Genomic DNA, 144,179 nt, shown 5'->3' on the forward strand with positions numbered 1-144,179 from the left:
AATAAATAGCGTTTAATAGGAAAAAAGGGCGCCGGAGCTAAATAAAGGTTTATAAACGGCGCCAGGAGCTAAATAAAGTTTACAAACGGCGCCCGGCGATGTTTAATGATTTATAACTGAACTTGTGGTGATTTACGTTTATAAAATGCACCCGTGCCGAATAACGTTTATGAAAATACTAAACATATTTATCTTATTTAAATAATTAAAACATTATTTAAAGTTTTATCCCTTACTGTTTGTAAAACATTATTATTCACAAAATAAAGCGATCAGTACGTAACGTAAATTGCAAAATATTTTTTGAATCCACAATTAGTAAAACATTATTATCCACATAATAAAGGGGGGTCTTAGGTTTAGGCACCAACAGGGGGGTCTTAGGTTTAGGCACCAATAGGGGGGTCTAGGGGTTAGGGGTAGGTACAGGGAGGGGTACTTAGGCAACAACAGGGGGGGTCTTAGGTTTAGGCACCAACAGGGGGGTCTTAGGTTTAGGCACCAACAGGGGGGTCTTAGGTTTAGGCACCAACAGGGGGGTCTTAGGTTTAGGCACCAATAGGGGGGTCTTAGGTTTAGGCACCAACAGGGGAGTCTAGCGGTTAGGGATAGGTACAGGTAGGGTTCTGTGTAAGAGTAGGCTTAGGTATAGTTTTAGTAAAATTTTAGTAATAATTACTAATGTATTACAACACTTATTACGAACGTAGTTATATTTATATCATCTTTATAAACAATATTTTCAGATTTTATTATAAGAACAAACCATAAATGACGGTTATTCACAATAATATACAATTATAACAATTAAACATATATTATTGGTTTTTTTATAAACGTAATTATAAGTTTAACTTTTGAAACAGGGAAGATTAACGTTTTCACAATTTCCGATTTCATAAACATTATTTAATGATTTATAATTTTGTTAAACATTATTTGTAAACGAAATATAGCACACTATATTTATAAACCCTATTAATGATTAATTATTATTTAGAGTTTACACCCCACGCCCTTTTTGTCCAGGCGCCCTTTTTGTACGTACGCGAGTAGCTGGTGCCGGAACAAAGGTTTAGTGTTGTTGCCAATAGCAAACAATGTATAGTTTCTTACAAGCTGCACCTGAAAGCATTAGCATTCTACACACTCCCGCGGTTCAAAAACCAGCAACATGTGCGCAAGTAAGACGGGTGCGCCACACATGCACAGTTGCGCATGACTTTGGCTCAAGTAGCCGCTCTGACGGAGCCCCCATGAGAAGACGAAAGGAGCCCGGAGGACGCCGGAGGACCTCATGGACTATGAGGGGCTAGAAAAAGCCCAGGGTAAGTTATTTTGGCCATTTAGATCACTGCTCAGGGTGCCTTTAATGTGCCAGGAAATTTGGGCGCAGGGCAAAGTAAACAAAAATGGCTCACCCTGCTCCAACAAAAGTCCCAGCGGCGTTATTTACTATTCCCCTCCAGGCCGCCATGGACTCAGGGGTAAGACATAATTACTATTCCTGGCAGATGAATTATGCTGTTTTTATAGTAATTTGGCCTCTGTCTGTCCATTCTGCGCAGTCGCAGTTTTAGACTTAATGAAATGCGCATGTGTACAACGCTCGGGAGCGCGATCAGTGGGTGCAAATGGTCGGGGGCCAAGCATGCACAGTAGTTCCCGACTGGCTCCGTCGGGGACTTTGCCGGGGCTAACAGTGGAGGAATGGAGGGGACTGGGGGGGGGGGAGGGGGACACTGAGGGAGCTCACTGACCACAGAGGGCTGGAGGAAGCCCTCCAAAGTATACAGTACATTTCTTTGTTACTATTTTCTCAGGTACACTTTAAGGGAGAGACAGTGACAAAGAAGTGTTCTTTAACAGGACAAAACAGCAAACATGGTTAAACTTACTCAGAGGAGGACTTGTAGTATAAGTCATAAATAATTCAAAGCCATTGTACCCAGCTAAGCCAATGGAATGTTTATGTTTTTACAATAATATTTTAGCTGTGGAAATGTGTGCCAGAGAACTTCTGACCCATGTAAACCATGCAGCCTGTCAACAGTGACAGATGGCAGCCATCCATTTACATATTTGGTCATGAGATTTTCAGTGAGTTGGAAATAGAGGCAGAAGCTAGAGAAGATCAATTTATGCCAGTCCCTCTTACTACTTATTAAAAATGTGACTATGTGTTGTAATGCTGTAAAATTACTGCTTTCAGAACAGGGCCGGATTTACCATAAAGCACTGTAGGCGTGTGCCTACAGGCGCCTTATGTGGCAGAGGCAGCTTTCCTCCCTTTCTGAATGTTCCTCTTTCATCAGAACAGGGCAATGTCACTTAGCAATGAGCTCCAGTCTGGCAACTGCATGCATGTACTGTAGATAGGGGCAGAGATCCGAGGCTTAATCAGTGCCTCCTGTGAAAGTGAGAGTAGTGTGGTGGGTGGTGTGGGTATTGCATCCTCCTCCCTTTGTCCCTGCACCACACCACCTGCAGCGATTTTGCTGGGCAAGCCCACTCTTTAAATTAAGCCTTGGCTAGACAAATTTACATTTAACTCTTTAAGTGATTTAGGAAAATAAGGGGTGTGGTGGTCTGTGTTGAGGGGCGGAGTTTAGGACAGTAGAACCTCTGTGCCTACAAGTTCCTGAAGTGTAAATCTGGCCCTGTTTCAGACAGCTCTCCATCTCACTTCTCCTAAATATTGTAACTTCACTCCCTGGATTTGTACGGAAGGAAGGGAGCTTCTTCTTCAGGTATAAGAGAGAACTGGGTCAGAACCTTAGAGTATGTTACTGTTCAATTTCTGCATCATGCATCAAGAATAAATGTAATGTGTACCTGAGATGAACCCTATGCATTTATTTATACTTACCTGGGGCTTCCCCCAGCCCCAAGAGGTTTGTGGCCTCCCTCGCCATCCTCTCCATTCCCTCTGTTCACTAGATATCCTTGCCAGTAATCCATTCAGTAGCAGCCAGTCGTGGGCCTAAGCCCATGCCTGTGAGCGTTCTGCGCAGGTGCAGACAGCTCCCAAGCATGGGAGCATGACAGCAGGTGCGGGTACGGCAGAAGAGCGCTACTGGCTGGATTACCAGCGAAGATATCTAGTGAAGGCCACAAACCTTATGGGGCTGCAGGAAGCCCTGGGTAGGTATAAATAAACGCGTTGGGGCCATCTCTGGTTCCCTTAAAGCTTCCAAAGCTTGCAAGAAAACTATGTGCGGTTGGTCATCATAGTTATTACCCAAAACACCATTAGCTGGTTTGACAAACAGTACGTCTTCAGATCTTCTCCATGACTAACAACGGAATACACCTAACTAAGTAAATTTATGGCATAGCAATAGCTTTTAGCTATTAAAGCAAACTGGAAGCAACCAACAACAAAGATTTAGATACTCAACTAAGAAGAGGGAATGCTCTGAATCTTATCGAGCCTTCCCATTTCTCTCTCTGTCTCATTCCACTGCTGTCTCCCGTTCAAAATTAATGTCTTTGGGACACCTCAGAAGGCTTCAGAAAGACTCCCGTCCCCAATGCTTCTGAAGATAGGTGCATCCGAATTGTGCATATTGAGTCCAGACTCAGGTGTACACAGTATGGCTCCGCTCATCCAAAGCTGTAGCTAAGGTTTTCGGTGCCTGGGGTCAAAGACAGTTTTTGCGCCCCCCCCCACACACACACACACCTGGACTATTTGGGTGTGGCCACACATCAGAATGTGGTTGTGGTCATGGGTGGAGTTAAATGTACAAATGCTATTTATATAGCTAGATGTACCCCCTTCTCCCCTAAAGACAGTGGCAGTGGCAATAGATAGGGGGTGCCCACCCCTCAAACACAGAATTTGCTTTTTATTGGTCCTGTGCTGATAAATATTCACTTATATAGTTGATTTGAATAGTAGTGATCATTAACACACAGTTTCCCATCCTTTTCCTGCACCTCTGACACTGTGGTTGTCCTTGATTGGTCTTGGTGTGTTGTATCAATTGTGATCAATGGCATGCTTGGGGGGCCCCAATGCTAAACTTGCACTGGGGCCCATTGCTTCTTAGATACGCCACTGCCTAAAGATAGAGATATGTGTCCCCCTTCCCCCCATTTAGATAGACAGGTGTTCCACCCTATAGATAACCAGATGTGCCTTACTTTTTCTAATGCTGTTAACGCTTCTGTGGCTGTGCTGAGCACCCTCCCAGTGCTGCGCCCGAGGACATATGTCTCCCTTGCCCACTCATAGCTACGCCTCTGTGCTCATCTTTGGAAGAACTCAAGGACACCAGGACTTCTGAAGGCTCCCCAAGGAGGGCTGAAAATGAATTTAACCTGCTGGTCAAATTATTTTATTGTGGGGATAGCGAAGGAAAGAAGGGATGGAGAAAGGATCGGATTTTCGGAGGGACTTTTGGCATGTATCCCACTCCGGCATGCCCCCCTCCAGGTGTTAGACCCCTTGAATCAACTTTTACATCACTTTTGTGGGCAGAAATAGTCTCTGTATGTTTTAAAATTTACCTGCCCATTGAAGTCTATGGCGATTTGCGCGAACACAAATTTTTGTGGAAGTTCGCGAACGCAAAATCTGATGTTCGGGCCATCTCTGCAACTGAGGTGAGAGGAATATGGAGGCTGCCATATTTATTTCCTTTTAATCAATACCAGTTGCCTGGCAGCCCTGCTGATCCTCTGCCTACTTTTAGGCACAGACCCTGAACAAGCATGCAGCAGATCAGGTGACAATATTGTCAGATCTGAGAAGATAAACTGCATGCTTGTTTTAGAGTTCGGATTCAGACACTACTGCAGCCAAATAGATCAGCAGGGATGCCAGTCAACTGGTATTGCTTAAAATGAAATAAATATGGCAACCTCCATATCAGTGCTGCTCGGATACCCCTATTCAAAATTCAAATTGAATTCGGATAACCAGATATCCGGATCCAAATTGGATATCCGAATCCGAACTTTTTGGTATCCGAGTAGAATCGGATATCCGAACCCAATATCCTGGATATCCGATCGGATTCGGTTATCCGGATAGAAAACCGGAAGTGGCCTGTAAATGCCTTAAATTGCTTCCAAAACCCCCTCTCTCTCTCTCACTCTCTCTCTCTCGGACTGAATGAAAGGGATTTTTGCCATTGAACATTGAAGACCTCTGCTCGGATAGCCTAACTAACTATCCGCCCAGATTTCGGATTTTCACATGGAAATTCGAGTTTGCTAGGATAGTGCTATTCGAATTTACAAAGATATCCAAATTCCAATTCAAAGTTCGGATAGTGGAAAAATTTCGGATTATCTGGGTAGTTCGGCTACCCGAATATTGGATGAGCAGCACTGCTCCATATACCGTATATACTCGATATACGAATACAAGTGCATCCAATAACTCCTCCAGGCCCTCAAGTGCAGCAATTATTCACTTTCTTTTATACAGCCCAGTATCTTTCCCACCTGCCCCTTTCCTTGTTAATTGTTGTGGCCAGGACTTTCAGACCTGTGTTTTCTTGGCATTTCCTGTCACTTACCACTGGGTAAATTGCTGCAAATGGGAATGTCACTAATAGTACACATTTACTTAGTGTGCTCAGTGTTGCCCGTGACTTGTGTATAAACCCCTATGCTTTTCCTAAATTTCTAGACTTATACTTGAATGTATACAGTACCTCTCACTTCAGTTGTCCTTGTCCTAAATATGCTTAGTTGGTTGAACTGCTCCCGAATATGCAAACTGAGGATTTGGACTAAACAGTTACAATAATATAAAAGATGTATCTTCAGTGTTGTGTCCGCAATCCATAAATGAATAAAGCATTTGCCTTGACTAACCTGGAAAACATGGAATTCTTAGTGAACAACTGTATTGAGAAAATAATTAATTTACCACTTAGCGTGTTCCCAGTCAGACAGAAAAACGCAGGGCAGAAAGTGGCTGCACTTAACAGAAAAGTATTGAAAGAGGTGGTTAATGGTAGTGTTGGGCGAACATCTAGATGTTCGGGTTCGGGCCGAACAGGCCGAACATGGCCGCGATGTTCGGGTGTTCGACCCGAACTCCGAACATAATGGAAGTCAATGGGGACCCGAACTTTTGTGGTTTGTAAAGCCTCCTTACATGCTACATACCCCAAATTTACAGGGTATGTGCACCTTGGGAGTGGGTACAAGAGGAAAAAAAATTTAGCAAAAAGAGCTTATAGTTTTTGAGAAAATCGATTTTAAAGTTTCAAAGGGAAAACTGTCTTTTAAATGCGGGAAATGTCTGTTTTCTTTGCACAGGTAACATGCTTTTTGTCGGCATGCAGTCATAAATGTAATACATATAAGAGGTTCCAGGAAAAGGGACCGGTAATGCTAACCCAGCAGCAGCACACGTGATGGAACAGGAGGAGGGTGGCGCAGGAGGAGAAGGCCACGCTTTGAGACACAACAACCCAGGCCTTGCATGAGGACAAGAAGCGTGCGGATAGCATGCTTTGTACCACCATGCAGTCATAAATGTAATAAAGATAAGTGGTTCAATAAACAGGGACCACGCGGCAACGCTAACCCAGCAGCAGCACACGTGATGGAACAGGAGGAGGCGCAGGAGGAGAAGGCCACGCTTTGTGAGACACAACAACCCAGGCCTTGCATGAGGACAAAAAGCGTGCGGATAGCATGCTTTGTACCGCCATGTAGTCATAAATGTAATAAAGATAAGAGGTTCCATAAACAGGGACCGGCAACGGTAACCCAGCAGCAGCAGCAGCAGCAGCAGCACACGTGATGGAACAGGAGGAGGCGCAGGAGGAGAAGGCCACGCTTTGTGAGACACAACAACCCAGGCCTTGCATGAGGACAAAAAGCGTGCGGATAGCATGCTTTGTACCGCCATGTAGTCATAAATGTAATAAAGATAAGAGGTTCCATAAACAGGGACCGGCAACGGTAACCCAGCAGCAGCAGCAGCAGCACACGTGATGGAACAGGAGGAGGCGCAGGAGGAGAAGGCCACGCTTTGTGAGACACAACAACCCAGGCCTTGCATGAGGACAAAAAGCGTGCGGATATAGCAGCAATGCTTTTTGCCGCCATGCAGTCATAAATGTAATACAGATGAGAGGTTCAATAAACAGGGACCGGAAACGCTAAACCATCCCAGATGTTCATCGGTCATGTTACTTGGTTGGGGTCCAGGAGTGTTGCGTAGTCGTTTCCAATCCAGGATTGATTCATTTTAATTTGAGTCAGACGGTCTGCATTTTCTGTGGAGAGGCGGATACGCCGATCTGTGATGATGCCTCCGGCAGCACTGAAACAGCGTTCCGACATAACGCTGGCTGCCGGGCAAGCCAGCACCTCTATTGCGTACATTGCCAGTTCGTGCCAGGTGTCTAGCTTCATGCCCGGTTTCAGGTCCAGCGGTGCCAGCCACAAATCCGTCTGTTCCTTTATTCCCCTCCAAATTTCCTCCCCTGTGTGCTGCTTATCCCCAAGGCAGATCAGCTTCAGCAACGCTTGCTGACGCATGCCAACAGCTGTGCTGCACTGCTTCCACGATCCTACTGCTGCTGGTGCTGGGTTAGCATTTCCGGATGAGGTACAGCTTTGAGATGCGTTGGAGGAGAAGGAGTCAGAGAGGTAGGTGCTGCTGTTGTTATCCAGCTGTTTGCGGCGTGGGCAACACCCGCGCCGTAGCAGGTGAGGAATCGCTGCCAGGCTCCACAAGGTTCACCCAGTGCGCGGTAAGGGAGATGTATCGACCCTGGCCGAACGCACTCGTCCAGGTGTCAGTGGTGAGGTGAACCTTGCAGGCAACGGCATTCTTCAAGCTTCGGGTTATTTAGCTGACCACGTGCTCATGCAACTCAGGCACTGCAGAGCGCGCAAAGTGGTAGCGGCTGGGAACCACGTAACGTGGGATGGCCACTGACATCATGCCCTTGAAGCTGTTTGTCTCCACCACTCGATATGGCAGCATTTCGCAGGCCAGAAGCTTGGCTATGCTGGCTGGCTGTTACTGCCACGGCCCGGGGGTCATTTGCTGGCAATTTCCTCTTGTGCTCAAACATCTCAGAGACAGACAACTCAACCGTAGCGCTGCACACCGAAGGGCTGTTGGTTGTTGTGTTTGATGAACACTGGGAGACCTCAAGAGCACTAGTCCGGAAAGTGACAGTGTCAGCATCGTCTGATGTTTGTGAATGTTGTGAACCACGCAATGGCTGGGCTACTGCTGCTGCTGAGGCGGGTCTGGTGGTGAGTCTGGTGAACCCAAGGGAGGCAGTGTTGCTGGTGGTACCCTGTCCTGCCGCGTTTGCCCACAGAGTGGGATGTTTGGATAGAATGTGGCGGCTCATGCTGGTGGTGGAGAGGTTGTTAATACTTTTCCCCCTGCTCAGGCGGGTCTTGCACACCTTGCAAATCGCCATGGTAACATCCTCAGTGCAGTCTTCAAAGAAAGCCCAGACTTTAACTGGCTGAGGACTCGGACCTCGTGCGTGATGTGCTGGTGCTGCTTAACCCACTGCTGGACGCTTGAGAGGTCATCCAAGTAATTATCTGGTCCTGTTCTTTTGGATCTGTGAGGGTTGTTGTCCTGGACAACATGGGCAGTATTGAGTGGGTTTTCTTGGGTGCTCCCCTGTGGCCTGTACGTGAACCGTCAGGGGAAACACCTCTTCCCTTGCCCCTCCCTCTTTCACCGGATTTCTTCCTCATTTCACTTATCCTTAAAGTACACGCTGACTGGCAGCAGTACAGTGGCAGTACAGAAATGCTATACAGTGGTGGGTGAGCGGTGTACCACTATTGTCAGCAGTGACACAGAGCACAATGCTATACAGTGGCGGGTGAGCGGTGTACTACTGTTCCCAGCAGACACAGAGTGGAAGTAAACACAATGCTATATAGTGTGGCTGAGCCGTGTACACAGAGTGGCATTAAACACAATGCTATATAGTCTGCTATATAGTCACCCCGAACAGGGTGATGTTCTGCAGAACCCAAACAGTGGCAAACACTGTTCGCCCAACACTACTGGGAGGGAACGCAGATTTTAGTACCTAAACACACGATACAACATGTTTTCCGGGGTCGGACTCTGAGGCACATACAGATGGTCCCGATCATCATCCTCATCATACAACTCTTCTCCTGAGTCTGACCCACCCACCACCTCTGCCACCCCAACATCCCCAGACACAGACCCCTCATCGTCCTCAACATTAACTTGGGATGCTGGCCTGAGCCAGACCTCCTCCTCCACATCAGGCCCCATCATCTCCTCAATGGCAGCCCTCATTAATCGCTCTGGCGACGGACTGATGGACACAACGTTCTCCTCCGGGGAGGGCTGCTGCTGACCACTGGCTGCTGGGGTGGATGTTATAGCTTGCGTGGGGCGTTGGCTGTTGCTGTTGTTGGGAGTGCTGCTCACAGCGGAGGTCTCTCATATAGTGGTTGACGGTGAGTGGAGTATTACTGATCCCAGCAATATACACACTGACTGGCAGAGTACGCAATGCTATATAGTGTGGCTGAGCGGTGTACACAGAGTGGCAGTAAACACAATGCTATATAGTCTGGCTGAGCGAGCGGTGTACTACTGTTCCCAGCAGAATCAGAGTGGCAGTAAACAATGGTATATAGTCTGGCTGAGCGGTGTACACAGAGTGTCAGTAAACAATGGTATATAGTCTGGCTGAGCGAGCGGTGTACTACTGTTCCCAGCAGAATCAGAGTGGCAGTAAACAATGGTATATAGTCTGGCTGAGCGAGCGGTGTACTACTGTTCCCAGCAGAATCAGAGTGGCAGTAAACAATGGTATATAGTCTGGCTGAGCGGTGTACACAGAGTGTCAGTAAACAATGGTATATAGTCTGGCTGAGCGAGCGGTGTACTACTGTTCCCAGCAGAATCAGAGTGGCAGTAAACAATGGTATATAGTCTGGCTGAGCGGTGTACACAGAGTGTCAGTAAACAATGGTATATAGTCTGGCTGAGCGGTGTACACACAATGCTATATAGTCTGCTATATAGTGTCAGTAAACAATGGTATATAGTCTGGCTGAGCGAGCGGTGTACTACTGTTCCCAGCAGAATCAGAGTGGCAGTAAACAATGGTATATAGTCTGGCTGAGCGGTGTACACAGAGTTTCAGTAAACAATGGTATATAGTCTGGCTGAGCGGTGTACACAGAGTGTCAGTAAACAATGGTATATAGTCTGGCTGAGCGGTGTACACAGAGTGGCAGTAAACACAATGCTATATAGTCTGGCTGAGCGAGCGGTGTACTACTGTTCCCAGCAGAATCAGAGTGGCAGTAAACAATGGTATATAGTCTGGCTGAGCGGTGTACACAGAGTGTCAGTAAACAATGGTATATAGTCTGGCTGAGCGGTGTACACAGAGTGTCAGTAAACAATGGTATATAGTCTGGCTGAGCGGTGTACACAGAGTGGCAGTAAACACAATGCTATATACTCTGGCTGAGCGAGCGGTGTACTACTGTTCCCAGCAGACACAGAACAGTAAACAGAATGCTATATAGTGTGGCTGAGCGAGCGGTGTACCACTATTCCCAGCAGACACAGAACAGTAAACAGAATGCTATATAGTGTGGCTGAGCGAGCGGTGTACCACTATTCCCAGCAGACACAGAACAGTAAACAGAATGCTATATAGTGTGGCTGAGCGAGCGGTGTACCACTATTCCAAACAGACACAGAACAGTGAACAGAATGCTATATAGTGTGGCTGAGCGAGCGGTGTACCACTATTCCCAGCAGACACAGAGTGGCAGTAAACAGAATGCTATATAGTGTGGCTGAGCGAGGTACACAGAGTGGCAGTAAACAGAATGCTATATAGTGTGGCTGAGCAAGCGGTGTACTACTATTCCCAGCAGACACAGAGTGGCAGTAAACAGAATGCTATATAGTGTGGCTGAGCGAGGTACACAGAGTGGCAGTAAACAGAATGCTATATAGTGTGGCTGAGCAAGCGGTGTACTACTGTTCCCAGCAGTGACACAATGACAGGGGGGACCCTGGCTAGCGTGGCTGGAGCGCGAACTACCCTGCCTGCCTACCCAAAGCTAAACCCACAGACAAATGGCGGAGATATGACGTGGTTCGGGTATTTATTTACCCGAACCACGTGACCGTTCGGCCAATCAGAGCGCGTTCGGGTCCGAACCACGTGACCCGTTCGGCCAATCACAGCGCTAGCCGAACGTTCGGGGAACATTCGGCCATGCGCTCTTAGTTCGGCCATGTGGCCGAACGGTTTGGCCGAGCACCGTCAGGTGTTCGGCCGAACTCGAACATCACCCGAACAGGGTGATGTTCTGCAGAACCCGAACAGTGGCGAACACTGTTCGCCCAACACTAGTTAATGGTCCCATCAGCAAGGCGTACAGAGGAAAGAAGGATGAAGCACAATGTCACAGAGGTCCTTGGCCAAAGTGAGGAGCACGCTGGATATTTAATGCTAGAGAAGGACCTTCAGCACCATTAAAAGTAATCTGTAAAATAACAAGGCTGACCAAGGAAAGGGTAATGTCAGTACTTAGAGCTTTTAAGAGCTCATGTAATGACTTCCTATTAATTAATGTACTCAATGTAACTGTCCTTCAAGTTTCAGTTGACCATAGACTTATGAAAATGAAAAACATAAGACATACACCAGTAATCTTGCTAGAGTGGCATGATTGTATAGGGGCTATCAGGCCCAGTTACCGCAAAGACAACATGGACATGGAAAACCCAGACACCTCTGGAGAGAGGCTTAAAGCGGAACTGAAAGGTCCTGAAAAATAAGAGTTTCACTTACCTGGGGTCTCTGCCAGCTCCCTGTGCCTGCGCCGTGACATACTGGTCTTCCATTCCTCCGCCGAGGCTCATTTTCACTTATTGCAACTGGTGTTCACTGGCGCAGTAGAGATTTTCTCGTACTGCACCTGCGCAGGATGCACCTGGCCATGGGAACGCATATGAGGATACACGTAGCCAGGACGCAGTGGACTTCGACTTAGAAGTCAGCTTCCACTGTGAGAAGAAAAGTGAGCCGCAGCGGCAGAACGGAGGATTGGTATGTCATGGCATGGGCTCAGGCTGGCTGCAGGGGGCTAGCAGAAGCCACAGGCAAGTTAAACTATTATTTTTTCAGGACCTTTCAGTTCCACTTTAAAGAGACCAGAAAAGCCACCTGTTCAAAAGCTATGCTATTTAAGCCCTTTACCTTCTAGGTGGTTCTGAGACACCATGAGAATGTCTGGGTATTGCTTGTCCATGTTGCCTTTGTGATAATTGGGCCTAGAACTTCTGGTCCTATTGGTCTTCATAAGTGTATGGTGTGGATTGATATAGTTCTATGCGATAAGGCTTGGACCAGTACTAAGCTCTTTCACACTAGGAGCTGATCCGTGTGTTTTGACGGATCGCTCCTCGGATGCGTTTAGAAAGCTAACATGAAAGTCTATTTTACTTTGATGTTAACTTTCACATTAGGCAAAGCATTCCAGAGCGTTATGTTGTAACGTATCTGAGACCTTCGTAACGTCCAGCGCCAATGTTTTCCCGTCGGGGGGATTAGAACTACCGCTGCTAATCAGCTTCACACAGCAACTTCTTGACGTCACGCTGCAGGTCATAACGCATGCATGAAATCGGTTTGTGCATGCGTTATGTGATGTGAAAGGGGCCTAAGGAATGCCCAGACAGCTCATGGTAACTAAGAACCATCTGGAAAGTGGATAAAGAGACTAAAAAGCCCTCTATAAAAAAAATCTATGGTATTTAAGCCCTTTATACCCTCCAGTTGGTTCTGGGTCACCATGAGCTGTTTGGGCATTCCTTAGAACTGGTCTAAACCTTATTCCATAGAGCTATATCAACCCACACCATGCACTGATGAGGACCAATAAGTTTGAAACAGGCTTGATGTATGTATGTATGTATGTATGTTGGATTAGCGTGGCTCTGCAAAATGTATAAGCCACAGGCTCACTACACACCAACGGTTCTGGATGTGCACCTGGCTTTCAAGGGCGGAAACAGTTAATATTCAAGATTGATGCATAATGGGAAACCACAGTTGCTCACTTAGAGCTGAATTGTTTCAAATATGTTCTGTTTTAAGAAGGCAAAATGACAGCATTGGTTTTGTTGTTTCATTCAGCCCGCAAAGGCCCATATACATCTGCAAGAAAGATTGGACTGCCCAAACAGACTTTCATTTTTATTGAATACTAGCTGATGGCCCGGCGTTGCCCGGGTATGTATTTGGCTAGTGTTGGCTCTGCCCACTTTTTCTAATCCTAACACACAATTACTCAATTACCCAATGGCCAAGTTTGTGAGCTTTGCGGTCTTTGGCATCAATAATTTGCATTGAAATTAAACAAATCTGATGTCTGTGTGTGGCTCCACCCCTTTTCTGAATTTGAACCCCAGTCACCCAATGACCAACTGTAACAGGTTTGAGGCTTGGAACATTAACAGTGCAATAATGACAGCAATTAAATATTCTCCTTGAAAAGCAATAGGTGAAGTTTGATTCACTTTTGTAGGCTCCACCCACTTTTCTGAATATTAAGCCCAGTCACCCAGTGAACAACTGTGAAAAGTTTGAGGGCCCGTTTCCACTATTGCGAATCCGCATGCGTTGTCTGCATGTGGATTCAAATAGCCAATACAAGTGGATGGCCCTGTTTCCACTTGTCAGTAATCCTGAGCGTTTCTCTGTGCGGGAGAAATCTGTATGGAAGAGCCGTCAGAATTCGCATCCCGCTATGCAAATCGCCGCTAATGTATTTAATAGGGAAATCGCATGCGGTTTTGGCATGCGTATTTTACCGTGATTCAGCATGCGATATCGCATAGAAAGTAATGTTAAATCACACAGGCAGTGACATGGTTAAAATCGCATCAATACTAACCTATGCGAAATCACTGTAAAATACGCATGCGGAATCGCACCTGCATGCGATTTCCTCAGCGGTAGATCCGCGGCGATTCTGCAACGCATAAGTGGAAACGAGCCAAGAGAACCCTACAATTAACAGTGTAAGATGGCTGCAGTTTACATTTTCCCGGTGAAATTTGTATTTGTTTCCGCCCACTTTTTGGTTATGGGAATAAAAATAAAAAGTATCCTATATGCTATTCCAGGTCATGTACTATGCGTGTGCCAAATTTCATTCAAATCCGTGTAGCCATTTTTGCGTGATCGAGTAACAAACATCCAAATTTTCCCATTTATAATATTAGTAGGATTAGTGAATAGACAGTTGTCAAAGTTTTTCTTCTGACAACAATTCAGACAAAGTTGTATGCTGCTGTTAGATGGTTGGAATTATTTTGTAAACAATGGTTGAACAAATCAAGTTTAACCACTTTACCCCCGCCCGTACGGATTTCTCCGTCCCTTTTTCCATCCTTTAACCCCCAGGAACGGAGAAATCCGTACTTTGCGCACTCCCGCCGCTGCCCGCGCTCCCGCTCGTAAACACGCCGCTGGCCGCTCGTAGACACGCCGCCCGCCGCTCGCCCGGAGATCAATGAACGGGAAAATCCATTCCCGTTCGTTGATCTAAGACCCGCAATGATCCGCTGCTCTCCAATGAGCAGTGCGATCATTGTGAAAAAAAACCCACTTACCCAGCCTCCTAATACTTCCTCCAAGAGTCCGGAAGGACTCTTGGAGGTCACATTAAACAAAAGGTTACTGTGGCCATCTTGTGGCGAAATAGTAAAACTACACCCTAAACATTTTTCACATACAAATAAATTACTTTTACACAAAAAATTAACTCATTACCTCCCACACTCCCAATTTTTTTTTTTTTTTTGTAATTAAAAAAAAATTAAAAAATGTACAATAAAAAAAAAACATAAATAGTTACCTTAGGGACTGAACTTTTTAAATATTTATGTCAGGAGGGTACAACACTGTTACTTTATAAACTATGGGCTTGTAATTAGGGATGGACGCAAAACTGAAAAACAATGCACCTTTATTTCCAAATAAAATATTGGCGCCAAACATTGTGATAAGGACATAACTTAAACGGTTTTATAACCGGGACAAAAGGGCAAATACATTTCATGGGTTTTAATTACAGTAGCATGCATTATTTAAAAACTATAATGGCCGAAAACTGAAAAATAATACATTTTTTTCCCAAATTTTTTCCTATTTTTCCATTAAAACACATTTAGAATAAAATAATTCTTGGCATAATGTCCCACCTAAAGAAAGCCTAATTGGTGGCGGAAAAAACAAGATATAGTTCATGTCATTGCGATAAGTAATGATAAAGTTATAGACGAATGAATGGAAGGAGCGCTGAAAGGTGAAAATTGCTCTGGTGGTCAGGGGGTAAAACCCCTCAGTGGTGAAGTGGTTAAATCCTCACACACATGCTAGACTGTTGTTACTGAAGGTGGCCAGTAGGCTGTGTATGTGCGCAGGTGTACTATGATGTCGTCTAAAGATCTGACACTGATTCTCTGGCGATAATGATGCCTAAGCAATGCCCAACCACACTGCACTCCTTTTTCACCACTCCACCGGAATTCACTCCATTGGCGCCTAACCATACTTTGCCCTCGAACACCAGTGGCCAAATGCATATGTATTAGTACGCCACCTGGTCAGTTGGGCGAAGGGAAAGCTGAATGATGGCTCATCCTGCTGCCACTGGATCACCAAGCGGCGTTAAATACTATTCCCCTCCGAGTCATCGCAACTCGCAGGGAGAAGCAGTTTGGGGTCCAGGGATCCAGGAACCTCAAATTACCTTTACGCAGGGCTCAGACTATATCATTACTGCTATAGGCGTGCCGTCATCTGGCATTACGAACCTCTGTGCGTGCGCCCAGATTACCTGTTTTGGCCCAAATGACTGCTAATTTTAGCCAATCTACAATCAGCTATAAGCATTGATTTCAATGTAGTAGCTTATTGGCTACTACCCACATCGGGTTGCCCAACTCCCAACTTGGGTGCCCAATTACCAAAATTTAACACGGGCTATTATATGCCTGTCGAACCCCATGTCCAAATGGCCTGATCGACCATCGAGAGCTTGCTCTTCACTCAACAGTTTGATGGAGGAAGCAGGCCCAGTATAGCAGTAAAATAATTTATCTTCTCTCCTTTCATTTTCTTTTGCAAAAAGTATGCTTCTTTTCTCACTGAAGGTAGCCATACACTGGTTGATTGCCACCAGATCGACCAACAGATAGATTCCTTTCTGATCAAATCTGATCAGAGAAGGATCTAATGGCTGCCCCTACACTGCAAACAGATTTTGAATCAATTTCAGCATGAAATAGATTCACAACCTGTGGAACTGCCACTGCCGCAATACATTACCTGTCCGCCGGCGCGAGTCCCCGGGTCTTTGAAGTCTCATTTCTTCCAGCATACTCCATCTTCTCTTCACTTCCTGTCCTGTCCTGTCACAAGCAGAAAGTTCAAACAGTAGAGTGCCCTCTACTGTTTAAACTTCGCTTTCTAGCAGGACAGGAAGTGAAGAGAAAGACGCTGGAAGAAGTGAGAGACTACAGGGACCCGGGGACTCGCGGCTGCTGGACAGGTGATGTATTACCATGTCGGTCATTGCAGTATTGAACTCTGCTAACGACGCACTCCTGATTTGCCGGCCATCAAGCTGGGGGGCATCCAGTTGGCAGATTTCTATGCCATTAAAGCCTCATTCACACCATGCAATTTCCCGTCAGATAGATGGGTCAAATAGATCATTTCCGACAGGTCCGATCTGATTTCCGTTTTTCTGATCGATTTGCATCAAAGTGATCAGAAAATCGATAAAAAAAAAACAATTGGAAATCCGATCGGATATGTCGATGGTTATCTGTCGAGCCATCTATCTGATAGGAAATTGCATGGTGTGTACGAGGCATAAGATTTAGTAGAAAGACTACACTGCCTGCACTGGGGAAATCAGATGCTCTATCATAATAGACAAGACAATAAGCTTTTGTCCAAAATGTTTAATGCTGGCTTCGTACTGTTCTTCCTATACTCAGACCACCATCTCTGTGTTGTCCTGGCAGGTCTGCAAGATAGTTTTACTTTTACCTGTCAGATACAAACTGCCAAAATGTTTCTTCTTCTGGTGGCCAGCTGTGGAAGTCTAAATTAGTAACAGCCCTAATGACAGCAATTTCTATAGAAACACGAATATCAGACTGCCAGAGTTCAGTTTCATCTGTACATTTCAGAGTGAATCTCAGGACACAATTATTGAGCCATATGGAAAAACTATTGCAACATCTGCTCTCCGGACCTGCTGGAAAATAACTCAGAATAGTACAGCAAGTGACTGTGCGCATGTGTGCTGCTTGTCCTTACGTAGAGCTGCGATGTGTGATCTGTATCAACCGCAGACTAGTGAGCGCCCCAAATGTTGCTTATCATCAGGGTCCTAACTAGAAATCACTGGGCCCCCCTGTGAAACTTTGGATGGGCCCCACCCCCAACCATCTACATGCCTGCATCTTGTATGTCTCTAATGCCGCTGACAGGAAGTAGAGGCTGTGGTGTTGGTGACATAGAAAACGTAGGCACGCAGATCTCCTTCAATGCCTGGATCGCGGAAGTCAGAGTTGAGTTCTCCCTTCTCCCCCCCTCGCGGTTCCCTGCCAGCTGCCATAATTTCTGTAGGGGGGAGCACTGAAGGGACATTGCTGTGCGCTGGGTTCCCCTCCTGCCACTGAGAACTGCCCTGGGCGGGGCCCCCCTGCACCTGCCCTTACAGGGTCTATTGCTATACCTCTGCTTATCATTACATTGTGCACAATTATGGCATCTATACAGAATATCACAACAGTGAGTACACCTCAACCTCAGATTTTATTTCATTTTTTCATGGGACAACACTGAGGATATGACACTTTGATCCAACATGTTAGTAGTGTTGAGCTGAAATTTTGCATATGCGTAATTTTGCATCGTAATTTGTAATCATAATGCAAAACCGTAATGAAGAATTTTCAGCAAATTAATTTCACATTCATCCATAATTTTGCATCATAATTTCACATTAAATCGTAATTACACACAATTTTGCATAATTACATGAAAATTGTGTGTAATTGTGCATTAACTCAGAATTACACATAATTTTGTGTAATTTATGCGTAATTTCGCAGTTACAAATTAGCTATTACAATCATAATCGAAATTACAAAAATTATGTGAAATTAAACGTAAGCGAAATTTACCCATTACGATCATCACTAGTAATCAGTGTGCAGCTGGTATAACAGTGTGAATTTGCTGTCCCATCAACATAACACACAGCCATTACTGTCTAAACTGCTGGCAAAAAAAGTGAGTACATCCCTAAGTGAAGAATGTCAAATTTCTGCCAAATAAGACATTTTCTCTCCATGAGGTCATGTCACATGCTAATGTTACAAGATCTCAGGTGTGAATGTGGAGCAGGCAGTGGCATAACTATAGGGGCTGCAGCCTGTACATCCGAGAGGGGGCCCTGGGCCCCTTGGGGGGCAGAAGCAGGGGTGCCATGTGGGGGGGAGCGCTGCCGCTGGATTGTGGGACCGCCCGAGGGGTTGAACTGTCCGCGGCACCTAATAGACGCCGCATCAGTTCATTCTCCGCAGCCCGCAGCTCGCCTTAGCTTGCGGGAGTCTTCCAGGATGCAGAGCAGGGCTATGGGAAGATGGCGTCCGAAGCCCTGCACTGGAGACTATTTGTGTCTCCAGTACAGGAATTCGGGCGCCATCTTCCCGTAGCTCTGCTATTTTTCTCAGTGCAAGAGATTTGCTGCAGCAAGGATCTTCGGGGGAGCTGTGCGCCAGAGGCCGGCCGGGAGGGGAGACTTCTGCTAGGTGAATTATTTTTTTTACATGTGCACTGCACACTATTTTCTGTTGAAATGCTGCCCACATGACAATTATTTTCTGCAGAAATATTGCCCACATGACAATTATTTTCTAGTGAAATGCTGCCCACATGACAATTATTTTCTGGTGAAGTGCTGCCCACATTATGATTATTTTCTGGTAAAACATTGTCGCATTTTGATTATTTTCTGGTGAAATGCTGCCCACACCCCACATTACGATTATTTTCTGGTGAAATGCTGCACACACTGCATTATTTTCCAGTGAATCATTGCTGCATTACGATTATTTTCTAGTGAAACATTGCTGCATTACAATTATTTTATGGTGAAACATAGCTGCATTACGCTTATTTTATGGTAAAACGCTGCCCCATTATGGTTATTTTATGGTGAAACATAGCTGCAATACGCTTATTTTATGGTAAAACGCTGCCCCATTATGATTATTTTATGGTGAAACATTGCTGCATTACAATTATTTTATGATGAAACATTGCCGCATTATGGTTATTTTATGGTGAAACATTCACGCATTATCATTATTTTACGGTGAAATATTGCCACATTACGATTATTTGGCACCTATGCGGGAAGGGGCATCCAAATTTTTGCAGGGGGGTCCAGTGATTTCTAGTTACACCCTGGGAGCAAGTGTGTTAAATTTGGTGTTATGGCTTTCACAATTTCTCATCCTGGCTGGTGAATGGAAGTTCAGCATAGCACCTCATGGCAGAGAACTCTCCAAGGATCTTAAAAAAAGAATGCTTGCTCTACATAAAGATGGCCTAGGCTATAAGAAGATTGTCAACACCCTGAAACTGAGCTGCAGCATAGTGGCCAAGAAGACCATACAGGATTTTAACCGGATAGGTTCCACTCAGAGCAGGTCTCGCCATGGTCAACTAAAGAGATTGAGTGCATGTACTTAGCTTCAGATCAAAAGACTATCTTTTGCAAATAGATGTATGAGTACTGGCAGCATTGCTACAGAAGTGGTAGGGGGGATCAGCCTTTCAGTCCTAAGACCACTACATCAAGTAGATGATGATAATGCACAAGGAAGCTTAAGGATAGTTTGCTGAAGACAAACAGACAACGAATGTGAATTAATACTGGAACCATGTCCTGTGGTCTGATGAGACCAAGAAAAACGTATTTAGTTCAGATAGTGTCAAGCGTGTGTAGTGGCAGCAAGGTGAGGAGGAGTACAAAGACAAGTGTGTCTTGCCTACAGTCAAGCATGTCATAGTTTGAGACAGCATGATTGGTGGTGAGTGACACCGGGGAGCTACACTCCATTGAGAAAACAATAAATACCAACATGCACATCAGATCAGGCATTGGTATTCAATGCAGTAAAACTTATCAATACACAGAGAAAAAAGTCCTCTTTAACCACTTCACCTCGAAGGGTTTTTTTCCCTTAAAAAACCAGAGCAATTTTTACCTGTCAGCTCTCCTTCCATTCATTCACCTAAAACTTTATGACTACTTATCACAACAAAACAATCTATATCTTGTTTTTTTCGCCACCAATTAGGCTTTCTTTGGGGGGTACTTTTTGCTAAGAATTCTTTTATTCTAACTGCGTTTTAACTGGAATAATAAGAAAAAATGTAATCTTTCTCAGTTTTTGGCTATTATAGTTTTAAAATAATACATGCCACCATTATTAAAACCCACACATTTTATTTGCTTATTTGTCCTGGTTATTGCAACGTTTAATTTTTTTCCCTAGTACAATGTATAGCGTCAATATTTATTTGCAAATAAAGGTGAAATTTTTTCAGTTTTGCTTCCATCCCTAATTATAAGCACATAATTTATAAATTAACAGTAATATACCCTCTTTACATACATATTAAAAAAAAGTTCAGTCCCTAAGGTAACTATTTATGTATTTTTTTTTATTTGGAAATTTTTTTTTTACTTTTTTTTTTTTTTGGGTAGCTAATGGGGAGTGTGGGAGGTCAGGGGTAAATTTTAAATGTAAAATTAAGGTAAAGTTATGTTATTTATTGGAAAAAAAAGGAATGTAATTTTACTTTTTGGCCACAAGATATCCTCGCCACTCACTCCTGTATGCGTATTATTAGTACATATACAGGAAGTGATGCGTGGACGGGATTTGTGAATGACGAAGCTATCTAATAATACAGCTACAGTCACTCACACCTGGACTATTCCCCCCCGTGAATGGGAACTATTCACAGGGGGAGGGGGGAGGAAGGAACCTGTGGCGGGGAGGATCATCGTAGCTATGTCTCTGCACAGAGATATGGAATTTTGCATGGACGTAGTTACTCGTCCCATCAGAGGGAAGTGGTTAAATGACCTTATCAATGTCTGAAAAAGTCCACTTTATAGACTAGTGTGTTCCGGGTATTCCTGACAGCCATTCCACCTGGTATGGATGCCAGCAGGTATGGATGCCAGCACTGTTAGACTTTAAGACCAGATGTTACTTTGAGAGTGGTGGTTTGCTCAAGTGTGGATCTCTCAAATATTTGTTTTGTACTGAGAGTCTTTTATGACTCACTCCCAATAATACCGAAATATATTGAGACATTGCCACCAACAGAGCCTAGACTCACCGGGATGACCTTGGTGATGATCCTTGGACTCTTTTTCACCTCTCTTACTATCCTCCTGGTCAGAAAAAGTGTTACGTTTGGCTTCTTGACCACGTCCTTTTTCCACAGTGTGGGACATCTTGTATTTTTTAACTACTACTACTTTGCACTGTAGCCACTGGAACTGGAAAAGATTTAGAAATGGCCTTGTAGCCCATATATATAATGTATGTATAATATATATATATATATATATATATATATATATATATATATATATATATATATATATACACACACACACACACATCTGTTTATCTGTCTATCTATCCATCTATCTATCTATCTATCTATCTATCTATCTATCTATATACCTATCTATCTGTCCTGTGACGTACTAAAGCAGAACCCCTCCCTTCAGAAACTGGGCCACAGGGCAGTATTCTAACATGATAACGATCCCAAAACACACATTCAAGACGACCACTGCCTTAATACATTGTAGTTGAGCTCAGTATCGCACCAAGCTCCATTCCCGCTGATTCCCTCACCAAATTAAAATTCAGCTACCTGATTGCAGAGTGCTTGGCTATCTTTTTGCTGAGCGCCACTATTGCATGCCCAAATTAAGGTCCATAGCTGGAAACTTCTATTGCAGTCTTTAGATAACTGGAGACATGACAGGCACCCGTGCGTGAAAAGCACCTGCTTCATGAATAGGCAGCATGTTCCACACATAAAATTAGGCAGACATGTTCCTCCGTTAAACAAAAATAGGCAGGAATTTCACTCCAAAGAACATAGCTAGACAAGCATGCCCCCAGACAACATAATTAAGCAACATTGTCACAAAATAATATAATAAGCAATCATGCAGACACCCAAATAAAAAGGAGTCATACAGGTGTCTGAATGTTCCAATGGAATCACAACTATTTTTTTACAGCTTATAAAACGTAATATTTGTATGCATACTTAATGCCTTGACTAAAAACAATTAACAAGTCTGACGTGCGTTTCACGGTTCAAAGCAAGTATTTAATCAGAGACAAGGTAAGTACAGTAGTGACATTTCTTGCTGTGACAGTTAAAAATGACCATAGATAATCTACCAAAATACATGTACATGCATATTAGTTTGTGTGACAGTAATGGGATGAACATTATAGTAAATATATGTATTAGTCCATAATGAAAAAAACTAAAAACATTCGTAATAGTTACTGCATAAAACTGGTATTAGTATTGTATTCACCCCATCTGCAGACAATATTTCATGTAAAACATGTGCATGGGCACAAGCCTTTAACCTCTTGAGGACCAGTGGTTTATACCCCCTAGTAACCAGGCAATTTTTTACAATTCTGCACTTCCCACTTCAACGATTTATTGCTCGGTCATACAACTTAGCACCCAAATGAATTTTACCTCCTTTTCTTGCCACTAATAGAGCATTCATTTGGTGGTCTCTGATCAGTGGCGTAGCTAAGGAGTTGTGGGCCCCAATGCAAGTTTTACAATGGGGCCCCCCAAGCACTCTATTCATCGCAATTGATACAGCGCACCAAAACCTGCCAATGACAACTGCAGTGTCAGGTGCAAGAAGGGGATGGGGAGCAGCTTGTTAATAATTACCACTATTTAAAGTATCTATAGAAGTGATTATTATGAGCACAGGACCAATAGAGAGCTAATACTGTAGTTGAGGGAGGGTCCTTCAGGGCCCCTCTGGCCCAAGAGCCCCGAAGCGGCGGCTACCTCTGCAACCCCTATTGCTACGCCCCTGTCTCTGATTGCTGCTGTGATTTTTTTTTTACTACCGTATATACTCGGGTATAAGTCGCAAAATTTAGGACTGATTCAAAGTACAAAAGTGGGGGGGTCGACTTATAGTCCCATAGTCCTAAATTTTGCGACTAAAAGCCTGAGTGGGGTGAGGGTGTGTGTTATGGATGTGGGGTATGTGTATGGAGGGGTTACTCACCATCCATCGCTGGGCGCAGTGTCCTCTCTTTTCCTCTCTTCTCCCTCACTCGCACGTCTACCCCCCCCCCCCTCCCCCAAGAGATGGTCCGGCTCCCGATGTCACATGACGTCGGGACTCGGGAGTGGAAGTTACCGCGCGAGTGGAGGAGAAGCGAGCAGAAGAGAGGAGACTGCGCCCAGCGGTGGCAGCGGCGGGGAGAGCGAGCATGGAGGCAAACATCCCACCTTCCACAGCCTCTATCCTCCATCTACTTTCCTTTACCACGCATCCCCTTGTGCTGATACCAGCGTCTCCTGTGATGATGTCATCACAGGAAATGCTGGTATCAACGCATGGGATGCCTGGGAGAGGAAGTAGATGGAGGATAGAAGGTGACATGTTTGCCTCCATGCCCGCTCTCCCCACCGCTGCAGCCTATACATGGGGGCAACTGTACTGGCTACCTACCGATGCTAGGGGTAACTATACTGGCTACCTACCTATGCTACTGGCAACTATACTGGCTACCTACCTATGCTACTGGCAACTATACTGGCTACATACCTATGCTAATGTCAACTATACTGGCTACCTACCTATGCAACTGGCAACTATACTGGCTACCTACCTATGCTACTGGCAACTATATTGGCTACCTACCTATGCTACTGGCAACTATACTGGCTACCTACCTATGCTACTGGCAACTATACTGGCTACCTACCTATGCTACTGGCAACTATACTGGCTACCTACCTATGCTACTGGCAACTATACTGGCTACCTTCCTATACTGGGGGCAACTATACCTGGCTGCCTACCTATAGACTTACCTATAGACTTATACTTGAATAATTGGAAAAATGCACCTTGTGAGGGTCACATTTTTGGGGTCGATTTATACAGGGGGTTGGCTTGTATCCGAGTATATACGGTAATTAAAATTGTTTAATTTTTTTAAAATAAAAATCCCTATATCTTTTAATTAACATCCCCCCCCCCCCAATTGGCCCTAGACTGCGATCCATATACTACACTACACACTCATAGGCATCAGCCTATGAGAGGAATTAGATTGTGATCCATTGGGAGGGACAGTTAAGAGACAGTTTAGCTCTGATCGCGACTGGCAGGCTGATTCTTGCTTTGTTTACTAAAAGGAAAAGTGCGCTTGCGCAGGAACGCACGCAAGTGCATGTTCCCTGCTAATCCCGGCCACCTCACTTTGATGCCAATCGGCATTAGTCGGTCCCCAGAGAGCCATGCTCCCACCCACCGCCCAAAGCCCATTTATTTCAGTAATTAAACTTAAAATGTGAAACTAATATATGAAATAGGAACCCTTTGCAGGTGTTTTGGATTCATTAGCTGATTAGAGTCTGACACTTTGAGCCTAGAATACTAAACATGTTTACAATATTATAATGGTCTGTGATTTTTATTTTGGGGTTCTCATAAGCTGTAAGCCAGAATCATCATCATTATAACACATAAAGGCTTGAGATTAGAGATGTGGCGAACTGTTCGCCCGGCAAACATCTCTGGAGCTCTTACTACTTCCGGGTCGCACTGACCCGGAGTAGTACGCCTGCGCTGGCCAGCTGAGCGTGTCCTAGATCGCGCTCCTGTTGCCGGGCGCTCTCTGCGCATGAGCGTGACGTCATTCATGACGTCACGCACACACGCAGAAAGTGCCCGGCAACAGGAGCGCGATCTAGAACGCGCTCGCCGGGCAGCGCAGGCGTACTACTCCGGGTCAGTGCGACCCGGAAGTAGTAAGAGCCCTAGGGATTTGGAGATGTTCGCCGGCGAACGGTTCGGGAACCGTTTGCCACATCTCTACTTGAGATATCTCACTTTGCATGTAATGAATATTTAATATATTAGTTTCCGCTTTTAAGTTGAATTACTGAAATAAATGAACTTTTGCACAATATTCTATTTTTTTGACTTTCCCCTGTATATATGTAATCACATAGGGCTCGATTCACAAAGCGGTGCTAACCTAGTTAGAGACTTTAGGGGCTTGATTCACAAAGCGGCGCGCGAAGTACCCATTAAAGCCTATGGGACTTAGCACGCGCATAGGGCTTTGCGCTCGTAAAACTTTGCGCGCAAAACTTTGTTTGAATCCGGTGTTAACTTACTTAGCACCCTGGTTAGCACGTCTAAAGACTTTAGACGTGCTAAGTAGGTTATACTTAGCACGTCTAAAGTCTTTAGACGTGCTAACCAGGGTGCTAAGTAAGTTAACACCGGATTCAAACAAAGTTTTGCGCGCAAAGTTTTACGAGCGCAAAGCCCTATGCGCGTGCTAAGTCCCATAGGCTTTAATGGGTACTTCGCGCGGAGCGCCCTGTGCTCTGTGCAGTGTGCGCGTAAAGTTTTACGCGCATAAAGTTTTGCGCGCGAAAAGCTTGTTTAGACGTGCCAAGGGGGGTTTCACAGGCGTGCTAACAGTTAGCACTGCTTTGTGAATCAAGCCCATCATGTCTAAACTTATCATGGCTAAACTTATCATGCCTAAACTTATCATGCCTAAACTTATCACGCCTAAACTTATCACGCCTAAACTTATCACACCTAAACTTATCACGCCTAAACTGAGTTTATGCGTGATAAGGGGCTTTTCACCAGGGTGCTAACTGTTAGCACCGCTTTGTGAATCAAGCCTATAGTCTTCTATAATTAATGTATAAAAGGTCTGTCATCAAAAACTACCAGCCATGGTGTATAGCTAAAATCCAAATCACGTGCTATTACTTGTTATATTTATTTTTTATTCACTATAGACTTATACTGTACATGTTCTTGTTAATGTACTACTTGTTATCATGTTCATCACTGTTGTCACACATACTAATACGCATGTACATGCATTTTTCGGTAGTTTATCTATGGTCATTTTTCATTGTCACAGCAAAAGATGTCTCTACTGTATTTACCTCATCTCTGATCAAATGGTTTTCTGAACCATGAAATGCGTGTCAGACTTGTTAATTGTTGTCATTTCAAACCGTAATGTATATAAACTTTAGGCTTTTTAATCTGTCTGTATCCCAATGTTTTAATTGAACTTAATACCTGATAAATTGTATAGACTCCATGAAAGCTCAATTAATTCTGTCTGCTGGACATCTTACATGTACTCCAAAAGCCCAGTGGCATAGCAATGGGGGCTGCAGAGGTAGCGATCCCGCATCGGGGCCCTTGGCCTAGAGGGGCCCGAGGGGCCCACACCTCAAACACAGCTCTTTATTGGTCCTGTGCTAATAATATTCACTTCTCTAGTTGATTTGAATAGTAGTGATCATTAACACACAGTTTCCCATCCCTTTCTTGCACCTCTGACCAGTGCAGCTCGGATACCCATTTTCAAAATCCGGATCCGATCCGGGTGGGATATCCGAGTTCAAACTTTTGCGATCTGCATCCGAATCGGATATCCAACCTCAGTATCCGGGCGGATTTGGATACCCGAATAGCAAAACCGGAAGTGGCCTTTAAATTGCTTATAAAACATTTTTTAGGGTAAATGAGGCATGTAGCATAATTTTTTCTTAAAGGGAAACACTAATTGATGATGGGGGGACTTAACCCCCTCCCCCCCCCCCCCAAAAAAAGTACATTTTTGGAGGGGCTTGGCTATTAACCGCTAAAATTAACAAGAAATTAGGCAAAAATTACAAATCGATTATACGAAATGAATTAAATGTCCAAATCTTAATTACATATAGCCGTAATTGCGAAAAATGTATGCAAAGTATTGGGTAATTGTAATTAGCTGATTATAATCATCACTAAATATTGGTAAACAGGCCTAGATTTACATCACAGGAACCTATAGGCACAGATGTCCAGGCACCTTAGACTTCGCGTTCCATGAACCTACAAACCCCCAATGAACCAGACTGCAACTGTGCTGGCTATCCCAGCTATCACCTCTCCCCTACTTCCCTTGCCTGGTGTAAGTAGCTACAGGAGCCCAATAGTATTAGTTAGCCAGAGGTACCATTCGTATTAAGTAGCTAGAGGTGCCTGACTGAAGGAACATCTCATCAGTGGAATGCTGAGAGTGGTGTGTGTAACCTGTCATTCACATTCCACTCTGCACTCTGCACAGGGAAGGTGGGAGGGAAGCACTTGGGCAGGGAAGTGAGCCGCCTTTCCACCATCAGGCGCCTGTAGGCACATGCCTACAGTGCCTTATGGTAAATTTGTCCCTGTTGGTAAACTTAACTAATGTTTTTCCGGAATTACCACTGCCCATTAGTAGAATATCTATAATTTTACTAATATTCTAGTAACGGTTGTTTCTGCCCAGATTTTCCCAGGGTGCCCTTTTTTGCATGCACGCCAGCTGTCACCTTCAGAATCCCCCCAACACAGACCCCTTCCACTTCCTGGCTGGCAACCATTACGGAACAGAGACAGGGATGTCACAATGTAGAAATGAGTCACTAGGCAGGACAGAAATAATGTGAATGTTAAAATGTAGAGCAGTGATGGAAGATGTCACAACGCAGCAGAGACAAGGGGGGTATTACTACGTATAACAAGAAAAGCTCTGACTTAATTATGTAGTGCAGAGACAGCATGGAGGCTATTATGTAGAGCTGAGACAGGTGGGATATTACATTTCTGCTACATTTGTTATGATTTCACTCAGTAGTTCTCACTGCCATTTTCTCAGCATTGCTGATCTTGGCTCATAAAGGATAATTATTTTACATACCGCTGCTTCCCTGGTAGATCAAAACTTCATTTTTAACTGATAATAGTTTACAGTTAGGATGAGGGCAGAGGTCAGCATGAACTGTGACAGCAAGTTAGGGGAATATTCAGGGCGGGTTAGTGGAGTAGTAGGTTTTGGGTTGGTTAGGCAAGTACTGTGTTGAATTAGGATAGTATTAGATCTTAAGAGAGTTTCATCACATCTGTGTTTACTAAATATGCAAACCTGAAAAAAAAACTGTAGTACAGCTAAGAAATAGAACATTTGTAGCAAAGAAAAGAGTCTCATATTGTTTCCAGTACAGGAAGAGTTTAAAAAAAACATTTCAGTTGTTATCTATGCAAAAGAGCTTCTCTGAGCTCTCTGACCCAACTTGGGTCAAATACAGTCCTGTTTTCTGAAGTACTTAAACAGTCAAGAAAACGTAAGCGGCAGCATGAGATAAGGTTTTACTGCAGGTAAGTTCAAAGGGTCATTACTGATGATACAATGTCATAAAAAAGCTGTATAACTATATAAGTAGGCAGTTAAAATCTGACAGAACCAACAGGTTTTGGGCCAGTCCATCTCCTCATGAGGGATTCTCAAGGTTTTCCTTGTGTTCAACAGCATTTCCTGAACAGCAGTTTAACTGCCAAAATAGTAAGATACCAGCCATCCTCCCTACTCACTTGCACACTATTTTGTCAGTTAGATTTTGCAGCTCCTGTTCAGGAAATGCTGTTGAAAACAAAGAAAACCCTGAGAATCTCCTATAAAGAGATGGACTGGCCACAAACCTGTCGGTTCTGTCAGATTTTAACTGCCTATTTTTTTTCAAGATAGTGGTGGTCCTTTAATTATCTGTACTGTACATACAATTCATTATATCATAAGTTTTTTTTTCTGCTTCAGGTTTGCTTTCACCTGACACTGGACATTAGTAAACCTCTTAAAGCAGAGTTCCCCAACCCTGTCCTCAAAGGCCACCAACAGTACACGTTTTGCAGAAAACCACACACAATCACAGGTGGGGTAATTAGTGTCTCAGCAGAGCTGATTAACTACCTCTGTGGATTTCCACAAAACATGGACTGTTGGTGGGCCTTGAGGACAGGGTTGGGGAACACTTCCTTAAAGGACAACTGAAGTGAGAGGGAAGGGTACATGCAAAAAGGGGATCGGGAAAAAAGGGCACGGGGTGTAAACGATAAGCGGTAATAGCGTTTATAAAAAATATTGTGTTGTATTTTGTTTACAATTTACAAATAATGTTTTACAAATTAATAAACATTTAATAATGTGTATGGAATCGTAAATTGTGAAAACGATAATCTTCCCTGTTTTAAAAGTGAAACTTATAATTACGTTTGTTAAAAAAAACCCCATAATATAGTGTATGTTTAATCATTATAATTGTATATTATTGTCAATAACCTTCATTTATCGTTTCTTCATATAATAAAATCTGAAAATATTGTTGATTATAATGATGAAAAAAATATATGTGTTCATAATAACTGTTGTAAAACATTAGTAAATATTACTAACATTTTACTACAACTAAACCTAACCCTACTCTCACACAGAACCCTCCCTGCCTGTACCTATCGCTAACCCTTAAACCCCCCTGGTGGTGCCTCACCCTAAGACCCCCTGGTGGTGCCTAACCCTAAATCTCCCCTGGTGGTGCCTAAGCCTAAGACCCCCCTGGTGGTGCCTAGCCCTAAATCTCCCCTGGTGGTGCCTAACCCTAAGACCCCCATGGTGGTGCCTCGCTCTAAAACCTCCTTAGTGATTGCTTTATTGTGTGGAGAATAATGTTTTACAAATAGTAATTGTAAAACATATATTACAATTTACATTACATACTGATCGCTTTATTTAGTGAATAATAATGTTTTACAAGCAGTAAGGGATACAATTTTAAATAATGTTTTAGTTTAATACGATAAATATGTTTAGTATTTTTGTAAACGTTATTCATCACAGGTGCATTTTGTAATCTTAAATCATCACAAGCGCCGTTCGAAAACAATAAAAATCTCCGGGCACTGTTTGAAAACGTTAATAATCTCCGGGCGCCCTTTTTTCCTGTTCAGCTCCCATCAAACAATATTTATTATGGGAGTGAATGGCGGCGCCCTTTTTGTCCACTAGCCTCATGCGCCCAAATTTCTGGCTTCCGAGAGGAATAAGGAGGCTGCCATATTTATTTCCTTTTAAACAATACCAGTTGTCTGGCAGCCCTGCTGGTCTATTTGTCTGCAGGAGTATCTGAATCACACCAGAAACAAGCATGCAGCTAATCTTGTCAGATCTGTGACACTAATGTCAGAAAACCCTGATCTGCTGCATGCTTGTTCAATGTCTATGGCTAAAGTATTAGAGGCAGAGGAACAGCGGGATAACCAGACAACTGGTATTGCTTAAAAGGAAACATCCATATCCCTCTCAGTTAAAGCAGACCCAAACCAAACATTTTTTTTAATTCAAAATATTTAGTTGCACCACTCTGACACATACAAAGATAAATAAACACTCCTTCAAGAATATGAGCATTTCAGTGCATGCTTTTCACCCTTCTCTTTTCATAACTAGGGTTATACAGGTGACAGCCATTACTTCTGAGCTTAGTAGGAGGTTTTAGATCATGGGTGTGTTTGACATCAGCTACCCTCCCACACAGGGGCATCGTCTATGTGAAATCTCACACAAGCTGAGATCACCTCCCCTGTGACATCATCAGTAGCAGTCTGTGTTTTGTTTTTTATCTACTCCACCAGTCTGCCGGATTCTGTCCCAGCAATATGAAAGGAGGGGAGGGATTCCTCCAATAAATGTAAAATATTTTATATTTGTCATCATGCAGCTGAAAACAGGCTGCTATTTATTATTATAAGTTATAAAATAGATTTTATTTCTGAAATCTTGTATTTTTAATTTGGGTCTACTTTAAGGTTCCCTTTAACCACTTCAGGACGAGAGCAATTTTCACATGTCAGCACTGCTCCCATTCATTCACCAATAACTTTATTACTCCTTATCCTTATCCTTAATTTTCAGGACAAAATTAGGCTTTTGAAATTTTGTTTAGTTAATACCTTATTTTCTATGCATTTTAAAGCGAAATTAAGGTAAAAAATAGAAAAAACACACTATTTCTCCATTTACATCCATTATAGCTTTACAATAAACAGTGCTAAGTACAAGTTAAACTCACGCATTGTATTTGCTTATTCATCCTGGTTATTACAACATTTAGATTATGTTCCTAGCACAATGTATGGTGACAATATTGTATTTGGAAATAAAGGTGCCTTATTTCTGTTTTGCGGTTTTCGATTCCTCATTGTACACCATCGATGATTATGAGACCTTGTTTGCAAAAATAACAGTAATATACCCTCATGGTATACATATTTAAAAGCCAAGGTCCTAAGATAACAATACATGTTTTTTCTCTTATATTCTGTCACTTTGTTTTCATTTTACAAGTATTTTATTTTGGTAAAGAATATGCGAAAATGTAATTGCTTTCGATTCAATTTGTGACTAAAAAGAATACACAAGACATGGGCCTCAACCCTAAAACTTTCTAAACTCCATTGTACAACTTATCAGGGTTAAAATGTTACCGCATACGTCTCTTGTAGTTTTGTTAAGACTTTCCCAAGTTTGATCATAATTTTGAAAATCACTTTTTTATGTTGGATTGAGTTTGTCACTATCCATTTTTTATGTAGGAGGTATCCAAGCTTTAAGACACGCCAAAATGTATTCTACAACAACTTGTCACTATTCAAATGATACCACATGTGCCTCATTTAGTAACAAACTGGTGGTGTACTCTCCATAATCAGAATCAGAATCAGAATCAATTTATTTTCGCCAAGTAAGTTTGCACCTACAAGGAATTTGTCTTGGCAGTTGCTTAAAGAGAATCTGTATTGTTAAAATCGCACAAAAGTAAACATACCAGTGCGTTAGGGGACATCTCCTATTACCCTCTGTCACAATTTCGCCGCTCCTCGCCGCATTAAAAGTGGTTAAAAACAGTTTTCAAAAGTTTGTTTGTAAACAAACAAAATGGCCACCAAAACAGGAAGTAGGTTGATGTACAGTATGTCCACACATAGAAAATACATCCATACACAAGCAGGCTGTATACAGCCTTCCTTTTGAATCTCAAGATATCATTTGTGTGTTTCTTTCCCCCCATGCACTGAAGTTTCAGGCTGCTCTTTTCTTCCTGCAAACAGCTTTGCCCTTGTTTGTAATTCCTCAGTATGTGAAAGCCCAGCCAGCTCAGAGGACGATTTATCCAGCTTGTAAAAGATAAGAGAGAGAAGAAAGAAGCTGCTCTAATCCTAAATAACACACAGGCAGTCTGCATAAAGGGGGGTTCATAGCAGAACCACAACACTGAAGAACTTGGCAGCCTTCCAGACACAGGCCGACAAGTCTGACAGGGGAAAGATACATTGATTTATTACAGAGACTGTGTTAGTAGAAAGTGCTGCAGTAAGCCAGAACACATTAGGGTGCCCATACACTCGTCAGATTGGCAGCAGATAGATAAGAAATGCATCTGATGATCTATCTGATGCGTTTTTAGAACATTTTTTACCAGGATAGAATTCCAATAGATTTCAGTTTGAAATCTATTGAAATTCGATCTGATGGCATTTTTTTGCCATCAGATTTCCATTAAGGCCAATGCAAACTGATAAGCAATCTCATCAGATCGACCTAAAATTTCCACCCTGCAAGTTCGATGGAAATCCATCGAAATCGATCGAAATCGGCCGTCGATCGGTCGATTGGCCAACCGATTTGCAATCGATTGATCGATCGATCGATCGGGATCGATCGGTCGGCCAGAAAATCGGCTGAGTGTATGGGCTGCTTAAGAATAGCTTTTGGAACTTGTAGGATGATAAAAAACAGGATGCAATTTTTGTTACGGAGTCTCTTTAACAAACACAAACACAAACAAAAACAATACAAGGACAGACAGTGTGAATATTACAAGTTAAGGACATTATAAGTATAGTAAAGAATACACTGGACGTAGATATCCGTGGTTAAAGTAAAAGCTGGATGCAAAATAAAGCAGAAAGCTCCTTTTTTGGCAATAATAAATTGCAGAAACAGCTTATGTAGCACAAATATATGTATTAAACATTTTTTAAATTGAGCTTTGATCATTTTGAATTTATTTTGAATTCTAAAATTGCCTTTTTTCCCCTAAACATCTGTGCTGAATACGTTCTTAATGGTGGTGCAATTAGAATCTTGCAGATGTACTTTTCCATTTTGCGGAGCTCAAAAAGCATTAAATATTTGGAAATATACCTTTCATCAAATCTAAATGAACTGCTGGAATTAAAATTCATTCACGCACAATCTGCCGCAATGGAACAGATTAACGGTTTTTTAATTTGGAAGAATATCTGTTCTCAGAATCAACATTATGCCACATTTTTTTATAGATTATGTAATTTATTCACATATCCTGCTTGGTTTTATTTTAAAATTACCAAATGTCCTATTTGGGCAATCTGTCTGGTTAAAGAGGACCTGAACTCAGAACTTCCTCTCTGCTGTAAAAGATAAGCAACATTATTATAACCTGTAAAGAAACACATTTCTTTGTTACAGTTGATACAAATCCTGCAATACATCTGCAGTGTGTCTACGTCCTGCTTTCATGAAAACAGACATAGACTTAACATCCTGTGTTTACAAATTAGCTGCTCCGCCGAGGCAGCCAGCTGACACAGCTGAAGGATCAAATTACAGTAGTGATTAGTCACAGATGGGAGGGAATTAGACAGGCTAAACTCTCTAAATTCACACAGGGTGCATTTCTTTATGCTTTCCTTCTGTCCTGTGTAAGAAGAGAATCTGAAGCCATAAAAATTACCCCTTTTTATTGGCCAGTTATATTAAGCGTTAAGATCATAGCTGATACGCCAAATTGTGTGGCAGAGCCTGTATTTATAGGGAACCAGAGATGAACTATTCACACAAAATAAACATATCAGTTGATAGCTTGTAAAGAATAAATGCTCTACCTGATAATTTCGCCACTCTGGTGTGCCTTTTTGAGTGTTTTTTATCCATTATTGCTCCAGGAAATATCCAATATGGCCGCCGGCTCATACCTGTTCTGCTTCCGGGTTATGAGTTGTTCTGGATGTGCTGTCTAGCCTCTATGAGACTATAGACAAGCAGGGCTGCTGCAGCCTTTCATCTGTCTGCTTTCAACTTGATTATTCTGGTATGCTGTGTGGCTGACTGTAGGAAGTGTCTCTCATAGAAATGAAACTGCATTCAGTAGATAATGACTGGCTGCACACTGCACACAGATACACTGTCTGTTTCAGAGCTTTTTTCTCGGCAGCAGCAGCCCCTCCCATGTCAACTGCTCTGAGTAGTAAATCTGAGCCAGGAGGGGGCAGGCTTGGGCTTGAAAAGACTCCACAGAAGAGTGACTCAGCTATAATGATTCCAGGTCAAACCTCGACTGAATCAGTCGGTGGATTCTTATCATAGTTGATAACAGATAGATTAGACTGAGAAAAATAAAACTAAAAGCAGGGTAGGTGTTTACTGTCATGTTCCCACTGATAAATGTAATAAAATACATGAGGGTGCTTCGTCTCTGGTTCTCTTTAAGCCCCCGAAAATCCCTGGAGAAAAAGTCTATGATCCTTCCTGGAGGAGGCAGAACTTTGCGCAGTAGCTCTGCCTCTGCTCCAGTCAATCTCCGCCTCTCCCTGCCTCTCCCCGCCCCTCTCAAGTCTTCTTTCACTATGAGGGGCGGGGAGAGGTGGAGATGGGTGGAGATTTACTGGACTGGAGGCAGAACTACAGTGCAAAGCTCTGCCTCCTCCAGGAAGGATCACAGAATTTTGCCCCAGGGATTTCAGGGGTATAAATACATAATTCTGCCGCAGGAATGTGGCATACCAGCTATAATCTTAATGCTTAATATAACTGGCCAATAAAAAGAGGTAATTTTTATGGCTTCAGACTCTCTTTAAAGCATACCAGAACTGACTGACATGTGGCATGGGGGTATATTCACTAAATCTTGTATACATGTACAGGAAAATCACATTAAAGAAGAATTGTATTAAAAATAGTGTAGCGAACAAAATGCACTTTCAATACTACTGTATAAGGATACCTGACAAATTAAGCTGTGATTTTACCATTAAAAAAGATTTAAAAAGAAAATGACACTCCCGCCCCGCCCCCTCCTGAGCCTTTTTAACCCCTTTTCACCCATACAGGCTGTGATAGTCAGATAGCAGAGCCCGGAGAGTGTGGGGCTCTGCAGCCTGAACTATACCAGCACCACAAGGTCAATAGTATGGCGGGGCTCTGAATGAGTGGGGGGGCCAAGCCTACTGATGTACCCTTCCCCAATTTCTACAAAGAGTTAATATATAATAAAAAAAAATGCGACCACAAAAAAGTCTTTATATATCTTATTTAACCATAAATACTTACCTTTTGTTACTCCCACGGGTAGCAGGAAAAAAGGGTGCTGGCTACGGGTGGGCGAAAAGGGTGCCACCATAGAATCTAAATTATTGTTAATAAGGTGAAAAAAAAAAAAAAAAGGCGCCACGAGAAAAATATCATTAACAACATTAAAACATTACAGTTTTTGAAATATGTTATTATTTTAGAAGATTGCAATGTTATAGTTTAGTTTTAAGCAACACCGGGGGTGGTTAGGGTTAGGCATTACCAGGGGTTAATTAGGGTTAGGCATCACCAGGGAGGGGGTGGTTAGGGTTAGGCACCACCATGGGAGTGGTTAGTTTTAGGCAACACCAGGAGAGGGTTCTGTGTGAGAGTAGGGTTGGGTTAGGCTGTGTTGTTGAATTACGTAACAATTTTTAACGTTAATATATTTTCATTATTATTCCCGTCTTTTTTAACAAAGGTATTTATTGGTAACCAAGTCTGACAGCGATGTTTATCGTTATCAGATTTCGTTATCCACCGGTGCCATTTCGTTATCCAGCCGGGCCTTTTTTTCACTGCGCCCTTTTTTCACTGCACCCCTTTCATGACAGTATCCTCACCAGAAGCTGAAGAGTCAGTTGTTCCAGGACGGACGGAACATCTAGTACATGCCATGAGCAGGCTATAGCACCCTGATTGTGGGTCCTGTGACCTCTACATTTTCCAGGCCAGAACGAGGGGACCGTGAGAGGAAAGGGATGGCTCTATAGGGCCCAGACCCTTCCCCCTCCTTAGGTAAGTATCTGGTTTTTTTATTTGAAATTGGCTTCAGGTTCACTTTTAAGTTCAGAAACTACTGAGCATGAAAAATACACAAAAATAGGGGAAATCAAGAAGGAGGCAAAGTCTGTCTCTTATCTTAAAGGGAACCTTAACTGTCAAAAATAAGAGTTTCACTTACTTGGGGCTTCCACCAGCCACCCGCAGGCGCAGGACGCTATTGCGGACAGCAATTCGACAAAGGATATGAGTTGCTGGAGCTGCGTAGGCTCAGTGGCCCACCAAAACAAAACTAGCTGGCAGCGGGGGAGCAGAGGATCGTTGAGGACCGGCGTGGGAACAGGATGGCTGCAGGTGGTGGTAGAAGCCCCTGGTAAGTGAAACTCTTTTTATTTTTGACAGTTAAGGTTCACTTTAAGTCATGTATAAGGAGACAGCATGTAACCAGCACCAGAGCAAAAAGCACTAATGGATCAGACTGAAGGAAATATATTAAAGCGCGTCTGATGTTTCCTTGAAGCAGTTAGTATAGAGCTGTGTGGGTGGAAAGAACTTGTTTTGCCTAAAGTTTCTTCACACCGAGTCAATGATAAGTTCTGGAAGCTTATAACAGCTAATAAAGAAGTAAGGCCTCAGTCACACGAACACAAATAACAGACATTCACATCCACACAGTGACAGGAGTAAGGATTTCAATGTACTGGCTTGTCATTAAACGCCCAGCTAAGTCTAGAATGGGACAAAGCAAACTCTCAAAGCAATCACATTGATAAGTTTAAACTCTTAAGGTGCCCATACACTCGTCAGATTGGCAGCAGATAGATAAGAAATGCATCTGATGATCTATCTGATGCGTTTTTAGAACATTTTTTACCAGGATAGAATTCCAATAGATTTCAGTTTGAAATCTATTGGAATTCTATCTGATGGCATTTTTTTGCCATCAGATTTCCATTAAGGCCAATGCAAACTGATAAGCAATCTCATCAGATCGACCTATATTGTCCATCCTGCCAGCTCGATGGAAATCCATCGAAATCGATCGAAATCGGCCATCGATCGGTCGATTGGCCAACCGATTTGCAAACGATCAATCGATCGATCGATCGGGATCGATCGGTCGGCCAGAAAATCGGCTGAGTGTATGGGCCCCTTTAAGGTAGCCATACATCTACTGATTTTTGTGGCTGATCGACCATCCGATTTGATTATTATCAAAGCGGATGAAAATCAGTGCCGCAAGCAGGCCCAATTGATGATTAAACTGATTTTGGGGCAAAATTGGACAAATGTATCGCTCAGACATTCTGGGAAATCAGGTGTGCAGCGGTAATGGTGTGAGATATCAAGATGAGCAATGAACATGATGAAACCCAGGTCGCTGTCCCCCCAAGTGTATTGCATTGCATTAAACTACTTTACCTGTCCGCTGTTGCTGTCCGCTGTTGCCACTAGCAACAAGGTTACACTCCCGCCCTACATGCTGTATGCCATTAGCCACGTGAAGCCCCAATGCCGTATGGATACCTATCTCACTAGTGGCCACAGCGGACAGGTAAAGTACTTTAACCTCCTTGCGACCACCTAACGCAAATCGGCGGTCGCAAGGTGGCTCCCCCAGGCATCAACTCCTGTGAGTGGAGATTAGCAGGGAAAGGGCAAGTACATGCGAGATTGTTCCCTGCAGAAGCACAGAGCGCAGCTCCGTGATCAGCCTGCCAAGCGGCGATCGCCACTTGCAGGCTGTTAACAGAAAAAAAAACCTGTTTGTTTACATCTGTACATCGCTGTGATCTAGCGCAGAGCTGTACAGAGGACATTTAGCTGAAAGGCCTGCAAGTGGGAAGAAAGATCCATTTGTGCACTAAGTTGTATGGCTCTGCAGCAAGCTGTTAAACCTGCAGAGCACTGAATTGTAAATAATCATCTGGTCACTAGGTGGGTGTAAAGCTGTGGTCCTCAAGTGGTTAATGCATGGGTCCGAAGGGGCAAATTTACATTTGGGGGCAGCAATGGAGGAGGAGAGGTGGCATCACGAGGCCGATTCCCAAAATATTTAATTCTGAAATTGATTGGGAATCGGCCTGCGGTGTATGGGCAACAGATTTCATTCTGATCAGATTCGATCAGAGAGAGATCAGTCTTTTGTTCGGGGCACCTTTAAGTATCTTCTGCAACTGCGTTGTGTTGCTTTGCTTTACTGCAGCTGTGCACCCATTCATGCAGCTAAGAAGCTGCTGGTTACTTGTGAGCTGGTGGTCCTATAATTGCTCAATATCTACATTCTACATTCGGTGATGTGCAAGACTGTGAGCTAATGCAGAGGAAGTAGAGCCAGCATAGTGATTGACAGTGGCTCTTGTGTATAGAAGAGAGAGAGATTTATTCTCCTTCAGCCTGCCTTTCATCTTTGTCCTACACATGTTTAGCAAAAAATGCCTTCCTATACCCTTCGTCAGCATATTGTACAAGCACTGATATTTTAGTTCATAGTATTTGGGCACCAAATACTTTGAACAGAGCCCTGTTCCTTCCTGAAAAGCCTCACTTCCTGTGCAGGTTAAGGGGCAATGCAGCAACTATATGATCTAAGATTTTACCAGCTGTAGTGGACACAGCTTATATACTGTTTATTGTATTACATACTGTATGGCTGTGTGTAGCCACACTGTATGGCTGTGTGTATTATTATTATTATTATTATTATTATATAGTATTTATATAGCGCCGACATATTACGCAGCACTGTACAGTGTATATATATATATATCTTGTCACTAACTGTCCCTCAAAGGAGCTCACAATCTAATCCCTACCATTGCCATATGTCTATATTATGTAGTGTAAGTACTGTAGTCTAGGGCCAATTTTTTTTTTTTTTTTATGAGGAGCCAATTAACTTATCAGTATGTTTTTGGAATGTGGGAGGAAACCGGAGTGCCCGGAGGAAACCCACGCAGACACGGAGAGAACATACAAACTCTTTGCAGATAGTGCCCTGGCTGGGATTCGAACCAGGGATCCAGCGCTGCAAGGCGAGAGAGCTAACCACTATGCCACCGTGTACGGGGTATGGTGGGTAGAGATGGCCCGAACTATTCGCCCAGTGAATACTTCGCTACAAAAATGAAGTGTTCGCATTCGCCCCCTCAGATGAACACGCGATGTGTTCGACCCGCCCCCTATACATCACCATGGAACCAAAAATTGACCCCTCACCCCAGAGTCAGCAGACACCTGGCAGCAAATCAGCTGTCCCTCCCACCTGGACCGCCCCTCGCCCCCCCCCCCCCACACACACACACCTATCAGAAAGCCAGCACAGAAGCCATTTTGCAGTCTGTGTTTGGCTTCTGTGCTAGGCAGATCAGGGACAGTGTGTTGCTGACAGGGAGAGCGTTAGGTAGGCCTGTGTTCTGGTTCCTCAGTGCAGATTCTTACTACTACCATATTTTCCTGAACAGCTAAGCCCTTCTTAGGGCTGATACATTGTTTTTCTTGCTATTGTATTGCTTTTCTGTTGCCAGTGCACAAGTTAGCTGTGGCGGTTCGTATGTTTGCTCTGTTCCCAAATATTTGTGGAAGATCGCATTCACTAATCGCCTGAAATTTAATGTTTGACTTATCTCTAATGGTGGGAGGGTGAGAGCACCACTGATTTCTAGTTACTCTCCTGCCAGTGCAGATGCACGTGCATCTCTCACATGTGACTCGGCGGCGGCTGCTCTGCGGTGGCGGCGCTGGAAGTGCTCCCGCTCTCTCTCCGTGTCAGAGCGGTCAGCTGTTTGGGGTGAGCATATATCGGCACCTGGTCCTGGGGGGGAGAGGGGGGTCGGGCAGACATAGGCATGCTATGCATGCTCAGCATTATCTGATATGCGGCTTTGCGTCCGGAGCTTGGGGAAAAAGATACATAGTAAAAAAATTATATTGATTTTTAACTTCTACAATGCCTTTTTGGCTCATTTAAATAGTAAATAAAACATTGCAATAGAGATTTAATTTTCAGTTTTGGGGCTAACAGTTACTCTTTAAAGGACTTCTGAGGCCAAGGTAAAAAAAAACTGTTTTACTCACCTGGGGCTTCTTTCAGCCCTGAACAGCAGTCTCAGTCCCTCGCACCAGCTCCAGTGGTCCTCGGTGTCCTCGCTGGCCGACACAATTATGGCGACCCACCGGCGGGGTCGGCTCTCCTGCGCCTGCATGGGCAGTCATGCCCGCGAGTCCACGTCATCTGGTGCATAATGGGCCTGCACTGTAGATGTGTGTAGATGCTGCCTGGGGCTGGAACAATTAGGGCCGGTTGGCCCATAATGCCAAATGATGCCCTTGAGCAGCATTGCCTAAGGCAGCAAAAAGTCTAGAACCGGCCCTGAGAAAAAGCCCCAGGTGAGTAGAAGCCCCAGGTGAGAAAGAAATAGATTTTTACCTTGGCCTCCGAAGTTCTTTAAGTTTCACTTTAAAGACTTCTGTAGAGGCCCATGGATTTCACATCCTTACTACAGACTAACCAGCATAAGGGAAGCAGGGGCATTCCGCCCTGTAGAGTAAACCACCATCATAATCACTCAGGAATTGTGTTGGTCTTAGAATTCAGGATCCTGCATTTGTAAACAATAATTGTTTAACACCCCACTTCAGTACCCAAGCTAGTGGACAGGGTCATGGCAAGATCACTCATGTGTAGTTCCCGTCACACCTCATATTACTCTAACGCCGCCGCCTTGGGAGGAAGAAGTAGTTGCGCACGACTCCTGACCAGTTGCACAGCTAACAGAGCCGCCAGCGGAAGGACGGACATGACCCACAGGATGCTGAGGGACCTAATGGGCTACGAGGGTGTAAGGAAACGCGGAAATGCCGCCGTCTCTCAAGGTGAGGCGGCTGTTTCCGCGTCCAGCATGGCGTCACAACGCGGAAAAAACGCTGCATGCCGCATAGGCAGTGCGGCGGAATCCGCATCAGAGGCGGCCCCCGCACTAGATACATTGCATGACAGTACTGGTGTGGCTGGGACTGATAGTCCACCAAGATTCAGACTTACACGCGCGCGAGCAGAAAGGCAGAGTTTAAATAACAGTTAGAAGGGTGTCGGCTGACCAGCTGGGTCAGCTGACAAATTCCACTGCTCTCATTGGACCAGCAATTAGGGAGGTCCTGGAAAGGTCCTAGAGTATATATACTGCTGGTTGTTCACTTGCTCTTTGTCTGGCGTGCGATCACATACGTGGGAGCACCCAGATCCGTAGTCAGATCCTGAAGTGTGCCGGGACCAGCTGGAGCTGTAATCCTACACTTAGCTAGATATTTGATAGCTAAAGTACTAGTTTGATTGTGATTATATGTTATGACTTTTGCCTGCCTCGACTATCCTCCTGAACTCTGACCTTGTACCTCGATATTTCTGATACTCTGTTGCCGAACCTCGGCTCGTTCCAAGACTCTGTTTCTGCCTCCTGATTTTGTACCCTGATATATCTGATACCCCGTTGCCGAACCCTGCCTGTACTTTGACTCCGCCTTTGCCTACTGTATTTGTACTTTATCTGTCCGTGTGTGTACGACCTGGCTTGTCTGACCTCGAGAACCGACCTCACGATTGGAGGCGGTTCCCAGTCCTGTTAGTGACACTTCTTCCTGAGTGTCACTCTCGGACTTTCCTTCCTACTGTCAGTCTGACTCCTCCCGTCTTGGAGAGCTCAGGTCTGCAGAAGGAATACGTGCAGTTCTCCTTGCTGCACTGAGGCCTAGGCCTCCTAGTGTTACTGTTACACCAAAACACTACACTCTACTCAGGCGAACAGAGGTTAGTTTGTATATCGGATTATCGGTGAGACTGCAGATCACTTATAATCTGGTATATATCTGTATTTCCGGCGATACTGCAGATCACCGGTAAATCAGATACTCTCTGCGCCCACCGATCGTTACAGAACGCCAGACCCAAATACAAAATGGACGCAAACACTGATTGTCTGGGTGTACTTGCCGCTTCGGTGGACAACATCAATCAAGTACTGGGCACCCACATAACTCTTATTGATGCCCTATCAGGGTCTGTACAAACCCTCCAGACATCAGTGAATCATGTGCGATCCTCTCCTAGCTCTGACATACGTATGCCTGTCCCTGAAAGCTTTTCCGGCCACAGATCTGACTTCCGGAATTTTAGGAGTAGAGTATTTTCCTATTTTGAGTTGAGACCCCAATCTTCGGGTACTGAGACCCAGAGGGTCACGTTTATTAAAACTTTGTTGTCCGGCGACTCCCAGTCATGGGCATATAGCCTGCCCACCGGAGACAAAGCGCTTACCTCTGTAGAGGAATTCTTTAAGGCTATGGCGGTAATTTACGACGATCCAGACCTTGCCTCGACTTCTGAGCGGAAGCTCAAGCTATTGCGTCAAGGCGAAGGTCCGGTCGAAGATTACGCGGCCGAGTTTAGGAGGTGGTCAGTTACGGCCAGGTGGGACACTCATGCCCTGTTAGATTGTTTCTTGTCAGGGCTGTCCGATGAGGTCTCTGACATGATGTTAAGTCAGCCCGAACCCAGAACAGTCGATGAGGCCATCTCAGCGGCCATCCGGATCGACCGCAGGCTGGGCTACCAAAGGCAGACCAGGGGTAGTTCCCGTGTCAGAGGGGTGTCTTACGCCACAGCCCCAGTGATTCCACCTCCTACTGTTTCGTCTTCTCCGGTCTTGCTTCCATCCGAGCCAATACAGATTGGTCGGTCAAAATTGACCCAGGTGGAGCGAAGACGGAGAATGACCGAACAGCTGTGTCTGTATTGCGCTGAAGGGGGGCATATAGTACGAAACTGCCCTAATAAGCCGGGAAAACGCTACCGCCTGGGAGTGGTAGGGGGTAACACCCTGGGCGTCCGACTTTTACCCTTAGAAGAAAAACGGTTGCTTCTTCCCTGCACCATTACGTGGGAAGATAAAACCGAGGTCACGGAAGCCTTTATCGATTCAGGCTCCGCGGCAAATTTTATGGATTTTGAGTTTGCTAAGAAATTGGGTATCCCACTCACACCTGTACAACCACCCATCCAGGTTACGGCAGTGGATGACTCTCCTCTGCAAGGGAGTCACCCACTGTCTCAGACACCAGAGGTGGGAGTCACCATAGGGGTTCTGCACTGGGAAAAATTACAATTCTTTGTGTTGCATATGTCTACTTCCACCATTATACTCGGCATGCCATGGTTGCACCTTCATTCTCCGCACATCGATTGGGCCACCGGCCAACTGGTTTCTTGGTCAGCACGCTGCTTTCAGCAATGTTTAGGGAAGGTGACACTGGGCCAAACCAGGGTTCATGTACAAGGGGTACCTGAGCAATATTTAGAATATTCTGATGTGTTCTGTCCCAAGGCAGCAGACAAATTACCCCCACATCGCTCTTTTGATTGCCCCATAGATATCCGTTCTGGTTGTATGCCTCCTCGGGGTCATCTGTACAATTTATCTGGGCCAGAAAAGTTGGCCATGCAAGAATATATCCGTGAGAATTTAGCCAAGGGTTTCATTCGTCCGTCCCGATCGCCTGCTGGAGCAGGTTTCTTTTTCGTTAAAAAGAAAGACGGGGGCCTGCGGCCCTGTATCGATTACCGGGGACTGAATAAAATCACGGTAAAGAACCGATATCCGTTACCCCTGATAGACGATTTATTTACGCAGGTCACAGACGCCAAGATCTTCTCAAAACTGGATTTACGGGGCGCGTACAACCTGGTACGCATAAGAAAGGGTGATGAGTGGAAAACGGCCTTTAACACGCCAGACGGGCATTACGAGTACCTAGTGATGCCCTTTGGGTTATGTAATGCCCCGGCCGTTTTCCAGGAACTCATCAACGAGGTCTTCAGAGAGGTGTTGGGGAGATTCGTGCTGGTCTATCTAGACGATATACTTGTTTTCTCCAACAACCTCTCTGAGCACAGAACGCATGTGAAATTTGTACTCAGCAAACTAAGACAAAACTCGTTATACGCTAAACTTGAGAAATGTATTTTCGAAGTAACATCTGTCGCCTTTCTGGGTTACATTATTTCCACCACGGGCCTGTGTATGGATCCCGCCAAAGTCTCTGCTGTGTTAGAGTGGCCCCAACCCGTGGGGTTAAAATCTTTACAGCGGTTCTTAGGCTTTGCGAACTATTACAGAAGGTTCATAAAGGGGTATTCCACGGTCATTTCACCCCTCACCAGTCTTACAAAAAAAGGGGCAGATACTAACCACTGGACTCCAGAAGCTCTACGAGCATTCTCCACTCTGAAAGACTTGTTTTGCTCAGCACCCATTCTGAGGCACGTTGACACTTCTTACCCCTTTATTGTTGAGGTGGACGCCTCAGAGGTCGGGGTAGGGGCTGTGCTGTCTCAGCGATCAGGGTTGCAGGGAAGATTACATCCCTGTGCCTATTTCTCTCGTAGGTTCTCTCCGGCAGAGAGAAACTACGATATAGGCAACAGAGAGCTCCTTGCCATTAAACTTGCCTTTGAGGAGTGGCGTCATTGGCTGGAAGGAGCAGAGCATATGATTACGGTATACACCGATCACAAAAACCTGGAATACATCGAGGGGGCTAAGAGGTTAAGTCCCCGTCAGGCTCGATGGTCGTTATTTTTTTCGAGGTTCAGGTTCCTGATTACATACACCCCGGGCAGCAAGAACGTTAAGGCAGATGCTCTGTCCAGATGCTTTGAGCCAGAGACAGCCGAGCCTCCTGCCCCAGAGTCCATTATCCCACAGAGGCTAGTGTTAGCGGCAGCTGAGACTTGGGAGGACTGGACAGAGACCCTGAGGCCTTTTCAGCAGGATGTCCCCGAAGGGAAACCTGAAGGGGTGATGTTTGTACCCCTACCCTTTCGTCTCCGCACTTTGCAGATGTTTCATTCTCACAAGAATGCGGGACACCCTGGGGCATCTAGAACTCAGGATCTAGTATCCAGGTGTGCCTGGTGGCCTTCTTTAGCAGCAGACTGCAAGGAGTTCGTTAGGGAGTGTGCAGTTTGCGCTAAGAGTAAACCCTCCCGGCTGGCACCTGTGGGTACCTTGCAGCCTTTACCCACCCCGAGTGAGCCATGGACTCATTTGTCCATGGATTTTGTGGGCGAACTTCCCAAGTCAGAAGGTATGTCGGTCATTTGGGTGGTAGTCGACCGCTTCAGTAAAATGGCCCATTTCGTGCCCTTGAAAGGACTCCCCTCAGCCCAGGAATTGGCTGACTTGTTTATTACACATGTCTTCCGGCTGCACGGCATTCCGGAGAACATAGTGTCGGATCGGGGAGTCCAGTTCGTTTCTAGATTCTGGAGGGCATTCTGCCAACAGATGGGCATGAAGCTGTCATTTTCATCAGGCTACCACCCACAGACCAATGGGCAAACGGAGAGAATCAACCAGTCATTGGAGCAATTTTTGAGGTGCTACGTTGCGGAGACGCAGAGCGACTGGGTTAAATTTCTGCCCTTCGCGGAGTTCGCACAAAATAATTTGAAAAGCTCTTCCACCGGATTCTCTCCGTTCCAGGTTGTGTCTGGAAAATTGCCCAAGTTCTCACCATTTCCAGTGGCCTCCACCCCGTTTCCAGCTCTGGAGGCCTGGCAGAGGTCTTTTAAAGACATTTGGCGCACGGTGAGAGATAGTTTACAAAAGGCGTTTTTGAGTCAGAAGGGTCAAGCTGACAAAAAACGCTCAGTGGAGTGGAGGTTCAGACCAGGGGACTTGGTCTGGGTATCTACACGTCACTTGACCCTGAGACAACCTTCTGACAAACTTGGTCCCAGGTTCGTGGGTCCATTCCCGGTTGCTAGGAAGATCAACGAGGTCACATATACCGTTGATCTTCCCACCAGCATGCGGGGAGTGAGGTCCTTCCACGTATCACTTCTTAAACCCGCAGTCCAGGTGGGTCCCACTCCTCCTCCTCCTGTGTTAGTAGATGCCCAACCTGAATATGAAGTGGAAAAGATTTTAGATTCCCGCACGGTTCAAAACTCGGTTCAGTACCTCGTACATTGGAAAGGGTACGGCATTGAGGAGAGACAATGGGTACCGGGTTCACGCATGCATGCAGACGAGTTAAGAAGGGAGTTTCATGCCTTACATCCCGAGAAACCTGGTAGGAGTTGTCCGGAGTCCACTCCTCGGGGGGGGGGTACTGTAAGGAAACGCGGAAATGCCGCCGTCTCTCAAGGTGAGGCGGCTGTTTCCGCGTCCAGCATGGCGTCACAACGCGGAAAAAACGCTGCATGCCGCATAGGCAGTGCGGCGGAATCCGCATCAGAGGCGGCCCCCGCACTAGATACATTGCATGACAGTACTGGTGTGGCTGGGACTGATAGTCCACCAAGATTCAGACTTACACGCGCGCGAGCAGAAAGGCAGAGTTTAAATAACAGTTAGAAGGGTGTCGGCTGACCAGCTGGGTCAGCTGACAAATTCCACTGCTCTCATTGGACCAGCAATTAGGGAGGTCCTGGAAAGGTCCTAGAGTATATATACTGCTGGTTGTTCACTTGCTCTTTGTCTGGCGTGCGATCACATACGTGGGAGCACCCAGATCCGTAGTCAGATCCTGAAGTGTGCCGGGACCAGCTGGAGCTGTAATCCTACACTTAGCTAGATATTTGATAGCTAAAGTACTAGTTTGATTGTGATTATATGTTATGACTTTTGCCTGCCTCGACTATCCTCCTGAACTCTGACCTTGTACCTCGATATTTCTGATACTCTGTTGCCGAACCTCGGCTCGTTCCAAGACTCTGTTTCTGCCTCCTGATTTTGTACCCCGATATATCTGATACCCCGTTGCCGAACCCTGCCTGTACTTTGACTCCGCCTTTGCCTACTGTATTTGTACTTTATCTGTCCGTGTGTGTACGACCTGGCTTGTCTGACCTCGAGAACCGACCTCACGATTGGAGGCGGTTCCCAGTCCTGTTAGTGACACTTCTTCCTGAGTGTCACTCTCGGACTTTCCTTCCTACTGTCAGTCTGACTCCTCCCGTCTTGGAGAGCTCAGGTCTGCAGAAGGAATACGTGCAGTTCTCCTTGCTGCACTGAGGCCTAGGCCTCCTAGTGTTACTGTTACACCAAAACACTACACTCTACTCAGGCGAACAGAGGTTAGTTTGTATATCGGATTATCGGTGAGACTGCAGATCACTTATAATCTGGTATATATCTGTATTTCCGGCGATACTGCAGATCACCGGTAAATCAGATACTCTCTGCGCCCACCGATCGTTACAGAGGGGCTGAAAGAATCCCCAGGTAAGTTCAGTATTGTATTTTTTAGTTGTGTACAGGGTTCCTTCAAATATTCTATTGTAAATACATATCTTTTTTAATCAATAGTAGTCTGCAATAGCTTAGCAAGAAATAAAAAAAAGCAAAAAACAAAACAAAAACGTTTTCTTTAAATCACAACAACAATAACTTAGCTGGAAAATCACAAATAACTGTGCAGCATAAGGAAGAACTAGCATGAAATTAATAATCAGCTTGAAGCAAACAAATTACTTTTTATGGCATCACATTTATAATCTGTTGTTTTACAAAGTAATGATTTGTATTTTCCTTCTAAAGGATAAACTTACACTACAGAATATCTAGAATCTCCAAATGAGAACAAAACGTAATTAGCTGTCATGGATATGGTAATAAGTATTTCTGACCAGATTTTTGTCTTGAAATGCCATTCTGCCTGTCAAAGAAAACAATCATAGTAACATAGTTTGGTTGAAAAAAAGACATCCATCTAAGTTTAACCAGAAAGGAAAAGCAAAGACAAACAAAAAACTAAAACTGTCCTGAACCCGCATATATCCCCATTGATCCAGGGGGAAGCGAAAAACCTTACAAGGCCAATTAGCCTTAAAAGGAAAAAATTCCTTTCTGACTCAAGACTGAATTATCTAGTAATTGTAGCCCTTCAATGCAAAGAAGGCACCCAAGCCCTCTTTAACCACTTTCCCCACCACTACAGTATATCTACGTCAGCTGTGGCACCCTCCAAGCCACAGCGACGTAGATATACTGACCTGGCTGCAGCCCTACTGTGCACGGTTGGGTGCGCTTCAGAGCGCACCCTCCGGCACTGTCAGCTGCAATACTAATTGGTGGAAGGGAACATGTTCCATTTTGGCCAATTAGTCCACCCCCCTCCCATAAATGATCGCTGCAGTAGTGAACTGCAGCGATCCTTTATCTGTCCCCCTCGGCGCACAAATAGTTACAAAAAAATCATCCAGCAAGCAGCCTCACTCACCTACCTCGTTCCTGCCACGATCCTGAAGCCTGATCCTCCGATCACCGCTCTGCATTCAGCCGCGTAATGCCGGTGACCCGGGTCCGGCTTGATGAAGTCATCAAGCCGGGACTCGGGTTACCGGCAATATGCGGCTGACTGCAGAGCGGAGAACAGAGGATCGGGCTTCAGGACAGTCGCAGGAACGAGGTAGGTGAGTGAGGCTGCTTGCTGGATGATTTTTTTAGGATTTCTGCACGGAGGGGGCTGCCTCATGGGGGGGGGGATCTGGCTTTCGATCCTTGGGGGTGGGGGTAGCATAAATAAAAGGGGGGTTACATATTTGTTGGGGGGCATCTAATTGACTAAGGGGAGGGGGGTTTACTAATTTGGTGCATCTGGGCAACTGGGGGGGGGCAGTAATCATATACTGGGGGCACATTTGGCTATAATGGGGGGGCAGCACTAATCCTGGGGGTACATCTGGCCATAATGGGGTTAATCCTGATCCGGGGACACATATGGCTATAAAGAGGGGCACTATTCCTGGGGGTGCGTCTGTCAATCTATTCTGGGGCTGTCAAACGCAGGGGACACATGTGGCTATGCTAGGGGGGCTGATATTGGGGACACATCTGACTATACTGGGGGAGGCGGTGATACTGGGGACACATCTGGATATCTATACTGGGGCGACTTTAACCACTTGAGGACCGTGGGCTTTACCCCCCTTAAGGACCGGCCACTTTTTTTTCCATTCAGACCACTGCAGCTTTCACGGTTTATTGCTTGCTCATACAACCTACCACCTAAATTAATTTTGGCTCCTTTTCTTGTCACTAATAAAGCTTTCTTTTGGTGCTATTTGATTTCTCCTGCGATTTTTACTTTTTATTATATTCATCAGAAAAGACATGAATTTTGGCAAAAAAATGATTTTTTTAACTTTCTGTGCTGACATTTTTCAAATAAAGTAAAAATTCTGTATATATGCAGCGCAAAAAATGTGGACAAACATGTTTTTGATTAAAAAAAAAACCATTCAGTGTATATTTATTGGTTTGGGTAAAAGTTATAGCGTTTACAAACTATGGTGCAAAAAGTGAATTTTCCCATTTTCAAGCATCTATGACTTTTCTGATCACCTGACATGTTTCATAAGGGGCTAGAATTCCAGGATAGTATAAATACCCCCCAAATGACTCCATTTTTGAAAGAAGACATCCCAAAGTATTCACTGAGAGGCATAGTGAGTTCATAGAAGATATTAATTTTTGTCACAAGTAAGCGGAAAATGACACTTTGTGACAAAAAAACAAAAACAAAAAAGTTTCCATTTCTTCTAACTTGCGACAAAAAAAAAATGAAATCTGCCATGGACTCACCATGCCCCTCTTTGAATACCTTGAAGTGTCTACTTTCCAAAATGGGGTCATTTGTGGGGTGTGTTTACTGTCCTCGCATTTTGGGGGGTGCTAATTTGTAAGCACCCCTGTAAAGCCTAAAGGTGCTCATTGGACTTTGAGCCCCTTAGCGCAGTTAGGCTGCAAAAAAGTGCCACACGTGTGGTATTGCCGTACTCAGGAGAAGTAGTATAATGTGTTTTGGGGTGTATGTTTACACATACCGATGCTGGGTGGGAGAAATATCTCTGTAAATGACAATTTTTACATTTTTTTTACACACAATTGTCCATTTACAGAGATCTTTCTCCCACTCAGCATGGGTATGTGTAAAAATACACCCCAAAACACATTATACTACTTCTCCTGAGTACGGCGATACCACATGTGTGGCACTTTTTTGCACCTTAACTGCGCTAAGGGGCCCAAAGTCCAATGAGTACCTTTAGGATTTCACAGGTCATTTTGAGAAATTTCGTTTCAAGACTACTCCTCACGGTTTAGGGCCCCTAAAATGCCAGGACAGTATAGGAACCCCACAAATGACCCCATTTTAGAAAGAAGACACCCCAAGGTATTCCGTTAGTAGTATGGTGAGTTCATAGAAGATTTTATTTTTTGTCACAAATTAGCGGAAAATGACACTTTGTGAAAAAAACCAATAAAAATCAATTTCCGCTAACTTGTGACAAAAAATAAAATCTTCTATGAACTCACCGTGCTACTAACAGAATACCTTGGGGTGTCTTCTTTCTAAAATGGAGTCATTTGTGGGGTTCCTATACTGTCCTGGCATTTTAGGGGCCCTAAACCGTGAGGAGTAGTCTTGAAACAAAATTTCTCAAAATGACCTGTGAAATCCTAAAGGTACTCATTGGACTTTGGGCCCCTTAGCGCAGTTAGGGTGCAAAAAAGTGCCACACATGTGAGGGCAATCTGAGCGTGTAGGCGGGTGATTGGGTGCCCGCAAGGGGCAGATTAGGGTCTGATCTGATGGGTAACAGTGACCGGTGGTGATAGGGGGTGATTGATGGGTAATTAGTGGGTGTTTAGAGGAAACAATAGATGTAAACACTGCGCTTGGGTGGTGATCTGATGTCGGATCTGCGGGAGATCTATTGGTGTGGGTGGGTGATCAGATTGCCCGCAAGGGGCAGGTTAGGGGCTGATTGATGGGTGGCAGTGACAGGGGGTGATTGATGGGTGGCAGTGACAGAGGGTGATTGATGGGTGATTGACAGGTGATTGACAGGTGATCAGTGGGTTATTACAGGGAAGCACAGATGTAAATATTGCACTGGCGAATTGATAAGAGGGGTCTGAGGGCAATCTGAGCGTGTAGGCGGGTGATTGGGTGCCCGCAAGGGGCAGATTAGGGTCTGATCTGATGGGTAACAGTGACAGGTGGTGATAAGGGGTGATTGATGGGTGATTGATGGGTAATTAGTGGGTGTTTAGAGGAGAGAATAGATGTAAACACTGCGCTTGGGTGGTGATCTGATGTCGGATCTGCGGGTGATCTATTGGTGCGGGTGGGTGATCAGATTGCCCGCAAGGGGCAGGTTAGGGGCTGATTGATGGGTGGCAGTGACAGGGGGTGATTGATGGGTGATTGACAGGTGATTGACAGGTGATTGACAGGTGATCAGGAGGGATAGATGCATACAGTACACAGGGGTGGGGGTCTGGGGAGAATCTGAGGGGTGGGGGGGGTGATTAGGAGGTGGCAGGGGGGGGGGGGAAATAGCGTTGACAGATAGTGACAGGGAGTGATTGATGGGTGATTAGGGGGGTGATTGGGTGCAAACAGGGGTCTGGGATATGGGCAGGGGGGGTCTGAGGGGTGCTGTGGGCGATTTGGGGCAGGGGGGGAGAAATCAGTGTGCTTGGGTGCGACATAGGGTGGCTGCAGCCTGCCCTGGTGGTCCCTCGGACACTGGGACCATCAGGGCAGGAGGCAGCCTGTATAATACACTTTGTAAACATTACAAAGTGTATTATACACTTTGTATGCGGCGATCGTCGGGTTCACATCCCGCCGGCGCTTCCGTATGGCCGGCGGGATGTTGCGGCGGGTGAGCGGAGACAGGCGCCGGCGGAGGATCGCGTCATGGATGACGCGATCGCTCCGCCCATGCCCCTACAAGGACCGCCGCCATTTGTCAATACGGCGGTCCTTGCGGGGTCCACTTCCCGGCCGCCAATTGTCAATACGGCGGTCGGGAAGTGGTTAACTGGCGGCACAGTTTTTATGTCAATCACACTTTTTATTTCCAAACAGGAATTGGTCAAAATTGAGAAACAATGCATTTTTTAAAAATGTTCCCACTTTTTCCCATTAAAATGCATAGAGAGGAACATTTTACTTTGTACCAAATACCCCCAATGAAAGCTTTGTTTGTCTTGAAAAAAACGATATATAGATAATTTAAGTGGCACGAGTACAGATGAAGTTATTGCTGATTAAAAAGGGACACTGCTAAAGTGTCAAAACTGCTCTGGTCAATAAGGGGAAAATAAGGTCTGGATGCGAAGTGGTTAACTACTACAGGACCACTCCATGCCAAGTGGCGTGGACGTCGCAGCAGCCCCAGGACAGCCTAACGCCGAATGGCGTGCAGTCCTGGGGGCGTGTTTTGCAGGAGATCGTGTGTGCGCGCATCTCCGCTTGGATGACGAAGCTCCACTCTGCCATCAGTCTCCCAGCGGCGATCGCCACTCGGAGACTGTTAGACGGTGAAACCGATGTCTAATAACCTTGTACAGCGCTGTGATCTAAGGCAGCGCTGTACTGGGGACAGCCGTGTGACACCGCTGCCCCCCCTGAGAGGCACTGACGGGATCCACTGTGATAGGCTGAAGCCTATCACAGCCGATCGCTGTAATAGGCTGACGGAGGGGGGAGAATAAAAAAAAAATAGTAGTATTTATTTACAAAAAGGAAAAAAAAATATTTATTAAAAAAATAAACATCCCAGTTATTATTAGTTATTAGAGAGGGTTTTGCTGAGCAATTTAGCTTGGACTTGGTAGCAAGGGACAGAAACTGATTAGGACTGAAATTGCTCAGTAGATCTAGTCGTATTAAGCTTACAGCTGGAAAATGGTGGAGAATATGGTAGATACATATCCAGTATCTAGATACCCACATGTATACTTTTAACATGATGTAACGTTTTAAAGAGCATTACTTAAAGAGAACCTGTACTGAGTAAAATTATTTAAAATAAACACATGAGGTAACTTCAAATGAACATTACATAGTTACCTTGCCATCAGTTCCTCTCAGAAGCTCACCATTTTTTTCTTACAGTGATCCCTTCCAGTTCTGACAACATTTTGTCAGAACTGAAATATATCAGTTGCTGTCAGTTATATATCAGCAGCTGTCAGTTACAACTGAAAGGAGAACTGATGTGCCCATGTTTCCCTATGGCTCAAGTGGGCGATGTTACAGTTTAACTGTGTGCTGACCAGAAAGCTGTTATGGTGCAATGACTATTTTCAAAATGGAGGACGGAGAAATCCATTGATCACAGTAGACAAACAAGACGCAGGAGAGGAGAAATAGATTGAGGAGTAGACTACACAGGAGGTAAGTATGACCTGTGTATGTTTGTTTTGACTTTTAATTTTCAGTTCAGGTTTTCTTTAATAAAGAATTGTAGATGGTGCAAATCTGAAGAAATTACATTGCAGTGTCTTGTGACTCCAAAGACGATTTCAGCACATCTAGTGAAATCCATTGGTGCGGTGACGATTGTGGATTTTGTAAATATAGTGTGAAAGATATTGATAATATTTACCTGTGAGAGTATTCTAACTTGAATTTTTTTCCCCAGCTTTACTGGTGCACCGGCTGTGAAGAAAAGAAAATTTAAGTGATAAATGTAGTGTAAAAGAGTGTATATATAGTGCAAATTGATTTCTTTGGTTGGTTAGTGGGTTGGTTGGTTACTAACCAGTTTGACCATTTGTTCTAGTCAAAAATAAACTCTTGATATTTTCATTTACGTCAGTGTCTGGTGGATTCCTCTCAGTCGGGTAGAAATTAGAGTCAAAACAGGTTACACAACCTCTCTCGGTAAGTGAGATCTTTCATGCCTCTGATTAATTTAATTGCTGGTCTTTCAACTAGAAGGTCAATGTACTTTCTTTAGTGTGGTGCCCAAAACTGTATCCCATACTCCAGGTGTGGCCTTACAAGTGATTTATACAGAGGGAGAAGTATACCCGCATCTCAAAACTTTATTTCCCGTATTATGCATCCCAGAATTGTATTTGCTTTAGCTACACCTGCTTGGCATTGAATACTGTTACTTAACTTGCTATCCACCAGTATTCCCAAGTCCTCCTCCAAGTCTCATTTTCCCATCTGTATGCCATTTATTTTACATGATCATCTACCATTGGTACATCCAAAGTGCATGATTTTACATTTATCAACATTAATTTTAATCTGCCATGTGCCTGCCCATACGGCCATTTTGTCAATATCCTGTTGTAATATGATAATTCTGCATAGTTTTGTATCATCTGCAAAGATTGCTACATTACTATGTCTACTAAATTATGAATAAATTAATTGAAAATAATTGGACCAAGTACTGACCCCTTCGGTACCCCACTGCTAACAGTTTCCCATTTTGAGTATGTTCTGTTTACTACCACTCTTTGCTTTCTATCCTTAACCTTATTCTAAATTTCCATTTACCACTCGAGACAGGACCTGTCTTTAGTAAATCCATGCTGTTGAAGTGAAATAATATGATTCTGTGCTACATACATTTGTAAAGCATCCCTCAGGATAACTATAAACAATTTACACACAACTCATGTTAAAGCAAACCTGAACTGAAAATGAAAAGCCAAAATAAACGTACACTGGTCATACTCACCTCCCGTAGAGTCTACTCATCAATCTCTGTCTCCTCTCAGGTGTCCTGATTGTTCAACAGAATTCTCTGTCCTCCATTTTGAAAATAGACATTACCCCATAACAGCTTCCTTGTCAGCACACTATTAAACTTTAATATCACCCACTTGAACCATAGGGAAACATGGACATTGCCTTGCTCACCAGTTGTCCTTTCAGTTATAACTGACAGCAACTGAAATATAACTGACAGCAACTGATATATTTCAGTTCTGACAAAATCTTGTCAGAAACTGGAAGGAATCTGTAACTATTGGTGTCAGCAACACAGATTGTTCTGATTATTGGTGATCTGCAGTATCACCAATAATACAGATACTATACCTGATTATGTGGTGATCTGCAGAATCACCAATAATGCTAGTATAGCTAGACACGGGACAACCAATGTGGGATGTGTTTTGGTGCAACAGTAATGAGAAGAGGAGATCTCCCGAGGAGCGGGAGATTCAGACAATACTGCAGCCACGGATCCCCTGAGGAGCAGGGGATTCAGACTGTACTGCAGCCAGTGGACACCTGAGGAGCAGGGACCACTGACTGTGCTGCAAGGATGATCACCTGAGGAGCAGGTGATTAAGACTACACTACAGCCAAGAATCTCCTGAGGAGCAGGAGATTCAGACTGTACTGCAGCCAGTGGACACCTGAGGAGCAGGGACCACTGACTGTACTGCAAGGATGATCACCTGAGGAGCAGGTGTTACAGACAGTGCTGCAAGGGCTGATCACCTAAGGAGTAGGTAACAGCTCTTAGAAATTCCTCACTAATGGCTAGGCCCACTAGTGAGGACAGGAAGGTCAGACAAGCAGGGTAGGCAACGTACGGACAGATAAAGTACAAAGACGGAAGGCTAATTAGATGTTTAGGTTCAGGCAGAGTCGGCAACAATAATCAGATAGGCAGAGGTACCGAATCAGCAAACAGGAGAGTAGTCAAGGAAGCAGAAGTTCATAACAGATAAACAATAGCAATGTAGCAATATCCTAGTCTAGGTGTGAAGTCCTTGGTTTCAACACCTGGGATCTAGACTAAGTACACAGATAACACAATGCAATTAGTACTTTAACCTCCCTGGCGGTATGATTATTTCTAGATTTTCTTTCCAAAAGTGGTGCAATTTTTCTACAACCTTTCAGACCCTAAAAATCATACCGCTTGATAGATCTGCGACAGCCCTACACATTCCACACCTCTGATGGATCCAACTCAGGATTACTGCTCTGAGCTGTGGATTTTCATCCCGAGCCTGACTCGGGGTTACCGCTAAGGATTAAGCTATCAACGGAAACTGGCTAAGTGTGGATCCCCAGCACCAGCTGGTTCTAACACACTGTAAGGTCTGACTAGGGTCTGAGCGCTCACACGTTAGCATTTGCAACAGCAGACGCGGAGCAACTGAATGACTTGTCTTATATATACTGCAAGCGCTCCAGAGCGCCGCCCCAGTCACTCAGCCAATACAGAGCATAGCTGGAGTCAGCTGATCACCTGATCAGCTGACTCCCCTTCTAGTTGCATAAAGGTCCCGTCGCCTGGCGCGCGCCGCGCGCGCGTAGCTCTTAATCTATGTGCACTAGAAGGACCAGGCAAAGCAGCAGCATGTAACTGCGCGGCAGAGGCCACCGGCTGATACGCGGAGATAGCCGCCATGCCGCTTGGCCATGCGGCAGTATCTCCACTATCCTTTACAGAATCAATGTAAGAAAAAAATAGTGAGCTTCTGAGATGAACTGATAGCGAGGTCAGTGTGTAATATTCATTTGCAGGTACATCATGTGTTTATTTTAGATAATTTTACTCAGTTCAGGTTCCCTTTAAGCCTACAGGTCCATAGTTTCCTGTTTCTGATTTTTTGCGTAGATACCCCTTTACCCAGGGCAAGATTTACCATAAAGCACTGTAGGCACGTGCCTATAGGCGCCTGATGATAGAAAGGTGGCTCCCTCGCCAAGTGCCTCCCATCTAACGTATCTATACAGAGTCCTGAGCGGAATGTAAATAAGAGGTTACTAACCCAGCGCTCTGCATTCTACTGATTAGAATTCTCTTCAGTTGGGGCACCACTAGCTACTTCATATTGAGGGTACTTCTGGCTACCTAATACTAAAGGACACCTGTAGCTACCTATGATGGGCAAGGGAAGTAAGGCAGACATGGCAGCTGGGCTAGCCAGTACACTTGTAGTGCAGTTTGGTGGGTGTTGCAGGCTCATGAGGGGTGAAAGTCTATGGTGCAAGGACATCTGTGCCTATAGGCTCCTGTGATGTTAATCCGGGCCTGCCTTTACCACTACACAACTTACTGTATCCATTTACTTTACTGTATGCATTGTAAAGGGAATCCCATTGCGTGACTGTTTAAAGGACCTCTATCCTGAAACATTGTAAAATGTAGAATACATGGGTGCAAACCTGCAAATAATATAAGAAGCACATTTCTTCAAGAGTAAAATGAGCTATAAATTACTTTTCTCTTACATTGCCGTCGCCCACAGTAAATAGTATAAATCTGACAGGTTTTAGACTAGTCTACGTCCTCATGGGGAAGTCTCAGTATTTCCTTTATTCTTTATAACAGTACTCACTAGAAAGGTTCTGTACAAAGATCCTTGCCAGCTTCACTTCTTGCTTGCCCACTATCTTGGTAAATAAACGGAGCAACTGCTGCTTCAGTAGTGATGCTCGTTTGGATTCCACAACGGAATTTAGAAATCGGTAATGCAAGTGCGGTAGACGAATTTTCGCAGAAATGTTCGCCGACTTTAACGTTGATTTTCTCAAAAATACAAGGTCTTTTTGAAAGATTTTTTCCCTCTTGTTCCCACTCTTCTGCTTAACGTACCCTGCAAATGTGGTGTTTCTAACACCTATGGGGGCTTTGCTATTAACCGCTAAAGTCGGCGGCCATTGACTACAATGTAAAATGCAGAAAATCCGCATTACCGATATGCTATATGCCGCCGGCTTTAGAGGTTAATAGCAAAGCTCCCATAGGTGCTAGAAACACCACATTTTCAGGGTATGTTAAGTAGAAGAGTAGGAACAAGAGGATCAAAAATCTTTTTAAAAGACCTTGCAGTTTTTGAGAAAATCTATGTTTGATCACTGAAATCGTACCGGAAAGCGGAATCGGTAGTGGAAATCAGCAATGGCGGAAAGCAGATTTTCTGCGGAAGCAGAAATTGGCATTTCTGACCATCTCTACTGTTCATTAACTGATTTCAAAAATAAGTACAACCTTGACCTTGAGAATCTGATACCGCATTTCTATTATTTGTATGATGACGGCCACTTGTAAGTTCTGCTCACTTGGCAGCTGCAGGCCTTTGAGTTACAGCGATGGGTTTATACTGGATGCTGTTTTGCACCATTGTGGATTAAGGAACCTTTGGCAACTTTTTTTTAAATAAGGATTCATCTGTGTGTACTTTAAAGGGCCTGTATCACCCAGTTAGTGTTCTTCCAATAATTCTAGATTGCATGCAAAATGAATGCAAATTGTAAGCAGCTTGAAATTAGGCCAATCAAAAAATGTCACTTAGTTCATTGATGAGCGGAAATGCCAATATTCTTTTTGCATTCATTTTCGCAAAAATAATGGTAAATTCGACTTTCAAGCGAAAATGCCATCAAAAATCATTTTTAACCACTTCAGCCCTCAGGCCATTTTACCCATACCGCCAAGAGCCATTTTCACCTGTCAGCGCTCCTACCATTCATTTGGCCATAACTTTATCACTACTTCTCACACCTGAATAATCTATAACTTTTTTTTTGTTTTTAGGCTTAAAGAGACTCAGAGATGAGTAATAATCTAGTTTTTTACTTACCCGGGCTTTCTCCAGCCCCATAAGCATGACTGCATCCCTCGCCGTTCTTCTGGGATTTCTCGTTCAGCCGCGGTGAGCCCCGGTAACAGGCTCAGTGATGTCACTCTGGGTCTATTGCGCATGCACAGTAGGGCTGCGCATGTGCAAAAGACTGTGACTGGCTTTAACTGAGCCCGTTACCGGGGCTCACCATGGGCTGAACGGGAGAGAGTAGGAGGACGGCGAGGGACGCATCTGTGATTATGGGGCTGGAGGAAGCCCTGGGTAAGTAAAAAACTAGCTTAAGACTCGTCTCGGAGACCCTTTAAGACTTGTTTTTAAAATTAGGTTTTTTTGTAGGCATTACATGTTTTCAGCAATTACTTTATTACATTTATTTATTTATTGTATTTATAAAGCGCCAACATATTACGCAGCGCTGAACATTAATTTAGGTTACAGACAAAATTTAGGGGTGACATACAGCAATATGACAATACAGGAATACAAGAAAACCAGATCATACAGCACAGTATGAGTACCAGGTAATGCTTAGTCAGTCACTGGATGGAGCATGGAGATTAGGCAAAGTAGGTTCACTCAGATGCATAGCATGGGTTCACAGTAATGGAGGTGTATGATCAGGTAGGACACAAAAGGAGGAGGACCCTGCCAAAAGGCTTACAATCTAGAGGGAGAGGTAAGGACACGAACGGTAGGGGACCAGAGTTCATCTGTGGGTTTAGAGCACTTGTGAGGGGTAGTAGGCCAGAGTGAAAATGTGAGTTTTGAGGGCTTTCTTGAAGATGTTGAAGAAGGGGGCTGCCCTAATGGGTGGAGGTAGGGAGTTCCATAGTGTTGGAGCAGCTCTTGAGAAGTCCTGGAGGCGTGCATGGGACTGGGTGATGCGGGGGCGGTTAGGCGAAGTTTATTGGAAGAGCGGGGTGAGCGGCTAGGTGTGTACCTCTGAGTAAGATTGGAAATGTAGGTTGGACAGGTTTTGTGGACAGATTTGTAATTTGTACATAATTACTTTATTTTGTTATGCATTTTACTGGAAAGACAAGAAAAAAAATGAAGGAAAAAAAAACATATTTTACTTTTGTTATTAGGAATGGACATGGCCCCTGCTCAGGGTCATGTCCATTTATTCCAGGCTCTGCAATTGGCTCGGGGAACACTTGTTCCCCTTCCCCTGCTGGTAACAAGCAGCGGGTGCCTGTGCACCCGCTGCAGTAACACTGGATGCAAATAGGCATCCAGTTAGACTATAGGAACTTCTATCTAGATGACAATAGTCAAAGTAAAAATATTGATTTTTTTTTTGCATTTTTGTGAATTTCTGCAAATTTACTTCCTTTGACAACTTTGCGAAATATTTTCTCAAAATGGAAAATAGCATTTGTAATGCAAAAATGTGCAAGCAATGCTGTTTCATTGTAAAGAAGTATTTCTCCTGAAGAAATTAATGTGTAATAAAATGTTGATTTATTTATGTTTTGCAGTTTACATAATATTAACAAGTCATGAAACGGCAAAGCAAAGTTCAGCCTCCCCCCACCCCCAACCCCCCCTCACCCACGGTTTGTTGCCCCAGGTCTGTGTGGTCCTCTGGCACACTTCTAATTGGATGACATGAAAGTGCAGTTTAGCATTAGCTGTTGATTCAGCCCCACAACACTGGAGATTGCATCTTGCCTGGAGATGAAGCCGCAGAGATCTGTGCAGAACGATTTGCATTATTAACATCGCGCTGCAGCTGGTGTCAGTGCGGCTTTGATCCTGGTTTCCCTCCGGCAGAAACAAGCCGAGGTGATCTAACGCTTAGGATCGGCCACACTTCCTGTGAAGCTTCCATCAATCAGGGGTTTATCCTGGCCATCTCGTCTGAAGGGACACACACATAGCACATTAATTATGCTCTCGTGGAGATAAAAGATATCGATCAACAAGAGGGGATTTACTGTTACTGGGAGGGAAACCGGTTAGTGAAATATGGTGAGAATCGTATAACATAAAGAGCTCCTAATGCGAAAGTAATTTCAGACAGGGGTCTCCCCAGAAAGGTCACTGCAGCATGTCATGTTCAAGGGTTGTCACATGTGGCTTAGATAGATCACAGAGATAAAAAGAAGTTCTTAGTAAGTTAAAATGAACATGTACAGAAAGGATGACTTATTCCATCCACAGTGATAAAACATTAAAAGGAACTTTTTAAGAGGAGTCGGACTATAAAGGTAGCCATACACTGGTCGATTTGACATTAGATCGACCAACTGACAGATCCCTATCTGATCGAATCTGATCAGAGAGGGATTGTATGGCGGCCTTTACTGCAAACAGATTGTGAATCGATTTCAGCCTGAAACCGATCACAATCTGTTGAGCTGCTCCTGCCGCCTGTAACCCCCCCTCCCCCCCGTATACATTACCTGAAGCTGGCTCCTTGTCCTCTTCTCCGCGCTGCACCGCATTCCAGCATCCCGCACCGCATCCCAGCGTACACTGTGTCACTCCGTGACCAGGAAGTTCAAATAGAGCGCCCTCTATTTGAACTTCCTGGTCACTGGAGTGACACAGGAAGTTAATGTACGCTAGGATGGAAGCAGGAACAGAGCGGTGCAGCGCGGAGAAGATGCCCAGGAGCCAGCGTCAGGTAATGTATACCTGTATCGGATCGGCCGACGCTAGCGACGCGCTCCCTACCTGCGGGCGATTGACGGTAATTTCACGGACGGCGCGATCGACGGACCGATCCGATTTCGGGAGGAAATCAGATCGACGGGTGCGTTTAGCACGAACGATTGGCAGCAGATTCGATCCCAGTGATCCAATCTGCTGTCGAAATGGCGGCAAATCGGGCCAGTGTATGGCCAGCTTAACACATTTGTTCAAAGCACACCTGAATCATCATATAAAATACAAAAAACACATAAGCTGTGGTATTATTTATACTTACCTACAGATAACTCTGGTGGGGTGTCCGTTTCCACCTGGGATTAGGGATGTTCGGAAATGCTGGTTTCAGCTTGTGGTGACCTGATACTGGCCCTGGTGCTGGAGGCGGAGACTTGAAAGACCTTAAGACAGCTGGATCCTAGAGAGATCTTGGAGGGAAACCTGACCACTTGGTGGGACCACTTCAGACATTTTTTTTCTGGTTCCCCCCTCTAAAACTAGGTGCATCTAATGGAGCATACAATACAGTACATTTTATAGACCCAGTTGGGCCCCCTGCAAGGCAAAACTCTGGGCCTTCCTGCCTTGGGCCCACCAGTGTACTACCACATATATATCCCATCCCGTTAGTAGCCCTGACACTAATATCTACTAGAAACTTCTTCACGTACATAAAGAAGATTACCAGTTAACCTGATAATTCAACTAACAGTGGTGTTTTTCTGTAATTCTGTTTCTGCTGGATTGCAAGCTCCAGCACATGTATATTTTACATCATATGCAGAAATACTGTCTGCTGAAGGCTTTTCATTTGTGTCCAGAGTTTTAACTACTGCTTCTGCAATATCTTTGCTCTAGTCTGTGCAGCTTTCACTGCTTAACTTTGGCAATGCTTCTTTCTGTTCTCACATACTGTAAATGATCCACTTTCTTAATTGAGTTGTATGGGAGGCGGCCCTCAAGCTCCTGTGAAAATAGGATGCTGGCCTTTGTTACATCTCACAGGTAATGAAACACGATTTTACGTGGCCCAGTTACAATTTAACATAGCTTATCTAATTGCATTTCCACAACACCTTTGTGCAAAATGATCATCTTATCTTTCATATTAGCTTGTATCATAATCCATTTTGAGACGGTGGCATGTTGGTAAATTGCCTGCCATTGTAATTTACAGTCACTAAATCAGCACAGTGCTATTTTTGCTCCTGGTAATAGCTGCAGCTCTTCAGTAAGCAATCAAGATATTTGTTTGAGTGCCTTCTGCTTTCACACTGTAAAATATGAAGGGCACTGAAATATTTCAAGCTTCCTAGTTAACTCTTCCAAGCTTAAAGCATACCCGAGCTGAATAGTGAGGGTGAAGATGAGGTCATACATACTGTAGGTGAGGGCATGTATGCTAATCCATAAACATGCTTCAGATTACTTCCAACAGGCTCAGTTTTGCTGCGGTAGCGGCGGGCACAACTTTAGTAAGTTGCCGTGCATGGGTAAGGATCAGCATACATGTCCTAACCTATGTATGACCTCATTTTCACCTTCACTATTAATATTCAGCTCATGTATCCTTTCAGTAAAAAATGGGCAAATGGACCAGTGGCCCAGAACAACAATTTTTGCACACTGATTAGTTGCTTTTAGCAACTGATCAACTTTTTGAACAAGGCCCATTCCTCGGGGCGGGGGAGGCGGGGCATTGCCCGGGTGTAGCAGTGGAGGGGGCATGTCCAGCAGTTAAGGGATACATGTAGCAGGAGCAATACACTAACTGCTTGCATCCACATTCCGCATGTTTACTTCCTGTTCCTGTTTTCTGTCTAATGGTAACAGCGCCCCCTGTGATGTTGTTGGCACTGTTAACATTAGACGGAATCCAGAACCAGGAAGCTAATATGTGGCAACTGTGGATGGAAGCAGGTGAGTTAGTGTATCACTCAGTTTGCATTTTGTAAATTGATAACAAAATTTAATCATTATTTTTATTCATGAAAGCATTCTTTGCTTACAGCATTTGTATACCCCTGCTTAAAAATGTACACAGTGCTGTATATCCATGAGAAAATAAATGCTACAGTTACTAGGAATGCCAGGATTAAACCTCCAATTATTTACTTATTGTATTTATAAAGCGCCAACATATTACCCAGCATTGAGGAGGAACTTTCTTCCCTTTGATCTTGGTCTATATAGGCACCCTATTTGTCCTTTAATGTGATAGATGGCTTCATCAACCAATAGGGATGCTCAGTCATTTAATTCTTCACTCTACTTAGTTTAATGATATCTACTCCAATATCTGAACTACTGAAGATTCATAAATGCAGTGTTCACCACAGGCATTCTATGATTATGTGGTTTTGGCATATGCTCAGTTTTAATTGCCTAAAGCTGCTTCAGGATTGCTTCAAAGCATCAGTGCCAGAGTCGGGTCCTTCACAAGGCAAATCAAGGTCGTTGCCTAAAGCCTGGAGTGACTCTAGTGGTGGATGCTAGACCCCACCAAATCTTGCTAAAAAAAAGTCAGGCGACCATCAGCCAAGGGCAAAAACTGATATCTTGCCTAGTTTCCCATTTTATATTAATCCATTGCACTTCAACTCCCAGCAGAGAAAACGGGCACAGCAGAATCCTGTCTCCAAAGACTCCTTCCTGAATTTTGCGGCATATCTCCTGCGTCACTGCGTGCTGCAAGAATGTCTTTACTGGTGGGCTGCTTTAATGCCAGCATCTTTCACCGGGGACTACCTCCTGCAGCCTCAGCACCAATCAACATATTCTCTGATCACGTGACCACCGTGATCACCTCCACTGACTCGATCAAAGGAAAAGTTTGTTGTCCCAGAACACCATTTCCCTGGTTTATTTGTATGTTTTCATGGTGGAAATTGATGAAGTGGAACAAGTTGGTAAATTAGAGCAGCAACGCTTGTGATAAGAATAAACAGGGGTGTTGTTAAAAATCTACATCTCTACAATAGCAATTACTTGATGTAATAATAAGCTGCACTGTCCCATCTCCGTGGCTGCTTACACTTCAACGTGGCTCATTAAAAGTTTTTAATTATAGGTGAGCCTGCTGTTCTCTGGAAGAAAAGACAATTTGCCCACACATCTTTCACGGCTCATATTACACGCAATGTTCTGCTGATAATAATCTGTCATAAGACTATCTTCTACTTCATTTCACTCACCAGTTCTCAGCTACTGTAAGTATTGACTTATTTTTTTTTTATTATTGTCTAATGATTGTCATCTATATATAGATGTGATTAGAGCTCGGAGAATTTGCTTTCAACTCAGTAGGAGTTGTTGATTGAAATCATTTATTTAAGTGCCATTTATGGGCTTGCTAAGTGGGAACACTGTACAAATAAGATTGACAATCCTCAGACACCTTTTATCTGCACAAACCTTTTATTAGAAAGTATGTGTTCATAATCTTTCCTTTATTAGAGAAAATCATTTTTGCTAATACATTTTAATGTGTCTTCAAGGTTCCCTAAAACGCTGGATTAATATGAATCTTGTTTTTTTAGGCTTGCTTTTCCATTCTCAAGATCAGTAGTATCTGCTCTGTTATAAGCGGGATTGCCAGCCATAAAATCAAGTTCCCCTGACCCACTGATCTGTATTTATTACGCAGTCTACGTCCTGACCCTGCATTGCAAGCATTCTGATATAATCATCAATGTTTCTGCTTCTTATCTCAGTCAGTCTAGCTGTTAGGTACATTGCTGAAGCGAGGGAAGCTTGGCATCGCTCCTCCCACATTCCTGCTCTTCGCTGATTGGCTAAGGGCAGTTCAGTGTGACACAATACATAGTAAACTAAATACACTAACCTCTTTTGGGGTAATACCTTTAATGACTAACTTATTGTTTAATGACTAACTTATACTTATAAATACTGCCATTATTCCAAGCTTTGGAAATGTTAAGTTTCTTTTTTAGGTATGCTTCAGAACTGGAGGTACAGTTCTGATCCAGTTCTAAATAATGCCTGTAAAAGCAACATAACATTTACTGAAGATCCTTGAGGATATGCATTTTTCCATATCCTGGCTACCAGGGATGTAACTAGAGGGGAGCAGCACATGCGACTGCAGGGGGACTCGGAGCTGTGGGGGGGCCCAACGACTTAAATTCTGTTACTCCGAATATAGGGAACTATACTTCAGTTTCTGTATTTTTGTAGCTACACTTGTTAAGAGTGTGAAGATCATGATGGCCACACTTGTGTTATGATCCTCATGAACTGAGCCCCAAGGCCGTGAAGGGCACCACGGGGATGCAAGAAAAGAAGTGTAAACATTGAGGGGCCCCCCTAAAAGTCTCACTGGAGGGCCCTATGAATTGTAGTTATGTTACAGCTGTCCATACCGCTCTTCTTCTATAAGAACAGTGAGAAGATGAGGGCCAAGAACGGCTTTCATTCCCTACCCAATTTTTTAATGACCAGAAGCAGTTAGTAGGGTGGCACCAATGTTACTAAAATGATTGTTGAGGACAGAAGCATGAGGTAAGAAGAGTACAGAAGTATGGAGCGTGAGACCTACAAAGCAAAGATGAAGACCAAGAAAGACCATGATGAGCCTTCCCACTGAGGTAAGTACTGTATATGTTATTTTTCTATTTGTGATTTTTGGTTTTATATTCATGAATAAACTTTAATAAACAACAAATGCAAGACGCAAAATGTTCTTAGTGCATAACTGATGTTGTATTTTCTGATAACAACATTTCCCTTGCAAAAATAAGATTGCTGCAAAGAATAAATTCTATAAAGAAATCCCTGAGACATTTATTTCCATCCAGGACAACAGATGCATTGACCTGGACGGGACACACTATGTTTTATTACTTCCTGTTGGTGTGGTTTTATAAATGGGAAAAAATGCATTCTCTAGTAATGTGACTAATTATTTTAATTGGTCAATACCGCATGCGGTGTAATATAATCACTATTCACCGAGGTCTCAAAGATCAATGGTAATGGGCTTTATTGTTCTCTCTGCCTTTGTTGTAGTTAACCGAGTTCAATAACAATTAAGCTGCACATGTCAAAAAGTTGAAGGGCAAAAAGTTTAACATTTAGAGTTCAATAGGAGAATGTTTAATGATTTATTTGTGTTTTTTAATCTTGTACTTTAATCTATTTTATTTTATTCTTTTACAGATAAAAAAAAAATTTCTTCTATTCAGAAAATACTTACCAATTACTACTAATAAATGGAGCTATTTTATGCATGTATACAGTACTATGACATTTGTATTGCATTTTACAGATTATATTAATATTGTATGTTCCTAACCATCTAAAATATTTACCGCAGATCAGGTTCAGTTTTGGGGAAGCCAATTAAATGTAGAAATTGTACAATGTAAAATGCATATGTATGCACATGTATAAAACGTACATGTAGCCTGGAGTAAAATGCATTATAAATTCATATTTTCCTACATTGTTGTCACTTTCCATAGGTTGTAAAAGTCTGACAGGTCTGACAGGTGTTGGACTAATCCATCTCTTCATGGTGGAATTTTCAGGGTTTTCTTTATTTTCAAAAGCATTTCCTGAACAACAGTTGCTCAGTCCAACTTCCAGAATAGTGTATGGACTGGTATCTTTGTATTCCTTTCCAGGAAATTCTTTTGAAAATAATAAAATACATTCTGAGAATCCCCTAGGTGGACTAGTCCAAAACCTGTCAGATCTTTCAGATTTTGACTGCCTACTGTACGCAACAGCAACATAGGGGAAAAGTAATTTATAGTGCATTTTAAGCTGGGAGAAATGAACTTCTTATGTATGTGTATTTTACATTTTACAGTTTCTCGCAATAGTGGTCCTTTAAAGCAGGGATGAGCAGAAACTACGACAGTGCAAATTTACGCATCGTAGTTCGCATCTACGCATCGTAGTTCGTAGGTGAAGTTTCAAAACTACGCTTATGAATTTTCACGTAGCGAAGTACCGCTATGCGTAGCTTACGCCCACTATGCGTAGTTAACATGTGTATTGTGTAGGGAACTACAAATGCGTTACTCGCGGCTAATTTTCCGCGTGCGGTTTACGCATTGGGAAGGGGAATGTACACATAGAAGTGTTACAAGCATTTAATGAGGAATTAATGCGTAAAAATTTCTGCATACGGGCATAAGCGTCCACATACACTACGCTTCGCACTACGCGTAATTGCGTATTTTAACGCATAGTCTAAGAAATGCAAACAAAGCAAATATTTGATTTCGAAGCCGTAGTTTGGCAAAGCATAATTGCGTAAAACTACGCGTAGTTCCAGCGTAGCGAAGTTGGCTGACGACGACCTTTACTTTAATTACTTTAAAGTAATTGGGAATCGATTAAAAAAAAAAGCCAGATACTTACCCAAAGAGAAGGAAGGCCCTGGGTCCTATAGAGCATTCCCACTCCTCTCCCATTCCCCTCCGTTAAGCCCTGGCTCCCCCATTTAAATCCCCCACCTCGGGGAGCCGAATCCTCACGAAGACAGGTGAGGCTGAATACTGTGCACGTGCGAGTGGATGAGAGGGCCCTCACAGTATGGAGCGGCCCGTCTTCGGGAGCACTCGGGTTACCGAAGACTGCTGAAGCCTCCTTTACGGCAGAGAGAGAGAGCAGTATTTGACCAAATTGGTTGAATACTGCTACCCGGGAACCAGCACTGGAATAAGGGGACCAGGAGAGGAGCAGGAAGGCTCTATAGGACCCAGAGCCTTCCCTCTCCTTAGGTAAGTATCTGCTTCATTTTTTATTAGCAGTTCCCATTGACTTTAACCTACCAGTATTTTTTGAGTTGTGGATTAAAATCTCAGGGTGAAGGTATTAACTTCATAGTTCATACAGATATCCTCCTGGTGAGAATTCAAACTTGTAACTCTAGTGCTGCAAAGTAAGAGTGTGGACCCATATCCTATCATGCCAACTGTGGTTCAGTGTAGCCTCCTCATCTGTCTTATTATTATTATTATTATTAACTAGATGTATGTAGTGCCAAAATATTACGCAGTGCTGTACAATACATAAGATTACAGCCAATGATAAAAGGGGTGACTGACAACACAAAACAGGCAATAAGAAAAAAGATACAAGAGCACAATACAGGTAATAAGACATAAGCTACAACAAAACAATACAGGTAATAAGCAATAAGATACACAACACAAAACATGTAATACAATACCAGATCATACACTGACTTGGTTGTCCCAATAATACAAATTCACATCATCTGGGTAGAGTGCAATCAAATCGGCAAGGCCAGTTTTAGACTTTTTGCCGCCTGAGGCAAACTTATTAGAAACCACCACCCCCCTTCCCCAAGCCATGGGTGTTGGGGGCCGCCGAGCTGGAGGGGGTAGTGGGCAGGAAGGTGGTATTGGGCACAGCGGCGAGGAGGGGGGTCAGCTCACCTGAGTCCCCCAAACTGCGCTCTCCCTCTAGCTTTTAACTGCAGCAGCGAGCGTTGTAATAGGAGGCAGCAGGTGGGGATGACTCACCTCTCCCGCGTTCCAGCGTGCGTTCCAGTCTCGTCACTTCCTGCAATGCCGTCCACGTACAATGCAGTGGGCGGTATTGCAGGAAGTGACGAGACTTGGTTCAACCCTTCTCCCAGCCACTGTGTCCAACACCCCCTTCCTGCCCGCTACCCCCTCCAGCTTGGTGGTCCCCCACACCCACGGCCAGACGGGTGCCACCCCCGCTCTTTTCCACCTGAGGACCCTGCCTCCCCGCCTTATGGGTGAACCGGCCCTGCAAAAAGGATACACAAGGAGAGAGGGGCCCTGCCATCAGCTTACAATCTAGAGGGAGGGGTGCTGACAAGTAAATAGAATTGACCCCAATTTTGTTCACTATAGTATTGCTTCCAGGCAAGCAGGGACTAGTGAGCTCTACAACTGGAAATCCCAGCATGCTTTACAAAGCAAATGCCAGAGTGTCTCCCTGCATTAACCATTTAATTAAAGCTTGGTGTAATTGCCTTCTTAAAACAGAAGGAAATTTGCAATTATTCAGTTATAAGTGAACATTTGTGGTTACCCACAATGCACCGCTACTAAATATGCAAATTATCCCTTTTCGCCCTTGTTAAGCAAAGCAAGCATCCAGAACCGCTGGTGTATAGCAAACCTATAGCTTTAAGTTTTACCCAGCCATATCACACCCACATGTAGACAGCCTGTTTTGGACTTTTGGTCCTCATCAGTACATGGCAGGGATTGATAAGGCTGTATGAAATAGGGCTTGGACCAGTACAACAGAGTAACCAAGCAGCTCAGGGTGACCCAAACTACTAGGAATGTATAGGGGGATAAAAGGAACCAAAAAGCCCTCCTACTAAAAAAGCAAAGCTTGGTGTAATTGCCTTTTTAAAACAGAAGGAAATTTGCAATAATTCAGTTATAAGTGAACATTTACTTATAACTGAATTATTACAAATTTCCTTCTGTTTTAAGAAGGCAATTACACCAAGCTTTGCTTTTTTAGTAGGAGGGCTTTTTGGTTCCTTCTATCCCCCTATACATTCCTAGTAGTTTGGGTTACCCTGAGCTGCTTGGTTACTCCATTTAATTAAAAAAATACAAAATTCAGGTCCAATTCAAAACAAATCTATAGCAACATTTAAAAAAAAAACAAAAAAAAAACAAAGAAAAAGCAAAACAGGCAGATACTTGTACTTTCCAATAGAGAGGGAAGGCTCTGGATCCTATAGAGCTTTTCCTGTACTCTCTCAGTGGAATCAAATTAAATGTGCCACCTCCAGGAGCCTTCCCTTGTGTCCCTCCCGTCCCTCTCACTTATGTGCAGTGCGCAGCTGCCTGTCTTTGGAAGAAATCAGGGACACTAAAGACATAACCGACTAGTTGGTCAAATACCTTCAAAGGGGATGACAGCACTGAAATGAGGGGACCGAGAGGACAGGGGGAGCTCTACAGCAGGGATGTCAAAACAGTCCTTTGAGGGTCAAGGTCCTCACACAATTTTGACACAGCTCAAATTAATTGATGGGTCTGAATCAGGAAAGGTGTGGTCCATCAGGTAGAACACATTCATCTCTTTCTTAGTCCATCCTAAACACTGGCATGGATCTGGCCCTCCAGGCCTGGAGTTCAACACCTGTGCTCTACAGGATTCAGAGCCTTCCCACTTCATAGGTAAGAATGTAAATTTTTGTAATAAAATTTCCCTTCAGTTTTACTTTAAAGAGACTGTGAAGCGAGTCAAAATCCATGTTTTTAACTTCTATTTATGTTAAACACTATAGCTAGTGCTAAAATGCCGCATCCCTGCTGCAAAACTTGGGGTTTATACCTCCCAAATCCCAGGGCAAAATCCAAGACTTTCTTGGTCATGGATTTTGCTGCCCGGGGAGGCAGAGCTTTGAGCTGCAGCTCTGCCTTCCTACGCGTCAATCTCCACCTCTCCCCTACCCCTCTCAGTGAAGAAAGATTGAGAGGGGCGGGGAGAGGCGGGGATTGACGTGCGAAGAGGCAGAGCTACAGCTCTAAGCTATGCCTCAGTCAGGAAGTGCTCCCCGCACTTAGCACAGGGGATTTGGAGGGTATAAACCCCTCGTTTTGCCATGGGGATGCAGCGTTTTAGCACTAGTTATAGCGCTTAACATAAATAGAAGTTAAAAACGTGGATTTTGACTCGCTTCAGAGTCTCTTTAAAGAGACACTGAAGCGAAAAAAAAATGATGATATTATGATTTGTATGTGTAGCACAGCTAAGAAATAAAACATTAAGATCAGATACATCAGTGTAAAGGTCATACACTGGTCGATTTGCCATCAGATTCGACCAACAGACAGATCCCTATCTCATCGAATCTGATCAGAGAGGGATCGTATGGCTACCTTTACTGCAAACAGATTGTGAACCGATTTCAGCCTGAAACCGATCACAATCTGTTGTGGTGGTGCTGCCGCCGCTCCCCCCGCCCGCATACATTACCTGCTCCGCTGGTGCGACTGCCCCCGGTCACCGCTCTTCTCCGTCTCCGCTCTGGTCTGCTCTGGTCTCCGGCATGCTTCCCTTCTCCCTGTCTGGGGGAAGTTTAAACAGTAGAGCGCCCTCTACTGTTTAAACTTCCTGCCGGGACAGGAAGAAGGGAAGCATGCCGGAGACCAGACCAGAGCGGAGACGGAGAAGAGCGGAGACCCGGGAGTCACGCCGGCAGAGCAGATAATGTATGCGGCTCTATTGCGTCGGTCGTTGGGCACTCGAACGCCGCTAGCGATGCGCTCTTACCCGCGGGCGATCGACGGTTATTTTCCGCACGGCGCGATCAACGGGATCGGACGAAAAGGATCGAAATTCGGCGTGTAGCGTGAACGATTGGCAGCAGATTCGATCCCAGTGATCGAATCTGCTGTCGAAACGGGCGCAAATCGGGCCAGTGTATGGCCACCTTAATTGTTTCCAGTACAGGAAGAGTTGAGAAACTCCAGTTGTTATCTCTATGCAAACAAGCCATTAAACTCTCCGACTAAGTTAGTCGTGGAGAGGGCTGTTATCTGACTTTTATTATCTCAACTGTTCCTGGACTATTTACTTTTCCTCTGCTAGAGGAGATGTCATTACTTCACAGACTGCTCTGAAAGACTCATTTTGAATGCTGTGTGTTGTGTAATCTGCACATATTATAGAATGATACAATGCTAGAAAAAACACTATATACCTGAAAATAAAAGTATGAGAATATTTTCTTCGCTGCTAAAATTCTAGTAATTATTCATAGTACACAACCAATTCACTATATCATATTTTTTTTCACTTCAGTGTCTCTTTAAAGCAGAACTGTAAATTGCTAAAAAGGCTTCATCAAGCCCCCAGCAGCCGTCCTGTGTTGCGCCGGTCCTGCACGATCCTCTTTTCTCCCGCTGCCACCTAGTTTTGTTAAGGTCGACTTGTAAGTCGACAGCAACTGCACCTGCGTGCCCTGGGTTACGTGAAGCTTTCTTTGCGCTCCAGCCCGCAATAGCATCTTGCGCTAATAGCATCAGGATACTATGGTGGGCTGGAACATGAAGAAAGCTTTGAAAGGGTGGCGTGCAGGCACGGTTGCCGTCGACTTACAAGTCAACGGTAACGAAACTAGGTGGCGGCGGTAGAACGGAGGATCGTTCAGGACCGGCGCAGGACAGGACGGCTGCTGGGGTAAGTGAAACTGTTTGCTTTTTAACAATTTACAGTTCCGCTTTAAGGTAATATGTTCAGCGCTGCGTAATATGTTGGCTGTTTATAAATACAATAAATAAATAAATAAATAAATAATAAATAAGGTAGTCAGAGTTCGGGTTGATTCAATTTTTTTTTTTGAGTGAAGTAATTAGAAGGTTTTGGTAGCTTTTTAGGTGGTACAAAGAGGTGCTGTGGCTTGTATAGAACCACACAGTACACATAGAACTGCTGAAGACTGGCCACTGTGTGTATGTGTAATATATTGTCAGTGATTTGAAAGATGCTGTATCAGAGCCAGAAGGACTTCATTGGTGCTGAGGCTTTCCCTCCAAGTGTAACTTGGCCAATCAGGTTCCTGGCTGGAGTTTACCTAAAGGACAATTGTAGCGAGAGGGATATGGAGGCTGCCATATTTATTTTCTTTTAAGCAAGCAATACCAGTTGCCCGGCAGTCCTGCAGATCCTGCGTCTCTAATACTTTTGCAGCAGATCAGGTGTTTCTGACATTATTTTCAGATCTGAGATTAGCTGCATGCTTGTGTCTGGTTTTATTCAGACATTACTGCAGCCAAATAGATCAGCAGGGCTGCCAGGCTACTGGTATTGTTTAAAAGAAAATAAATATGGCCTCTATATTCTTCTCACTTCAGTTGTCCTTCAAGGGTCTGCAGGACATTTCTCTAAGGGTCCATTTCCACTACAGCGAATCTGCATGCGTTTTCTGCAGATTCGCATAACCCATTAAAAATAATGGGACTGTTTCCACTTGTGCAGGATTCTGTGCGGTTTGTTGTGCAGGAAAAATCTGCATGTCAGACCCATCAGAATTCGCACGCCACACACCCACACGCAAATCGCCGGTAATGTAACTAAATAGGAAAACCGCAAGCGTATTACACTTGTGGTTTTCCCGGCGTTTCCTTGTGCATTTTCGCTGAAAAACCCATGTCAATGCTTGCCGGCATTGACATGGTTAAAATAGCATAGCGCAAACCGCGAGCGATTCCACGTGAAAATCCGCATAGATGCGGAGGTGTTAAATGTCTTGCTAATTTTATTTTTAAGGTCAGTGTTGATGTTCAAATATGGGTCATCCTCAAGTTCAACTAAAACAATTATCAATCGAGCCAAACCGAAGTTACCTGATGGACAGGGATCAGGGCGGGTTCAGTGGAGCAGCTGTTAGATACAAGGAGCGTGGCGCAAGTTACCAGCACATGCTATACTGCCCTTCCGCAGCATAGTGTGTGCTGAGCTTGTGCTCCTCTCATTAAGCCCATGGCATACTGTTTTTGACCTCAGTCAGCAGAACTCACAGTGCTGCAAATTCTTGGAATGCTTTGATCTCTCTCTACTAGCAGAAAATATAGAAACTGAAAACAGAAGTCTTCTGTTATTATCATACACTGCCCCATAGCAGTACTATTGAGTAGCACGAAAATGTAACAAATAAGAAATAGAAAAATAATTGTGCTCAAATACATTTGCCTGGAACACTTGCAAGCCTTTAAAGAAACACTAAAGCGAAAAAAAATATATGCTATTATGATTTGTATGCGTAGTACAGCTAAGAAATAAAACATTAGGACCAGAGACATAAGTCTAATATTGTTTCCAGTACAGGAAGAGTTAAGAAACTCCAGTTGTTATCTGTGGAAAAGAGCTATTGAGCTCCACGATTTTCAAAGTTGCAGAGAGCTCTGTCTTCTGAAGCTCGTTATCTCAAGTGTCTGTCAATGTATCTTCTTTTTCTCTGCAGAGAAGGGTTCAAAAGTTCACTGGCCTGCTCTGTAAAATCATTTAGAGTGCTGAGTAGAGTGTAAACTGCAAATATTAGAGAATGATGCAATGTTATAAAAAAAACCTATATTACTGAAAATAATAAAAATATGAAAATATTTTCTTTGCTACTAATGTTCTAGTAATTATCCGTAATACACAACCAATTTATTATTTCATAATTATTTTTTTTCGCTTCAGTGTCTCTTTATATAAATTGGCTGGTAAAGGGTTAACAAATATTGGTAGGCTTTTCTTGTTTTGTCTAGTTGCATAACACGGTACAATTTCAATGTCATCCAATGGTCAACCACTTATTTCAGTCATCGCCCTATATTTTGGAGCTCTTCCTCTGTGTGTGTCTGGAGGTCTAGTATGAAATAAGACTTAGAGAATTTTAGCGCTGTCCAAGAGAGATAAAAGGATGTTGTGTTTATTAATTGTATTATTGTATAGAATTTCCAAGGAGGCATCATGCACTCTACATTACTCATTGCTCAGGGACTGTGAGACTAGAGCCAGAAACACAGCATATTTGGATGCAATCCACCCATGTTTGTATTGAATCTGTGTATTCACAGTCAAGTGTCTAGTATTAAGCCAATGAGCACCAGTCTGCAGGGCCTTAGCTAATGAGGAACTTGAACTGACAACATTTCCCGTCACTTCTGACTATCTGCGGCTGTCCTTCTCAACAACATTAGAGATGTCGCGAACCTCTGATTTTCAGTTCGCGCGAACCTTCACGGAAGGTTCGGTTCACGGAAAAGTTTGCGAACCGCAATAGACTTCAATGGGGATGCAAACTTTGAAAAATAGAAAAAATTATGCTGGCCACAAAAGTGATGGAAAAGATGTTTCAAGGGGTCTAACACCTGGAAGGGGGCATGGCGGAGTGGGACACATGCCCAAAGTCCCGGGGAAAAATCTGGATTTGACGCAAAGCAGCGTTTTAAGGGCAGAAATCACATTGAATGCTAAATTGCAGGCCTAACGTGCTTTCAAACATCTTGCATGGGTATACATCAATCAGAGAGTGTAATTAGAGTTCTGCTTCACACTGATACACCAAACTCACTGTGTAACGCACCGCAAACAGCTGTTTGCGTAGTGACGGCCGTGCTGGACTGGTGCGCACCGTGGTGAGAGTGTAGGCCGTGGCGTTTTTCAAGCCAATATGGTCGCCGGGCTGTGGTAGCTCAATGATAGAACAACAGTGACTGTCCAGCTGATCAAATTTGGTCTGACCACAATGAAGCAACGACCTTATTATCTTTTGTGTCCCACCCCCACCCGAGACACTCAAATAGCCGGCGGTCATTGCTTCATTGTGATATGCAAGCCCCTTCACCACGGCAAGGTAATGATCACGAAGGGGGATGGGCACATGTACATGCCTTTTGTTTTTTTTGTTGCAGCCGCCCGCAGTGCAGCCAGAAAAATTAGGCAGGCATGTACACGCACCAGAAAAATCAGTGTAGCGGCCGCTGCTAGCAGCGGCCTTAAAAATTCAGGAATCCGCCTAGAGTCCAGGACCCTGCTGGTGGTGGCGGAGAAGGCAAGCGGCCTGCAGGCAGAGATGCTGTGTGTGGGGACTGACTTAGTCTTCGGTGCTCTGGCCACAGGTCAAGCCTGCGCAACCAGTAGTCCAAGGGTTCATCGTCGCTTTTCGCAGTGGCTACATCCGCACTCAAGGCCAGGTAGTCGGCTACCTGCCGGTACAGGCATTGGTGGAGGGTGGATCCGGAAGGACTATGGCGAGGAGTTGAACTAAAGAATGTCCGACATCACCCTGAGATCGCTGGAGCGTCCTGTCCTTGCCTGCGTGGACTTGGGAGGAGGAGGGTTACTGCCAGGCAGTGGTACCTTGATTGCGTTGTGCAGCCACATCACCCTTAAACGCATTGTAAAGCATCATCGACAGCTTGTTCTGCAAGTGCTGCATCCTTTCGGCCTTCTGTTGAGTTGGTAACAGGTCCGCCACTTTGTGCCTGTACCGAGGGTCTAGTAGCGTGGCCACCCAGTACAGGTCATTCGCCTTGAGTTTTTTGATACGGGCTGGACAACATGAAAGAGGACATCTGCACAAAGCTCGATGCAGACGTACTCTACATCTCCTCTTGCTCTTCCTCAGTGACGGGACGCAACTCCTCTTCCTCCCCCCAACCACGAACAATACCACTGGAACGTGGAGCAGCAGAAGCCCCCTGTGACGGCTGCCGCGGTTGTTCTTCTTCCGCCGCCTCTTCCTCCTTCACAGAAATACCTTCCTCATTATCACCATCATCAGAGTCTGACTCCTCTCCTTCCCCACACGACTCCTCTTCTTCCTCCTCCTCCTCCTCCCCCCTCTGTGCTGCCGCAGGTGTTGTGGAAACATCAGGTTCGGATGTAAATGTCTCCCACGACTCCTGCTGCTGTAACTGTTCTCGTTCACGCTCCTCCACAGCTGTATCCACCACTCTACGCACAGCACGCTCCAGGAAGTAGGTGTAGGGGATCAAGTCGCTGATGGTGCCCTCATCACGACTCACCAGTTTGGTCACCTCCTCAAAGGGCTCCATGACCCTGCATGCATTTTGCATCAGTGTCCAGTTGTTGGGCCACAACATCCCCATCCTCCCAGATTGTGTCCTTGTACTGTAATGATACAGGTACTGGGTGACGGCTTTCTCCTGGTCTAGCAGGCGAGAGAACATCAGCAGGGTGGAATTCCAGCGAGTCGGGCTATCGCAAATCAGGCGTCTCACCGGCAAGTTGTTTCTACGCTGAATGTCCACAAAGCGTGCCATGGCCTCGTAAGAGCGCCTGAAATGCCCACACAACTTCCTGGCCTGCTTCAGGACGTCTTCTAAGCCTGGGTACTTGGACACAAATCTTTGCACAACCAGATTCAGCACATGTGCCATACAGGGTATGTGTGTCAGCTTTCCCAAATTCAACGCAGCAATGAGATTGCTGCCGTTGTCACACACCACGTTGCCAATCTCAAGCTTGTGCTTAGTCAGCCATTGCTCCACCTGTTTGTTAAGAGCAGCCAGAAGAGCTGCTCCAGTGTGACTCTCCGCTTTCAGGCAAGACATGTCTAACACTGCGTGACACCGTCGTACCTGGCATGCAGCATAGGACCTGGGGTGCTGGGGCTGTGTAGCTGGAGAGGAGATCGTGGCACCAGCCAAGGAGGAGGAGGAGGATAACGACAGCGAAGCGGTGGTAGCAGGTGGAGAGGAGGTGGCTGGAGGCCTGCCTGCAAGCCGTGGAGGTGTGATAAGTCGGTCCGCTGTGCAGCCACGTACTCCCTGCTTGCTGCCATCTGGGTACTGCTGTACAGCTGGGTACTGCTGTACAGCTGGGTACTGCTGTGGGCAGAGGAGAAAGAACCACTGAAGGGAAGAAGCGGTGTGGAGGAGGGTGGCTGTGAAGGTGCACGGGAGAAAGTGGATGAAGACGATGCACCTAAAGGAGGAAGAGGAGAAGGAGGGTGGCTTGTCTTTTGAGGGGTGCTGCTTTTCCTCAGGTGTTCTTGCCATAGCTGTTTGTGCCTTCTCTCCAGGTGCCTTCGTAAGGCACTTGTCCCTACGTGAGAGTTGGCCTTTCCACGGCTCAATTTTTGCTGGCAGAGACAACAGATGGCTTTGCTCCGATTTGAGACACACACGTGAAAACATTTCCAAACCGCTGAGCCCCCCTGGGGTGATGGCACTATGGTGGCATCAGCAGCTGACGTTGAAGGGCATGTTGGCTGGCTGGCCATAGCTGGCGATACATGGCGCCGGACACTGCCCCCAGCTGTTTCGGAGGACGAGCTCCCTCTTCCATCATGGAGTCGTCTCCTCCTACTCCTCTCTGACTCCCCCTCTGAACTGTCCCCCTGGTCATCTCCTTTACTGGGAGCATATGTGGTATCCGTATAATCGTCATCATAATCCTCCTGGCCAGCTTCGCTTTCCTCAGACACCTCCTCAACTGCACCAACTTCAGGTGGTTCATCATCCCCCTCCTCACACGATACGTCCATACTATGGCCACCTAACTCAGATGTATGAGGTGGTGTACCTGCGCCTTCTTCTTGTTGTTGCAGTAGTGGCTGTGAATCAGTGATTTCACCACCACCACCAAATAACTCCTGCAAAGTGTCAAATGCAGCGGATGTGGTGCTTGTTGTAGCGCTGGTGGCTGTGGGAGATGAGGTGTTCTGTGTTAAATAGTCAAGCACGTCCTGATCTTGGGAAGTGATGGCACGTGCCTTCTTCTGAGCACTGTATTTTGGGGAAGGTCCGCACGAAATCACAGCAACACCACCTCGCACAGACCTGCCGATGCCTGGTGGCCTTCATCTGGGTCTGCCTCTACCTCTTCCTCTACCTGATTTGTCCATTTTGTCCATCTCGGGTGGATGCTAGGTATATGCAGTGAGGTGGGTTCACTCAACACAACAGGTAGTAAGATGCAGTGAGCTGGGTTCACTGAACAGTAAAGGTACTTAGATGCAGTGAGGTGGGTTCACTCAACACAACAGGTAGTAGGATGCAGTGAGCTGGGTTCACTGAACAGTGAAGGTACTTAGATGCAGTGAGGTGGGTTCACTCAACACAACAGGTAGTAGGATGCAGTGAGCTGGGTTCACTGAACAGTAAAGGTACTTAGATGCAGTGAGGTGGGTTCACTCAACACAACAGTTAGTAGGATGCAGTGAGCTGGGTTTACTGAACAGTAAAGGTACTTAGATGCAGTGAGGTGGGGTCACTCAACACAACAGGTAGTAGGATGCAGTGAGCTGGGTTCACTGAACAGTAAAGGTACTTAGATTCAGTGAGGTGGGTTCACTCAACACAACAGGTAGTAGGATGCAGTGAGCTGGGTTCACTGAACAGTAAAGGTACTTAGATGCAGTGAGGTGGGTTCACTCAACACAACAGGTAGTAGGATGCAGTGAGCTGGGTTAACTGAACAGTAAAGGTACTTAGATGCAGTGAGGTGGGTTCACTCAGCACAACAGGTAGTAGGATGCAGTGAGCTGGGTTCACTAAACAGTAAAGGTACTTAGATGCAGTGAGGTGGGTTCACTCAACACAACAGGTAGTAGGATGCAGTGAGCTGGGTTCACTGAACAGTAAAGGTACTTAGATGCAGTGAGGTGGGTTCACTCAACACAACAGGTAGTAGGATGCAGTGAGCTGGGTTCACTGAACAGAAAAGGTACTTAGATGCAGTGAGGTGGGTTCACTCAACACAACAGGTAGTAGGATGCAGTGAGCTGGGTTCACTGAACAGTAAAGGTACTTAGATGCAGTGAGGTGGGTTCACTCAACACAACAGGTAGTAGGATGCAGTGAGCTGGGTTCACTGAACAGTAAAGGTACTTAGATGCAGTGAGGTAGGTTCACCTAACACAACAGTTAGTAGGATGCAGTGAGCTGGGTTTACTGAACAGTAAAGGTACTTAGATGCAGTGAGGTGGGGTCACTCAACACAACAGGTAGTAGGATGCAGTGAGCTGGATTCACTGAACAGTAAAGGTACTTAGATTCAGTGAGGTGGGTTCACTCAACACAACAGGTAGTAGGATGCAGTGAGCTGGGTTAACTGAACAATAAAGGTACTTAGATGCAGTGAGGTGGGTTCACTCAACATAACAGGTAGTAGGATGCAGTGAGCTGGGTTCACTGAACAGTAAAGGTACTTAGATGCAGTGAGGTGGGTTCACTCAACACAACAGGTAGTAGGATGCAGTGAGCTGGGTTCACTGAACAGTAAAGGTACTTAGATGCAGTGAGGTGGGTTCACTCAACACAACAGGTAGTAGGATGCAGTGAGCTGGGTTCACTGAACAGAAAAGGTACTTAGATGCAGTGAGGTGGGTTCACTCAACACAACAGGTAGTAGGATGCAGTGAGCTGGGTTCACTGAACAGTAAAGGTACTTAGATGCAGTGAGGTGGGTTCACTCAACACAACAGGTAGTAATATGCAGTGAGCTGGGTTCACTGAACAGTAAAGGTACTTAGATGCAGTGAGGTGGGTTCACTCAACACAACAGTTAGTAGGATGCAGTGAGCTGGGTTTACTGAACAGTAAAGGTACTTAGATGCAGTGAGGTGGGGTCACTCAACACAACAGGTAGTAGGATGCAGTGAGCTGGGTTCACTGAACAGTAAAGGTACTTAGATTCAGTGAGGTGGGTTCACTCAACACAACAGGTAGTAGGATGCAGTGAGCTGGGTTCACTGAACAGTAAAGGTACTTAGATGCAGTGAGGTGGGTTCACTCAACACAACAGGTAGTAGGATGCAGTGAGCTGGGTTAACTGAACAGTAAAGGTACTTAGATGCAGTGAGGTGGGTTCACTCAGCACAACAGGTAGTAGGATGCAGTGAGCTGGGTTCACTAAACAGTAAAGGTACTTAGATGCAGTGAGGTGGGTTCACTTAACACAACAGGTAGTAGGATGCAGTGAGCTGGGTTCACTGAACAGTAAAGGTACTTAGATGCAGTGAGGTGGGTTCACTCAACACAACAGGTAGTAGGATGCAGTGAGCTGGGTTCACTGAACAGAAAAGGTACTTAGATGCAGTGAGGTGGGTTCACTCAACACAACAGGTAGTAGGATGCAGTGAGCTGGGTTCACTGAACAGTAAAGGTACTTAGATGCAGTGAGGTGGGTTCACTCAACACAACAGGTAGTAGGATGCAGTGAGCTGGGTTCACTGAACAGTAAAGGTACTTAGATGCAGTGAGGTAGGTTCACCTAACACAACAGTTAGTAGGATGCAGTGAGCTGGGTTTACTGAACAGTAAAGGTACTTAGATGCAGTGAGGTGGGGTCACTCAACACAACAGGTAGTAGGATGCAGTGAGCTGGATTCACTGAACAGTAAAGGTACTTAGATTCAGTGAGGTGGGTTCACTCAACACAACAGGTAGTAGGATGCAGTGAGCTGGGTTAACTGAACAATAAAGGTACTTAGATGCAGTGAGGTGGGTTCACTCAACATAACAGGTAGTAGGATGCAGTGAGCTGGGTTCACTGAACAGTAAAGGTACTTAGATGCAGTGAGGTGGGTTCACTCAACACAACAGGTAGTAGGATGCAGTGAGCTGGGTTCACTGAACAGTAAAGGTACTTAGATGCAGTGAGGTGGGTTCACTCAACACAACAGGTAGTAGGATGCAGTGAGCTGGGTTCACTGAACAGAAAAGGTACTTAGATGCAGTGAGGTGGGTTCACTCAACACAACAGGTAGTAGGATGCAGTGAGCTGGGTTCACTGAACAGTAAAGGTACTTAGATGCAGTGAGGTGGGTTCACTCAACACAACAGGTAGTAATATGCAGTGAGCTGGGTTCACTGAACAGTAAAGGTACTTAGATGCAGTGAGGTGGGTTCACTCAACACAACAGTTAGTAAGATGCAGTGAGCTGAGTTCACTGAACAGTAAAGGTACTTAGATGCAGTGAGGTGGGGTCACTCAACACAACAGGTAGTAGGATGCAGTGAGCTGGGTTCACTGAACAGTAAAGGTACTTAGATTCAGTGAGGTGGGTTCACTCAACACAACAGGTAGTAGGATGCAGTGAGCTGGGTTCACTGAACAGTAAAGGTACTTAGATGCAGTGAGGTGGGTTCACTCAACACAACAGGTAGTAGGATGCAGTGAGCTGGGTTAACTGAACAGTAAAGGTACTTAGATGCAGTGAGGTGGGTTCACTCAGCACAACAGGTAGTAGGATGCAGTGAGCTGGGTTCACTAAACAGTAAAGGTACTTAGATGCAGTGAGGTGGGTTCACTCAACACAACAGGTAGTAGGATGCAGTGAGCTGGGTTCACTGAACAGTAAAGGTACTTAGATGCAGTGAGGTGGGTTCACTCAACACAACAGGTAGTAGGATGCAGTGAGCTGGGTTCACTGAACAGAAAAGGTACTTAGATGCAGTGAGGTGGGTTCACTCAACACAACAGGTAGTAGGATGCAGTGAGCTGGGTTCACTGAACAGTAAAGGTACTTAGATGCAGTGAGGTGGGTTCACTCAACACAACAGGTAGTAGGATGCAGTGAGCTGGGTTCACTGAACAGTAAAGGTACTTAGATGCAGTGAGGTAGGTTCACCTAACACAACAGTTAGTAGGATGCAGTGAGCTGGGTTTACTGAACAGTAAAGGTACTTAGATGCAGTGAGGTGGGGTCACTCAACACAACAGGTAGTAGGATGCAGTGAGCTGGATTCACTGAACAGTAAAGGTACTTAGATTCAGTGAGGTGGGTTCACTCAACACAACAGGTAGTAGGATGCAGTGAGCTGGGTTAACTGAACAATAAAGGTACTTAGATGCAGTGAGGTGGGTTCACTCAACATAACAGGTAGTAGGATGCAGTGAGCTGGGTTTACTGAACAGTAAAGGTACTTAGATGCAGTGAGGTGGGGTCACTCAACACAACAGGTAGTAGGATGCAGTGAGCTGGATTCACTGAACAGTAAAGGTACTTAGATTCAGTGAGGTGGGTTCACTCAACACAACAGGTAGTAGGATGCAGTGAGCTGGGTTCACTGAACAGTAAAGGTACTTAGATGCAGTGAGGTGGGTTCACTCAACACAACAGGTAGTAGGATGCAGTGAGCTGGGTTCACTGAACAGTAAAGGTACTTAGATGCAGTGAGGTAGGTTCACCTAACACAACAGTTAGTAGGATGCAGTGAGCTGGGTTTACTGAACAGTAAAGGTACTTAGATGCAGTGAGGTGGGGTCACTCAACACAACAGGTAGTAGGATGCAGTGAGCTGGATTCACTGAACAGTAAAGGTACTTAGATTCAGTGAGGTGGGTTCACTCAACACAACAGGTAGTAGGATGCAGTGAGCTGGGTTAACTGAACAATAAAGGTACTTAGATGCAGTGAGGTAGGTTCACCTAACACAACAGTTAGTAGGATGCAGTGAGCTGGGTTTACTGAACAGTAAAGGTACTTAGATGCAGTGAGGTGGGTTCACTCAACACAACAGGTAGTAGGATGCAGTGAGCTGGATTCACTGAACAGTAAAGGTACTTAGATTCAGTGAGGTGGGTTCACTCAACACAACAGGTAGTAGGATGCAGTGAGCTGGGTTCACTGAACAGTAAAGGTACTTAGATGCAGTGAGGTGGGTTCACTCAACACAACAGGTAGTAAGATGCAGTGAGCTGGGTTCACTGAACAGTAAAGGTACTTAGATGCAGTGAGGTGGGTTCACTCAACACAACAGGTAGTAGGATGCAGTGAGCTGAGTTCACTGAACAGTAAAGGTACTTAGATGCAGTGAGGTGGGTTCACTCAACACAACAGGTAGTAGGATGCAGTGAGCTGGGTTCGCTGAACAGTAAAGGTACTTAGATGCAGTGAGGTGGGTTCACTCAACACAACAGGTAGTAGGATGCAGTGAGCTGGGTTCACTGAACAGTAAAGGTACTTAGATGCAGTGAGGTGGGTTCACTCAACACAACAGGTAGTAGGATGCAGTGAGCTGGGTTCACTGAACAGTAAAGGTACTTAGATGCAGTGAGGTGGGTTCACTCAACACAACAGGTAGTAAGATGCAGTGAGCTGGGTTCACTGAACAGAAAACGTACTTAGATGCAGTGAGGTGGGTTCACTCAACACAACAGGTAGTAGGATGCAGTGAGCTGGGTTCACTGAACAGTAAAGGTACTTAGATGCAGTGAGGTGGGTTCACGCAACACAACAGATAGTAAGATGCAGTAAGCTGGGTTCACTGAACAGTAAAGGTACTTAGATGCAGTGAGGTGGGTTCACTCAACACAACAGGTAGTAGGATGCAGTGAGCTGGGTTCACTGAACAGTAAAGGTACTTAGATGTAGTGAGGTGGGTTCACTCAACACAACAGGTAGTAGGATGCAGTGAGCTGGGTTCACTGAACAGTAAAGGTACTTAGATGCAGTGAGGTGGGTTCACTCAACACAACAGGTAGTAGGATGCAGTGAGCTGGGTTCACTGAACAGTAAAGGTACTTAGATGCAGTGAGGTGGGTTCACTCAACACAACAGTTAGTAAGATGCAGTGAGCTGAGTTCACTGAACAGTAAAGGTACTTAGATGCAGTGAGGTGGGTTCACTCAACACAACGGGTAGTAAGATGCAGTGAGCTGGGTTCACTGAACAGTAAAGGTACTTAGATGCAGTGAGGTGGGTTCACTCAACACAACAGGTAGTAAGATGCAGTGAGCTGGGTTCACTGAACAGTAAAGGTACTTAGATGCAGTGAGGTGGGTTCACTCAACACAACAGGTAGTAGGATGCAGTGAGCTGAGTTCACTGAACAGTAAAGGTACTTAGATGCAGTGAGGTGGGTTCACTCAACACAACAGGTAGTAGGATGCAGTGAGCTGGGTTCGCTGAACAGTAAAGGTACTTAGATGCAGTGAGGTGGGTTCACTCAACACAAGAGGTAGTAGGATGCAGTGAGCTGGGTTCACTGAACAGTAAAGGTACTTAGATGCAGTGAGGTGGGTTCACTCAACACAACAGGTAGTAGGATGCAGTGAGCTTGGTTCACTGAACAGTAAAGGTACTTAGATGCAGTGAGGTGGGTTCACTCAACACAATAGGTAGTAGGATGCAGTGAGCTGGGTTCACTGAATAGTAAAGGTACTTAGATGCAGTGAGGTGGGTTCACTCAACACAACAGGTAGTAAGATGCAGTGAGCTGGGTTCACTGAACAGAAAATGTACTTAGATGCAGTGAGGTGGGTTCACTCAACACAACAGGTAGTAGGATGCAGTGAGCTGGGTTCACTGAACAGTAAAGGTACTTAGATGCAGTGAGGTGGGTTCACTCAACACAACAGGTAGTAGGATGCAGTGAGCTGGGTTCACTGAACAGTAAAGGTACTTAGATGTAGTGAGGTGGGTTCACTCAACACAACAGGTAGTAGGATGCAGTGAGCTGGGTTCACTGAACAGTAAAGGTACTTAGATGCAGTGAGGTGGGTTCACTCAACACAACAGGTAGTAGGATGCAGTGAGCTGGGTTCACTGAACAGTAAAGGTACTTAGATGCAGTGAGGTGGGTTCACTCAACACAAAGGTTAGTAGGATGCAGTGAGCTGGGTTAACTGAACAGTAAAGGTACTTAGATGCAGTGAGGTGGGTTCACTCCGCACAACAGGTAGTAGGATGCAGTGAGCTTGGTTCACTGAACAGTAAAGGTACTTAGATGCAGTGAGGTGGGTTCACTCAACACAATAGGTAGTAGGATGCAGTGAGCTGGGTTCACTGAACAGTAAAGGTACTTAGATGCAGTGAGGTGGGTTCACGCAACACAACAGGTAGTAAGATGCAGTGAGCTGGGTTCACTGAACAGTAAAGGTACTTAGATGCAGTGAGGTGGGTTCACTCAACACAACAGGTAGTAGGATGCAGTGAGCTGGGTTCACTGAACAGTAAAGGTACTTAGATGTAGTGAGGTGGGTTCACTCAACACAACAGGTAGTAGGATGCAGTGAGCTTGGTTCACTGAACAGTAAAGGTACTTAGATGCAGTGAGGTGGGTTCACGCAACACAACAGGTAGTAAGATGCAGTGAGCTGGGTTCACTGAACAGTAAAGGTACTTAGATGCAGTGAGGTGGGTTCACTCAACACAACAGGTAGTAGGATGCAGTGAGCTGGGTTCACTGAACAGTAAAGGTACTTAGATGTAGTGAGGTGGGTTCACTCAACACAACAGGTAGTAGGATGCAGTGAGCTGGGTTCACTGAACAGTAAAGGTACTTAGATGCAGTGAGGTGGGTTCACTCAACACAACAGGTAGTAAGATGCAGTGAGATGGGTTCACTGAACAGTAAAGGTACTTAGATGCAGTGAGGTGGGTTCACTCAACACAACAGGTAGTAGGATGCAGTGAGCTGGGTTCACTGAACAGTAAAGGTACTTAGATGCAGTGAGGTGGGTTCACTCAACACAACAGGTAGTAAGATGCAGTGATGAGGTGGGTTAAGTAAACACAACTGGTACTGCAGTATATGCAGTACTGGGTAGTACAATGTGCAGCTCCCTGTCACACACACAGGTAGTCACTGAATGTCCTGGGCTGCTGGCAGTGGCACACACACTATCAATTGCAAGGCTGTGCATGCAACAAAAGTGACAGTTTGACACACAGAAAAAAAAAGTACAGGATGAGCTCTGAAAAGAGCTATTGAGGGGTGCTATAAAAGCAATAACAATCAGCCAGGAGCAAGATAAGCAGCCAAGAGCCTAACTAATCTGTCCCTAGAAGAACAAGTCTGCAGCAGCTGTCCCTAGTATGTCTCTAGCAGGCACACGAGTGAGGCTAATGGCCGCCGGAGTCTGCCTTATATAAAGGGGGGTGGGGCTCCAGGGCTTAGTGTAGCCTGAATGGCTACAATGTGCCTGCTGACTGTGATGCAGAGGGTCAAAGTTGACCCTCATAGTGCATTATGGGGCGAATCAAACTTCCGCAAAAGTTCGCCTGGTGCAGGTGAACGCGAACCCCCAAAGTTCGCCTGGAACCGTTCGCCGGCGAACCGTTCGCTACATCTCTACTCAGCATGCCTAGCACTCTAGAATCATGGGTTCAATTCCCAGCTTGCACACTATCGCATGGAGTCTGTTTCTCACCCTGCTTGTGTGTGTCTCTCCCCATCCCAAAAACAGAATAGGCTTTGCTAGCTTGGTTTTCTGCCTCTGGCAATAAATCACAAGTTCCAGCATGGGCTAAATCCATACTACAGTATTGCTGGTTGCCAGTGGCGTAGTTAAGGTACTATGGGCCCCGGTGCAAGTTTCACATTGGACCCCCAAAGCACTCTATACATAACAAATGATACGGTGTCTCCCTTTGAACAGTTGGCAGATAAGTTTCATCTACCAATCTCCATGAGATTTTACTATGCACAACTTTCCTATGCTCTGAGAACCCAATTCCCTAACAGCTTGTTAATGTTTTCTACTATTCAAAGCATCTATACAAGTGATTATTACAAACACAGCACCAATAAGGAGCTAATATTGTGGTTGAGGGAGGGCCCCATGGGGCCCCTCTGGCTCAAGGGCCCGGATGCGGCTGCAACCTCTGCAACCCCTATTGCTACGTCACTGCTGGTTGGTTTTCAACACAGATTTGTAGCTTGTTGTGTATCGGTGTGATATTGGTGCATTGCTTGCAAATTTTCCCCAATGTAATTTTTGCATCACAAATTATATTTTCAATTTCGAGAAAACATTAGTGAAAATACATTGTATTTTTTGCAATATGGTCAAAGGAAACAAATTTCTCTTCCTTTCCGATTTGAAAAGTCATGAAAAATCAGTAATTATACTGTAAAACTTAGTGTATTTTTATCACACAAAATTTGTGAAAAAAGGTGAAAATCACAACCTTAATTCAAAAGAGAACCCGAGGTGGGATTTCATTATGTTAGTGGGGCACAGAGGCTGGTTGTGCACACTAACACCAGCCTCTGTTGCCCCATGGTGTGCCTCCAAGACGCCCCTGTGCGCTGCTATACCCCCCACAGTGCTAGCGACACACAGCGTGTCGCCAGCACAATGTTTACCTCTGCCTGTCTGTTAGCGCCGCTCCCCCGCCTCCTCCGTATCGGCGCTACCCGCCGCGACACTTCCCTCCAATCAGCGGGAGGGAAGGGACACAGGCGGGTAGCGCCGATACAGAGGAGGCGGGGGAGCGGCGCTAACGGACAGGCGAGAGGTAAACATTGTGCTGGCGACACACTGTGTGTCGCTAGCACTGCGGGGGGTATAGCGGCGCGCAGGGGGGTCCTGGAGGCACACCATGGGGCAACAGAGGCTGGTGTTAGTGTGCACAACCAGCCTCTGTGCCCCACTAACATAATGAAATCCCACCTCGGGTTCTCTTTAACCTCTTGAGGACTGCAGGGCTAAACCCCCCTAGTGACCAGGCAATTTTTAGTTTAAAAGGCCACTGCAGCTTTAAGGCCAAGCTGCAGGGCCGCACAACATAGCACACGAGTGATTCCCCCCCCCCCTTTTCTCCCCACCAACAGAGCTCTCTGTTGGTGGGGTCTGATCGCTCCCCCATGTTTATTTTTTTTTTAATAAATATTTGTGTTGCCTTTTTTAAAAAAAAAAACCCTCTTCCTTTAACCCCCTTCCCTCCCTCGCTCCCTCCCTCCCCACAGCCGGCCAATTACGGCGATCGGCTGTCATAGGCTTCTGCCTATGAGAGCCGATCGCTCTCTTGTCCCCAGTGCAGCGCTGCTGCTGATCGCAGCGCTGCACAGAGTAAATAGACGGCGATCACGCCGTCTAACAGTCTCCCGAGCGGCAATAGCCGCTCGGAGACTGAAGGCGGGGCGGAGCTCCGCCCCCCAAGCAAGAGATGCGCGCGCAGCCTGCGCGCGATCTCCTGCAAAACAGAGCCCCAGGACTTTACGCCAATTGGCGTTAGGCGGTCCTGGGGCTGCCGCCGCGGCCACGCCTACTGGCGTGACGCGGTCGGCAAGAGGTTAATACAAAATGATTTTCAAAGGCATTTTTGCACCAAAAGACAAATTTTATATTATTTCCGCAAAAATTAATGCAAAAAGGATATTGGCATTTTTGCTCAGGTGTGAGCAGCTATGTGACATTATGAAAATAATTATGCCTTAGGACCTTATTTACTAATTCTCTGCAGGGCTACAGGGCAGCTACTGTATATACAGACACTAGATTAATGACCCCCAGAATAATTGTTTGTGATCATACTGGGTAACAGTTTGGGAATAAGCAATGGGCAAACAAGGTGCTTATCTCTCTGCTGATCTATGGAGATCTGCTCTAAGGAGAGGTGATGGGGGAGGGTAGACACGAGGTTCTCCAATATGAAAATCTACAGTAGAAGTAGAAGAAAAGTTGTTGAAATGGCATGCAGTATGGTGGATATCTAAAAAAGAGGCCACCGATGTTGGAAGACACCTGCAAATGCATAAGATTTTCGCTCAAGAAAAACACAACACTAATATCCCCCCCCCCCCCCCCGCCAGCCAATTACTGCGGTCCACTGTCTTAAGCATCAGCCTATGACAGACGATCACTGTTGTGCCTCCCAGGGGGACAGCGCTGCCATAGATCGCAGTGCTGTACAATGTAAATAGATGGCAGTTTCACTGTGTAACAGTCTCCTAGGCCTCTGGGAGACTGATGGCGGAGCATCAGCATGTGCGATCTCCTGCAAGACCCCACCCAGTGACTTTCCATCAATTGCCGTTGAGCGGCCCTGGGGCTGCCGCCATGTTTACGGCAATCGGTGTGGAGCGGTCGGCAAGTAGTTAAAGTTATACTCCCAAAACTAACATTTCAGTAACTACTTTTAGTTACATAAAAGAACATTCAAAAGCATTCCAAAGTATCCCTTGTTTATAAAAATGTTTACTTTCTCTGCAGAAAGCAGTAGAATCTTACTTAGCGGTATCTCTGGTCATCAGCAAATGTAATAATTGCTGGCTGAAGCTCTCTGCATGTGTCTTCCCTCTGCTCCCCTCCTAACAGCTGAGCCACTTCAGCAGAATAGGAGGGGGACAGGGAGAAGAAACAGGCAGGGAGTGTCTCTTGCTGGCATGATTATATTTGCCAATGACCAGAGATAAGCAATCTTTTACCGCTCTTTGCACTGAAAATAAGCATTTTTTACACACAGGGAATGCTTTTAAATTTTCTTCTATGTAACTAAGAGTAGTTACTGAAATTTTAGTATTGGGCCTGGGGGTGTAATCCCACTAATATTTGTCTATTATTGTCTATAATTTGCTGAAAAGTTAGCAAAATAGTCGTCGTGCTATGAAAGCAATGGGCACACTTTTTTTTGTAATATATGCATATTTTGTACTGTGATTTCCTATGATGCAGATGAGTGTTTCAAGCTTTTTCCACCTAGTAAATCAAATTGACTAAACCAGGTCAGCTGTGTTGTACCACTTAGTCTACGCTCTTAGTTTGATTGCTCCTTCATCAACCTAAAGGTAACAGGATGCCAATGATGGTTGGCAAGAAATTGGATGTTTAGTTCTTCAGCATTAGCAGTGCTAAAGATTGCCCGTATTGGCTGAAAGCATGCTGTGAATTATAGGTCCTCAGCACTTATCCAGCAAAAGGTTGGCTTTTCTGGCTGCCTGCAATGCATGTTGGCATTTAGTCAGTGGCCTAGGGATGTCAGAGCCTCTCCACGCTTTCTGTAGTTTTTTTACGAGTTCCGATGCAAGCTTTTATTTCTTTCAATACGCTTCCTGGTACTTTTATGCAGTAAATCTGGGCTATGGTAATTATATGCTGTATTATTTTTTTTACAGTATTTTTATGTTCATATCTTTGAGTGACGCTGATGTTTTTAAGAACTATGAAATTAGTATTTGTAAAGGAAATATATGTTATCAGCCGTCATAGTTATTTATCAATGCAAAATCTTTGAAGGGAGCCACAAGTGAGAGGAATAAGGAGGCTGCCATCTGTGTTACCTTATAAATAATGCTAATTTCCTGACTTCTGTGCTGGCTCTGCTCTGACTCCAAAGGCTGCCTGCTTTCTGCAGGTGTGTGACTCAAACTTACTAAAGCTCTGCATGACAGCAAATGACTATGGCCTCAATTCACTAAGATTATCTCCTGTCTTTGATAACTCTTCTAGAGTTGTTACCATGGTGATAAGGCATGTAGTATTCAGTAAACATTTTACCTCAGGCAAGCCTAAAGTTAACTCTTCTGTCTTTAAGTTAACTCTCCAATCCTTAAAATAACTCCAGAGTTAAAGACAGGCGTGTGAAAATAACTACAGAGGAGGTAAATTAACTGCAGAGAGGTTACATTAACTACAGAGGAGGTAAAATAACTACAGAGGAGGTAACTTATGGAATGAAGAGATAAGATTACTCTCTCACTGTGTGGAGGTAAGTTTTCTCTTGCCTTATTATCTCCAGCATGATCTTAGTGAATTGAGGCCATTGGCCTCAATTCACTAAGATCATGCTGGAGATAATAAGGCAAGAGAAAACTTACCTCCACACAGTGAGAGAGTAATCTTATCTCTTCATTCCTTAAGTTACCTCCTCTGTAGTTATTTTACCTCCTCTGTAGTTATTTTACCTCCTCTGTAGTTAATTTACCCTCTCTGTAGTTAATTTACCTGTCTGTAGTTATTTTCACACGCCTGTCTTTAACTCTGGAGTTATTTTAAGGATTGGAGAGTTAACTTAAAGACAGAAGAGCTAACTTTAGGCTTGCCTGAGGTAAAATGTTTCCTGAATAATACATGCCTTATCACCATGGTAACAACTCTAGAAGAGTTATTAAAGACAGGAGATAAGCTTAGTGAATTGAGGCCATTGTTTATAAAGGAATGAAGATGGCAACCTCTGTATTCCTTTCACTTTGGGTACCCTTTAAATACTGCAAGGTGGTTTGAATGCTTTCCTTGCATTGAAAGACATCCACGGCCATAATTACTAGGTAATTCCCAGTTGAGTTGATCCAGGGATTTTACCCGAATGCCCTCTGGTTTCAGGGAGGAATTTGTACCCTTAAAGGTTAATTGGCCCAAGCCTTGTAAGGATTTTTTGCCTTCCCCCGGATTAACTGAGATATGTGAGGGAGGAGGACAGAAAGGTACTTAAGGTTTACTTATTTATTTGTTGTTGTTGTTTTTTTGTTATTTTTTTCTGGTTGCACTTGATAGACTGAATTTGTTTTCAACCAAATGTAAATACTGCACTACATGATGTTTTACCCCACCACTAAGCCCTTGTGTAATGGTGGCAGTATAAAAGCAAGCTAGGTGGTTATATACAGGTGGTTTGAGCACCAGTGTTCAACTATACCATCTACCTTGCCTGAGGCATGGTGGATTGGTTTCTGGCAAGAAAAAGCCAAAACAGATGAATATACCGTAAGGTGATTATTAGGTGCACAAGGGTTAGGAGACAGAGAATGGGGGAATTATGTGTTAGGGTTAGAAGGCTACAGTTGGGTATCAGGAAAAAGGGTTTTGTCGAGGGGTGACAATTCGTCATAAATTATTCTCCACACGCTTCCATAACTGTTGGATGGTTGTTCACCTGTCTTCCAGGATTTAACACTCCATTTCCTCATTGTGGCCGCATCACCCATCAGTTATGGTCTTCCGGGACTTGGTTTCTCTGGGAAGAACGTGTGACCACTTTAGAAATTCCTTTTTCTTCTCATAATAGTGACATAAGATGGGCAATTATAACCTGCCATTAACTCATCATTACTCTTCAGATGCCGGAACTTTATCACGCTTCAAGCCTCAATTCACACTTACATACATGATGTGATGAGCTGATTTTCTTAACATCATGCACTTAGGGACCAATGATGACACTGACAAAATTTCATCAATACACCATAATAACTTCTGGGTGATAATTAAAACTTCATGATACTCCCTAGTATATGGACTCTGCATTTTTTTAACATCACAGACTGCTGTTTTGCTTTAAAGTAAACCTGAAGCATTTTTAACGTAAGGAGGGTATAGGCTGATGGGTCGGAGACTGGCAGCTCTGTAGTGCTCATGTATGAGTGTTCTCTCTCGCACACTCATGCATGCGCAGTATGGAGCCGCCCAACTTCAGGACCGTTCAGGCACCTGAAGACATCCAAAGCTTCCTGCAGTGGGAGATTTGAACAGGGGAGACAGCGCTTGGACAAGTGGACCGTGAGAGGAATGGGAAGGCTCAATAGTACCCAAAACCTTCCCCCTCCTTAGTTAAGTACCTTTTTTTAATTTGAAAATGCTTCACTTTGCTTTAAGGGTTGTAGAACTTGACCACATTGCACATAACATACAATTGCTGCTACCAGGAGCCCGGTCTCCATCTTCCCCACTAGAAGAACATTTGGAAGTCATAATGAAAGATGTCATTTGTTACCACAGTGTTTGGGAAGTCTCGCAATCCAAGGCACTTTTTGGGTCAAGCCATGTCCCTTGACATAGTGAAACCAACAGGCTCATTCTCATTTGACCAACAAACGTCAATAACTAAGTTGTGTACTACACAATGACACGTAAAACAAATGATGCTCATTTTGAATTGTTCTTAATTAATCTAGGGAAGAATTTGTCAATGCAATTAGTGTGTTTTCCCCTGTGGTCTATTAATACAGAAAGCCGGTAAGCGAGTAATCCGTTAACAAAATGTAATTAAAATTAGCTGACATGGAGGTTTCCGGCTACATTATGTATTTTTCTAGACATTGTTAGGCAGAAGATAACATTTCCCAGAAGCATACAATGATAAAATGCTTTATACGGTCAACATGCCACCTTGTAAATGGTTAAAACAGCAACCAAACTAACATGTTTGCGAACGACACCACCATCCTTGGCCTCATAGATGAGAATGATGAACAGGCCTATCACCAAGCGATTGAGAACATCTGCAACTGGTGCAAGGCTAATAAGCTTGTCCTAAACACGGCAAAAAAATGTGGAACCGATCATTGACTTCAGGACTAGCCACCCTGGACCCCCCCCCGGTCATCATCAAAGGCACGGAGGTCATCAGAGTCCCACGCGCCCGCTTCCTGGGGACCACCATCTCCAAGGACCTAAGGTGGGAGGAAAATACCACAAAAAAGCAGAAGAAAGCACAACACCGGCTGTTCTTTCTGGGGTAGTTGGAAAAATGTGAAATGTCGCAAGATCTGTTGACCTGCTTTTACTCTGCGACCATCAAGTCGATACAAGCTACAGAGGATCATTCATGCCGCGGAAAGGATCATTGGTACCCCCCCTACCACCATTCCATCTTCTCTACTCCTCCAGACTGCACTCGAGAATCCTCAGGATAGTTAAAGACCCCCTCTCACCCCTGCAACCACTACCTAAATCTTCTCCCTTTGGGAAGCCACAACAGGTCCTCACCCATCAAGACTACCAGATACAGAAACTCCTTCTTTCCCCAAGCTGTGAAAATCATTAACCATGCCCCCTTTAACCATTTTATCTTCCTTTTAGCAATCATACTAAATTGCCCCTTTTTGAAACCCAAATCCCTCTGCCTGGCTGTCAGTTCTGCATAACTAATCTTGTATTAGGTCGAAACGTAATACTAGGAATACACGGTACGCTTTGTACTGCTGAATCGAGCCGCTGGATCGATTCTGGCGCGTCCCCACAGGCACCTGGATCAATTCCCGCTCGTCCCCGCGAGCACTTCTTATCTTGTGCTCGGTTTCTTCCATTGTCCCGCCCGCGGTATCGAGCGCGGAATCGATCCGGTGGGTGATCGGGCACGTCGGTTTTTATTAATCGAGCCATCAGCATCTCGATTCAGCAGTACAAAACGTACCATGTATTCCTAGCATTAGACCAATGTTAATAGAAAACTGCAGTGAATGAATTTACAGACTGACACTTGTTAAGCTGTACATGTTAAAATATTCTGGCGTTTTGTATGTATAGGAACATTAAAGATGATTAAAATTGCTGAAATGTGGTTCCAGGTTTCAGTCCAAATTCCAAGTTATGGGATCACTTTCAGCGTTAAGCACAGAGGCCTAACAACACACCCTAGGGCTCACCCCGTATAGCATTTTGCTTTGTGTCGCTGCTGGGAATAGTAGTACACCGCTCACCCACACTATAGCATTGTGTTTACTGCCACTCTGTGTCTCTGCTGGGAACAGTAGTACACCGCTCACCCTGTATAGCATTGTGCTCTGTGTCTCTGCTGGGAACAGTAGTACACCGCTCACCCACACTATATAGCATTGTGTTTACTGCCACTCTGTGTCTCTGCTGGGAACAGTAGTACACCGCTCACCCTGTATAGCATTGTGCTCTGTGTCGCTGCTGGGAACAGTAGTACACCGCTCACCCACACTATATAGAATTGTGTTTACTGCCACTCTGTGTGTCTGCTGGGAACAGTAGTACACCGCTCACCCTGTATAGCATTGTGCTCTGTGTCGCTGCTGGGAACAGTAGTACACCGCTCACCCACACTATGCATTGTGTTTACTGCCACTATGTGTCTCTGCTGGGAACAGTAGTACACCGCTCACCCTGTATAGCATTGTGCTCTGTGTCACTGCTGGGAACAGTAGTACACCGCTCACCCACACTATATAGCATTGTGTTTACTGCCACTCTGTGTCTCTCTGCTGGGAACAGTAGTACACCGCTCACCCTGTATAGCATTGTGCTCTGTGTCGCTGCTGGGAACAGTAGTACACCGCTCACCCACACTATATAGCATTGTGTTTACTGCCACTCTGTGTCTCTGCTGGGAACAGTAGTACACCGCTCACCCGCCACTGTATAGCATTTCTGTACTGCCACTGTACTGCTGCCAGTCAGCGTGTACTTTTACGGATAATTGAAATGAAGAAGAAATCCTGTGAAAGAGGGAGGGGCAAGGGTAGAGGTGTTCCCCCTGACGGTTCACGTACAGGCCACAGTGGAGCACAGAAGAAAACTCACTCAATACCGCCCATGTTGTCCAGGAAATCAACCCTCACAAATCCAAAAGAACAGGACCAGATAATTAATTGGATGACCTCTCAAGCGTCCAGCAGTGGGTTAAGCAGCACCAGCACATCACGCACGAGGTCCGAGTCCTCAACCAGTTACAAGGAGCCAGTGGGCACAAAGCTGACACAAACGGCAGCGACACCACGCACACAACTGCCAAATAACCAGTCCGAAGAATTTCCTCAGGACACAATGGGGTATTCGCAGGAGCTATTCCCAGCCCAACAAACTTCCACCTTTCAAACGTCAATGGAACAGCCAGAAATTTTGTGCCCGGATTCACAACCATTGACTGTGGGAAATGCACTGTGCACTGAAATGCAAGGCGAGTCCGCAGAGGACTTTGAAACCCAAATCCCAGAGCAAGTTGGGCAGGAGGGGTTTCAATTGCAAGAGGTCGGCCGAGAAGATCTTGAAGACGACGTTGGAGTGTGCTGCGCAGAAGTTGTTGTGGGGAGCTCTACTCCACGGCGGTGGCCCACAATCACATATGACGAGTTTGAGGAGATGGAAGAGGAGGAGGTTATGGACAATGTTGACAGAGACCCAGATTTTGTATGTGAAGGAGAACATCGCCGTCATAGCAGCACAGATGAGTCTGTTGAAGAACCCTCTGCTGCACGAGTTCCCCTTGTGCCACAAGGTAGGCAGCGCGAAATTTCAGGCACCACAAGCGTGGAAGTTCAAGTGAGACGCAAAAGAGGCGCAAGCAGAAATCACCAGCAAGGCAGGTGCTCCAAAGTCTGGCCTTTCTTTGAAGACTGCAGTGAGGATGGTACCATGGTGATTTGCAAGGTGTACAAGACCCGCCTGAGCAGGGGGAAACATATTAACAACCTCTCCACCACCAGCATGACCCGCCACATGGTATCCAAACATCCCACTCTGTGGCCGCCAGGACAGGGTACCAGCAACACTGCCTCCCTTGGGGTCACCAGACTCACCACCAGACCCTCCTCAGCAGCAGCAGTAGCCCAGCCATTGAGTGGTTCACAACAACATTCACAAACATCAGACGACGCTGACACTGTCACTTTCCGGAATAGTGCTCTTGAGGTCTCCCAGTCATCAAACACAACAACCAACAGCCGTTCAGTGTGCAGCCCTACGGTTCAGTTGTCTGTCTCGGAGATGCTTGAGCGCAAGAGGAAATTGCCAGCAAATGACCCCCGGGCCGTGGCACTAACAGCCAGCATAGCCAAGCTTCTGGCCTGCGAAATGCTGCCATATCGAGTGGTGGAGACAAACAGCTTCAAGGGCATGATGTCAGTGGCCATCCCACGTTACGTGGTTCCCAGCCGCTACCACTTTGCGCGCTCTGCAGTGCCTGAGTTGCATGAGCACGTGGTCAGCAAAATAACCCGAAGCTTGAAGAATGCCATTGCCTGCAAAGTTCACCTCACCACTGACACCTGGACGAGTGCGTTCGGCCAGGGTCGATACATCTCCCTTACCGCGCACTGGGTGAACCTTGTGGAGCCTGGCAGCGATTCCTCACCTGCTACGGCGCGGGTGTTGCCCACACCGCAAACAGCTGCACTGCCGTCCCTCCCACTGGATAACAACAGCAGCACCTACCTCTCTGACTCCTTCTCCTCCAACGCATCTCAAAGCTGTACCTCATCCGGAAACGCTAACCCAGCAGCAGTAGGATCGTGGAAGCAGTGCAGCACAGCTGTTGGCATGCGTCAGCAAGCGTTGCTGAAGCTGATCAGCCTTGGGGATATGCAGCACACAGGGGAGGAAATTTGGAGGGGAATAAAGGAACAGACGGATTTGTGGCTGGCACCGCTGGACCTGAAACCGGGCATGGTTGTGTGTGATAATGGGAGTAATCTCATTCGCGCTTTAAGGTTGGCTAAGCTGACACACATCCCTTGCCTGGCGCACGTGATGAACCTAGTAGTTCAGCGGTTCCTGAGGACATACCCAGGCGTGGCCGATCTTCTGTTGAAGGTGCGACGAGTGGCCAAACATTGTAGAAATTCCAGTACTGCTTCGGGGGCACTCGCCAAGATGCAGGAGCGCTTCAATCTCCCCCACCATCGCTTGCTGTGTGATGTCCCTATGCGCTGGAATTCTACGCTGCACATGCTAGCCCGCTTTTGCGAGCAGAAGAGTGCAGTGGTCCAGTACATGACGGCGCAGTACCGAGGCGCATCCGGACAGCTGCCAAGCTTCTGTGGATCCGATTGGGCCAACATGTTGGACCTCTGCCAAGTCCTCCAAAATTTTGAGCAATCCACGTTGCTTGTGAGCAGTGACAACTCTTCAGTCAGCATTACCATACCACTGCTGTGTTTACTGAAGAAGTCAATGTTGAAAATCAAGGAAACAGCTGTCATGATGCAACTGGGGGAATCTGAAGGAGAAAACGATCAGCGTGATGGTACCAACATCAGGCCATCCGCCTCAGGAAACGCTGGCCCCAGCAGCTATGACGAAGAAGAGGAGGAGGAACAGCTGGAGTTGGAGCAGGAATTTCATGCCACCACTGACGAGGGCCAGAGCGGTGCACGTTGGACTTCCACAATTCAGCGCGAATGGTCAGCAGAAGCAGACCAGGAAGAAGGTGATGACTATGATGCATCACAACAACCATCACAACGCTCACAAGAGGATGATGAGGATTCTGGCAGGACTCTGGCACACATGGCTCAATTCATGCTAGACTGGATTGAACGCGACCCACGCATTGTGCGCATTCTGGACAACACCAATTGCTGGGTTTATACCCTTCTGGATCCACGGTACAAACACAATGTTCCAAAACTGCTTGAAGAAAGAGTCAGACAGGTCAAAATGGAAGAATACCAGCAGGCCCTTGTGGAGACTTTAGAGAGGAGATTGACATCCTCCCCCTCCTCTAGCCAGTTGTACGCCGACAGACTGACTTCCGCAAACCCAGGACGACCAGGAGGGCAGCAAACAACACAAGCCGCAGCTAGTGCCCAAAAGGGAATGGTATCGGCAGTGTGCTTGGACTGGGAAAATTTTCTGACACCCATGCAGCAGCCCACAGAACAGCAAGCGTGCAGATCCACCTCCAACACCGATCGCCTGGAGAAGATGGTCAAGGAATACATGTCAGATGGCGTAGCTGTGTTGAACAATCCATCTGCACCCTTCAACTATTGGGTATCGAAGCTAGACACCTGGCACGAACTGGCAATGTACGCAATAGAGGTGCTGGCTTGCCCGGCAGCCAGCGTTATATCGGAACACTGTTTTAGTGCTGCCGGAGGCATCGTCACAGATCGGCGTATCCGCCTCTCCACAGAAAATGCAGACCGTCTGCCTCAAATTAAAATGAATCAATCCTGGATTGGAAACGACTATGCAACACTCCTGGACCCCAACCAAGTAACATGAACAATGACCATCTGTGATGGGTTAGCGTTTCCGGTCCCTGTTTATTGAACCTCTTATCTGTATTACATTTATGACTGCATGGCGGTAAAAAGCATGCTATCCGCACGCTTCTTGTCCTCATGCAAGGCCTGGGTTGTTGTGTCTCAAAGCGTGGCCTTCTCCTCCTGCGCCTCCTCCTGTTCCATCACGTGTGCTGCTGCTGGGTTAGCGTTGCCGGTCCCTGTTTATGGAACCTCTTATCTTTATTACATTTATGACTGCATGGCGGCAAAATGCATGCTATCCGCACGCTTCTTGTCCTCATGCAAGGCCTGGGTTGTTGTGTCTCAAAGCGTGGCCTTCTCCTCCTGCGCCTCCTCCTGTTCCATCACGTGTGCTGCTGCTGGGTTAGCGTTGCCGGTCCCTGTTTATGGAACCTCTTATCTTTATTACATTTATGACTGCATGGCGGCAAAATGCATGCTATCCGCACGCTTCTTGTCCTCATGCAAGGCCTGGGTTGTTGTGTCTCAAAGCGTGGCCTTCTCCTCCTGCGCCGCCCTCCTCCTGTTCCATCACGTGTGCTGCTGCTGGGTTAGCGTTACCGGTCCCTTTTCCTGGAACCTCTTATCTGTATTACATTTATGACTGCATGCCGACAAAAAGCATGTTACCTGTGCAAAGAAAACAGACATTTCCCGCATTTAAAAGACAGTTTTCCCTTTGAAACTTTAAAATCGATTTTCTCAAAAACTATAAGCTCTTTTTGCTAATTTTTTTTTCCTCTTGTACCCACTTCCAAGGTGCACATACCCTGTAAATTTGGGGTATGTAGCATGTAAGGAGGCTTTACAAAGCACAAAAGTTCGGGTCCCCATTGACTTCCATTATGTTCGGAGTTCGGCGCGAACACCCGAACATCGCGGCCATGTTCGGCGAACGTTCGCGAACCCGAACATCCAGGTGTTCGCCCAACACTATTACTAACCACTGTTTGGTTGCTGTGTGTGGGCAGCCTGCTGAGCCCAATGAGTTTTTCACTATTGTTTGCTTCTAAGTTTGCCAAACCCTATGATCAATATTCACAACAAATTGAACTTTAAACTAAATCTGAACGGGAATACTACTTATGACCAAGCACCTCTGTGGACTATGAACACAAAGCATGGACAAAAGCACAAGCAGTAAGCACAACAATAACGCTGTTTCCTTAATGGATGTTTTCAGTTTTTTTTCCCTGCTGTTAATACTCCTTTGTTGAAGCTAGACGCAGCATGGAACTTTCACTGAAAACAGTTTTGTACAGAATCTGCCAAACATTACTTTAAACAGAACAAGCAATTTGTGTATACAATGAGGATTTTGCAATAGCATACAATAAAAAGCTGCATGCTCAGTGTTAGAAATTGTGCATTTTACAGTATGTTATATAACAACATATTAGTATGTATCCTATTAGTTATTTAAGTTGAACTTGAGGCAAACATTAAAAAAATAAACAAAAAATATTTAATAAAAGGACGGACCACTATAGCAAAAAAAAAGTAAGCAATTAAAATCTGATAGAACTGGTCCATCTCCTCATGGAGGATTCGGGGGGTTTTCTTTGTTTTCAAAAGCATTTCCTGAATTGCTTTTTCTAAGTCTAACTGCTTGCCATCCTCTGGGTCCCCCTCATGGTCCTGCTGGTGGCTCCGTTAACCTAGCAACTTCGATTGAAGTTGCACATGCATGGCCTGTCTGCGCTGCCGTTGCGATCACGTGACCATCGCTGTAAGTGTCCTGCGCATGTATGGTTCAATTATTTTAAGAACCACACATAAACAGGGCGCTTACGCTCACCAGTGCAGTGATGCGCTGGGTCAACGGGGCCACCAGTGAGACCACAGAGGGGACCCAGAGGACACCAAGGACCTCGCCGGCTACCGGGCGGGGGCTGGAGGAAGCCCCAGATAAGGCCAGATTTTGTTTAATTTTTGTGTTTAGGGTCCCTTTAAACTTATTTCTCTTATAAGTACTGTATTTTTTGGACTATAAGACTCACTTTTTCTGGGGGGGGGGGATTTTCGGGGGGAAATCACGGCTTCTTATAGTCCTAATGGTCAGGAGCGTCTTATAGTTTGAAAAATATGTTAATTTTCCAACTTTAGATTAGAGATGTTTATATTTTGCATGCTTTATTACTGTGATTTTTGCTGTCTACCCACCATGCAAGGATTCAGACAAGCGGGTTCTTGCAGTAGTAGCTGATCTCAGAGAGCGACACAGCGCAGTGTCTCTCTACCAGATGGGTGATTACTCATCATCGCCACTTATCAAGTACCAGTTAGGTACTAAGTACTCACTGGTTTGTTTTATTTCATCTTTTGTAACATGTGCCAATTTCTGCTTAGAAATTTGAGTCATAATTTGAAAACCTTTCAGGATAGAAAAGTGTCACTTTATTAGCTATTTATTAAGCTTTACCAAATCCTGTTAAAATACTAAAGTGGACCTAAACTCTTGCACAGGACAGAAGGAAAGCATAGAGAAATACACCCGGTATGTATATAGAGAGTTTAGCCTGTCTAAAGGTGGCCACTAACAATCCAGGTTCTGGTGAAAAATTAGTTATGCAGTTACATAAGTTACATAGTTATTGGATTGAAAAAAAGACATCCATCCATCAAGTTCAACCAGAAAGTAAAGTATAACACCAGCCTGCTCCCTCACATACACCGGCTGATCCAAATTGTTCAAGCGATCAGACCATTCTTATCGGAAGTGAAATATCATAAGACACCGTTCACTACACCATCAACAATCCAATTTTTGATTCCTATCTCTCACAAATAACAAGAAAATCCAAAGTGTGGTTCAAAGAAAATCCAATAGGACGACTGTTTTTATAATCATTCATAATTATTGTGCTTATCAACGATTTTTCACTAGAAGTGGCCACCTTTATTCCCCGTCATCAATGACTAATCACAACTGTAATTTGATCTCAGCTGAATCAGCTGGCTGCCACAGCAGAGCAGCAAATTGATAAACACAGGATGTTAACCCAATGTCTGCTTCCATGAAAGCAGGAAGTAGACACAATGCAGATTTATTGCAGGATTTGTATCAGCTGTAAGAAATGTTTTTTTTGAAAGGTTGTTATGCTGTTGCTTATCTTTTACAGCACAGAAGAAGTTCTGAGCTTAGATCTGCTTTAATTGAAGTGTGATCTGTTTTTCAGTTGGGGAATAGATCTATAAAATGTATTTTTTGTCATAACATTAAACGTTGCAGTTAGTTATACCTTAAAGACTCACTGTAGAAAGCAGTCTTAAGTCCAACTGTAAAACATAGAAAAAATAGGACAAATGTCCAGTGTTTTTCCTCTACCAGAGACAACCATGATAATGTTAGTTAATGTGTCACTCATTATCCACAGAAACGGTTATGTTACGTCAGATTTGAAAAAAAAAATGCACTGTACAGCATTTAAAGATGGCAACGTGAAAAATTAGTCCTTTGAAAATATGTTAAAGTGGACCTGAACTCAAAACATCCTCTCTGCTCTAAAAGACACACAACAGCATAATAACCTTGAAACAAAAAAAAAACATTTCTTTGTCACAGCTGATACAAATCCTAAAATAAATCTGCACTGTTTCTACTTCCTGATTCTTGGAAGCAGACATATTGTTTACAGCCTGTGCTTTCAAAGGAGCTTATCTGCTGTCTCTGCCATAGGCAGTCATGTGACACAGGGGAGAGATCAAATTACAACTTTTCTGCCCACCAACAGAGCTTTCTTATGGTGGGCTCTGATCCCTGCTGGTCTGTTTATTTTTTATTTTTTATAAATATTACTATTTTTTGTTTTTTTATACCCACCTCCTCCCTCCTTTTCCCGCCAGCCTATCACAGTGATCAGGATTGCTTCTGTGCCTCATAGGAGGACAGCCGAGAGGCACTGTACAATGTTAATAGACGGCGGTTTCACCATCTAACAGTCTCCTAGTGGCGATCGCGGAGCTCCGTCATTCAAGCAGAGATTCTTGATCTCCTGTAAAACCCTAACCCAGGACTTCACGCCAATTGGCGTTGAGCGGTCCAGGGACTGCCGCTGCGCTCATGCCATGAAGAGGTCGGCAACCAGTTAAAGGGATACTTAAGCCTTTCAAAAAAATATCAGTTTTACTCACCTGGAGTTTCTACCAGCCACATGAAGCCATCCAGTGCCATCCAGTACTGAGCATGCGCGATTAAACCACGCATGCGCAGTACTGTCCCGCCACCCGCAGTGGCCAGCGTAATGACGAAGAGCGTGCCCGTTCAGGAAGTGGGAGCCCGACACACGGCCCGGGTGTCGCCGGTGCGGTATGCGGCAGAGGGCCCAGGAGAGGAGCCAGGAGGACGCCGGGGGACCTTCACGACCTACGGTGGGCTGGAGAAAGCCCCAGGTAAGTACCAATTTCAATTATTTTTACAGCTCAGGGTCCCTTTAATGACAAAGAATCGACTGCTTCAGATTGTGGTGCTGGAGAAGACTTGAAAGTCCCTCAGAGGGACTCGCTGCAAGAAGATCCAATCAGTCGATCCTTAAAGAAATTAACCCTGACTGTTCATTGGAAGCAGTAATGCTAAAATTAAATACTTTGGATACACAATGATAAGGGAGGAGTCATTGGAGAAGACCCTGAAGCAGGAAAAGATTGAGGGCAGTAGGAGGGGATGGCAGAAAATGAAATGGCTATGTAGTATCATGGAAGTAACAAACATGAGCTTGGAAAAGCTTCAAAGGGCAGTAGAAGATAGAGGGGTCTGGCGTGATGTGGTCCATGGTGTCGCAGAGATTCTAGCATGACTGAGTAGTGACTGAAAAAGTCTGGACAGTGTACTGGTTAAGGGCTCTCCCTCTCTGACAGTGTAGATCAGGGTTTGAACCGTGGCTCTTCTTACTCAGTAAGCCAACACCTACTAAGTAAAGAGCTTAGGCAAGACTCCCTAACACTGCTACTGCCTATAGAGCGTGTCCTAGTGGCTGCAGCTCTTGCACTTTGAGTTCACTAGGAGAAAAGCATGTTATAAATGTTCTGTGTCTAAAAAAACACCAACAAATTGGGAAACAACTGTGCCAAAAAACTGAGAACTGTCCATGTATTGTAACAAGAACCTTTTTGGTGCTGCGTAACAGGTCATCTTTGCTTATTCTGCAGATGTCTCAACTCTGCTTTCTGATTAGACATCAAAATGAACATTTAAAATTCATGTGGTTAATAAAATAATGTGCAAATATTTCTTAGACAGCTGGGAAAGATTATTCAGGAAACGAGAGGGAAACATGGTTTCTCTTCATTATAATATATCTATGGTATTTGGTGAAACTTCAGAAAAAACAATGTTATTCTGTGAAATGAGTCTCATGACCCCCACACTAAAAAAGGCAACTGTTGCTTGTGTGAGGGTCCAGCTCCACTGTGATGAAGACTGTTCCTCCTTGCTGTGTGTAATATAGTGATAATAAGGATAAATTAACCTTTGTCACGCAATATAACTCACGTTAACTAAAAAATTGACTAATCCATTTATTAAGCGTAAGTTAATTGTGCTTTTTCTCCTTTATTGCTGCATCGTCTTGGTACATCTTGTCATTAAAATCACTCCTTTGATTAGATAATAATCTAATTAATTTAGTGGTGCAATATGTACACAGCGTGTCATGGAGGGGAATTATGTAAAACCAATAAGGGGAAAATCTTTTTTTTTAAAGACTTTCATTTTTCCCCCAGACACTTCCAAACCTGACAGCTCTGTGCAGATTTTTGCCAATGAAAATGCTGAGAAATAGTTTCTTACAATGTCAAGAACAGAGGCGGCCTTTAGAAAATCTAATTTTTCTGTGCCCCAGACCACCTAAGTGCCTAAACTTCCCATTACATCTGCTGTGCAGGTCAGGGGAAAAATATCTCAGCAACTTTAATCCTGCTAACCAAAGGCCCTGGCCTTGGGTGGCTGCTGCTTAAGAGGATGGCTAAGCATGACAGAGGAGGGGCCTCATATAATATACAGCAATATATAGATAAATCAATTGTTTCAGATGCTAAAACCAGGATAATTAACATAAAATTGCGTAACCTGAATAATGTATTACATTGTACTATATGTCATCATAGTTCCTCTTAAATACGTTTGTAAACCCATCGGTGTTGAATATTTTTGCAGTGCAACTCAATAATCAAGTTACATGCATATCTTCAGAGTTTGATTGTGCATCACATTTGAGAATAACAATAAAAAAATCTTCATGTTTTCTTCCCTTCCATTAACCCACATAGCACCATGAGTTTCCAAACCTTCACTTTTTGTTTCTAACTTCCTCCACTCTTTTGCTAAATGTACCTGTCTGTGTCCATTTTGCCCCCGTTGTTCTGCAGATAAATATCTTCCCCAATAGTATCAAATATAAATAAATAAGAAAAAGGAAAAAAATCACATATTATAATGCTGCTGCTTCTCCAGATTTGGTTGTCCATTTTAATAAAGCTGTAACCGCGTGTGGTCCAGTGTAAGTCATGGAGAGAATCCGAAGGCATAACACCAAAAGTTGTTTAGGTGACACCTGTAATGACTAACTGTACAAGAATTCTTTGCAAGCTTTCAACACTTTAAGTTTCTTCTTCAGGCATATTACAGGACGATCTGATTAAAGTTTCTAAAGCTTGTACAGTTAGTTATTAACTACTTACTGCATCTTGTGCAGTATATACACGGCCTGGCAAAACTTCAATTGAAATACCAGGGCCGTGAAAATAAGCCTCTAGCGGCCACTGGGCACTCCTGCGCGTGAGGCCGCGCACGCTCCTGATGTCACCATTAACAGAGAGATGAATGAATAGGAACGCAGTCCTTACATACGCAAATAGGAAATAATGACTGAGGACATCTTGTGGCCGAACAGTAAAAGTACATCAAAACACATTTTATTTAATAAAAATACCTACACTTACATCTAAAATTAACTATTTATCTCCCACACTCCACCATAGTACCCAAACATTTTTTTTATATATAAAAAAATTACATAAAAAAAGCATGAATAGTTGCCTTAGGGACTGAACTTTTTAAATAGGTATGTCAAGAGGGTATATTACTGTCATTTTTTAATTTGCGGGCTTATAAATAGTGATGGATGCAAAACTGAAAAAATGCACCTTTATTTCCAATAAAATATTGTCGCTATACTTTGTACTAGGGAAATATTTTAAATGTTGTAATAACCGGGACAAATGAGCAAATAAAATGTGTGGGTTTTATCCACAGTAGAACATTTTATTTTAACACCATAATAGCTGAAAACTGAGAAATAATTATTTTTTTCTATTTTTCTCTTATTATTCCAATTAAAATGAGCTTAGAATAAAATAATTCTTAGCATAATGTACCTCCCAAAGAAAGCCTAATTGGAGGCGAAAAAAAAACAAGATATAGATCATGTCATTGTGATTAGTTGTGATTAAGTTATTGGTGAAAGAATGGGAGGAGTGGTGACAGGTGAAAATTGCTTTGGTTCTAAAGGGTTAAAAACCCCTCAGTGGTCGACTGGTTAAAGGTATCACCAAGATAGCTTTTGGTGTTATCATGGCTTCAAATAAAACTGTACACACACTGAAGCAATAATCAGCTCCAAACATTTTATAGCAAATTAATCCTCCAACCCTTGTATCCAGTAGGTGACTGGGGCTAGCATAGCAATCATGTCCTATTTAGATAGATTAGATGTTAATTATTTCAACTGAATTATGCTCAAGGAGATTTAGGCTGGTTTCACAGTGGGGCGTTACAGGCGCACGTTAGAGCAGCCTGTAACGCCCCCCACCGCACAGCAATGAAAAATCAATGGGCTGTTCACAGTGCCCACGTTGCGTTACTTACTAACGCTGCGCCATAAGACAACGTACTGCATGCAGTACTTTATAAGCGGCAGAGCCGCGTTAGACTGCTTGCACATGCTCAGTAATGTTGGGGAGGAGCGGAGAGCGGCCAGGCACATGGCTAATTAATATTCTCTGCACTCAGTGACGTGCAGTGTTTACTTCCTGGAGCGGCCGCTCTGTGCGGCGATTGGCCGGGTGGGACCAAGAGTACGCATCACGGCATCACGAACGCCGGAGTGAGCTGCACAACGCGGTTCACTCTGACGTCCACATCAGAGAGCACCAGGCGTTGCATTAGGGGCACGTTTTGCGACCATAACGTCCCCTAAAACGCAACGTCCTACTGTGAAACCAGCCTTACTGACAACTATTAGGGCAGTTCAACTTTCTGATTGATCCTTTCCTGACCGATTGGTTAGTAATGCTAAATTATTATTGTTAATATTATTTATATTTAGTATTGCACAAGGGCAATTTGGATTTCTGGCAATTGCCGGACCCCAAATTTCTTTTCCCTCTGAATTGCTGCGATTCGCTGACCACCGGAAATTTCAACAGCAGCATTGTGTGCCATCATGCGGCTCACCATGAACCCAACTGTTAAAGTGGACCCAAATTAAAAATACAAGATTTCAGAAATACAATCTATTTTCTAAATTATAATAATAAATAGCAGCCTTTTTTCAGCTGCATGATGACAAATATAAAATATTTTACATTTATTGGAGGAACCCCTCCCTTCCTTTCATATTGCCGGGACAGAATCCGGCAGACTGGTGGAGTAGGTGGTGTCCAGCAAAGGAGGAATTGCTAATGGCTGCCAACTGTATAACCCTAGTTATGAAAAGAGAAGGGTGAAAAGCATGCACTGAAATGCTCATAGGCTTGGAGTGTTTATTTATCTTTGTAGGTGTCAGAGTGCCACAACTAAATATTTTGAATTAAAAAAATGTTTGGTTTGTGTCCGCTTTAAAGGGACTCCAAACAGTGCAGAAACTATGGAAAGATGCATATCATTTTAAAGCTCTCTTTCTCCTCTTTCCAATGATATATAAACAGCATCCCTACGCCTTTTATTTTTCGCTTTTTTCGCGATTGAATTTGCAGTGACCGCGATTTCGATCGCGAAAATAGAGAAAACTGAAAGGTGTAGGGTGATGATTTAGGTGTCGCCAGAAAGAGGAGAAAGAGAGCTTTAAAATGATATCCATCTTTCCATAGTTACTTGTATTAAACAGGACGACACTTTCCCCAGTGTCAGCAGCTCCATTCAGCAGAATGGAGCTGCTGACTTTAGGAAAAAGTCGCCCTGTGTAATACAATGTAACTATGGAAAGATGGATATCATTTTAAAGCTCTCTTTCTCCTCTTTCTGGCGACACCTAAATCGTTGCCCTACACCTTTTAGCTTTCTCTATTTTCGCGATTGAAATCACGGCCGCAGCAATTTCAATTGCCAAATTGCGAAAACTAAAAGGCGTAGGGCGGCGGTTTATATATCATTGGAAAGAGGAGAAAGAGAGCTTTAAAATGATATGCATCTTTCCATAGTTTCTGCACTGCTCGGAGTCCCTTTAAGCAGTGTAACTATATGTACATGGGCCAATTCAGGGCCCAATTTCGGGGGATCCAATACAAATTTTTTGTATGTTTTTGGCATGTGGAGGAAATCAAAGTGCCTGGAGGAAACCTATGCAGACACGGTGATAACATCCAAACTGCATGGGGATCAGGTGCTCTGACTGATTTGTCACATGCTTGTTTTTAGGTGTTCGATTCAGCAGAATGCAAGACAACTGGAAATAAATAAGGCAGCGTCCATATTCCTCTCACTTCAGGTGGCCTTAAAGCTGCAGTGGCCTAATTGTTAAAAAACGGCCTGGTCTTTAGGGAGTTTAACACTGCGGTCCACAAGTGGTTAAGTGTTGCTTCTCAGCCTGGAGGGTATGTAAAGACCATCGGCTAACAATGTCATGATTTAATTCTTCTGTGTAAGTCATCTACATTGCATAGTATAATACACAAAATGAATTGCATTTGAAACAACTGTTTTATTTTGGTTACAGTTTATTTCATCCCAGTGTAATTGCCCTCATAGAATATTATTAATATCAAGTCCAGATAACACTTCTCATTTGTTCCACCTCAGTGGTTTTTCCGGCATGGGGTGGCATATATTTCAATTATGACTTAGCCAAACAACCTAAGTGATAAATAAAGGAATTCATTTCCCTCAAGGACATTTCGCCTTTGGCTGATTAGATCAGCTGCATAATAGGAGAGTTCTATTTTAGCATATTCATGGGGAAATGGAGTTCTAGGACTGACATTTAGCAGAGTTCTAATCCCCCCGGCTCTCTTGCATAAGAGCAAAAAATCGTTAATTGTAATTTTACTTCCTGGTTGTCCATAACACACGATATGGCCCTGTCTCCAGTTCTGGGAGCATAGTGACTCTAAGTCCTTTGTAAAGAAATAAGTTGCCTACTTTCAAATTGCCTACAGTAATCCAAATGCTAAACCCCATACATTGTAAGCCTATGTGGTAGGGCCCTCCTCCCCATGAGCTCTTCAACGTCATCAGGCTCCCTTTATAGTGGACCTAAACTGAGTAAAATTATTTAAAAACAAAACGTAATATACCTGCAAATGAATACTTCATACTTACCTCTCCGTCAGTTCCTCTTAGAAGCCCACCATTTCCTCCTTACAGTGATTCCTTTCAATTCTGACAAGATTTTGCAGAACTAAAAGATATCAATTGCTGTCAGTTATAACTTCTGCTGAGTAAGGTAATGTCCATGTTTCCCTATGGCTCAAGTGGGCAATATTACAATTACGGTCACTACGGCGAAAAATGTTAAAATTTAAAATATGTGCAAGCATATACAAATAAGAAGTATGTTTTTTCCAGAGTAAAATGAGCCATAAATTACTTTTCTCCTTTGTCGCTGTCACTTCTCACTTACAGTAGGTAGTAGAAATCTGACAGAAGTGACAGGTTTTGGACTAGTCCATTTCTTCATGGGGGATTCTCAGGGATTTATTTCTTTTCAATTTCAAAAGCACTTAGTGATTGGCAGTTGCTCTGTCCAGTAGCAAGCAGGGAAGCTGACCAGCATCATTGTTTAAATTCTTTTTAGGGAATATCTTTATAAAGAATAAAAGCCTTGCAGAGAATCCCCTATGAAGAGATGGACTAGTCCAAAACCTGGTGCTTCTGTCAGATTTCTACTACCTACAGTAAGTGACAGCAACATAGGAGAAAAGTAATATATGGCTCATTTTACTCTGGAAAAAACGTTCTTCTTATTTGTCTATGTTTGCACATATTTTACATTTTAAAAATTTTCGCCATAGTGCCCCTGACCAGGAAGCTTTTATGGGGTAATGGTCAATTTTCAAATGGAGGACAGAGAATTCCACTAATCACAGTGGACAAACAGGACGCAGGCGAGGAGAAAGAGACTGGTGAGTAGACTAAATGGGAGGTAAGTATGATGTGTGTAAGTTTATTTTGATTTTCCTTTTCAGTTTAGGATTGCTTTAAAGGATATGCGAAGCGACATAAGGATATAAAGCTTTCCTGGAACTTCAGCCTCAAGGAAGACGGAACTGGCACCAGAGAGACTTCTAGGGGTTGGAAGAAGCCCCTGGACAGTAAAGCTTTATGTCTCCTCACTTTTCTTTAAAGTGAACCTGAGATTAAAGCCATCTCAAGTTCTATACTTACCTGGGGCTTCCTTAAGCCCCCTTGAGGCCGCTCAGTCCTTCCCTCGCTGTCTCCCTGGGTTAGTGGTGTAACAATAGGGGCTGCTGCCCCTGCAGCAGCAGGGGTCCCCATTAGGGCCCGCCCAGGGCCATTTTGGGGGCAGGAGGGGGAACAGCGCATGAGAAGAGTGTATTGGCCACCCACATCCGTGGGGAGGGGGGCCACTCCCCCCTCCCTCACCTCTGGTTATCTCCTCAGTGCTCCCACCTCCAGCATTGATCGGTAGCAGCGTGCAGGAAGACAGAACGCGTACATACATCTATGCGTTCCACTGCCAAAGGTTCCTCTAAGCGTCTGACGCTACTTCTTGTTTATCAGGAAGTAGCTTATGTGGCTGGCCAATGCTCTCCCCTCATGCGCTGTGCCCCCTCCTGCCCCCAAAAATTGGCCCTGGGCACCCAACTGGCTAGTGGCTCCCTATACCTGGCTATACTGGGGGCACCTATACCTAACTATCTGTACTGGGAGCACCCGGTGGTGAGTTCTGTGCACCAAAAATATCTGCTTCGGCACCTATACCTTGGATGGGGGAGGCAATCCAAGTTTTTGCAAGGGGGGCCCAGGGTTTCTATTTGCGCCCCTGCCCCAGGTGACTCCTGTCCCCCGCAATATGGGCCGCAAGCCTGGCTGAGTCGCATGCAAGGCCTGGCCAGGTGCACTTCCCCCTCGCGCTCCCGCGGCTGAAAGCGTTCTGTGCTTGCACAGTACTACTGCACAGGTCTAGAACACTCCCAGGGATGGGAGCACGATGGGGAAGTGCACCTGGCAGGACCAGGGGGTGGGCTTTCTGGACATAATGTGGGGGGCAGGTTCCACCCAGGGTGACAGTGAGGGACTGAGCGGCCTCAAGGGGGCTTAAGGAAGCCTCAGGTAATTATAGAACCTGAGGTGGCTTTCATCTCAGGTTCACTTTAAACTTCAGGTCTAGAATTCATTGTGGTTCTTCTTACATGATCTGTTTATCAGTGGCGTAGCATTAGGGGGTGCAGAGGTAGCGACCACATCGGGTCCGTTGGATTAGAGGGGCCCACCCCTCAACCACATTATTAGCTATTTATTGGTCAAGTGCTGGTAATAATCACTTCTATAGATGCTTTGAATAGTAGTAATCATTACCAAACTGTTCCCCATCCCCTTCTTGCACTTCTGACACTGTTGTTGTCCTTGGCAGGTTTTAGTGCGCCGTAGGTATCAACTGTTATGTATAGAGTGCTTGGGGTCCTCATGTAAAACTTGCACTGGGGCCCACAGATTCTTAGCTACGCCACCGCTGTTTATAGTATCTTGTTCATCTTCTTTCATCTATAGCTTTGTACACCATGCTGACCCCAGAGACAATGGCATAAAGAATAGATGAACTATAAGATACCACTGTGAATAATTATTTCCCTTCACATCTCACATCACATGCAAACCCTTATTAGGAACATCATTAAAATGGTTGCGGTAATGAGTGAATTGTGATTAATTCATTTTTTGATGCAAATCTGAAAGGAGTTATCAGGGAAAAACCTAAAAATAAGCTTTACTCACCTGGGGATTTCTCCAGCCCCTAGCAGCCAACTGTCCCACGCTGTCACTTCCGCTCCCCGCCGCTGTCCCGCTCTTGCCGCTCGGTATTCAGGCCGACCGTGGGGTCAGCCTTACTGCGGCTGCATGAAGCGCCACTGTGAAGCATGGCCACGTGGGCCGCGGTAAACTGTGCAGGCGCAGTAGTTCTGGTCCAGGTGTTGGACTAATCCATCTCTTGATGGGGAATTCTCAGAGATGTATTTATTTTCAAAAGCACTTAGTGAATGGCAGTTGCTCTGTCCAACTGCCAAAAAACTGTGTAGTGAGCAGGGAAGCTGACCAGCATCATTGTATAAATGCTTTTTAGGCAATATCTTTCTAAAGAATAAAAGCCTTGCTAAGAATCTCCTATGAAGAAATGGACTAGTCCAAAACCTGTCACTTCTGTCAGATTTCTACTACATACTGTAAGTGATATGGTAGGGACAGGTAGTGACAGGTAGGGAGCGCGTCGCTAGCGGCGTTCGAGTGCCCGACGACCGACGCAATAGAGCCGCATACATTACCTGCTCCGCCGGCACGACTACCCCCGGTCACCGCTGCTCCGTGTCCGCGCTGGTCTCCGGCATGCTTCAGTTCCTCCTGCCCGGCAGTAGAGGGCGCTCTACTGTTTAAAATTCCTGCCGGGCATGAAGAAGTAAAGCGTGCTGGACCTGGAGACCACAGCGGAGAAGACAGCGGAGACCTGGGGACTGGAGTCGCACCGGCGGAGCAGGTAATGTATGCGGGCATGCGGGCGGGGGAGCGGCGAAAGCACCACCACCACCACAACAGATTGTGAACGGTTTCAGGCTGAAATCGGTTCACAATCTGTTTGCAGTAAAGGTAGCCATACGATCCCTCTCTGATCAGATTCGATCAGAGAGGGATCTATCTGTTGGTCGAATCTGATGGCAAATTGACCAGTGTATGGCTACCTTTAGGCAGGGCACTCACTTGTTTAAACTGTGTTCAATCACAGAGCGTAAAACGGGGACACTACCACACATATCACACATATAATGAAAGTCAATCAGCAACTTTCGTTACATGTTTTGTTTTGTTTTTTTCTGTTTGTTCTGGTTGTTACCATTTTTGTCTTCCTGCACATTGCATGCATTGCTAATTATATCGTAGTTTGGTACAATTTGGGATGCTCAAATTCGGCTTCGGGAGATATCCGGATTTTTGCTATCCGGATATCTCCCAGTAATGCTGTGCGGGCTGGGCGGGGGGGGGGGGGGGGTCAAGCTTACCTCTCCGGCGTCTTCTTCGGTCGTCCCTCGGCGCCTCCCATGATGCGGTCCAAGCGGCGGTCACCTGATTACAAACACTTCCTCCTTCCGGGTTGAAGGAGGAAATGTTTGTAGTCACGTGATGCGCGTGGACCGCATCGTGGGAGGCGCCGAGGGACGACCGAAGAAGACGTCAGAGAGGTAAGCTTGACACCCCCCCCCCCCGCCCAGCCCGCACAGCATTACTGGGAGATATCCGGATAGCAAAAATCCGGATATCTCCCGAAGCCGAATTTGAGCATCCCTAGGTACAATTACAAAGTTGCATGAAAAAAACGGGCAATCACATGTGAAAAATGCAAACAAAAATGTGATTGCATTGTATGCAAAAATTAAACTCAGCCATGCATTACACAGTCAAGTGTGGGATAATAGCAGTCACTGCAGAGGGTTTGCAGAGATAAAACAATAGGCATTTTTACTAGCATGAAATGTAGTACATTAACATAAATTGACCACAAGAGAGCAGTGTTGGAAGGCGGGAGAGATAGCAGATTATTTCTACTGCTAATGTCTGCCCAAGCCCACATCAAGTGATTGGCAATCACTGGACCACATGGGCTTTCCGAGTATTCAGTATATACCTGCCACCAGCAAGCAGTACTGAGTTATCGCCTACAAGATGAAACATGCAGGGTGAGAAAAGGTTAAGGCACCAGGATAAATGTCCTCACTAATATGTTATTGCTAAAACTTTTGGGCATCCTGGGGAATATATGAGGGAAGTTGTTGGGGGAGGGTGTTATCACTGTTAAGTCACATGAGGGCCGTACCCAGTACTCAATAATATAATACCTGAACACAATGCCCAAATCAAGCACATGGGTTGGGCCATCCCCACAGAGATCTGTTGGCTGCCCCTCCTCCCCTGGAATTAAATTGTTTTTTTTTTGGGGAGGGGGGGGCAGCAGCTAACAGGGGCGGGTGGGAGCTAGAGTCCTGTCCAGAATGGAAAACGGCAGCGGATAGCTATACATTACAATGATACAGGACCTTCTTCTTTCTGTTCAGTTCGCAAGAGCCGTGTAGCCTGCCAATCACCATGCGGCTTCAGTTCAATGTCACATGACAGGAACGGAGGCCGCATGGTGATTGGATGGCTGCACGGCACTTGTAAACTGAACAGAATTATGTGGTTCATGTGGGCTATTGTTAAACCCTTTCCTAAACCCCACAGTCTCAAATGTGCATGATAGTACCACACTTAGATGAGCGCTCCAAAACACCCAAACAAATTAATGTAGACGAGAGCAGTAGTAAAAGGTTTAGGGCCCTTTTCCACTAGAGCGATTGCGATTGCTGAATCGCAAAATCGCAAATCGCTAGTGATTTTTAAATCGCTAGGGTTGTTACTTTATCATAGAAATCACGAGAAGTATTTTCCACTACAGTGATTCGATTTGGAAATCGCTAATCGCAAATCGCAATCGCTTGCTGGAGCGATTTTTACAATGATAATGCAATGCAATTGCAATGCAATGAAAATCGCAAATCGCAATCGCATAACAGAATTAATGAAAAATCGCAATCGCAATCACTGGCGTTTGTGATTTGTGATTGCGATTGCTAGTGGAAAAGGGCCCTTAAGGGCCCTTTTCCACCTGCAATCGCTAGCGTTCACGCTGAACGCTAGCGATTGCTGAATCGCAAAACCGGCGATTCCCCCGACGTTTGCGGCCGCGATTTTGCTATGCTATGCACTGCATAGCAAAATCGCGGCAATTATCGCTCCGCCGCGCGTTCGCGTTCCCGACAAAAGCGAATCGCGGTAGTGGAAATGACCTACCGCGATTCCTATGTTAAAAAGCAAACCGTAGCGATTGTAAAATCGCTAGCGGTTTGCGGTTTTGCGATTCAGCCAGCGCAAACGCGCTGGTGGAAAAGGGCCCTAAGTGTAGCTAGGATTTACTGATTGCGATTGTTAAAGTGATCATTAGGGGTAGGGGTGTACACTGCATATTGATTTGCTCTCAGTGTGGGAAGCATCACCCTGGGATAATACTGCTGACATCATTCTCACTGTGGCTAATCTCCAGATAGGAAAGGTTATTATTTTCTTCTCATCCGAGTTGTGATGTAGCACAAGCTTGATGTTTTTCACTATAATAGGAATTCTTTATGGCCACATTCATTATTGGAATCATTAGGTGGCCGAGTACTTGGGGGCTACAACTCTTGCAAGCAAAGCTTTATTACATTTTTGATTGCTGCTTTTTTAATATTGGCTACAGAGCACAGGCTGGAGAAAATCATTTTTCATTGAAGAACTTTATCTCATACAAATGCAACACAAGCATTAAAAACTGTCTGTAAATATTGGCAGCAGGCAGAGTGCAGGAAAACATAACTCCATCCACGCGTGGAGGTCCGATCTCTAAGTGCCTCACGCTACTTCCTGTTGAAACAGGAAGTAGTGTTAGACACTTAGAGATCGGAACCTCCAGCACGTGGTTGGAGATATGTGTTCCTGCCCACCGCCTGCTGACACTAATTCATGCAGCAGGGGAGTGTGTTGAGGGGAGAGCCAGAGGTTAGGGGGGGGCTGTCCCCCCTCCCCGCCCGATGTGTGGCCATGCTTTCCACTCATGCTGCGACCCCTGCTGCCCCACCAAAAGGCCCTGAGCGCCCCCACCCGTGGGTGCAGAGGTTGCAGCCCCTAATGTTATGCCACTGCTTAGACATTAGGCCAGTTTCATTAATGGGCGCTAGAACCTACTGAGGTGCCGCTTCAGGCTACACTTCAGTAATTTGGCATGTGTACAGCGGCCCCCAATCCCCAACCAATCTGCCAGCTCTACAGTATGGATATCTCTCCACTGCTGGTTGACACATTTGTGAGCTGCTTCCCACTGCGCACAGCGCCCACACAGTCATAGAGAGCTTGTAGCCATATGGTGGCGGCTGTGCATGCACACTACACAAACTTCATCAGAATCAGTAGCTAAGACAACATTTTCAAGGGGTGGGGAAAAAAGGGCAGGAGAAGCCATGCGGTGAGCATGCCATGCCGAAAAATGGGGGGGGGGAGGTTGGTTTAAGTGCCAGAAATGGGCATGGTCATGGACTAGGATGTGGGTGTGGTCGCGGGTGGAGCCAGATCTCCATGAACTTAGCAATGGTGGGACATTACACTAGGACTATGGTAGGGATGGAATTGTAAGCGCCTCTGACACAGGTGGCCTTGGGTTTAGGTAGTGACTGGGCCCCCCCATGGGTAGTGACAGGGACCCCCTAGGTGATGACAGCCTCAGGTGCCCACGGTTTTAGGTAGTGACAGCGACTCCCCATGTTTAGTGACTTGGATTCAGAATGGATGCAGAAAAACTGACTCCAATGAATGCCTATGGGAAAATCTGCATCAGAAAAACTGCGTTTAGTGGAAACAGGCCCATAGGCTTTCATTGGAGTCAGTTTTTCTGCATCCATTCTGCATCCAATCTGCGCGCAGTGGAAACAGGCCCTAATGTTTTCGTTTCTTATGTTACGGTGTGTTTTGTACTGTACCAGACAGACTAATTTTGTTGAATTTTTTTTCTTTTTCTAGAAACAATATCTGATTATCGGCTCTTTAATTTTAAGCTAATGTCTACCCAGATTTCATGCCAACCTTAAATGGTCATTATAGAATAGGACAATGTGCTACATTGTAAAACTATTTTCAGTTACTACAAATATTGTCTTTGATTATTTCCTGTACAATGGTTATATTTTAATAAAAATGTACTGGAAAAAAAAAAGAAAAAGAATCAGACAGCGACCAGTAAGAGCAGGCGCACGGTACCCCCGTAGACACCGTGCTACATATGAGCTTGGGAGGGTGGGGGGTGTCCGCCCAATTTTGCCTCTATGTGCAGACGCCCGTGGCCAAGACCCCCATTACCACAAGTCCTGGCTTTCGCTATTTTATCAGGTACCTCTAATACCAAATTACCTGGTTTACCCACAGGAGGTGTTCAGGGAGAGGCTGGCATTGTGCTCCAGCCAGTCATGTCCTGTCAGCTCAGAGCTGACACTACCCACCTACTTTCTGTGCTCCATGGGAGGCAGCAGAGGGAGGTGGTAGGGAGGGGCAGGTGATGGCTCTGTGCAGAGGACGGAACCCCCACTCTGCTGGCAGCTCTACAGTATGCTTTGTGCACAGATCTCTGGGTCATGTGACTGACTTTTCCAAAGGGAATTTCTGTAGAAGAGCTGCATCAAAGAATGTGTGTTTATTAATAGCATAGTCCCCTATTGACCTTTAATCACAAGGAAATAATCTGTGAGGGTGAACTAGGGGTTTATTTATCCCTCAGAATTTGACAGGATCATGTAGCCCTAGAGACATAGTTGGAAAAAGGTTTAAAATTCACCTGATGTCTATTTAATTCCCTAAAACTGTTCAATTCATTATGCTTTAACAAATTCATACAAATGCATAAAATATGTTAATAAATTTAGCCCGGAGCGAAGAATTTAATGGTCACCATAAGAAAACGTGTAAAGAACACGAGAAAAACAGCCACTTTTTTATTTTTCTGAATATTGTGGCATGAGGATTCAATGAGCTTTAAGATGACTACAAACCATTTCTCTTATTTGATTCTAATGAGCTGCCTTTATTGCAGGCCTCATTATCATTAGTAACACTTTTAAATTGCGCCTCATTTTTCACGTAACGTCCAAAAGCAACAAAAATCAAAGTTGTTCCACCAAAATTCCAATTAAGAAAAACAAACAGAAATCAGAACAAACAAACAAACTCCCCCTCCCTCCCCCCCCCCCCCCCCCCACACACACACACACACAATATTGTTATTATAATATGCATGTGTATTCCCGGAACTAAGCAGAAACAAGCCCCACTATTTGTAAATCAACAATTGTTTTGAAAATTACATGTTCCATTTATTTATATACCAGATTTCTCTATTCATATAAAGTGACCTGGGAGTTTTGGACCTATTTTTGTCTAAGCACAACACTGTTTGGACAGCGTTAAAGATACAGTAGGTTGTGTCTAGATAGGTCGTGCTACCACAAGGCACTGTAGGCACATGCCTACGGGCACCTGATGATGGAAAGGCGGCTCACTCCCCTCCCCGAGCACCAGTGCTGCTCGCATACCCCTTTTCAAAATATCCGATCCGGGTCGGATATCCTATTTCAACATTTTCCAATCCGGATCCGGATCGAATATCCGACCTCAGTATCTGGGTATCCGGCCGGATTCGGATATCTGGATAGAAAAACTGGAAGTGGCCTTTAAATTGCTTTAAAAACGTTTTTTTTTAGGGTAAATGAGGCATGTATCATCACTATTTTTTAAAGGGAAACACTCATTGATGATGTGGGGGCTTAAAATCCCCCCCCCCCCCTAAAAAATGGCTGTCAATTAACATCAGGCCTAGGTTCCCGACAGCGGCAGTGCAGCCCAAATTGTGTCCAAAGTCCAACCGCACAACTGGGACAAGGTAGTTTTCAGCCAAGACACCTCCAAAAAATTACGCAGCAATTGTGTTTTTTTGTTAAATATACGTGGTATCCATGGCCTATGGCACCCTGGCGGTGGGAGCTGCACAGGCAGCAGGAGCAGGGCAATGTAGCAGCAGCAGGTGTAACGTGGCAATTGGCACTTGTCACGTGGCACTTGGCACACACAGACACATAGCAGCTGCCTGCAGCACACACTCTGACTTTCACACAATGACATCAAGCTAATTAATGAATTAACAATAGTGTAGTGATAGTGAAGGGGTTAATCACTGAACAGCTTTAGGTTTATCACTGTGTACAGCACTTGGTAGGCCAGCAGGCCTGCAGCACACACTCTGACTGTCACACAATGACATCAAGCTAATTAATGATTTAACAATGGTGTGGTGATAGTGAAGGGATTAATCACTGAACAGCTTTAGGTTTATCACTGTGTACAGCACTTGCTAGGCCAGCAGCACTGGAGCATGTCTCTCAGTGAACATTCACAAAGCAAGGACAACATGTCTCATCATGGCAGCCCTCCTTATTATACAGGGGGCTGGCTAGGGTTCCTTTCTGTGATTTTTGTGTCAGGGCTTCTGCTGGGAACCCTCTGATTGGCTCCAGGACGTCATCTCCTTAGTTACAGTACTCGGATCCGGATATCCACCGGACATCCCGGATATCCGGGTATGCGACCAAATATCCGCAGATAGCTATCCGGATTTGGGCCCAGGTATCCGGAATCTGAATCCGGTCGGATAGCTGAAAAAAGGTCGGATATCTGGGTTACCCGGATATCCGGAATCTAGATGAGCAGCACTGCCGAGCACCTCCCTCCTTCCATACACAGAGTCCAAACAAGAGTGTAAATAAGAAGATACTCACCCAGCTCTCGCCATTTCACTGACAAGATCTCCCTTCATTTGGGAACACACCACTAGCTACTTAATACTGAGGGTACCTCTGGCTACCTGATGCTAAGGGACACCTGTAGCTATGTATGATAGGTAAGTTATAAGTGACAGCAGAGACAGCCAGCACACTTGCTAAGCAGTTTGGCTGGGGCTTGTAGGTTCATGGAAGGCGAAGTCTACGGTGCGAGGAAATCTCTGTCTATAGGGTCCTGTGATGTAAAACCAGCCTGCATGTGGCACAGTGCCGAGCGACATCTAGAGATGGCCCGAACAGTTTGCCGTTTGCTTTTGATGCAATTTTTTTTCAAAACAAATTTGCATTCACAGTTTTCCTATAGACTTTAATGGAAGGTGAATGGCTGCCAATTTTAACGGTTAATAGCAAAGCCCCCTTATATGCTAGAAACACCAAATTTGCAGGGTATATGGAGGGGGCAGTGGGTACAAAAGAAAAAAAAAGATTTTTCAAAAAGACCTTATAGTCTAATCGATTTTAAAGTTTTATATGAAAAAAGTATACATTAAATGCAGTAAATGACAGATAGTGTAGCAAACCTAACGGTAGTGTACATTTATGTATATCAAATGAAAGAGCAATGAACTTCATGACGGGGTTTAAAAGGTCAAAGAAAACATCTATAAGATAATATTCCAATGGTACAGTACTCCTGACCGATTGAATATCTATTAGCCGTAGCCATAGGTATTAGGCAGTTGTTTGTGGAACTGTGGGGAGAAGGGCTCTCAGTCTCTGGAACATATATTCTGGTTCTGTTCTAAAACTCAGCCCTTCTACTCTAAAGTATCGACACTCATCTCACAGGTCATTCGTAAAGCTATCCCACAAGATTATTGGGTATACGTTTTGGGTAAACTTTGCTTTTATCTTAAAAAAAAAAAAAAAAACTAAAAATGTTGAATCACATATTCACTTCAGCTAGAATTACTATTGCAACTACCGTATATTCCGGCGTATAAGACGACTGGGCGTATAAGACGACCACCCAATTTTTACAGTTAAAATATAGAGTTTGGGATATACTCGCCGTATAAGACTACCCCTCTTCCAACGCACACCACATTAAAATAAAAAAACAGATACTGGTGCTGTACTGTACTGTATGTGTTACCCAGTATATAGTCAAATGACTGGTTGGATTGGTTAACTCTCCCTCTCCCTAAGTGGATTGGCCAGCTCTCCTTGTCTGTTTATCAGAGCGGTATGGAAGAATAGATCCCGCTGTGCCCATAAAACATGCCAATTTCACCTATCTGGCCCGCCCTTGTATCCTATTTACCTCCTTCTCTGCCTCTCAGATATTGCATATGTGCGCCTGCACCGCTTCACTACAGTCCTCAGCAGTGAGATCTGAGAGGCAGTAACAGGATAGGGTGTATCACCCAGCATCAATGACACCCGGCGTATAAGACAACCCCCAACTTTTCAGAAGATTTTCAAGTGTTACAAAGTAGTCTTATATGCAGGAATATACAGTAAGTGAAAAAGCTTGATCCTGCCATCAATAGTACGTTGTCAATAAAATTGGGTATGTTAATACTATGGAGCATATAACATCTTGGTACAAAAACGAGAGATGCGATTTCAAAAGATTTGGGAAAACTGGAATATTAATTAAGAACTATCTTTGAATAACCAGTCTGACTGCTGGACTACTATGCGTTATTCTAGGAGCAGGCTGTATAGCATACAAATAAGTTACAACTACAGGTCTCTGAATTCTGAAGTATTATGCATCAAAATTATTATATGACGAAAAAATGCTAGTATGATGAAGGAACATTCACTCGTTTATCCAGAGTTACAGAGTACCCAGAAATCTATGGTGAGCTAGAACTCCTAGGACTGTGTAAGGGGCTACAAAGGATCAAAAAGCTCTCTTACTAAAATACTACACAAAACAAAAGTTTGCCTTCTTGAAACAGAAGGTATTTATCCAGATTGGAGTGAGCCTATGATGTCTCCCACAATGCATCACTGCTGAATATGCAAATCGTCCTTTGTTGTCCCTGAAGATGCCTTTTTAACAATTTAGCTTGTTGCTTTTATAAAGCAGTAACTTTTTAATTACTTATACCATTTTAGAGATATATATATATCTTTTTTCTTTTATTTTTTTCAGTACAATCTAGGCTTTCTTTGTGTAATATTTTCCCCCCAAACTATTTTATTTTATAGTCATTTTATGGGGAAAAATTAGGCATAAATACCATTTTTTTTTTCATTTTTCACACTTGCCTATTTTCACGAGACCACAGTTATAAAACACATTATAATGAATGATTTGGCCCTTCCCAGTTAAAATTATACACCATATATATTTTACTTCTAGCTGAGCATGTGGCACACCACTACTCCTAGCCTGCGTGTCTGTGTTGATCAAATGCCTTCACTACACTAGGGAGACAGCTCAGGGGCCATACAGATGTACAGATGCATCGCTAGACAATGGCAGAGCATTACATCTGTAGATCACTGGGGCTCGAAACTTTTACCTAAGCGATCGCATCCTATCGCTACAGGCAGCAGTCATTAAATGTTTATAAACAGTTATAGGTATTGCTGGGGTTAACAATGGGTTAATAGGCTAGGCTGGGGTTCAAACTTGACTGGGGATTAAAAAAAAAAAAAAAAGAAAGAACTTTTTATTTTATTGAGACCATGCCACTTTACATTTTTTTGCAACTTTTAAAACTTTTTTTGCCCAACTTTATTGAATGATTGTTGCTATTTACTAGCAACTCTCATTCACAGGACTGTGCACGTGCGTGAGCATGCACGATCACAGGCAGGAGCATGCACAATCACAGGCAGGAGCATGCACGACCACAGGCAGGAGCATGCACGATCACAGGCAGGAGCATGCACAATCACAGGCAGGAGCATGCACGACCACAGGCAGGAGCATGTACGATCACAGGCAGGAGCGCACTCGATCACGTGCAAGCAAAGTGGCGATTTTTAAAGCAGGATGCAGATTCTACGTCCTAAAACATACAGCAGCACTAATTAGGATGTAGAATCTACGTCCTGAAATGAGGAGTTCTTAAACTGTAATTTTTCTGGGCTTAAAAAACATTTTTCCTTTACATTGACAATGGCATGTATGGGGCCTTTGCCATTAACCGCTAAAGTTGGTGCGAAAATTGCGAAATGTTGCAAATTCAAAGTTCCTGATTATGTTTACAAGCAACATTAATTAAGATTTTTCCCGAAAATTTGCATTGCGATTATCAATGTTAGATAGTTATGCTCTTTGATGTTTATTCCAACTATGGTAAATACTGTGTGGATCATTTCTTCTGCTTATGCACTTTACTGCAGTTTAGTAAATGTACTCCTAAGTGTGTATGTAGAGTAAATGTGATTGTTTTACATCACAACATTATTATACTTAAAAAAAAAAACAACAACACTTTTGTGCATTCATATTAAATTCCTCCATTGTCACTCCTCGTGTTCACACGCATACCATACAGAAATTAGTTGATTTTATCCTCAAAAGCAAGAAAAAAATAAGATGAATAAAACACTTTAGAAATACAAACGGCTTCCCCATTCCTTACAAAAAAAAAAGTAGAAAATGTACACGAGCTCTGTAAATAAACACTGTCCCCATTCTGTTCACAGAAGGTCAGAAAACGGATGTGGGTTGAAGCTTTACAATTATTGTATATAGCGTGAGAAATATGCTGAGACCACAGGGGCGACCTCATAGGCTAAGAGCTCTCCAAATATTTGTGTTGTATGTGACTAACCAAGAGAATTGGACACCGAGTTTAACGTCCGAAGACACAGACCCGACGCGGTGAACCCTAGGATGAATATCCCCCAGATGTGAGACTATAGGGGACTCCATCTCTCAATCTACACGCCGTGTGTGTATACAATGAATGTAGAAGAATGATAACATATTTTCCTGCACGTTTTTGGATTAGTGACCTGAAACCAATGTTTTATTGTATGAAATATGACATTATTTGAACAGAGGCAGATTTAAAAGCTGCTGTTTCAACAAATACCAGACATTCTTGCTTTTGCAGTATCTTAAAGAGGAACTGTATCCAAGGATTGAGCTTCATCCCAATCAGTAGCTAACACCCCCTTTTGCCATGAGAAAGCTTTAACTTTTTTTTTTTTTTTAGGGAGGTCTGTATGGCTGATATTGTGGTGAAACCCCTCCCACAGTGTGATGTCAGCGCCTAAGTCCTGACAGTTTCCTGTCTGTGCACCTTGTTGCATTGTGGGAAATAACGTCTGTTTCCAACTGCCATGCAACCTGTATCTCCCTTCAGTGTTCATATTTATATCTATAAAAACACCAACTTTTTAGCCTACCGCATAGTTAGTGTGGTTATAGATAATGGCAGTTGGTACTGTCTGTTTTTTTTTATGTCTGCCAGTAGTAAAGATTATTACGTGCAGGCTGATTGTGGATCAAACTTTCATATTCTCTTTAAAATAACTGTTAAGCATTTTACAAATTTGAAAAGTACCTAAAAGGAGGTGAAAAAGTACAAACGTACAACTTTGTGAGGGTTTCCTTGCTTGCTGGTGGTTTAAAAGACTTTTTAAGACAAAAGAAAGTATTACCTTATTAGTTGTCACATACAAACAACTATGAATTGTTAGGGGGTGTGGTCATAGATAATGGCAATTGGTGCTGTCTAGTTTTTTTCATATCTGCCAGTAGTAAAGATGATGACATGCAGACTAACTGTGGATCAAACAATATGAACAAATTACATGGCGAATATCAATCATTTATTGATCTCTGTTCTATTTTTTAACTAACTACATTTATAGAAAGCACTGTAGTATACTAGTAAGTTGTTTTGAAGTGACGTGGATCACATCAAAAAGGACTCAATGGTTTTTTAGTCTTTCTTCCATATACAAAAAAAAGACACGCTCCCAACTATAATACTACGGACTATTTTTTAACTACTCACTTTGCAGTGTATTGATTCCCCCCCCCCCCCCCCCCTTTTCGCTCAAGTTCCTCTTTAAGTGATGCAACTCGAAGTTTTTTTTATTTATATTTTTTTTCTTCAATAACTTGAAATCTGTTCTTTTCGTATGTTAACGTGGAGTGGTTGTCAAATCTGTGAAATTAAAATGTAAATTCATCAAGCCCCAGCTTTCAAAAATGTGTTTGTGGAAGATAGAACTAACTAATGATCCCTCCTGGAATTCAGCGCAAAGTATCTCCAGTCAGTCATCATACAACAAGAAAATATAAACTCTATTAAGCGTCATTGGGTTTAGCATCCAGTAGGAATAACAATTTGTATTTTTTTTTTTTTGTCGTTACAAAGTTATTAGCTGCTGAGGTTTTTAATGCTAAATTGCTGGCTGATTCGAGCACGTAATAGAAAAACACCAAGATATTTGGGCGCCCAAGAAAGCCGTCAGTAGAATATAGTTATAACAAAATTATTTTGAGTGTTTCCTTGCTTGCTGGTGGTATAAAAGGCATTTTATGACAAGAGAAAAAATATCACCTAGGAAAAAGCTCAGGAAAAAATTTAATTGCATATGGGCCCGGCCCCTGGTCATACAATGCCTTTTTAAACCAACAGCAAGCAAGAATATGCTGTACTTTTTTTTTAATCAATCATTTTCAAAGATATAACTTTTTCAAAGATTATAACATTTTGTATAGCAAATATAATAGAAAATACAATAGGCAGGTTCTTACTGTATTTTTTTGGACTATAAGACTCACTTTTTCTGCCCCAAAAGTGGGGGGAAATGTCACTGCGTCTTATCGTCCAAATGCAGGGAGTTCCTGACTTATGAATGCCTGCCAATACCAACCTCCAACCCGCCGCAATGGCGGGGACTCCTTGTGCTGTGCCCATGCAGAGGAGGACACAGGGTGACAAACGGAGGACACAGGGGGACAAATGGAGGACACAGGGGGACACAAAGGGCTCGATTCACAAAGCGGTGATAACTCAGTTATCACGCCTAAAAGACTTTAGGCGTGATAACCTTTGCACCAGCAAAGTTATCACCGCTTTGTGCTCTAACTCGCGCGAAGTTTCCGCGCGTACGCGCGTACGTGCGCGCGCAAAGTCCCATAGGGCTAAATGGGAGCTTCGCGCGAAGCGGGGGCCGCTGCGCGCGCGTGCACGGTTGCACGCGCAAAACTTTGCGCGCGGAAAATTCGCGCGAGTTTCTTCTTATCATGCCTAAACTGAGTTTAGGCGTGATAAAGGGGTTTTCACCAGTGTGCTAACTGTTAGCACCGCTTTGTGAATCAGGCCCCAAGTGGCATAGAGAAGGACACAAGGAGGACAGAGGCACACACGTGGAGGGCACAGGAGGACACAGGGAGACACAAGGGGTACAAGGGAGAATGAGGTACAAAGGGGGTATAATCAACAAGATGCCCCTTCACCATGGATGCACCAGGTTTAGTACTTATTTTTTCCCTGGTTTTTGTCCTCTAAACCTAGGTGCGCTTTACGGACAGGAGCGTCTTATAGTCCAAAAAATATGGTATATATGTAGAAAATACGAACATAAATGAGACCAGTTATATAAGACAATAAAGAACCTTGTCGTAGTTTGTAACAATAAAGTAAACAAACAAGGATGATGGACTAAACATGTCAATTGAAAATCTAGATATAAAACTTATTAGAAAAAGAGAACAATTTAGCGAGATTGGCCATGTCAGCTCTCATTCATTGTCATGACCACTTAGGGTTGAATGAGAAAAGATCTGCTTTTCCCGCAACAAAAATAAGCAATCAGCGACACAGAGATTAAAATATGAACAAAAAACCAAAACAAAAAGAAGGTGGCCTGAAAATACTAATACTGTACTTTTGATAGTACAGTTGTTTTAAAGAGAAGATAAAAATTATCTCCTAGGAGATAACTGAGGAGAAAAAGTTAATTGCATACTTGGTTCTGTTGCTATATAATGACTGTGAGCATGTAATGAATTTCTGTGAAAGTGTGGAATGCCAGCACCACTAATGCGAGAGAATGTATTTCTCAGCTTCGTGATTGGTGTTGGAATTACAATGCTTTTCACGTGTAGTTCTGTTCTTTTCAAGGCACAAGCTGTAATTAGATCGTTGACTGACGAGCTGCTCCATGGCAAGGTGTGAGCGGCCTCCTCATTGTTTCATTAGCAGCTAAGCAGGTATAAGGTCTGCAATTGATTCTGAGCATGAAAAACGCATTTGGAAGTTGTTGCTGTGAACTGTCAATAGGAGGTCCAAAGAGCCGCAGGCAAAACACCCTCTTTAGGCTTAGAAAACAAAACAAGCGCATTAGAAATACAGAGTAAACATGAGAAGTAGTCAAAACAACATTAGTTTGGAACATTCTTAAAACTAACAAATTAAATGATATTCTTCACAACATCAAAAGTCATGGACAACTGGCATAAAATAACTATGCTGGATGTTCACAGTGTTCTTTCCATGGTGAACACAAAACTACTTTAACAGCATCTAACCAAGAGAGGAACTCTCTCCAGGAGGTAGCTGTCTAGAGCCTCTAACCAAGAGAGGAAATCTCTCCAGGAGGTAGCTGTCTAGAGCTTCTAACCAAGAGAGGAACTCTCTCCAGGAGGTAGCTGTCTAGGAAAGAGAAGACTTGAAAGACTTTCATAGTCAAGTATGCCTAATACTCTTCAAGAATAGGCACATTAACCAATTACAGACCACCCACTCTGGACCAGAGCCTTGTTTTAGGGTGGCCATTCTGTGATCACTGTGACTGGCTCGCTGTGAAGTTTGCCGCCCCTGTGATAGTTAGATGGATATTTATTACAATCTCACCTCAGCCTGGTTCCAGCGGTGTATCTGCAGCTTTGGGAGCCAGCGCAGGTGGGCGATCAACTCTTGGAGTGCAGATGGCATCTCTGAAAGTCCCAAATGCTTGCATGGACTGGTTTCCTCCATTGTTGTGAGGCAAAGTGAGTGTGTTAAACCAGAGATTGATTGACTATTGCTTACACTTAATTACTAGTGGGCAGACTGTGCGTTCCTAGCTATGTGGGTGGCTCCTGCTCATTGGCTGAGGGAAGTATTTCATCCAGTAAATCTGATCAGATAGTTGCCTGTGATAGCGTTAAGTTGCTAGAGCTAGCTGCTGAGTATACCAATGTATATCTTGCCGGTTAACTTGCTTGTTATCTGGCTATTTTAATTGCTGCCTGGACCAAACTACTGCTAGCTTTGACCAATTTTTATTGCCTCCCTTGTACCTGATAAATTGTGTATGACCTTGGCTTGCTGAGGATATTGGGAAAAATTGGCAGCACTCCTGATCAGGCTGCATCTGAAATGACTACCAACAGAGGCGTGCCGAGCCCCCTAGAGGCAAATACACACCTTGTATTCAAAAGAGATGCAAACTATGCATTAAAATCTAAACTCAGAATAAATACAAACTTGAAATAACAAATCGGTGCAGCTAGCCATATGTAAACTTACATTTCTATACAGCAGGTGAAGGTGGTAGCGCTTCCCAAGACAGGCTGCATCTGATTGACCAGCAGCATGGATGTGCAGAGCCTAATTATAGACAGGTTACACAACCTGCATTCAAAGCAGATGCAACAAAATGGAGGATAATGTTTTTCATATGTATTTGGCTGTTTCAGCCTTAGTAAGTTCTGTTGGTGCTCAAGTCTTCCCGGCCTCAGTCTCTATACTTTGCACACTAAAGTCCTGGGGTAACCTGTAGTCGGGTAGATGCAAATTGTCTCCTGTTCAAGCGAGGGGTTGGCTTTAGGTGAAGAGCACATTGTCAGATTCGGCCATAAGGACTGAAGGGAGATTAGAGATCTGCCAGTCATTACAATATTAAAAGATTGATATCTTGATGATTTCAAACATATAAAACATGTTTGGCTTCATCTGTCTCCTGTGATCACAGCATTTGAGGCTTTTTTGTATTCAGTCACTGTAATGCAACAACAGAGAAAATCAGCATCGTATGCAAACATTTTGAGATGGGAAATGTGATGTGGTTGTGAGACTGACAAGATTACGGGGATGAGATCTTTTTCCCTCACTGTCCCTTGAGTCCGTTAAACATTCTTTGCAGCTGTGTTTGCAGTTCAAATAAAAACATTCTCATATCAGAAACGCAATAATTTACTAAATGAGAGAGACACAATTAAAGGCTTATTTCTTTTAAAGTGAGCTGCTTCACTCTATTTTACATGTTAATTTAAAAATATAATTCTGCATTGCCTGCGCATGGTTTAGCCTAGTGTTAAGCACGAATTCAGCATAATCGTAATTTTGCATCGTAAACCGCAATATTGCAATCATAATCGGTGACCATAATTTAGCGTAATTTAGCCCCATACATGCTATCATCACCAAAGTTGCTATGTATGTTAAGAGGAATAGCAGGAACAAGTAATAAAAAAAGTAGTAACAAAAAAGGTGTTTAACCCATTCAGGTTCCGTCGTTTTCACGTGAGAAATGTTCACCTCCCATTCATTAGCCTAGAACTTTATCACTACTTATCACAATGCACTGATCTATATCTTGTTTTTTCTGCCACCAATTAGGCTTTCTTTGGGGGGTACATTTTGCTAAGAGCCACTTTACTGTCAATGCATTTTAACAGGAAGAACAAGAAAAAAATGGAAAAATTCATTATTTCTCAGTTTTTAGCCATTATAGTTTTAAAATAATACATGCCTCCATAATTAAAACTCACGTATTGTATTTGCCCATATGTCCCGGTTATTACACCGTTAAAATTATGTCCCTATCACAATGTATGGCGACAATATTTTATTTGGAAATAAAGGTGCATTTTTTCCATTTTGCATCTATCACTATTTACAAGTTTAAAATAAAAAAAATATAGAAATATTTCATCTTTACATTGATATTTAAAAAGTTTAGACCCTTAGGTAAATATTTACATGTTTTTTTTTTTATTGTAATGGTTATTTTTTATAGTAAACATTTTATTTGGGTAGTTTTGGGAGGGTGGGAGGTAAACAATAGATTTATAATGTAAATGTGTCTTAATTTGTATTTTTTTTCTTACAGGTGTAGTATTACTTTTTGGCCACAAGATGGCGGCCATGAGTTTGTTTACATGACGTCACTCTAAGCGTAACACACGCTTAGAGTGACTCATCGGAGAGGGAACGGCCAGAAAAGGCGCAGCTTCCGAGAGAAGCCGCTTTTTCAGCCCGGGAGAGGAATCAATGATCGGGCACCATAGCCCGATACATTGATTCCCTGGCTACCGAATCTGCGGCCGGGAGTGCACGTGCGTGATCGGCCGCGGGAGCACGCGGTAGCGCGCATGGTTCCTGGACGTAGAAACTACGTCCAGGAACCAAAATAGGTTAAACTCAGTAAGATGACATTTTGCAGAATTAAAAAAAAACATTTTTCCTTTGAATTTTAAAATTTTCTTAGGTCTTTTTTAATTTTTTTGTTTGTTCCTACTTTTTCCCTTAACATACATAACAATTTTATCGACTATAGCATATTCGGGAGGGCTTTGCTATTAATGCATTATTATGCAAAATTATAAATAGATTGCGCAGAATCGATTGAATTTCCAAATCCTAAACTTGTGTTGCCATAATTGTGAAATTTTATGCAAAATGTGCCTAATCATAATTAGCAGATTAGGTTCATTACTAGTTCGCCCCTTAAAGCGAATCCAGCAGCATTTTTAGCATCTCTATAGCACATTAAAAACGAATGCCGAATTAAAAAAATTCTACCTCTTCTTTTTACATTCAAATGTTTATTAGAAGTTTTTATTACCCTATTTCTGTGGCCTGCCATCCACAGAGCAGGCAGATAAGGACTGCTGTAATTAGCAGTAGCAATGAGCAAGCAAAAGCTTTCATCAGGGAAGAGGGGGAGGACATTACACTGTACTTCAGTGTAGAGAAGTCACACTTGATTACATTGACACCTTCCCCTGCATATATAAGAGTGGAGGGGGTGGGGGTGGCAGCTTCTGCAGCTACTAAAAACCAGGATAAACTGCAGAAAAAAAATCTTCTTGGATCCCTTGAAAGAGGCCAAAAGGAACTGAACCTAAAATGATAACTAAATTTGTTGAGAAATATGGTAGTTAGTGACTTTTTTTGAAGTTACTAGTTTCCTGGTCGTGGCTAATTCAAAGAAATGTAAAAGCTCAGAATGAGCACAGGGCCAGTAAACTGATATTTCCAGACCCATTGCTACCGCGTGTGTTTATCTTGTCAGGAACAGTGTATCAAGCAGCCTCTTACACTAGTCTTTGGCTAATGTTATTGAACACAGTGAAGGAGACAGGAGGAAAGAACACATTGACAGAGAAAACAGCTGTGACTAGAGAAGGATGTTTGAGTTTTCCCAGAGGACTCTTAAACAGACTCTTAATAGAGTAATGATGATGACAGTTCACTAGATGAAGTCAGCAGGAAGTAGAGCAATGCTGACTCAGGACACTAGGGGTAGACATTAAAAAGAAAATGCAGTTATCGGTGGGATATATACTGTATGTGTGTGCATTTTCTACACACACACAATATGGAACTTTGGTTATTTTTTTTATTGACTTACCTTTTTAGTCTACAATTACATAGCCCCAAACTGTCCCTATTTTGGGGAGGGACAATGTTTCTGTCTCTCCTTCTACTTCATTTGTCCCTCTTTTAACCACTTCAGCCCTCAGTCATTTTCACTTTATACATCCGAGCAATGTTCACATCCCATTAATTAGCCTATAACTTTATCACTACTTATCACAATGAACTGATCTATATCTTGTTTTTTCCACCACCAATTAGGCTTTCTTTGGGTGGTACATTTTTCAAAGCGCTACCTTACTGTAAATGCATTTTAACAGTAAGTATAAGAAAATAACTGAAACAAATTCATTATTTCTCAGGTTTCTGCCATTATAGTTTTAAAATAATACATGTGTAATGGATAGCGGAGATGCCGCCGCGGAGACAAGCGGCATGGCGGCTATCTCCGCGTATCAGCCGGCGGCTTCGGCCGCGCAGTTACATGTTGGTGCTCTGCCTGGTCCTTCTATTGCACATAGATTGAGGGCTATGCGCGCGCGCGCCAGGCAACAGGACCTTTATGCGAATAGAAGGGGAGTCAGCTGATCTGCTAGGTCAGCTGACTCCAAACGCTATCTCGGATTGGCAGAGTGACTGGGGCAGCGCTGCGGAGCTGCTATGTATATATAGTGGTAGTTTATCAGTTGCTCCGTGTCTGCTGTTGCGAATGCTAACGTGTGAGCGCTCAGACCTAGTCAGATCCCAAAGTGTGCTAGAACCAGCCGGAGCTGGGGATCCACACTTAGCCAGATTCTGTTGATAGCTTAAAGTACTAATTCATTGTATTATCTGTTATGACCTTCTGCTTCCATTGACTATTCTCCTGCTTACTGACTCTGTACCTCTGCTCATCTGATTCATGTTGCCGACCCTGCCTGGACCTAACACTGAATCAGTCTTCTGTCTTTGTACCTTATCTGCCCGTACGTTGCCTACTCTGCTTGTCTGACCTTTCTTGCCTCACCAGTGGGCCTAGCCACTGGCGAGGGATCTGTGGCTTTTGACCTGCTCCTCAGGTGAAGCCCAGCTGCAGCACTGTCAGTAACAACTGCTCCTCAGGTGTCCCTTGGCTGCAGTGTAGTCTTAATCACCTGCTGCTCAGGTGGTCATTGCTCGCAGCACAGTCTGTAACACCTGCTCCTCAGGTGTCCACTAGCTGCAGTATAGTCCTTATCACCTGCCCCTCAGGTGAATATCCTTTGTAGCACTGTCTGTAACACCTGCTCCTCAGGTGTCCACTGGCTGCAGTATTGTCTGAATCACCCGCTCCTCGGGAGACTTCCTATTCGTCATTACTGTTGCACTAAACATTACCTCACATTGGTAGTCCTGTGTCTGGCTATACCAGCATTATTGGTGATTCTGCAGATCACCACATAATCAGGTATAGCATCTGTATTATTGGTGATACTGCAGATCACAAAAAATCAGAAAATCTGTGTAGCTGACACCAATCGTTACAACATGCCTCCATAATTAAAACCCACGTATTGTATTTGCCCATTTGTCCCGGTTATTACACCGTTTAAATGATGTCCCTATCACAATGTATGGCGACAATATTTTATTTGAAAATAAAAGTCCATTTTTTTTCCGTTTTGCACCCATCACTATTTACAAGCTCATAATAAAAAAAAAATAGAAATATTTCATCTTTACATAGATATTTAAAACGTTTAGCCCCTTAGGTAAATATTTATGTGTTTTTTTTTGTTGTAATATTTTTTTTTTGTTTTTATTATTAAACATTTTATTAGGGTATTTTTTGGGAGGGTGGGATGTAAATAGTAATTTTTTTTATGTAAATATATGTTTTTTTTTTTTATGTAGATGTATTTTTACTTTTTGGCCACAAGATGGCAACCTTAGGTTTGTTTAAATGACGTCACTCTAAGTGTAACATGTATGCTTAGAGGGATGTAGGGGGACGTAGGAGGCAGAAAAAGCAAGGCTTCCGAGAGAAGCTGTCGCTTTTTCTGTGGGGGAGAGGAATCAGTGATCCGGGAGCACGCATGCACGAGCGTGATGGGCCGCGGGAGCGCACATGGCCTCCTGGACGTAGCTCTATGTCCAGGAGGACAAAGTGGTTAAGACTGATCTACAGATGTAAGTAAATATATTTATTTTTCTACTGCAAAAAAAATTGTCTAAAAATGTGTAAAGTGGACTTCAACTGCAAATTCCAAAATTAAAAAGAACTAATGACACTTACTATGACTGTCCCCTCTCTTATTTTTACCTATTACAACAACAGCTGACTATCTTATTAAAGCAAACCTGAAGCGAAATTAAACTTAGGAGATAATGAATTGTATGTGTAGTGCAGTTAAGGAATAGAACAATAGTATCAAAGAAATTAAAGGGGCACTACAGCGAAAAATTATAAAATTTAAAATATGTGCAAACATATACAAATAAGAAATACACTTTTTCCAGAGTAAAATGAGCCATAAATTACTTTTCTCCCATGTTGCTGTCACTTACAGTAGGTAGTAGAAATCTGACAGAAGTGACAGGTTTTGGACTAGTCCATCTCTTTATAGGGGATTCTCAGGGATATATTTATTTTCAAAAGCACTTAGTGAATGGCAGTTGCTCTGTCCAACTGCCAAAAAACTGTGCAGCGAGCAGGGAGGCTGGCCAGCATCATTGTTTAAATCCTTTTTAGGGAATATCTTTATAAAGAATAAAAGCCTTGCAGGGTATCCCCTATGAAGAGATGGGCTCGTCCAAAACCTGTCACTTCTGTCAGATTTCTACTGCCTACTGTAAGTGACAGCAACATAGGAGAAAAGTAATTTATGGCTCATTTTACTCTGGAAAAAGCGTACTTCTTATTTGTATATGTTTGCACATATTTTAAATTTTATAATGTTTCGCTGTAGTGCCCCTTTAAGTATCATGTTTTCCAGTACAGGAGGAGTTAAAAGAAACCTTAAAGGGGCACTATGGTGTAAAAATTCTAAAATGTAAAATATGTGCAAACATAGACTAATAAGTAAGTTTTTTCCAGAGTCAAATGAGCCACAAATTACTTTTCTCCTATGTTGCTGTCACTTACAGTAGGTAGTAGAAATCTGACAGAAGTGACAGGTTTTGGACTAGTCTATCCCTTCATAGGGGATTCTCAGCAAGGCTTTTATTCTTTATAAAGATATTCCAGTACTTACGTATTATACCCTCCAGCACATTTGGGAGCCTCCTGTTAAAAATATATTTACTTCTCTTGCAAGATTGAACCATCTTTAGGAAGCTGAATGTCTTGGCTTTCATTTGCACCAGGTTCCAAGTCGGTATGACACACCGTTCCCGAATTAGTAGGTTTTGAAGGAGAGCTATCCACTGCATTTGGCTGTCGCTGTTACCATTAGAAGCCTTCGGTCTCTTTGGTGGGCGGCCGATATCTTTAAAGAGGAACTCCAGTGAAAATAATGTAATAAAAAAAGTGCTTCATTTTTACCATAATTATGTATAAATGATTTAGTCAGTGTTTGCTCATTGTAAAATCTTTCCTCTCCCAGATTCACATTCTGACATGTATTACATGGTGACATTGTTACTGTGGGCATGTTATGTAGCTGTTTCTAGCTGTTCTGGCTGTTAGACAGCTCTAAACAGCCATGTCCTGTCTGTGAACATTGTTACATTGTGGCAGTTTGCCAGGAGTACCGCGGTATTCAGAGCCTCTAGTGGGAGTGGTTTCAGCACAAAATCAGTCACACAGCGCCCCCTGATGGTCTGTTTGTGAAAATCATTCTATTTCTCATGTAAAAGGGGGTATCAGCTACTGATTGGGATAAAGTTCAATTCTTGGTTGGAGTTTCTCTTTAATGCCTAGTGCCAGGCAGGTTAATAACTGATGAACTCCGGCTCCTGTTTATCATCCCGTCTTGTCCTCAGACTTGTTGACTCCAGCTCCTCCTGTATCCCACCCCTGTTGTATCATGTGCTCTGCTCTGTTCCGCGTAGGGTTGCCATGCAGAAAGGGGTTCTGTTTCTGCAAGTATATTACCTGCCCAGGCCCCTGGAAACAGATCTTATGACTACACTCCGCAGTTTCTGAGTTGTTGCTGCCAGGGCCACTGTGATTTGTTTCTGCAGGCAAGAAGGGGCCAGCCTCCATCTCCCCAATATAGAGATCAGAGGCTTCTAATAGTAACAGCGACAGCCAAGTGTAGGGGGTACCACTCCTTCAGCACCCACTTATTCAGAAACCGTGTGTCATACCGACTTGGGACCTGGTACAAATGAAAGGCAAGACGTTCAGCTTTCTACAGATGGTTCAACCTTTTATGAAAAGTAAATATATTTTTAACAGAAGGCTCCCAAATGTGCTGGACAGTATAATACGTAAGTACTGATATCTATATATATAAAATCGTATGTGTGTATGTGTGTGTGTGTGTGTGTATGTATGTATGTATATATGTGCAGCGATCACGTGAAAATGGCTTGACCGATTTCAACGAAACTTGGTGCACAGATCCCTTACTACCTGGGATGATATGTTCTGGGGGTCTCGCGGCCCCCCTGCACACGTGGACGAAGCTACACACAGCCAATCAGATTTCACCCATTCAAGTCAATGGAAAAAATGTAAAAGGCTGCCATTCTCACAGTAAACAAGCCAGAGTCCCCACACTTGACACAGTTGGTCACTGGGTGACCGAGGTTACAAATCCATGAAAAGTGGTCGGAGCATAAAACAGCCAATCAAATTTCAGCCATTCATTTTAAATGGGAAAATGTAAACTGCAACCATTCTTAGACTGTTAATCGCAGGGTTCTCAAACTTGCCACAGTTGGTCACTGGGTGAATGCGATTAAGATTCAAGAAAGTGGGTGGAGCCTACAACAGCCAATCAAAATTCACCTATTGATTTTCAAGGGGAATATTTAAACTGCTGCCATTCTTACAACTGTTAATGGCAGAGGCTTCAAACTTGCTACAGTCGGTCTTTGGGTGACTGGGGTCAAAATTCACAAAAGGGGTCAGACCACAAACAGCCAATCAGATTTCCTTGGTGGACAAACTGCTTCTATTTACACATTTTTGATGCCAGGAATCTGAAAGCTCACAAACTTGGTCATTGAGTGACTGTGTGTCCAGGTTACAAAAAGTGGGCGGAGCCAAAAACAAATTTTACTTAGAAAATATAAATTGTAGCCATTCTTACACCGTTAATGGCAGTGTTCTCAAACTTTGCACAGTTGGTCACTGGGTGAATGAGATTAAGAATTTGGAAGGTAGGTGGAGCCCACAACAGCCAATAAAAATTCACCTTTCGGTTTTCAAAGGGAATATTTAAGCTGCTACCATTCTTATACTGTTTAGTGCCTCAGATGCCTCAAACCTGGTACAGTTGGTCACTGGGTGATTAGGGTTCAAATTCAGAAAGGGGGCGGAACCACAAACAGCCAATCAGATTTGTTTATTTTTCAATGGGAATATACAAAGTATTGATAGCAAGGACCCCAAAGCTGATAAACTTGATAATTGAGTGACTGTATGTCAAGGTTAGAAAAAGTGTGCGGAGCCAACAACTTTTTACATGGCAGAGTTCCCAAACTTGACACAAGTGGAGCCTAAAACAGCCAATCAAAATTTACCTATTGATTTTCAAGGGGGAACATTTACATTGCTACCATTCTTACACTGTTAATGGCAGAGTTCTCAAACCTGATACAGTCAGTTATTGGGTGACTGGGGTCCGAATTCACTAAAGAGGGTGGAGCCACAAACAGCCAATCTGATTTTTTAGATTGATTTCAGCCATTCTGTTATTGGCAGGGTTCTCAAACTTGACACAGTTGGCCACTGAGTGACTGGGACTAATATTCAGGAAAGTGGGTGGAGCCTACAGCAGCCAATCAAAATTAACCTTTTGATTTTCAAAGGGAATATTTACATTGCTCCTATTCATACACTCTTAATGGCAGAGGCCTCAAATCTGGTACAGTCAGTCACTGGGAGACTGGGGTTTAAATTTTGAAAAGGGAGTGGGCCAAAACAGCCAATCAGATTTGTTTAATTTCAATGGTAAAATGCAACTTATTGATGCCAAAGACCCCACAGCTCATAAACTTGGTCATTGAGTGACTGTATGTCAAGGTTAGAAATAGTGGGCAGAGCCAAAAACAACTAACTTTTTACATGGGAAAATATAAATTGCAGCTATTCTTACACTGTTAATGGCAGGGTTCTCAAACTTGACACAGTTGGTCACTGGGGGACTAGGATTAATATTCGGAAAAGTAGGTGGAGCCTACAAGAGCCAATCAAAATTCACCTGTTGATTTTCAAGGGGAATATTGAAACTGCTGTCATTCTTACACTGTTAAATGCAGAGGCCTCAAACCTGCTACAGTCGGTCATCAAGTGACTGGGGTTCAAATTCACTAAAGAGGTGGAGCCACAAACAGCCAATCAGATTTGCTTTTTTTGGATAAACTGCTTCCATTCACACAATTTTGATGCCAGGAACCCAAAAGCTCAATTGGTCATTGAGTAGTGACTGGGTGTCAACGTTACAAAAAGTGGGTGGAGTCAAAAACAGATTTTTCTGGGAAATTGTAAACTGCAGCCCTTCTTTGCTGTTAATGGCAGGGTTCTCAAACTTTGCACAGCTGGTTACTGGGTGACTGGGATTAATATTCAGAAAAGTGGGTGGAGCCTAAAAAAGCCAATCAAAATCACCTGTTGATTTTCAAAGGAAATATTAAAAATGCTACCATTCATTGCACTGTTAATGGCACACGCCTCAAACCTGGTAGAGTTAGTCATGGGGTTCAAATTTAGAAAAGGGCACAGAGCCACAAACAGTTTCATTTCTTGGGAAAATACAAATTATTGATGCCAAGGACCCCAAAGCTCTCAAACTTGGTCATTGAGTGACTGTATGTCCAGGTTACAAAAAGTAGGCGGAGCAAAAACCAAATTTTGCTGGGAAAATGTAGACTGCGGGCCTTCTTACACTGTTAATGGCAGGGTTCCCAAACTTTGCCCAGATGGTCACTGGGTGACTGAGATTAATATTCAGGGAAGTGGGTGGAGCCTATAATCAAAATTCACCTGTTGATTTTCAAGGGGAATATTTGAATTGCTGCCATTTTTATACTGGTAATAGCAGATGCCTCAAACCTGCTACAGTTGGTCATTGGGTGACTGGGGTTCAAATGCTGGAGAGGGGCAGAGCCACAAACAGCCAATCTGATTTGTTTAATTTCTATGGGAATATACAAATTATTGATGCTAAAGACACCAAAGCTCACAAACTTGGTCATTGAGTGTTTGTGCGTTAGGGTTAGAAGAAGTGGGCGGAACCAACACAAGTCAAATACATACCCGGGCAACGCCGGGCAACCAGTGGGTGGAGACAAATACAAATTTCACTGGGAAAATGTAAACTGCAGCCATTATTACACTGTTAATGGTAATGTTCTTAAACTTTGCACAGTTGGTCACTCAGTGAATGGGATTCATATTCAGAAAAGTGGGTGGAGCCTACAAAAGTGTATTAAGCTTCACCTATTGCTTTTCAAGGGAATATTTAATTGCTACCATTCTTGCACTGTTAATGGTACAGGCCTCAAACCTGGTACAGTTGGTCATTGGGTGACTGGGGTTCAAATTCAGAAAAGGGAGTGGAACCAAAAACAACCCATCAGATTTTTTTCATTTCAATGCAAATTAATGATGCCAGAGACTACAAAGCTCACACACTTGGTCATTGAGTAATTGTGTGTTAGGGTTAGAAAAAGTGGGTGGAGTCGACACCAGCTAAATACATACCCGGGCAACGCCGGGCAATCAGCTAGTTCCCTATAAAGGATTTAAACAATGATGCTGGCCAGCTTCCCTGCTCACTACACAGTTTTTTTGGCAGTTAGACAGAGCAACTTCCATTCACTAAGTGCTTTTGACAATAAATAAATCACTGAGAACCCCCTATAAAGAGATGGACTAGTCCAAAATCTGTCACTTCTGTCAGATTTCTACTACCTACAGTAAGTGACAGCAACATAGGAGAAAAGTAATTTATGGCTCATTTTACTCTGGAAAAAATGTACTTTTTATTTGTTTATGTTTGCACATATTTTAATTTTTACAATTTTTTCGCCATAGTGCCCCTTTAAATTGTTATCTATGCAAAAGAGCTTCTCTGAGCTCTTTGACTTACTGGGTCCAATACAGTCCTTACTGCGTTAATATATTTTACTAGCCGACCCGCGGCGTAGTATACGCCGCATACGAGGGTAGAGGGCAGGAAGGGGGTATTGGGCACAGCGGTGGGGAGGGGGGTTGGACCCCCCTCAACTGGGTCCCCCATGTGTGCTCTACCTCCAGCTTAAGCTCAGCAGGAACCCCCTCCCTCACCTTGGTCCCCCATGTGCACTCCCCCTCCTGCTTAAGCCCAGTTGCAGCAGGGGAGGACTGGCCAGGGGGGAAGAGGGGAGATTTCCCCCCAGGCTGCCTCTCATTTAATGATTTAGGGCTGGCACTGTGCCTGGGGAATTCAGGTTTTTGTATAAAGCAATGTGAAACACTAGGCTAAATGAGGGAAATAAACACCCAATTACAGAGCAATTGCAGGGCGAGCAAGCTAGTAAATATACACAGCATGATACAGAGCAGAGGCTTGCCTGCAGGGTCCGTGGGAAAAAATCTGTCTGGTCTCTAACTGCATGTGCACAGCTACATAAGATATTGTGTAGGTTGAAAAGTTTTCGACAGTCCCTAGACTTGAGAAGGGCTGCTTGCAGACAGTCCTAGATTCCAGAAGGGCTGCTTGCAGGACTTGTGTAAGAGATAGAAACCCCGACCGTTGGAACTCAAAATGTATTATGTGCGGGGGGGCAGTGCATTTATACTTTACCTGTCACGTTGTCCCTCGAGTGTCCTTGCTGTATTTCCCATGTGACTACCGGCATATAGCACGTGGGGCACGTGTGTGATGTCATTTGGGCTGGGCCTGCCGTGAAAACGGGCCTCTAGTTTGTGTTTTCCCCCCAGGCCAAAAGGTCCCAGTCCTTCCCTGAGAGGCAGCGAGCGGGGATGACTCACCTCTTCCGTGTTCCATCGTGCGTTCCACTGTCGTCACTTCCTGCAATGCCGCGCACTGTATTGGTGTAATTTGCCTTTTTAAAACAGAAGGAAATCTGCAATAATTCAGCTATAAGTAAACATTTGTGGTTATCCACAATGCACTGCTACTAAATATGAAAATTACCCCTTTCCCCCCTTGGTAAGCCAAGCAAGCATCCAGAGCCGCAAGCATATAGCTTTAAATTTTACACAGTCATATCAAACCCACATGTAGAGTTTCAGACTTTTGGTTCTCATCAGTACATGGCAGAGATTGATACGGCTGTATGAGATAGGGCTTGGACCAGTACAACAGAGTAACCAAGCAGCTAAGGGTGACCCAAACCACTCGTAATGTATAGGGGGATGAAAGGGACCAAAAAGACCTCCTACTAAAAAAAGCAAAGCTTGGTATAATTTGCCTTCCTAAAACAGAAGGAAATATGCAATAATTCAGCTATAAGTGAACATTTGTGGTTACCCACAATGCACTGCTACTAAATATGCAAATAATTCCTTTTCCCCCTTGGTAAGCCAAGCAAGCATCCAGAGCTGCTGGTGTATAGCAAGCATATAGCTTTACATTTTACACAGTCATATCAAACACACGTGTGACAGCCTGTTTCAGACTTTTGTTCCTCATCAGTACATGGCAGGGATTGATACAGATGTATGAGATAGGGCTTGGACCAGTACAACAGAGTAACCAAGCAGCTCAGGGTGACCCAAACTACTCGTAATGTAAAGGGGAATAAAAGGGACCAAAAAGGCCTCCTACTAAAAAAAGCAAAGCTTGGTGTAATTTGCCTTCCTAAAACAGAAAGAAATATGCAATTACTCAACTATAAGTGAACATTTGTGATTACCCACAATGCACCACTACTAAATATGCAAATTATTCCTTTTCACCCTTAGTAAGCCAAGCAAGCCTATAGCTTTAAGTTTAACACAGTCATATCAAACCCACATGTGACAGCCTATTTGAGACCTTTGGTTCTCATCACTACATAGGCTATCATTCATAAAGCATTTCCGCATGCGGAAATGCTTAAAACAGCTGACTTTCCTGCACACGTAGCAAAATCTGCATTCATAAAGGCTCCTTCCGCATCAAAAGCTGACATTACCGAGCAGAGCGATAAATCACCGCCTTGTGCGGTGATTGTTGTAAAAAATGTAGCAAAATGTTAATTCATAAAGATCACCGCAAGCGGTGTGAGGTCAGGAAGTACCGCTCCCTCTGATGTGGCGATAACAATGTTAAGTGAATGGAGACACAGAGACCTCCCAGGCATCTGCAGTAGAGCAGAACACTGAGAAATGTATCAACTCAGCAGCTTCCTTGTCTCCGCAAGCCTACCACCTGCCTAGTTGGGGGAATCTCTGCACTGTTATCGCACCTGGATACTTTTTTATGAAGCAGCAGCCAGAAGTCAAAAACACCATCAGTAGTGTTTTCCTGCACTGATTCTCCATACCAACAGCACTTTCATGAATGATAGCCATAACAGAGATTGATATGGCTGTATGAGATAGGGCTTGGACCAGTACAACAGAGTGACCAAGCAGCTCAGGGTGACCCAAACTACTAAGAATGTAAAGGGGGATAAAAGAGACAAAAAATCCCTCCTACTAAAAAAAGCAAAGCTTGGTGTAATTTTCCTTCTTAAAACAGAAGCAAATCTGCAATAATTCCGCTATAAGTGAACATTTGTGGTTACCCACAATGCACTACTACTGAATATGCAAATTATCCCTCTTTGCCCTTGGTTTGATATGACACTACTTCTTTTTCTTGCTTGGACCAGCCCCTTCTTCTTGCCTGGACCGGCCCTGGGGGCAGGGCGCTACTTCTTCTTGTTTGAAGGTTGAGGCACTTACTCTATTATATATATAGATGTTTTCAAATGTTAATACGAAGGAAAAAATACTGATAATAAAAAGAACCAGTGTAGTTAGAGTTATAAAACTATGTTTTAAGCTTATAATGAATTTCTCTGTGGAATTGGTGGTGCTTTGTGCATTTTTCTGGATCTTGTGCTGAACAAGACCAATATCATCACCACCAAAAAGACTAAGAAATGCTTCACAACACAATTTTTTAAATCTGTTTTATTCCTATCTTTATTTTACAAGCAACTTGACAGTCTTCCAATACAGTGTTTTATCTTTCTTCTAAATACTCCTTTGTAGATATTATAATGATGGCGTATTTAGTGCTGACATTTTCCACAGCACTTTTACATAGTGGGTATAGTTACTGAAGGTCACGTTCTAATCTCTACCATTGTCAGTCTTTGTCTTATATTCCTATTGCAGTCAAAGGCCAACTATTCGGGGTGAATCATTTAGGGCTCTTACACAATGTTGCGTTTGATGCGACGTTAAGGTCGCATAACATGCCCCTAATGCAACACATTGAAAAACTATAACTTGGACGTTATTTAGCCCTGCATTTGGTGCGTCGTTTTCGTCGCACAGTGAGATAGAACGAAAACGGCACATGCGTTAAAAAGAAAGAAAAGAAAACATTACTGAGAATGTGCAAACAGTCTAACGCAGCTAAAAACGTGTATAACGTATAGCATGCAGCACTTTCATTTAATGTGCAACGTTAGACACCAAAGCAACATCTGCACTGTGAACAGCCCATTGATTTTTCATTGCTGTAAGTTATTGTGCGTTACATGTTGTAACTAGTGTTGGGCGAACACCTGGATGTTCGGGTTCGGGAAAGTTCGCCGAACATGGCCGCAATGTTCGGCATGTTCGGGCCGAACCCCGAACTCCCTGAACATCCCGCTTTTGGGGGCCCTATGGGGTCGCAGGCATAAGGGGGGAGCATGCCCCGATCGCGGGGGGGGGGGGTCGGAAATTCCCCCCACCCCCTCCGCTAGCGCTCCCCCCTCTGCCCGCTTCCCCATACAAAAGTTTCAGGAAGTACCGGTCCGGTGGTAGTGGGTGGCTGGCAGTGGGCGGCACTGTGAAGTGAGTGACTGAGGAGGAGGAGTCCGGAGAGTGACGCGTTGAGGGAGACCGGGCAGCGGGCGGTTCAGCAGTAGTACGGTACTACTGCTGAACCGCCCGCTGCCCGGCCTCCCTCAACGCGTCACTCTCCGAACTCCTCCTCCTCAGTCACTCACTTCACAGTGCCGCCCACTGCCAGCCACCCACTACCACCGGACCGGTACTTCCTGAAACTTTTGTATGGGGAAGCGGGCAGAGGGGGGA

The sequence above is a fragment of the Hyperolius riggenbachi genome, chromosome 1, assembly GCF_040937935.1.
Source record: "Hyperolius riggenbachi isolate aHypRig1 chromosome 1, aHypRig1.pri, whole genome shotgun sequence".
Lineage (NCBI taxonomy): Eukaryota > Metazoa > Chordata > Amphibia > Anura > Hyperoliidae > Hyperolius > Hyperolius riggenbachi.